The sequence below is a fragment of the Coturnix japonica genome, chromosome 24, assembly GCF_054131305.1.
Source record: "Coturnix japonica strain WE chromosome 24, WE-NBRP24, whole genome shotgun sequence".
Lineage (NCBI taxonomy): Eukaryota > Metazoa > Chordata > Aves > Galliformes > Phasianidae > Coturnix > Coturnix japonica.
In genome coordinates, this window is record NC_140686.1 from 4,067,508 (window position 1) to 4,209,009 (window position 141,502).

General features: G+C 49.4%; 4 protein-coding genes, 1 long non-coding RNA gene and 3 pseudogenes across 10 annotated transcripts in view; 6 read left to right on the top strand and 2 right to left on the bottom strand.

The window, feature by feature from the left end:
- The window catches only part of LOC146757077 (uncharacterized), an 8,787-nt gene extending 3,817 nt beyond the window's left edge, over positions 1–4,970 (top strand). The window contains exons 2-8 of one of the 2 annotated variants that reach the window (XR_014937009.1): positions 805–944; positions 1,966–2,034; positions 2,176–2,247; positions 2,339–2,440; positions 2,581–3,295; positions 3,820–3,961; positions 4,147–4,970. Coding sequence is in view for 1 of the 2 variants with exons in the window: in XM_085523432.1 (XP_085379558.1) it covers positions 932–944; positions 1,966–2,034; positions 2,176–2,247; positions 2,339–2,440; positions 3,152–3,295; positions 3,820–3,961; positions 4,147–4,243 (639 nt within the window). In the remaining variant the exon portion in view is untranslated. The remainder of the gene's footprint in view (positions 1–804; positions 945–1,965; positions 2,035–2,175; positions 2,248–2,338; positions 2,441–2,580; positions 3,296–3,819; positions 3,962–4,146) is intronic. The other variant, XM_085523432.1, reaches the window with a different exon arrangement.
- Positions 4,971–10,555: 5,585 nt separating this feature from the next.
- Positions 10,556–19,198, top strand: LOC146757078 (zinc finger CCCH domain-containing protein 11A-like). The gene is made up of 5 exons (XM_085523319.1): positions 10,556–10,624; positions 13,913–13,931; positions 17,895–17,978; positions 18,154–18,417; positions 19,010–19,198. The coding sequence occupies exons 1-5, from the start codon at positions 10,556–10,558 to the stop codon at positions 19,102–19,104; spliced, it is 531 nt and encodes a 176-aa protein (XP_085379445.1). The 3' UTR covers positions 19,105–19,198.
- A 4,964-nt stretch (positions 19,199–24,162) lies between these two features.
- LOC146757079 (class I histocompatibility antigen, F10 alpha chain-like) lies at positions 24,163–38,975 on the top strand (annotated as a pseudogene).
- A 1,970-nt stretch (positions 38,976–40,945) lies between these two features.
- Positions 40,946–50,967, top strand: LOC146757080 (class I histocompatibility antigen, F10 alpha chain-like; annotated as a pseudogene).
- A 4,926-nt stretch (positions 50,968–55,893) lies between these two features.
- On the top strand, positions 55,894–69,748 carry LOC146757081 (class I histocompatibility antigen, F10 alpha chain-like; annotated as a pseudogene).
- Positions 69,749–70,357: 609 nt separating this feature from the next.
- LOC146757082 (uncharacterized) lies at positions 70,358–74,072 on the top strand. 3 transcript variants are annotated; one of them, XR_014937013.1, is made up of 5 exons: positions 70,366–70,754; positions 70,941–71,037; positions 71,496–71,568; positions 72,244–72,458; positions 73,029–74,072. It is a non-coding gene; the product is annotated as an uncharacterized LOC146757082 (long non-coding RNA). The 3 variants fall into 3 exon arrangements; XR_014937012.1 differs by having other exon boundaries at positions 70,360–70,754; positions 72,244–74,072; XR_014937014.1 differs by lacking the exon at positions 70,941–71,037 and having other exon boundaries at positions 70,358–70,754; positions 72,244–74,072.
- A 6,294-nt stretch (positions 74,073–80,366) lies between these two features.
- Positions 80,367–82,363, bottom strand: LOC146757083 (protein MANBAL-like). 3 transcript variants are annotated; one of them, XR_014937010.1, is made up of 4 exons: positions 81,897–82,350; positions 81,741–81,822; positions 81,164–81,357; positions 80,367–80,724 (listed from the first exon to the last, which is right to left on the bottom strand). XR_014937010.1 is itself a non-coding variant. In XM_085523435.1 (4 exons), the coding sequence occupies exons 1-4, from the start codon at positions 82,059–82,061 to the stop codon at positions 80,623–80,625; spliced, it is 501 nt and encodes a 166-aa protein (XP_085379561.1). In that variant the 5' UTR covers positions 82,062–82,363; the 3' UTR covers positions 80,367–80,622. The 3 variants fall into 3 exon arrangements, 2 of the variants coding, with proteins under 2 accessions (XP_085379561.1, XP_085379562.1); XM_085523435.1 differs by having other exon boundaries at positions 81,741–81,780; positions 81,897–82,363; XM_085523436.1 differs by lacking the exon at positions 81,741–81,822 and having other exon boundaries at positions 81,897–82,347.
- A 98-nt stretch (positions 82,364–82,461) lies between these two features.
- LOC146757084 (uncharacterized) lies at positions 82,462–99,605 on the bottom strand. Its single transcript, XM_085523321.1, has 8 exons — positions 99,572–99,605; positions 98,887–98,918; positions 95,629–95,728; positions 94,619–94,671; positions 92,895–93,039; positions 91,864–92,204; positions 82,989–83,146; positions 82,462–82,756 (listed from the first exon to the last, which is right to left on the bottom strand). Exons 1-8 carry the CDS (start codon positions 99,603–99,605, stop codon positions 82,462–82,464), a joined length of 1,158 nt encoding a protein of 385 aa, XP_085379447.1.
- Positions 99,606–141,502: the final 41,897 nt, after the last annotated feature.

A 141,502-nucleotide genomic window follows, 5' to 3' on the forward strand; every position in this document is an offset into this window, starting at 1 on the left:
GTATATAACATAGCAAAGGGGATTGTTAATAGACATATGACTTGCTGGAGGGTGAATGCAAAGAATATGAGAAAAAGAATCCCAGGAGGGCGAGAATTGGCTTATCGACCCTTCGCAAGGATCCAGTTGGACTTTACTGAACTCTCTAAAACTGGGAGATATAAATATTTATTAGTGATTGTAGACCATCTTACAAACTATGTTGAGGCATTCCCTACGGCAAGGGCTACAGCACAAACAGTAGTGAAGGTACTATTAGAAAATATAATTCCTCGATATGGAATTAGAGAAGCAATAGATTCTGACAGGGGAGCTCATTTTGTGTCAAAGGTTACACGTGACACAATGAAAATTCTAAGGATTAAATGGGAATATCATACTCCTTGGCACCCTCAGAGCTCTGGTAAAGTAGAACGAATGAATGGGGAAATTAAAAAACAACTTAGAAAATTAATGATAGGAACTAAGACATCTTGGATAAAATGCTTGCTGTTAGCTCTGTTAAATATATGTGTGAAGCCCAGAACTGATCTGGGAATTTCACCTTTTGAAATGCTGTATGGTATGCCCTATAATCTTGAAATACCTCTTGGTCACCCCCATTTACAAGATGATCAATTAAAATCTTATACAATTAATGAGTGGGTGCAAGGAACTACAAGAAGGATCTGATTGCACAGCAGTCCCCATTGGAGATAGCAATCCATAGGATACAGCCGGGGGATGGGGTCCTAATAAAAACTTGGAAAGAAGCTACACTAACACCACAAGGGGAAGGTCCCTATGTTGTTTTATTTACTGCAGAAACAGCTATTCGAACCGCAGAGAGAGGATGGACTCATGCCAGCCGTGTTAAAGGACCCATCGGTGACGAGAAGTGGGAGGTAGCTCCCGGGAGTGACGACCTGAAACTCACAATGCGACAAGCCCAATGGGTATTCCAGGTAAAGGCTTCCCCTGAAGAACACTACTGCTGCTGAGAAGAACTAAAAAAACCCCTCGTAGCTGGTTGCAACCCAGTTGACGAGTGAGGCAGAGGAGTGAATTGTGGGGAAAGACGGGCCTTAGGGGTATCCATTGGTACTTGGGATTCTCACAGTGATCACATTTTGTATAGCAGCACAACGCCACCCACACCAAGCTTCCTTACATCCCTGTGTGACCTGGTACCTATACAGCCCAGTCTAAACCAAAAGGGTTACTTTTTTTGCCTAAGCTCAAACCTAGGGAGGGGATACTGTAACCACCCAGGCTCATATTACTGTGCCTATTAGGGATGTGCAACTATTGCCTCAAATTGGGCACCTGGGGCTGGGCAGGATAAATATCTACAAGTAGGGCATGGACCCTATGGGTGCATACCTCCTAACCGAAACCCACAGTTGGGAAGATGGGCTGTGTGGGGATTAAAGACAGAGAGAGAGAGAGAAACATCTGCCAGCAACAATGGATAAATGTAACGAATCCAGATAACCCAGTGTGGCTGTTAGGGAAAATATGGGGTGTAAGTGACTTGCGGAATCAAACTCTATAACACATAGATGGGTTATAAAGCAGGTATGTTTATTCCAGTGCTGGGTGCAAGGGGGATAGCTCCACCAAACTTGCACATGGACTTGTAAAATCGTGACACAGATATAGGTACATCTCATACATAGTCAATGATTTCTCGGAATTCTGATACATATTCAATAGTTGTTTAGCATGCAGACCCCCTCTTGTTCTTATCAGGGGGATGCAACTCCTCTTCTGGTATTTACAACATCTATTCTCCTCCTTGCCTGATGACTTCCGTGAGGTCTCACTCCTTATCTGCATCCTTCCTGCTCTCCCAGGCCCCTTGTTTCCCTGTGCGGAAGGGAGAGAATAGTGTTGTGAAGGAATCCCTGGCTTTAATTGCATCCTGCGACCTTGTGGCTGAAGGGATGCTCAGTAGCAGTTGCTTTGTCCTGTGTTCATTTGCAGATTTGACTAGAGGAGTTGATCCAGCTTCCTCTCTGAGATCTGGAACTGAAACTCTGTCGGATCGCGCAGGTACGTCATAGCTTTGAAATTCTTTAGAGAGCTTTTGCTGCCCGTTTCAGTGCCATTTCATGGCACAGTCCCCTGTATGCTCTGCTACTCAGTTGATGCTGTAGTGTGTGGCTGAAACTTTTCATGGGTCTTTGGTTGCAGAAGTGCCCCCAGTGTGGGCCCTGCCCGGTCATCGGTTTCCTCCTGTGCTGGAGCCCAGCTGGAATCCCAGCAGTGAGTACTCTGTCTTCACTGACTTGGCTGACTCGCCGCTGATCTTCAAAACTTCATGCACGTGATATTTAACTTCATACATTCTGTTAAGGTCCGGAAAGAGAAGAGGATGAATACAAACAAGGAAAATACTCTCAGGGCTCATCCCGTCTCCTGAAGCGACTGCTGAAGGAAATGGAGAAGGCAGAGCGTGGTGGGTATACTTCAGTCTGTTCACTGTGGGACCTGGGAAGCTGAGGTGTGATATGCAGGTGTGGGCAGGCTGTAGCCTGCACAGCAGGAAGGAATGGGTCAGAGCCGTGCTGCAGCCGTGTTCCATGTATCACCTTGCAGGTGCTGTCAAGCACCAGAGCTGGTCTGCTGCCAGATGGTCTGCATCCAGCCAAGACCCAGAGGCAGCTGCTCCCCCAGCACAACCATTACTTGTCAGAGCTGCTTTGTGCAGTCATTGGCACCCAGATGGCAGCAAGTGGCAAAGTGGCAAGCGCTGTGCTTCTGTTCATCCAAAGCCCTCCGTGCAGCTGAGCAAGTTCAAGGCAGGAGAAGCATCCCAAGCAGGGTTGGCTGTCTTTGCTAATGCTGGAAATGAGGTGGAGATGCTAATTCTGAAGGCTTGGACTGTGTGTTAGAGCTTGGATTTCAGCCTGCAGCTACCTGGCTGTGATGGGCTGGTGACAGCACAGAATGTGAGGGCCTTGCACAGGAGCTGATTCCTCAAGAGGTGTGAGGGAGTCAGCATTGTCCAATAGCTGGAAGGGCCCAAATGCCTTTGGGTAACAGAGGGGCTCACAGTGTACTTGGGGGTGGGGGGCCTGGACTTTACCTGAGCTCGGGATTGGTGAAGCTCAGTTTTTGATGAGGGCACGTGACATCCCACTCCTACTGCCCTGCTTTCTTTCTAAAGGAACGGACCAACAAAGTGAGCGGGATGCACTCCAGGAAGGTGGATATCCCACACTGCCGGTCCCGGATGCACTCCAGGAAGGTGGATATCCCACACTGCCCATCCCGGACAGAGGAATGCAGGCAGCACCAACCAGCATGCCAGGTAATTTCTGTCCCATGATCATACGGTGTCACAAACCAGAGTCACTGCGTGCCTGCAGGCTCTTGCTGCCAGCTCTTGCACACCAGGTCAGCAGCCAGACCTGAGCGTGTGAGCATAGAGCACATGTAAAAGAAGCAGGAGTGTTTCTCCCCTGGGCTGGCTCTGGCTGTGCCCTGTGCTGGCTGAAGCCTGACCTTCAGCCTGGGGGGCGTCCCACAGGAGAGCTCAGGACACGCATGCCGGGAAAAGCATGAGGGATTCTGCTCTGTAGCTCTCCCCACAGACCAAGCCCAGACCCCAGAGTACAGCCCCAGCTCTCGGCCCAGAGGAGGACACGGGTAGTGCCTGTGCAGCCTCTTCGTACCCAACGAGAGGTGGAAGCAATCCTTCTTGTCCTCCGGTGCTTCGGCACCAGAGACGGAGGCACCCACTGACAAAATGACCTCTTGGGTCCATGAAGCACACTGAGAGATTATCTGTAGCGCAGCCGAAGGTAACGTGGGACATTGTCTCATTTCTTCCAGGGATGAACACAGGCAAAAGCACAGAGGCTGCTGCTCACACATCTGTGCGGAAGCGCCGCATTCCGGTGACGGTCTCAGCGATGCTGCTGCCTGCGCTGGTGCTGGCCGTTGGTACTGTGATATGGGTGCTCAAAAACTACCTGTGAGTTGGCCTTTCCCCAGAACACCTTATTGCTGCATTTGGCAATGAAGCATTTGTGGTGCCAGGATCCTGGACGGCCAAATCAGCCGCTGGCAGTACACTGCCAGGACTCAGGTTGCAAAGTCTTTCAAGTTTCCCCTTATTTCCTGTCAGTGAGTAGTGCTTTCTGAAACTCATTCTCACAGAGCGCGCAAGAGGGAAAAGAGAGCAGCAGAAGCAGCAGATGGAGCTGGGGAAGGCAACGAGACAGACTCTGACCCAGTCAAACAAGAGTCTCCGTAATAGCTCCAGTCCGTTCCATTCTGCCATTGAAGAGGCCAGAAGTCTTCAAGGTCATCTGGAAGACCTGGAGCTTGAACTCAAAGCCATGAAAGAGATCCTTGGGAACAGTCCTGAGTGCTGCCTTCTGTCAGAGGATGGCCCTGAATGTGAGAGCAGAGCTTTTGTCCTTCATCCTGCATTCTCCAGGACAGGTATCACCAGCAGTTTGAAGATTCTTAGCTCGACACAGCTACATTCCTGTTGAGGGTCCTAATGAGGACCCAGAAAACGAGCTTCCTCTGACTGCCGGACAGTGCGTAATGTCTTTGGAGATGTGGGTGAGAATGGCTGGTTTCAGGGAGAGCTGACAGATGGCACAAGAGGACTGGTCCCTTCCAATTTGGTTGCGGAGCTTTCAGATGATGAACTGGATACACCTGGAGATCCTGTCAGAATTCCTGCATTGCTCCATCTGCAAGACTACCATTGTTCCACTCAATGGAACAACTCGATGTTGAGCAGAATGTGGTTGAGCTCCTTCCGGAACTCTCTGAGGCGACTGACAGCGGAACTGCATAGCTTTATTGTATATGAAAAACAACCAAACAACTGTCCCCTCCCTCTCCCTTCCCCTCGCACCCCCCTAACCCCCCCCCAAAAAAAAGACAAAAAAACCCCAAAAAAACCCTAAAAAAACAACAAAAAACAACCCACCCTCAATAAAACAAAGAACCAAAACCAATTAAAATCTCAACGCTGTTCTTTTTCTGGGATACACTGAGGTGACGCTTCTTCTAGCTTAGACTTTGCAATGAGTTTGTGTCACGGAGTTCTCTCTAGAGCTCACTCGGTGACAGCGGGAACAAACCCAGGGAGAGAAGGAACAAAGAACCTCCCCTCTCTAACAGCGCGGTGCGGGGGCAATAAAGAACTGGGGGGGGGGGGTTGGCACTCACCTCTCATCGGGGTACCATCCCGTTCTCTGCAAGCCACGATGTTGTGGGAAGCTGTGGAGGAACTGCTCAAATGTATTCTCTCTAAGAGAGGGGAGCAGGTATCTCCTAAATGCATATCCGAGCTGGTAAAATGGGCTCATATGAATGGACATCTTCAGGAGGTGGCACTGATGTTCACTGTAGCCGAATGGCGAGAAATAGTCGACCATATGTGGGACTTTGTTATCTCCAAAAATAAGGAATACAAAATAAATACATTGAAGAATATGCAAGCCGAGTGGGAGATTGCTGCTGCTGTGGTACAAGCTCTATCCGGACCTAGTGCTCAGTCAAGGTCAGAGCTTGACTCCCTGTTACCAGCAGTTTCGTACTCCGTTTGCTCAACAGCCTCACAAGTCAGGGCTGCCGCAGAAGCCCCGAATAATCCCCCGTCCTCGACCTCTTCAACGTCTCTGGCAGATCCGGTTTTGGCTGGTGAGGAAGGTGCGGTGGGGGGGGGCTGAGGGGTGTGCAGAGCAGCAAGAAGCTCCTGAGAGTGAAAGCGACTCGGATAATGGTGGGAATGAGAAAGCGTTGGAGGAACATAATAAAACATTAACTGAGGAGCTGCAGGACTTAGAACTGCGTACGAAGGAGGCATCAGTCTCTTTGAGCGTTTCACCGATGTCTTTACAGCCCCTGTCTATGCGATTCCCCCCCACACGTAGCGATCCTCCACCTTTGCGTTGGTCTGGAGTCATTAGAGACATGATATTGGAGGGACCGTGTCAAGCTGTGTTTCAGCTCGCTTGCCCGCTGATAGACGATCAGCAGGGAGCTGCTCGGTGGGAAGTGCATCATTGGAAATTGTTACAGCAGGCTGGTAAGACTGTGACTGACTATGGGATACGATCTGAAGCTTCTAAGCAAATCATTCAATGGATTTTCACTGAGGATACTCATATGACACTAGACACTTCTAATCTTGTGCGGTTGTTACTAACACCACCAGAATACGTTGTTGGTCTCATCTCAAGGCAGAAAATAGCATCCAGCCTTTATAGTAACTGTGTTGTGTGTTTCTTTCCTAGTGGAATTGCTTTGTAACTTGCGGTGTTATAAATAATATTAGTAATGGTTTGACATAGTGTGTGATTTTCAGTGTTACCAATGCAGTCTCAAGAATTAGAATTTTAGGCATTATCCATAGATTAAATGTGTGTTAAAGAAAGGATTTGATGTAATCAGTGCTGTAATCTATGGGAATAGCTCTTTTAGTATGTTAGTACTGCTCACTCATGATGTTATTAGCCTATTAATTAGCTTTTCTTAATTTGCAAAGACAAAACCTGGAAAGGAATCCCAGGCAAAGGGATGACCCTGTATCGTAGAATGGATACGTCTCTTACACCCAACTAATTGGGATTTTAAAAATATGACCATGCATCACTTGAGACAAAAGTGCATACTAATAGAACTAAATTTGATAGTTTATTCTGTTTTCCAGGCAGCTGTTCCACCTGGGCTCTGTATCACACACTGGCCATGCGGATATGGTGTACAACTGGAAGAAATCCTTCAGACCCTGAATGCAGGAGAGAATCTGTGATGGGTGAGAGAGGAAAGGTGCACTTTGAAGCAGGGAAGGCCCTGCTGGCACCGCCTGTCGCAACCACCACCAACACGGTTTGCTGTTTCTCAAGGGTCAATAAGTAATAATGCCCCTAGTGATACTCCAGCACATTTGTCCTCTAAAACTGGTTCTATCTGACATGCAACTTCATAAAGTTCAATTATCAATTATTAGCTCAAAGGCATGGTTATGAGCATCCTAAAAGCATTTGTTGCACAATAGTTAGTGGCCATTAAAAATCAATATATCAGAGTATATGAAAGTTGAAGACTTTTCCTAACTAGTGACATGTGAACACAATGGGACCCTCATGGATTTATTTCCAGGTTGCAGAAACTTAGGTTGCAGAGCAAACGAGTTTGTTCTTTTTAGTAGGTTTAACAGTAATGTTGTTATGCTGTGTTTGACTTGTCTCTTTTTTCACTTCTAGAGGATTGTCAATCGAGGCCTTGATTGAGTTATAATGGTTATGTTATTAATATAAGTAGTGTTGTTATTCTATAGGCAGTAGCTTGCTAATTAATAAAAAAGGGGGGGTCGCCGCGCTCCGACCCCGCAGAGCTCCACTCCATGCGGTACTTGGAAATAGGGATGACGGATTCCGGCCCCGAGCAGCCCTGGTTCTTTGAAGTGGGGTACGTGGATGGCGAAATCTTCGTGCACTACAACAGCTCCGGTCGGAGGTACGTGCCTCGCACGGGGACAAGTACCAGTGCTGCGTGGAGCACGCCAGCCTGCCCCAGCCCAGCCTCTACTCATGAGGTGAGTGAGGGGATGTGGGGCTGGGGGGCTCTGGGCTGCCCCTTCCCCTGCTGACAGCCCTGCCTTCCCCCAGAGCAGTCACAGTCCAGCCTGGTGCCCAACGTGGTGGGGGTGGTTGTCGCCGTTGTGGCCATTGCCATCATGGCTGGCGTTGGATTCATCATCTACAGACACCATGCAGGTAAAAGTGGAGGGGTGTAGGAGGACAGTGGGGGCTGTGGGGGGATTTGAGGCTCCCTCAGGAGCCCTCAGCCTGGCTGTGATGTGAACCTGTGCTGATGCATCTCTCTGTCTGCAGGGAAGAAGGAGAAAGGCTACAACACGGCGCCCAGTGAGTGATGAGGGCAGCGCTGTCCCCCACCTCTGCCCAGTGCCAGGGCAGCATTGGGGTCCCCGCTTTCTCCCAGGGTTCCCCTTCCTGGTGCTCAAAGCTGCTCCATGCCCCACAGCAAGAACAGGGCTGGGGGTCATGGCTGTGAGAGTCCTTCCTTGTTTTCTGGCTCCAAGCTTGCTTCCTGAGGTGTTTCTTGTGAGAAGACTCTCAATGATTTATTGAAGTGGCAAGTAATGGGTGCTACCGTGTGACAATCAATATCACTTTTTGGGTATTTGAATATTTGAAAGCACCTTCCTTCAGAGCTGTTTGCCTCCAGAAGAGTGCTCAGGACTGTTTATGAGTGGAAGATCTGGCCCGGGACTAAATAGCTCCAGCTTGGTGTGGGAAATCTGGGTAATGAAGCCATCGTGCCCTGTGAAAAACAGGATGCGGATGGGTATCCCTGCTCCCTCTTATCTGCTGGCAAGCCTCAGAAGATGGGAACAAAGGAATTTCTGCTAAGATCCCAGAGCCAGAAGCTTCCATTCCAAGGAGTGCTGACTCAACTACTTTGGATTCGAGCTGTCACTCCAAAGTGAGCTGACTTGACCACTTTGGACATATAAATAAGTTGGTGCTACCATTGGAAATTGTCATCGTGGTCACCATTAACAGAACAACGCCTGACGACCCACCACGACTGAAGACCAATGACTGAACTACAAACCTCGATGGATCCATGGTGGTGAATATCTCCCTCTTGCTTCCTACAGAGACTCCATGCTTCTATTTCATATTTTTACTGCATTCCCTTCCCCATCACCCTACACCATAATAGCGTCCGTCCTCCCCTTCCCCATCTCCCTGATAAAGTCTTGTAATAAACTGGTCGGACCAATGTTTGAACCATTGTTTCTTAATCCCGCACCAGGTATATGTATATCAAAGAACCTTGCCTCCCTCCTACAAACTGGGCTGAGACAATGGCTCTTCTTACCTTACAGGCCAGGAAGGTGGAACCAGCAACTCGAGCACAGCTGCGGTGTGGGGCTGGGGGTTGGAAGGGGTCCCTGTGCTCCTTGTGCTCCTTGTGGTGCTGCACCAGGGCTGGGCTGGGACTCTGCAGGGAGCTGAGGGTTGGGATGTGAACGTGGCCCTATGGGACACCATCTCTTCTTCTTCACACAGGAAGTAACCAAACCGTCTGAGTGCTGTGCTTCAGCCTGCAAGGGGCCAACTGGCCACACGAGCATTTGGGGTCGGTGATGAACACAGCCCCATCCCCTCTACCTCTCACATCTCCCTCTGCTTCCTATGCTGTTATGCTTTTCCTGTGCTGTTTCTTGTGAAATAAAGTGTTGGGCTGTTCTGTGCTCAGCCTGCCTGCATTCTGCTCTGTGCCGTGCTCAGGGTTGGGGTGGATGAGGGGACCTCTCCTCATCCCTCCTCCCCCCACCCCACACTCTTTGCCCATTGCTCCATTTCACACTGCTGCTCTCCTCCTCCCCTTTGCACTCCCTGTGCTATCTGCAACGCTTTGGCATGAAGACGTGACTGGAAAGTTCATCCAGTATTGGGCTGAGCTGTGCTTCCCCCCCATAACCCACAGTGCTGCCACAGCCACATTCTGAGGGCAGACACCCAGCTTCCATAACCAACCATGCACTGAGGCTGAGCTGCCCACACCCCACGTCCCAACCTGCTCCTCTACAAAACATCTCCGCTTTATTCCATACAAATCCCAGAGCATCCCACTCTTCCCATCCTGCAGCGGGGAGCGGAGACAGCCACAGCTCCCCATGTCCCATCGCATCCCACTCCAGCTGCACTGTGGTCCTCAGTGCTGCAGCAGCCGGCTGTAGGATCCACAGCGGGTCCTCAGTTCGGTGGGTGTCCCCATCTCAGCCATTGTGTAATGCTCTGGCACCACAACATGGTCTGCCTTCTCCAGCATCCAGGGTTGATGGCTGATGAGCAGCATTGACTGGTCCCCCCTGTTGGGCATTGGGTAGGTTTGTGGCGTGGCATTAAGCTGGTACATTCGGTGTTACACACTGTGTGTGAGTCCCGTCTGATCCCGTGTGCGGAGGCACAGTACTTTCACACAGCAGCCTTGATTTGTCGCCGGATCGGGAGGCGACAGCCTTCATGTCAGAAATGTGGACAAATGCTTCTGTTGTCTGAACCGTCTCTTGGCCCTCAGCACAATGATGCGCTGCCTTTCCAACCCTTCACAGCACTGCTAGGTGCCAAGTGCTGTGCTTTAAGTCTGTTGTACGATGAGTGGCAGCAGAGACTTTCCAAGTGAAATGCTTCATGCTGTAGATAAACAACAACAACAAATACAGCTGGGTTAATGTGGTCGTCTTCCTCTGGCATATTAGTTGAAGCAAAAAAGAAAATCCCCATCCCTTCTTGCTGGTGCTCTTGGCCACCCCCAGGAAAGGCTGAGAACCACTTCCATGTCCTTTCCTTAGAGCCTTTGATGCAGAGGGTCGCCACAGATTCCATTCCAAGATCTCCCTAAGCCTCCCTGTTTCCTACAGCTGTAGGCACTGATCCTAAAACAGCTGGGCTCTGTTTCCAGCCTGTGGGACCCCAGGAGTTCCTCACACCATCTTCTGCAAAGCCAGAGCTGCCCACAGTCCCCCACAGCCACTCTTCCCACTACATACGTCAGGGTGCGGATGCAGCGCGCTGAGTCCCGGATGTTTTACACTTTGATGTACAACGTGGACACGGTGAACACCAACCCCGTGTGGCTGCAGTACTTGATGGAAACAACATTATTTGGGTGACCCTTGAGGGAAGCAATTTCCTGACCCGTCACCAAGTTCCACATTTTACAGCTCCGGTCTGTAGGAAGAAGAACGTGACTGAGAGAGTTGGGCTGGGGAGTTCCTCCGTGGCGTGGAGGCACCGACTCCTTCCCAAGTGCTGCCTCCCACCACCCACAGCTCCTCTCCAGGGCAATGGAGCCAGCCTGCTCCAGCACCTGGACATCAAAACGCAGGGACAGGGGAGCAGCCCAGAAGGAGCCATCCCTGCCATGCACCCCAATTCCCCACGCCAGCCTGGGGAGATCTATGAGAATAGCACATAAAAAGCCAACAGCCCCCACACCTGTTCTGTCCAACATATACCTTTTTAGGCAGTGAAAAGCAGTTCATCAGTGGCATCCAGGCAGAGCACAGGCTTGGTGTGTCCTTCTGCCACAGAGACGCACTGCAGTGGGGCTGTCCTGGAATTCTGCTGCCACCCACTGGATTAATGATGCCCCCTGCATGGGAAAGAAAGAAGGTGGGGTAGGTATGTGGAAAGGCACAGCACTGTAAGGTCCTACAGGCATGGGAAAGCACGAGCTGCCTCACCCCCAAGCATCTTCCACTTCCTGGTAGGGCAATGGGCCCCTCCATCTGAACTCAGGCATATCTGAGCAATCATCTTCATGGAAAACCTTGGCATCTCCCCACTAGCAGCCCCTGCCTAACGGCTCTGCCCAGGTGACACAGACTGTGAGACGTGATGCTCACGGCCTCTGCTCTGAGCCACGAAACTCAGCTCATTGGACCTCAGCTCAGTTGAGGACAAACTGCACTTTCTCCATCCTGAAGCTCTGCCAGGAACGCTTCATTAGACCAATTTCATGGCAGTTCCTTCAAGCTGCCAGCCAGCCCATGGTTGGCAAAGTTTGGAAACGGAGCTGTACTCCTTTTAAAACCAAAAGGATGACAGGGGGCAGCACTGGCATTTGCACCCAGCACCCTGTCCCTGATGCTGGCTCAGAGGATCCATCCTCACCAAACCTTCTTCCAAGGGATGCCCTGCAGGCACCTCATCCCTCCGGCCACAGCATCTGCCAATCACTTCCACATCAGAGTGTTCAGAACACTGAGGTCCAGCAGCCCCACTGCTGCAGTCCTGAGCTTTGTGGACACCAGCAGCTCTTTCCTGCTGGCATTCCAAGCGCCGCCTGGGGCTCTGAGCTATGCTAAATCTTTTCCTATGAGTAGGCAAAACAAGGCAGGAGGCTGGAGAAGGGCAGGCCCAGGGCTGCATGAGGTCTGCATTAGTCAGGAGGGTGAAGGTAAGCTCATTAATTCGGGTTTCGAAGTCACATGAGTGCGATCTCCTTCTCAATTAGCAGCTTTGCTCACACATTCAGCAGCTCTCCTCTGACCCCTAGTGTTGCTACTGGTCTCGAAGTGACACCGAGACCAAAGGGGAATCCCGGCTCCCCAGGGTGAGATGCGATCAGAGCAAACAGCTCAAGGCGACAAAGCACACACGCGCCTGGAGCCGTGTATCCAGTGGTTGCTGAGAGCAGAGCACCCATCAGCACCAGAGGTGCTCCTAAAGGGCAATGAGAAGGTTGTCCTTGCACTGGGACAAACTCAGGAGCACATTCACCCCGAGGCTGAGCTCTGCACAGCAGTGACTTGGCTTCTGGGGCAGAGAGCTCTGCTCACACAGGACCCAGCACTGCAGAGATACAGCCAAGAGTGGGGAACGCCTGCACGTGTTTCCCTGGAAGATGCTTGCAAGAAAAACACACTGACAGTGCACAGTGTTGCTCACCCCAGCATTACTGTCCTGCTGGAGAGCCAGGGATGGGACAGGACATGCTGACAAGAAATGACACAGAGTGTGTGATGAGGACCTCAATCTGCTTATTATGTGGATAATGCGGAGAGGTCTGGCTGACGGAGCTTCTCACTGTGTGAGTCGGTCAGCATTAGAGAAAGCCAGCATGGAGTTCTGTGAGCTTTTGCAGGGGACGAAGAGGCGCAGAAGCTGCTACCCACCTTTGCTGCTCTTAGAAAGTTAACTGAGAGAATTGGAAGGGAGACCATCAGCTGACCAAATGGACACCAATAGGTCAGGTCCGGATCAGACCCGACGGAGGGCCATGGCTCCCAGACCCTATGCCACTCCTTGTCAAGGGCAGGAAACACGTCTGTGTCGGGACCCCAAGTGGGCCCTGCTGGCTGCCGGCACGTTGGGTTAAGCCGGCACCAAATGACGAGCCATCCTGTGCACCGTGAGGATCCGAACATCTCAGCACCGGTTCTGGTCAACGTTTCCTTGGTTAATGTCTCCAGTGCAGCCAGTGATTTGACGTCAGCACTGGGCAGCGGCTGCTGGTAACGGCACATGAGACAGCGTTGCTCCCAATGTGCCTGAAGGTCCGAACTGGGAATCCAGCCTTCATGCCGGACTGATAGTTCGTGAGAGGGGGAGACCTTGTTCCTGGATAGTCCCCCAGTGGTGGACATTCAGATCGATTATGCACAGCCAATATGTTTTTGTCTTCTTATTTGGTTATGGAGTGTGACATTATAATGCACACTGGACAGAACTGGATTGCCACGAAGATTCTGTACAATAGTGTTACATTGAACTTGGAGAAGTTGTAACTCCATTGTGTACTGTGCTGTTATCTTGAACTTGAATGCACCGTTCTCTACAAGTTGACTAAGTGTTGCCATACAGCATTTCACAATTTTTAGGCAGATTGCTGTTGTGTGCTTTCAGGTTTGTAGTCACTGCAGCTGCATCTCTTTGGTATGTTATTATGACAGTTTCATTGTTTTTCGTATATGTTTAATGATTGATTCATTTGCGGAATAGCCTTAAATGTGCAAATCACCTTTGGGGTAACAGGGAGTATGCAGGGGAACCTTTACAGGGGCTGCAGATAATAAAGAGGGGGGAGATGTTGGGTATTGGGCAGGTGGTGCCTGCATGCACCAGCAGTGGAGTCATGGAGGTCATGGGTATCTGATAGGGGTGGTCACCTGTACCACTATATAGGGTTTGTGGCGCGGCATTAAACTGGTACTTTCAGCGTTACACACTGTGTGTTCTGGTTAGCATTTGGGCTGCTGTGCTAACAGATGTGTCTGGGCTTATCTTGTTTTAAAATGGAAGGGCTCGTAAGGAGCAGAGGGATGTGAGGTATTTCTAGTCCGCTTCATGCTCCCGATTCCAGAACCCTTCCAATTGTGAGGAAACAGAAGTGCTGAGCTGTGTGCGTGTTCCAGGGTGCGGAGTCCAGTGACAGTTGGTGCCCGGCGTCTGTGCGGGGCAGCACCGAGGTTGTTAGAAGCATAGGAATCTGCCAGAGAGGAATCTGATGTGAAGGTACTAAAGGTAAAAGGCAGCATTTCTATCAGTATTGGAGGAGGGAAGGGAACTTTGTCCTTAAGTGCTGTTTTTGTTCCCTTTGTCATGCAGTCAATCCAGCAACTAACTTGAGAACCCGACTTCTCCTCTCTTTAGTTTAGATTTGGGGAAATTCCCTGGGAAAAAAAGAAAAAAAAAAAAAAAAATTCCTCGAAAATTCACTAGTGTCTGTGTGAGTAAAAGGTTCCAACTTTTATTGACTATCGGAAATTCTTAGCTCAGAAATGTGCAGCACATTAATGAAAGAGTTCTGAATCACTTGAATTTGATCTTCTGTCTGGCCTGGTTGCAGGTTTTACTGCATTTGGTACCTTAAAAAAAAAAAGCAACAAAACAAATCTAAAATATCAAAATATTTGATTTTTACATCAGAAAAGAAAAAAAAAAAAATGAACCAACCCAAACCCTTGTTGTGGCTGAGCAGAACGTGCTGCAGCTCCATGCAGTGCTGAGTTACAGTATACAGGCACATGTGTGTGGATTTGTGTATTGATACGCACTGTCATGCTTTTGCTGTACAGGTAATAAAGACGGAGGATGGTTTTTGTGGATTCTGCAAAGGTGAAGAATCCTTGAAGACCAGAAATTCCAACTTACAGAATTTGACATAGGCAAAGTGAGGAGGAAAATTCTTCCTAACCTGTTATAATTAATTAATTCACGGATTCAGTGTTGGTTCGGCCTACAGGAGAAGTGAACTGCAAAGCTTTGAAGATCACTGTATTTGCTGAGGTTGTCCAGGTGGTTGAGCTTGAAGACCTGCAGCGGTCAGACAAATGTGTTGGGGTTACTCACTGCTGTCACTCGTGGTGTTGAAGGAGGGGCTCCATTGGAGGGCTTGCAGCCGTGCAGCCCAGGGACTCCGTGCTGAGTCAGGGTGATGTTACTAGAGTTTGACCAGTGTTGAGGAGGGCAATGTTTTGAAACAACTGCTCCTGAGAGACTGATTGAATGAAGAGAACAAAGCTGGGAAGACGGGTGGGCATTCCTCATCCTTTTCTGCTTTTTGGTGTTTTGCTTAGGGTTCCTTTTCAAAAGATTTCACTGATCAAGACTGTAGAAGACTTTCAGTCCAAGGAAGCACGAGCCAGCTCTTTGAGAAGCACAGGAAGAGCTGCACAGAGATCCCCGAGACCAGAACTGCTTCTGTGCGCTGGTCCAGCATGTCGATTAAAGGAAATGATTGCTATTTCTACTTCTATTCCACTTGTAAAAAGGTCTGCTTGGGTTTTTTCCTTCATTTTTTCTTTCTTTCAGTTCTGAAGTTAAGAGGAATGGGTAGAATAAGTAGAAGTATTACTGGTCTTCAGCAAACTTCATAACTAATTGCATTGTACAATAGAGCAACTCGCTAAAAATGAGCTCAAAGCATGGCCAGTTCTCAGGCTGTACTATTTCATTTTCCTCTCTTGGTTTCCATTGGGTTACAGGGAGACAACTGTCCCTTCAGGCACTGTGAAGCCGCTTTGGGCAATGAAACCATCTGCACGCTGTGGAAGGAGGGCCGCTGCTTCAGGAATGTCTGCAGGTTCAGGCACATGGAGATCACTGTGAGTGTTGGCTCCTCAGAGTTTATCACCAAACCCACTTCTCATTTCTTTAGGTGGGCTGAATGTGCTTTTGCAGATTAGGTTCATTTGCTTTGAAATGATGATGGTTCCTACGGTTAAGAATAGGGGAGGAAGCAGAGGGAAGAGAGCTCAATGGCATTGGTATATCATAGCAGAATATTCTTGTAGTTGATACCAACAGTGTTCTATCAACAGATACTAAAGAACCACATCAATCAGACAAGCATTCTGCAAGGTGTGTTAGTTTAACCCCTTCTAAACTGGTGTCCTCACCCACAGAATGCTAGGAAAGCTCAGTGAGCCTGGTGCTCCCAGCCTGCGCACTCTTCAGAGTGGTGTTTGAGTGCTGCTTTGTGGCAGTCTGCTCACTGGCACCATCTGGAGCTCAGTCTCCCTTTGCAGATCTTAGGTCCACGTTACCATCAGCTCTTCTTCCTTTCTGTCTTCAGAAAAAACGCAGCATGATTTCCTGCTACTGGGAGAACCAGCCAGGAGGCTGCCAGAAATCCAACTGTGCCTTCCATCACACCAAGGGACGTTACCTCAATGGGGTTTTCTTTCCACCAAGCCAAAGTGAGTTTGTCTTTTTTAGGTACGAAAGATTAACTCTATTACTCACAGGTGGGTATAGTGTCATAAAGAACGCCAGGTAACGTTCACTTGTGAGCTGATAGATAGGTTCAGAGCTGAACTTTGTGCACTTCTGATACCTCAGTTTTATCTTGCATGCTCAGCTTCTCTCTGCTCCTGTGGCCTTTGCCTTGCAGGTTGTTCTCCTGCATTTAAGCTTTTACTGGGTGTCAGGGAGATGAATGTTGTGTAGGGGGGGATTTCCTTGTTCACAGAGAAGCCATTTGGATGGGCAAGTGGAGACTCAGCATTTATCTGTGTGGGTTTTCAGCCTTGCCTGCCATCTTTGTGCAGTGGATAATCTGATTGAATTCCTACCGCATAACTGAAGAGACTGATTTTTTCTTTGCTTGTACAGACCAGCTTTCTAAGGAGGGAGAAGAAACAAAAACACCTGTCCAGCAACCAGCTGAAGAAAACCATCATGGATTGCAGATAATTTCCACTACAAAATCTGATGCTGATACAAAACAAGGTATTCCAGGATTAATCAGAAGCACTTGCCAATTAACTCCAAAGCAATTCATTGTACAAACACAACAGAACATAGGGTTGCTGAATGGAATCAGCTATTTCCATGATCTTGTTCCTACCTTGTAACTTCATGTGCCTTTCAGATTAGGAAGGTAAACTCCTTTGTTTACATCATTAGAGCAAGACGAGGCCACAGCATGGAGTTTAAGTGCCTGTATGTGCATCTTTTCAACCAGTGGTGAAAGCCACATTTGCTGATAGAGGAATCTAATGTCATATGGATGGGATAAAGTAAGGGATAAAGCCTACTTTTAATATCCAGAAGGATGAAAGGAGGGCATCAGACAGACATCAGGTCCATGGTGCTCTTAGCTGTGGGGAGAGCTGACAGGGTTTGTTCTGCATGCTTCTGAGCAGGAGGCAGTTTGCAGAGCTGTGGTCCTCAGCGTGTGCCTCTGTCCCTCGGTCTCATTTACTGCTCTGTGTTCCCAGATGACAGTTTGAATGCTGGAATAAAAACACTTGGATCAGAAGGACCTTCAGGAGCTCCTGCTCATCGGCTCAAATCTCAGATTGTTCGTGTGCCTAAGAAGGAGAATGTGCGGACACTGGTCAGCACTGTGATGCTGCCTGCAAAGCAGGGTAATGATGAGTACCTTTGCTTCCATTTGGTGGCTCCTAAGTGGAATGGAGAAATTACAATTGGGACTTACCCTGAGTGCATTACAGTTGCAATATTATTTTGTGTCAGGGCTGTCAAAGTGGTGTCTTTTGGTTGTATTTGTTTTGGGTGGGAAATGGGCTCACAAGAAAGTAATTCTGTTGGTTTCTGTCAAATAAGCACTTTGTTTTTCTTTGTTTTAGGGGAGGTGCCTGTGAGTCAACCGAATACTGCTGATAAACCTGGAAAACGGAAATCCTCTGTAGGTAAGGGCTGCTTGTGAGCTGCTGTTTGGCTGCCTCCACGTAAATGGGAGGGCACTGCTGAAGCAGGAGGGAGGAAAGTGTGTCGTGGGTCTGTGATGACTCCAAGTGGCACACAAGTGTAGCAGCTGAAAGGTGAATTTGAGAACATACACTTGGAGAAACCAAAGTTTGTGGTTGACTTGTAAAAATCTTTCTCGAAAGGAATTATCTTAGGAATGTTGTTGTTTTCTCTCTGTAGCTGATGTCAGTGGCCTTCCGCTGAAGCGCAGCCTCGTAGAAAGGCTGGGGAAGAAGATCGAGGTTGACAGAGCACCAAGGAGAGGTAAATGGTCATCGGTGTTTGCTGCACAGATTCTCTAGGCTTTCTGCTTATTCTTTCTCAGGAGCGTTGTTGTTGGGAACACGTATATTCTGTAATATTATGACAAATCTGGAAACTTGAGCTCTCGTTGGAATTTCTTGTAATCCTTATGCTTCTCCTTTCTTGATGATGACAGAGAAGGGTGCCAAGCCAGCAGGGGAGATCTGGAAGAAGAGACGACTGGAAGAAGAGAAGCAAAAAGTAGAAGAGGTTCTTACTGAGAAGAGATCTAAGGATAAGCGCAAGAAGAAGAGAATTTTCCCTCCACCTGAGCCTGGTAACGTGAAACTGGAAGAGCCACCGCGTAAAATCAAGCGATTGGAAGAAATGCATATTAAAAGCTTGGAAGAAATCAAGCAGGAGAAAGCCCTGCGGATGCAGCAGATCGCAAAGCCAGCAGGTAATGAGGTGTTTCACTGTCTGCTCTGCTGAAGTGCTTCCCCTGTCAAGCAAATGGAGTTTGCTTAGAATTGCCTGGGCTGTTTCTTACCAAATGCAAAGGCAGGAAGTGCAGGGATGTCCATCCATGTGTTTTTCCATTGAATCCGTGGTGTCTGCCTGCTTCATTCTGGAGAATTCATTCGCTGTGAGGTTTTGTAATTCAGTTTCTCCTGTACTTTCTTTCTGCCATGTTTTTGGTGTGGCATGTTCTGTGTGTTGACACCAAGGTTATCTTCATCTTTGGCGTGTTGCTTGTTTTAATATGTAAATGTGTTTGTAAAGCATGGATTGAGTTTTTAACATGGGGGCCAACCTCTGTCAGAAAGGTCAGGGGGGTGAGTTATTCATTGGGCAGGTGAGAGAGGCTTCGTGAAGAGACAGCATGTGAAGGAGGGAAGAGCTTGGATACTGTATGGACTGCGAGATGTCGCCTCTCTCGTGTTCTTTGTTATTGAATGTGAGGAAATAAGCACATGGAGGAAACACTGGCACTCAGGTTTCTTTCTATGCTTGCTGTTGACCAAGTGATTTTCTTTTTCCTTGTTTTAAAGCACCTGGAAGAGAAGAGGAAAAGACTGTGGAATGGAGCAGGGCTGCTCCCAAAGCTGTCTCTGCACCCGCAGAGGTGAGTCCCTTCTGTAGATGACACAGTGACACAATTTCTTCACATGTTCTTGTGTCTCACTGCTCACCATGTGCCACCATCATGAGTGCATTCCTACCTTCCTGCCTTTGGTGAAGAGCTGCAGCCACGTTTCACAATCCTGATACTTTCAATGGCTTTCCCAGACAGCTTTGCACTCCTCAAACTCAGAATTGATCTGATTGTATCTGGCAGTGAGGCAGTAACCCTGCTGGCACCAGGTACAACTTGTGAGGTTAACGTGGGAGCACTGGATACAAAAAGGTCACGATGGCTTCGTGTTCAATGAAATCAGACTGTGGGTGGATGTTGTGTAGGGGAACAGGAATGACTTTCTGTTGCTCAAATAGAATGTGGTATGTAACAGCTCTAGCACTGTGCTGATTTAAATGAGCACTGAAGAAGAGGAGCCTCCAGCCAAAAAAGCAGCTTTGGTAAGGAGGGGAAGAAGTGTCAGTGCTGTCCTCGTCAGGCTGATACTGAGATACAACTGCTGCAGAAAGTGTGGAGAACTGAAATGTTCTGCAGGTTTCCTTTCAAAGCAGTAGCTTTGTGCAGGATGCTGGATGAATGGCAGTGTGCGCACAATGCTCTGCAGCCCTGTGATTCCTTTGTGGTGTGAAGGAATTTGTCCATTAATGCTGCATTGTTAAAAAGACCTGAGGTGCTCTGCAGCCTTCACGTGGTTGTTAACATCCTTCAGGAGCCCCTTAGCCCCCGTGTTGGGTTCAGGATCAGCAGTGCTGAAGGAGAAGCGCTGCAGAGGAAGGATCTCCTGAGCAATCATTGACTTTGTCTTCCTTCTTCCCAGACTGCTGCTCCAGCCCTGCCGGAGGTCAGCCTGCTCACCAAGGCTGTAGAAGATGACACTGAAAGTTCATCTCGGAAATCTCAGGAGGGGAAATGGAAGCAGAAATTGACTTGGACCTGGAGAAGGATGAGGATGATTTCCTTCGTGAACTTTCTGAGATGACTGACTGTTGAACTGCGTAGTAGTTATTATAGTATGTTAAAAAAAAAAACAAAAAACACAAACAAACAAACAAAAAACCAAAAAAACAACAAAACAACAACAACAAAAAAAAAAACCTTTAATTTAATAAAAACCTTTTCTTTTTGGTTGGATACCCCAGGGTGATACTTTACTAAAGGAGGCTTCACAATAATGAGTCTTAAAGCACAGCTGAACTGGTAAAAGATTGGCAGACTGCATTCCATTGTCCTGAGTTTTCCTGCTGGTCAGAGTTGAGGCCCTGTGCATCCATTCCCTGATCCTGGTTGGCTCCTTTCAGCAGCAAGAGGACAAAGCAGTTCTGTGACAGCCCAGAAGGACGTCCATCTGTGTGCTGCAGTGCCTGGCAATTGATCTCCTGATTCAGTGACGCTCTGAAGGCTTCAACCTCAAGCTCCTTCCTTCCTCCTCCCTTGGCCATGCTCAGCGTTGGGTGCAGCTGGAAGCTTCTTCGGTGCTCCCATTTCTCGGGCAGTCCCCATGTCTAGCCTGGAGTTCTGCCAGCTCTTGAGTATTTTTGGTGTATGCTTTTGTTTATGACTTGAATCCTTTAAGGCAACTTAATGACAATGTGGGGGTGGGAGGGAGCAGAATTATTCTTTTGTTTTGGACCAAATGTGCCACCAAGGCGGGGGGTGCTCCCTGCCTTCCAGTTATCAGCAGTGATGCAGCAGGAGTGTGAGAAGCGGGAGCTGCACGCCACTGCTGTGTTATTCCCTCCTTTCCCTTTTTCTGGATTTCCAGTGCTGTTTGCTGGCAGAGCTTGATGCTGTGCTGATGATTTCTGGAAGCCAACACGTGTGCGCTTCGCTTGTATCAGTTCAGAGTGCAGCCATCCCAGCCCTGCTGTGGGCACAGTGCAGCCCTGGCCCTGCTGGAGGACGCCGTGGTGACTCTGTGCTTCAGCAGGGTATTGAGTGGTTTTCTGCTGACTCTGGGTGGGACTGTGCCCATGTCGTGTCTGCCACTGTTACTGTAAATATTTTATCTTTTCCTTTTGTATTTGCCTTCTATTTAAGATATTGTATGAACGTAGTCAGGCTCCTCTGTTTGTGCCGGCGGCTCTCAGCTGTGTTTTTAAATAAACCTGGCACAGGACAGCAGTGCTGTACGTCTGCCTGCAGCTCTTGGAGGGAGCAGGAGGGGAGCCAGGAGTGCTGCTCCAGCAACATCCTGGTGCTGCTGCCACCAGGGTTACTGCTGTGCTGCTGTTATGAGCTCCATGGAAGAGATGAGCTCCAGCACGGCCTCCTCACACTTATTTGGCTCTGAAGCCTTCAGTTGCTATTGGCCGTGGCACATTCCATGCAGTGTGAATCTCTCTAACAGACATAACTGTATCAGTGGAATTGTGGGGGCTGGGAGGGAGGACACAGTGCTGCTGAGAGCAGGGCCAGGCAGCCCAGCATGCTCAGCACCACAGCCAGGTGAGGCTGGCAGTTCAGTTACAGGTGTGTGTGCAGCTGGTCACCACTCAGCCTCCCCCATTGCAGCTCCCCGTGTCCCACAGATCCCCCATCCTCGTTCTCCCGCTGTCCCATTGTCACCCTGCCACACCATTGCTGTGTGCACTAAACCTTTATTGCCCCCCGAAGAGGTCCTCATTGTACACCACCTGCGCCCGCTTGTCGCGGTGTGAGCCCTTGGCACTGTTCTTTACGGCTGTTGGGGCACAGGATGGGGGCAGGGACTCAGCACTGCTGGCACCCCCACACCGTCCCTGTGCCCCCCCAGTGCCCCCCAGCTCACCTAGGGATCCCCAGAGCCTGGTCAGCTGATTCCATCTTCTTGTAGGTGACAAAGGCACAGCTGTGTGGGGGTGAGGTCAGCACAGCTTCCACCCCATTCAGCACCACCCCACAACAGATGCACCCATACATCACTGACTCACCCACAGCTTTGCCCACGCCCCCTGCCCCTCTGCCCATCCTGCTCTCGCCTCCCCCGCTCCTCAGGCTCCGGCTCCTGCTCCCAGTCCAAGCGGCTGTCGCGCTCTCCCCTCTCAGGGGGGGTCCCCACGTCCCCCACCAGCTTCAGGGTCCCGCAGGTGCTTGCTGGTGCAGACGAAGCTGGTTTGAAAAAATTGCGGGGGCGGAGGGGGGGTGAGCAAAATAAACACAGAGTGAGGGCACAAATATGGGGGAGAGAACAAAATAAAGGGATAGGAACCACAAATAATGAGGTGGGGGCAATAAAGAACTGTGGGGGGGGGGGGTGATGGCACTCACCTCTCATCGGGGTACCATCCCGTTCTCTGCCATCCACAATGTTGTGGGAAGCTGTGGAGGAACTGCTCAAATGTATTCTCTCTAAGACAGGGGAGCAGGTATCTCCTAAATGCATATCCAAGCTGGTAAAATGGGCTCATATGAATGGACACCTTCAGGAGGTGGCACTGATGTTCACTGTAGCCGAATGTCGAGAAATAGTCGACCATATGTAGGACTTTGTTATCTCCAAAAATAAGGAATACAAAATAAATACACTGAAGAATATGCAAGCCGAGCGGCAGATTGCTGCTGCTGTGGTACAAGCTCTATCCGGACCTAGTGCTCAGTCAAGGTCAGAGCTTGACTCCCTGTTACCAGGAGGTTCGTACTCTGTTTGCTCATCAGCCTCACAAGTCAGGGCTGCCGCAGAAGCCCCGAATAATCCCCCGTCCTCGACCTCTTCAACGTCTCTGGCAGATCCGGTTTTGGCTGGTGAGGAAGGTGCGGTGGGGGGGGGCTGAGGGGTGTGCAGAGCAGCAAGAAGCTCCTGAGAGTGAAAGCGACTCGGATAATGGTGGGAATGAGAAAGCGTTGGAGGAACATAATAAAACATTAACTGAGGAGCTGCAGGACTTAGAACTGCGTACGAAGGAGGCATCAGTCTCTTCGAGCGTTTCACCGATGTCTTTACAGCCCCTGTCTATGCGATTCCCCCCCACACGTAGCGATCCTCCACCTTTGCGTTGGTCTGGAGTCATTAGAGACATGATATTGGAGGGACCGTGTCAAGCTGTGTTTCAGCTCGCTTGCCCGCTGATAGACGATCAGCAGGGAGCTGCTCGGTGGGAAGTGCATCATTGGAAATTGTTACAGCAGGCTGGTAAGACTGTGACTGACTATGGGAAACGATCTGAAGCTTCTAAGCAAATCATTCAATGGATTTTCACTGAGGATACTCATATGACACTAGACACTTCTAATCTTGTGCGGTTGTTACTAACACCACCAGAATACGTTGTTGGTCTAATCTCAAGGCAGAAAATAGCATCCAGCCTTTATAGTAACTGTGTTTGTGTGTTTCTTTCCTAGTGGAATTGCTTTGTAACTTGCGGTGTTATAAATAATATTAGTAATGGTTTGACATAGTGTGTGATTTTCAGTGTTACCAATGCAGTCTCAAGAATTAGAATTTTAGGCATTATCCATAGATCAAATGTGTGTTAAAGAAAGGATTTGATGTAATCAGTGCTGTAATCTATGGGAATAGCTCTTTTAGTATGTTAGTACTGCTCACTCATGATGTTATTAGCCTATTAATTAGCTTTTCTTAATTTGCAAAGACAAAACCTGGAAAGGAATCCCAGGCAAAGGGATGACCCTGTATCGTAGAATGGATACGTCTCTTACACCCAACTAATTGGGATTTTAAAAATATGACCATGCATCACTTGAGACAAAAGTGCATACTAATAGAACTAAATTTGATAGTTTATTCTGTTTTCCAGGCAGCTGTTCCACTTGGGCTCTGTATCACGCACTGGCCATGCGGATATGGTGTACAACTGGAAGAAATCCTTCGGACCCTGAATGCAGGAGAGAATCTGTGATGGGTGAGAGAGGAAAGGTGCACTTTGAAGCAGGGAAGGCCCTGCTGGCACCGCCTGTCGCAACCACCACCAACACGGTTTGCTGTTTCTCAAGGGTCAATAAGTAATAATGCCCCTAGTGATACTCCAGCACATTTGTCCTCTAAAACTGGTTCTATCTGACATGCAACTTCATAAAGTTCAATTATCAATTATTAGCTCAAAGGCATGGTTATGAGCATCCTAAAAGCATTTGTTGCACAATAGTTAGTGGCCATTAAAAATCAATATATCAGAGTATATGAAAGTTGAAGACTTTTCCTAACTAGTTACATGTGAACACAATGGGACCCTCATGGATTTATTTCCAGGTTGCAGAAACTTAGGTTGCAGAGCAAACGTGTTTGTTCTTTTTAGTAGGTTTAACAGTAATGTTGTTATGCTGTGTTTGACTTGTCTCTTTTTTCACATCTAGAGTATTGTCAATCGAGGCCTTGATTGAGTTATAATGGTTATGTTATTAATATAAGTAGTGTTGTTATTCTATAGGCAGTAGCTTGCTAATTAATAAAAAAGGGGGGGTCGCCGCGCTCCGACCCCGCAGAGCTCCACTCCATGCGGTACTTGGAAATAGGGATGACGGATTCCGGCCCCGAGCAGCCCTGGTTCTTTGAAGTGGGGTACGTGGATGGCGAAATCTTCGTGCACTACAACAGCTCTGGTCGGAGCTACGTGCCCTGCACCGAGTGGATGAAGGCACCTGGAGCTGTGGATCCCGAGTACTGGGACAGGAACACCCAGAGAGCACTGAGCAATGAGCAGAATAGCCGCGTGAGCCTGGTCAATGCGGCACGGCGCCACAAGCAGAGCGGCGGTGAGCACAGCTGTGCCAGGGGCTCCATGCTGTGGGATGGGGCTCCATGGTGCATTGCCGCCCGCACCCCCCAGGGCTGGTCCTGCCCGGCGGCACCGTCCCGGGGCTGCCCGTCACAGCCCCACCGAGCTCGACCCTGGGGGACCCCAACCCCATCCCCAGTACAGTGGGTCCCCTGGAGCTGGAGGGGCCCATCAACCCCTGCCTGGCTGTGTTTCAGGGTCTCACACATGGCAGCGGATGTTGGGCTGTGACATCCTCGAGGACGGCACCACCCGGGGCTATCATCAGTATGGCTATGATGGGAGAGACTTCATTGCCTTCGACAAAGACACGATGATGTTTACTGCAGCGGTTCCAGAGGCAGTTCCTACCAAGAGAGCGTGGGAGGAACCTGGTTATGCTGAGAGACGGAAACATTACCTGGAGCAAACCTGTGTGCAGTGGCTGCAGAGACATGTAGAGAACGGGAAGGCAGAGCTGGGGAGGACAGGTGAGGGGGGGCCTGCGGTGTGAGACTGCAGGTGGGGCGGGGGCTCAGCGTGGGGAGCTCAGCCCGGCCCTCACTGCCGCCCACCTTCAGAGCAACCCGAAGTGTGAGTGTGGGGGAAGAAGGCCGACGGGATCCTGACCTTGTCCTGCCACGCTCACGGCTTCTACCCACAGCCTATCGCCGTCAGTTGGATGAAGGACAGCATGGTGCTGGGCCAGGACACCCACTCGGGGGGCATCGTGCCCAACAGCTACAGCACCTACCACACCTTGGTCACCATCGACACGGTGCCTGGGGACGGGGACAAGTACCAGTGCTGCGTGGAGCACGCCAGCCTGCCCCAACCCAGCCTCTACTCATAGGGTGAGTGAGGGGATGTGGGGCTGGGGGGCTCTGGGCTGCCCCTTCCCCTGCTGACAGCCCTGCCTTCCCCCAGAGCGGTCACAGTCCAGCCTGGTGCCCAATGTGGTGGGGGTGGTTGTCGCCGTTGTGGCCATTGCCATCATGGCTGGCGTTGGATTCATCATCTACAGACGCCATGCAGGTAAAAGTGGAGGGGTAGGAGGACAGTGGGGGCTGTGGGGGGATTTGAGGCTCCCTCAGGAGCCCTCAGCCTGGCTGTGATGTGAACCTGTGCTGATGCATCTCTCTGTCTGCAGGGAAGAAGGAGAAAGGCTACAACACGGCACCCAGTGAGTGATGAGGGCAGCGCTGTCCCCCACCTCTGCCCAGTGCCAGGGCAGCATTGAGGTCCCCGATTTCTCCCAGGGTTCCCCTTCCTGGTGCTCAAAGCTGCTCCATGCCCCACAGCATGAACAGGGCTGGGGCTCATGGCTGTGAGAGTCCTTCCTTGTTTTCTGGCTCCAAGCTTGCTTCCTGAGGTGTTTCTTGTGAGAAGACTCTCAATGATTTATTGAAGTGGCAAGTAATGGGTGCTACCGTGTGACAATCAATATCACTTTTTGGGTATTTGAATATTTGAAAGCACCTTCCTTCAGAGCTGTTTGCCTCCAGAAGAGTGCTCAGGACTGTTTATGAGTGGAAGATCTGGCCCGGGACTAAATAGCTCCAGCTTGGTGTGGGAAAACTGGGTAATGAAGCCATCGTGCCCTGTGAAAAACAGGATGCGGATGGGTATCCCTGCTCCCTCTTATCTGCTGGCAAGGCTCAGAAGATGGGAACAAAGGAATTTCATCTAAGATCCCAGAGCCAGAAGCTTCCATTCCAAGGAGTGCTGACTCAACTACTTTGGATTCGAGCTGTCACTCCAAAGAGAGCTGACTTGACCACTTTGGACATATAAATAAGTTGGTGCTACCATTGGAAATTGTCATCGTGGTCACCATTAACAGAACAACGCCTGACGACCCACCACGACTGAAGACCAATGACTGAACTACAAACCTCGATGGATCCATGGTGGTGAATATCTCCCTCTTGCTTCCTACAGAGACTCCTTGCTTCTATTTCATATTTTTACTGCATTCCCTTCCCCATCACCCTACACCATAATAGCGTCCGTCCTCCCCTTCCCCATCTCCCTGATAAAGTCTTGTAATAAACTGGTCGGACCAATGTTTGAACCGTTGTTTCTTAATCCCGCACCAGGTATACGTATATCAAAGAACCTTGCCTCCCTCCTACAAACTGGGCTGAGACAATGGCTCTTCTTACCTTACAGGCCAGGAAGGTGGAACCAGCAACTCGAGCACAGCTGCGGTGTGGGGCTGGGGGTTGGAAGGGGTCCCTGTGCTCCTTGTGCTCCTTGTGGTGCTGCACCAGGGCTGGGCTGGGACTCTGCAGGGAGCTGAGGGTTGGGATGTGAACGTGGCCCTATGGGACACCATCTCTTCTTCTTCACACAGGAAGTAACCAAACCGTCTGAGTGCTGTGCTTCAGCCTGCAAGGGGCCAACTGGCCACACGAGCATTTGGGGTCGGTGATGAACACAGCCCCATCCCCTCTACCTCTCACATCTCCCTCTGCTTCCTATGCTGTTATGCTTTTCCTGTGCTGCTTCTTGTGAAATAAAGTGTTGGGCTGTTCTGTGCTCAGCCTGCCTGCATTCTGCTCTGTGCCGTGCTTGGTTTTGGGGTGGATGAGGGGACCTCCCCTCATCCCTCCTCCCCCCACCCCACACTCTTTGCCCATTGCTCCATTTCACACTGCTGCTCTCCTCCTCCCCTTTGCACTCCCTGTGCTGTCTGCAACGCTTTATTCCATACAAATCCCGGAGCATCCCACTCTTCCCATCCTGCAGCGGGGAGCGGAGACAGCCACAGCTCCCCATGTCCCATCGCATCCCACTCCAGCTGCACTGTGGTCCTCAGTGCTGCAGCAGCCGGCTGTAGGATCCACAGCGGGTCCTCAGTTCGGTGGGTGTCCCCATCTCAGCCATTGTGTAATGCTCTGGCACCACAACATGGTCTGCCTTCTCCAGCATCCGGGGTTGATGGCTGATGAGCAGCATTGACTGGTCCCCCCTGTTGGGCATTGGGTAGGTTTGTGGCGTGGCATTAAGCTGGTACATTCGGTGTTACACACTGTGTGTGAGTCCCGTCCGTTCCCGTGTGCGGAGGCACGGTACTTTCACACAGCAGCCTTGATTTGTCGCCGGATTGGGAGGCGACAGCCTTCATGTCAGAAATGTGGACAAATGCTTCTGTTGTCTGAATCGTCTCTTGGCCCTCAGCACAATGATGCGCTGCCTTTCCAACCCTTCACAGCACTGCTAGGTGCCAAGTGCTGTGCTTTAAATCTGTTGTACGATGAGTGGCAGCAGAGACTTTCCAAGGGAAATGCTTTACGCTGTAGATAAACAACAACAACAAATACAGCTGGGTTAATGTGGTCGTCTTCCTGTGGCATATTAGTTGAAGCAAAAAAGAGAATCCCCATCCCTTCTGGCTGGTGCTCTTGGCCACCCCCAGGATGTGCTGAAAAGCTCTTCCAGATCCTTTCCTTTGAGCCTTTGCTGCAGAGGGTCCCCACAGATTCCATTCCAAGATCTCCCTAAGCCTCCCTGTTTCCTACAGCTGTAGGAACTGATCCTAAAACAGCTGGGCTCTGTTTCCAGCCTGTGGGACCCCAGGAGTTCCTCACACCATCTTCTGCAAAGACAGAGCTGCCCACAGTCCCCCACAGCCACTCTTTCCACTACATACATCAGGGTGCGGATGCAGCGCGCTGAGTCCCGGATGTCCCAAACTTTGATGTACGACGTGGTGAACACCAACCCCGTGTGGCTGCAGTATTTGATGGAAACAACATTATTTGGGTGGTTGCTGAGAGCAGAGCACCCATCAGCACCAGAGGTGCTCCTAAAGGGCAAAGAGAAGGTTGTCCTTGCACTGGGACAAACTCAGGAGCACATTCACCCCGAGGCTGAGCTCTGCACAGCAGTGACTTGGCTTCTGGGGCAGAGAACTCTGCTCACACAGGACCCAGCACTGCAGAGATACAGCCAAGAGTGGGGAACGCCTGCAGGTATTTCCCTGGAAGATGCTTGCAAGAAAAACACACTGACAGTGCCCAGTGTTGCTCACCCCAGCATTACAGTCCTGCTGGAGAGCCAGGGATGCGACAGGACATGCTGACAAGAAATGACACAGAGTGTGTGATGAGGACCTCAATCTGCTTATTATGTGGATAATGCGGAGAGGTCTGGCTGACGGAGCTTCTCACTGTGTGAGTTGGTCAGCATTAGAGAAAGCCAACATGGAGTTCTGTGAGCTTTTGCAGGGGACGAAGAGGCACAGAAGCTGCTACCCACCCTTGGCACCCTTGGTGCTCTTAGAAAGTTAACTGAATCGGCCAAGGAGGAGCGGGAGTTACGGCTAACCTGTTTCCTGCAGGGGTGAACCCCAGAGATTTGAGACCAAATGAGGTTTGGCAGATGAATGTCACAGACTTCCCAGAGTTTGGGTGTTTCCGTCACTTGCATGTCACAACTGACACATGCAGTGGATTTCTCTGGGCTGTGGCACAATCTGGACAGACCGCCATGCATTACATAAAAGCGTTGTGCACGGCCATCGCTGTCATGGGTGCACCTCATGAGTTAAAGACTGACAATGATCCAGCATATAGAAATGCATGTTTTGGACGCTGGTGCACAGCTTGGGGCATTAAGCATTCCCGGCAGCAGCACCTGCCAGGCTATTATGGAGTGTGCACATCAGACCTTGAAGGGGCGTCTTTGTGCGCTTAAAGAGGGGGGAGGGCTGGAGGGGCCTGAGCTGTGCCCACACGCTCTCCTCCTGCGTAAGAGAATCGGATGGGAGACCATCAGCTGACCGAATGGACACCAATAGGTCAGGTCCTGATCAGACCCGACGGAGGGCCATGGCTCCCAGACCCTATGCCACTCCTTGTCAAGGGCAGGAAACACGTCTGTGTCGGGACCCCAAGTGGGCCCTGCTGGCTGCCGGCACGTTGGGTTAAGCCGGCACCAAACGACGAGCCATCCTGTACACCGTGAGGATCTGAACATCTCAGCACCAGTTTTGGTCAACAACTCCTTGGTTAATGTCTCCAGTGCAGCCAGTGATTTGACGTCAGCACTGGGCAGCGGCTGCTGGTAACGGCACATGAGACAGCGTTGCTCCCAATGTGCCTGAAGGTCCGAACTGGGAATCCAGCCTTCATGCCGGACTGATAGTTCGTGAGCAGGGGAGACCTTGTTCCTGGATAGTCCCCCAGTGGTGGACATTCAGAACGATTCTGCACAGCCAATATGTTTTTGTCTTCTTATTTGGCTATGGAGTGTGACATTATAATGCACACTGGACAGAACTGGATTGCCACGAAGATTCTGTACAATAGTGTTACATTGAACTTGGAGAAGTTGTAACTCCATTGTGTACTGTGCTGTTATCTTGAACTTGAATGCACCGTTCTCTACAAGTTGACTAAGTGTTGCCATACAGCATTTCACAATTTTTAGGCAGATTGCTGTTGTGTGCTTTCAGGTTTGTAGTCACTGCAGCTGCATCTCTTCGGTATGTTATTATGACAGTTTCATTGTTTTTCGTATATGTTTAATGATTGATTCATTTGCGGAATAGCCTTAAATGTGCAAATCACCTTTGGGGTAACAGGGAGTACGTGGGGGAACCTTTACAGGGGCTGGAGATGATAAAGAGGGGGGAGATGTTGGGTATTGGGCAGGTGGTGCCTGCGTGCACCAGGGCTGGAGTCATGGAGGTCACGGGTATCTGATAGGGGCGGTCACCTGCACCACTATATAGGGTTTGTGGCGCGGCATTAAACTGGTACTTTCAGCGTTACACACTGTGTGTTCTGGTTAGCATTTGGGCTGCTGTGCTAACAGATGTGTCTGGGCTTATCTTGTTTTAAAATGGAAGGGCTTGTAAGGAGCAGAGGGATGTGAGGTATTTCTAGTTCGCTTCATGCTCCCAATTCCAGAACCCTTCCAATTGTGAGGAAACAGAAGTGCTGAGCTGTGTGCGTGTTCCACGGTGCAGAGTCCAGTGACAGTTGGTGCCCGGTGTCTGTGCTGAGCAGCATTGAGGTCTTTAGGAACGTAGGAATCTGCCAATCCGTTGTGAAGGTACTAAAGGTAAAAAGGCAGCATTTCTATCAGTATTGGAGGAGGGAAGGGAACTTTGTCCTTAAGTGCTGTTTTTGTTCCCTTTGTCATGCAGTCAATCCAGCAACTAACTTGAGAACCCGAAAAAAAAAAATTTCCTCGAAAATTCACTAGTGTCTGTGTGAGTAAAAGGTTCCAACTTTTATTGACTATCGGAAATGCTTAGCTCAGAAATGTGCAGCACTTTAATGAAAGAGTTCTGAATCACTTGAATTTGATCTTCTGTCTGGCCTGGTTGCAGGTTTTACTGCATTTGGTACCTTAAAAAATACAACAACAAAACAAATCTAAAATATCAAAATATTTGATTTTTACATCAGAAAAGAAAAAAAAAAATGAACCAACCCAAACCCTTGTTGTGGCTGAGCAGATCGTGCTGCAGCTCCATGCAGTGCTGAGTTACAGTATACAGGCACATGTGTGTGGATTTGTGTATTGATACGCACTGGCATGCTTTTGCTGTACAGGTAATAAAGACGGAGGATGGTTTTTGTGGATTCTTCAAAGGTGAAGAATCCTTGAAGACCAGAAATTCCAACTTACAGAATTTGACATAGGCAAAGTGAGGAGGAAAATTCTTCCTAACCTGTTATAATTAATTAATTCACGGATTCAGTGTTGGTTCGGCCTACAGGAGAAGTGAACTGCAAAGCTTTGAAGATCACTGTATTTGCTGAGGTTGTCCAGGTGGTTGAGCTTGAAGACCTGCAGCGGTCAGACAAATGTGTTGGGGTTACTCACTGCTGTCACTCGTGGTGTTGAAGGAGGGGCTCCATTGGAGGGCTTGCAGCCGTGCAGCCCAGGGACTCCGTGCTGAGTCAGGGTGATGTTACTAGAGTTTGACCAGTGTTGAGGAGGGCAATGTTTTGAAACAACTGCTCCTGAGAGACTGATTGAATGAAGAGAACAAAGCTGGGAAGACGGGTGGGCATTCCTCATTCTTTTCTGCTTGTTGGTGTTTTGCTTAGGGTTCCTTTTCAAAAGAAGATTTCACTGATCAAGACTGTAGAAGACTTTCAGTCCAAGGAAGCACGAGCCAGCTCTTTGAGAAGCACAGGAAGAGCTGCACAGAGATCCCCGAGACCAGAACTGCTTCTGTGCGCTGGTCCAGCATGTCGATTAAAGGAAATGATTGCTATTTCTACTTCTATTCCACTTGTAAAAAGGTCTGCTTGGGTTTTTTCCTTCATTTTTTCTTTCTTTCAGTTCTGAAGTTAAGAGGAATGGGTAGAATAAGTAGAAGTATTACTGGTCTTCAGCAAACTTCATAACTAATTGCATTGTACAATAGAGCAACTCGCTAAAAATGAGCTCAAAGCATGGCCAGTTCTCAGGCTGTACTATTTCATTTTCCTCTCTTGGTTTCCATTGGGTTACAGGGAGACAACTGTCCCTTCAGGCACTGTGAAGCCGCTTTGGGCAATGAAACCATCTGCACGCTGTGGAAGGAGGGCCGCTGCTTCAGGAATGTCTGCAGGTTCAGGCACATGGAGATCACTGTGAGTGTTGGCTCCTCAGAGTTTATCACCAAACCCACTTCTCATTTCTTTAGGTGGGCTGAATGTGCTTTTGCAGATTAGGTTCATTTGCTTTGAAATGATGATGGTTCCTACGGTTAAGAATAGGGGAGGAAGCAGAGGGAAGAGAGCTCAATGGCATTGGTATATCATAGCAGAATATTCTTGTAGTTGATACCAACAGTGTTCTATCAACAGATACTAAAGAACCACATCAATCAGACAAGCATTCTGCAAGGTGTGTTAGTTTAACCCCTTCTAAACTGGTGTCCTCATCCACAGAATGCTAGGAAAGCTCAGTGAGCCTGGTGCTCCCAGCCTGCGCACGCTTCAGAGTGGTGTTTGAGTGCTGCTTTGTGGCAGTCTGCTCACTGGCACCATCTGGAGCTCAGTCTCCCTTTGCAGATCTTAGGTCCACGTTACCATCAGCTCTTCTTCCTTTCTGTCTTCAGAAAAAACGCAGCATGATTTCCTGCTACTGGGAGAACCAGCCAGGAGGCTGCCAGAAATCCAACTGTGCCTTCCATCACACCAAGGGACGTTACCTCAATGGGGTTTTCTTTCCACCAAGCCAAAGTGAGTTTGTCTTTTTTAGGTACGAAAGATTAACTCTATTACTCACAGGTGGGTATAGTGTCATAAAGAACGCCAGGTAACGTTCACTTGTGAGCTGATAGATAGGTTCAGAGCTGAACTTTGTGCGCTTCTGATACCTCAGTTTTATCTTGCATGCTCAGCTTCTCTCTGCTCCTGTGGCCTTTGCCTTGCAGGTTGTTCTCCTGCATTTAAGCTTTTACTGGGTGTCAGGGAGATGAATGTTGTGTAGGGGGGGATTTCCTTGTTCACAGAGAAGCCATTTGGATGGGCAAGTGGAGACTCAGCATTTATCTGTGTGGGTTTTCAGCCTTGCCTGCCATCTTTGTGCAGTGGATAATCTGATTGAATTCCTACAGCATAACTGAAGAGACTGATTTTCTCTTTGCTTGTACAGACCAGCTTTCTAAGGAGGGAGAAGAAACAAAAACACCTGTCCAGCAATCAGCTGAAGAAAACCATCTTGGATTGCAGATAATTTCCACTACAAAATCTGATGCTGATACAAAACAAGGTATTCCAGGATTAATCAGAAGCACTTGCCAATTAACTCCAAAGCAATTCATTGTACAAACACAACAGAACATAGGGTTGCTGAATGGAATCAGCTATTTCCATGATCTTGTTCCTACCTTGTAACTTCATGTGCCTTTCAGATTAGGAAGGTAAACTCCTTTGTTTACATCATTAGAGCAAGACGAGGCCACAGCATGGAGTTTAAGTGCCTGTATGTGCATCTTTTCAACCAGTGGTGAAAGCCACATTTGCTGATAGAGGAATCTAATGTCATATGGATGGGATAAAGTAAGGGATAAAGCCTACTTTTAATATCCAGAAGGATGAAAGGAGGGCAGCAGACAGACATCAGGTCCATGGTGCTCTTAGCTGTGGGGAGAGCTGACAGGGTTTGTTCTGCATGCTTCTGAGCAGGAGGCAGTTTGCAGAGCTGTGGTCCTCAGCGTGTGCCTCTGTCCCTCGGTCTCATTTACTGCTCTGTGTTCCCAGATGACAGTTTGAATGCTGGAATAAAAACACTTGGATCAGAAGGACCTTCAGGAGCTCCTGCTCATCGGCTCAAATCTCAGATTGTTCGTGTGCCTAAGAAGGAGAATGTGCGGACACTGGTCAGCACTGTGATGCTGCCTGCAAAGCAGGGTAATGATGAGTACCTTTGCTTCCATTTGGTGGCTCCTAAGTGGAATGGAGAAATTACAATTGGGACTTACCCTGAGTGCATTACAGTTGCAATATTATTTTGTGTCAGGGCTGTCAAAGTGGTGTCTTTTGGTTGTATTTGTTTTGGGTGGGAAATGGGCTCACAAGACAGTAATTCTGTTGGTTTCTGTCAAATAAGCACTTTGTTTTTCTTTGTTTTAGGGGAGGTGCCTGTGAGTCAACCGAATACTGCTGATAAACCTGGAAAACGGAAATCCTCTGTAGGTAAGGGCTGCTTGTGAGCTGCTGTTTGGCTGCCTCCACGTAAATGGGAGGGCACTGCTGAAGCAGGAGGGAGGAAAGTGTGTCGTGGGTCTGTGATGACTCCAAGTGGCACACAAGTGTAGCAGCTGAAAGGTGAATTTGAGAACATACACTTGGAGAAACCAAAGTTTGTGGTTGACTTGTAAAAATCTTTCTCCAAAGGAATTATCTTAGGAATGTTGTTGTTTTCTCTCTGTAGCTGATGTCAGTGGCCTTCCGCTGAAGCGCAGCCTCGTAGAAAGGCTGGGGAAGAAGATCGAGGTTGACAGAGCACCAAGGAGAGGTAAATGGTCATCGGTGTTTGCTGCACAGATTCTCTAGGCTTTCTGCTTATTCTTTCTCAGGAGCGTTGTCTTTGGGAACACGTATATTCTGTAATATTATGACAAATCTGGAAACTTGAGCTCTCGTTGTAATTTCTTGTAATCCTTATGCTTCTCCTTTCTTGATGATGACAGAGAAGGGTGCCAAGCCAGCAGGGGAGATCTGGAAGAAGAGACGACTGGAAGAAGAGAAGCAAAAAGTAGAAGAGGTTCTTACTGAGAAGAGATCTAAGGATAAGCGCAAGAAGAAGAGAATTTTCCCTCCACCTGAGCCTGGTAACGTGAAACTGGAAGAGCCACCGCGTAAAATCAAGCGATTGGAAGAAATGCATATTAAAAGCTTAGAAGAAATCAAGCAGGAGAAAGCCCTGCGGATGCAGCAGATCGCAAAGCCAGCAGGTAACGAGGTGTTTCACTGTCTGCTCTGCTGAAGTGCTTCCCCTGTCAAGCAAATGGAGTTTGCTTAGAATTGCCTGGGCTGTTTCTTACCAAATGCAAAGGCAGGAAGTGCCAGGATGTCCATCCATGTGTTTTTCCATTGAATCCGTGGTGTCTGCCTGCTTCATTCTGGAGAATTCATTCGCTGTGAGGTTTTGTAATTCAGTTTCTCCTGTACTTTCTTTCTGCCATGTTTTTGGTGTGGCATGTTCTGTGTGTTGACACCAAGGTTATCTTCATCTTTGGCGTGTTGCTTGTTTTAATATGTAAATGTGTTTGTAAAGCATGGATTGAGTTTTTAACATGGGGGCCAACCTCTGTCAGAAAGGTCAGGGGGGTGAGTTATTCATTGGGCAGGTGAGAGAGGCTTTGTGAAGAGACAGCATGTGAAGGAGGGAAGAGCTTGGATACTGTATGGACTGCGAGATGTCGCCTCTCTCGTGTTCTTTGTTATTGAATGTGAGGAAATAAGCACATGGAGGAAACGCTGGCACTCAGGTTTCTTTCTATGCTTGCTGTTGACCAAGTGATTTTCTTTTTCCTTGTTTTAAAGCACCTGGAAGAGAAGAGGAAAAGACTGTGGGATGGAGCAGGGCTGCTCCCAAAGCTGTCTCTGCACCCGCAGAGGTGAGTCCCTTCTGAAGATGAACACAGTGACACAATTTCTTCACATGTTCTCATGTCTCACTGCTCACCATGTGCCACCATTATGTGTGCATTCCTACCTTCCTGCCTTTGGTGAAGAGCTGCAGCCATGTTTCACAATCCTGGTACTTTCAATGGCTTTCCCAGACAGCTTTGCACTCCTCAAACTCAGAATTGATCTGATTGTATCTGGCAGTGAGGCAGTAACCCTGCTGGCACCAGGTACAACTTGTGAGGTTAACGTGGGAGCACTGGATACAAAAAGGTCACGATGGCTTCGTGTTCAATGAAATCAGACTGTGGGTGGATGTTGTGTAGGGGAACAGGAATGACTTTCTGTTGCTCAAATAGAATGTGGTATGTAACAGCTCTAGCACTGTGCTGATTTAAACGAGCACTGAAGAAGAGGAGCCTCCAGCTAAAAAAGCAGCTTTGGTAAGGAGGGGAAGAAGTGTCAGTGCTGTCCTGGTCAGGCTGATACTGAGATACAACTCCTGTAGAAAGTGTGGAGAACTGAAATGTTCTGCAGGTTTCCTTTCAAAGTAGTCACTGTGTGCAGGATGCTGGATGAATGGCAGTGTGTGCACAATGCTCTGCAGCCCTGTGATTCCTCTGTAGTGTGAAGGAATTTGTCCATTACTGCTGCATTGTTAAAAAGACCTGAGGTGCTCTGCAGCCTTCACGTGGTTGTTAACATCCTTCAGGAGCCCCTTAGCCCGCCTGTTGGGTTAAGGCTCAGCAGTGCTGAAGGAGAAGCGCTGCAGAGGAAGGATCTCCTGAGCAATCATTGACTTTGTCTTCCTTCTTCCCAGACTGCTGCTCCAGCCCTGCCGGAGGTCAGCCTGCTCACCAAGGCTGTAGAAGATGACACTGAAAAGTTCATCTCGGAAATCTCAGGAGGGGAAATGGAAGCAGAAATTGACTTGGACCTGGAGAAGGATGAGGATGATTTCCTTCGTGAACTTTCTGAGATGACTGACTGTTGAACTGCGTAGTAGTTATTATAGTATGTTAAAAAAAAAAAAAAAAAACACAAACAAACAAACAAAAAACCAAAAAAACAACAAAACAACAACAACAAAAAAAAAAACCTTTAATTTAATAAAAACCTTTTCTTTTTGGTTGGATACCCCAGGGTGATACTTTACTAAAGGAGGCTTCACAATAATGAGTCTTAAAGCACAGCTGAACTGGTAAAAGATTGGCAGACTGCATTCCATTGTCCTGAGTTTTCCTGCTGGTCAGAGCTGAGGCCCTGTGCATCCATTCCCTGCTCCTGGTTGGCTCCTTTCAGCAGCAAGAGGACAAAGCAGTTCTGTGACAGCCCAGAAGGACGTCCATCTGTGTGCTGCAGTGCCTGGCAATTGATCTCCTGATTCAGTGACGCTCTGAAGGCTTCAACCTCAAGCTCCTTCCTTCCTCCTCCCTTGGCCATGCTCAGCGTTGGGTGCAGCTGGAAGCTTCTTCGGTGCTCCCATTTCTCGGGCAGTCCCCATGTCTAGCCTGGAGTTCTGCCAGCTCTTGAGTATTTTTGGTGTATGCTTTTGTTTATGACTTGAATCCTTTAAGGCAACTTAATGACAATGTGGGGGTGGGAGGGAGCAGAATTATTCTTTTGTTTTGGACCAAATGTGCCACCAAGGCGGGGGGTGCTCCCTGCCTTCCAGTTATCAGCAGTGATGCAGCAGCAGTGTGAGAAGCGGGAGCTGCACGCCACTGCTGTGTTATTCCCTCCTTTCCCTTTTTCTGGATTTCCAGTGCTGTTTGCTGGCAGAGCTTGATGCTGTGCTGATGATTTCTGGAAGCCAACACGTGTGCGCTTCGCTTGTATCAGTTCAGAGTGCAGCCATCCCAGCCCTGCTGTGGGCACAGTGCAGCCCTGGCCCTGCTGGAGGACGCCGTGGTGACTCTGTGCTTCAGCAGGGTATTGAGTGGTTTTCTGCTGACTCTGGGTGGGACTGTGCCCATGTCGTGTCTGCCACTGTTACTGTAAATATTTTATCTTTTCCTTTTGTATTTGCCTTCTATTTAAGATATTGTATGAACGTAGTCAGGCTCCTCTGTTTGTGCCGGCGGCTCTCAGCTGTGTTTTTAAATAAACCTGGCACAGGACAGCAGTGCTGTACGTCTGCCTGCAGCTCTTGGAGGGAGCAGGAGGGGAGCCAGGAGTGCTGCTCCAGCAACATCCTGGTGCTGCTGCCACCAGGGTTACTGCTGTGCTGCTGTTATGAGCTCCATGGAAGAGATGAGCTCCAGCACGGCCTCCTCACACTTATTTGGCTCTGAAGCCTTCAGTTGCTATTGGCCGTGGCACATTCCATGCAGTGTGAATCTCTCTAACAGACATAACTGTATCAGTGGAATTGTGGGGGCTGGGAGGGAGGACACAGTGCTGCTGAGAGCAGGGCCAGGCAGCCCAGCATGCTCAGCACCACAGCCAGGTGAGGCTGGCAGTTCAGTTACAGGTGTGTGTGCAGCTGGTCACCACTCAGCCTCCCCCATTGCAGCTCCCCGTGTCCCACAGATCCCCCATCCTCGTTCTCCCGCTGTCCCATTGTCACCCTGCCACACCACTGCTGTGTGCACTAAACCTTTATTGCCCCCCGAAGAGGTCCTCATTGTACACCACCTGCGCCCGCTTGTCGCGGTGTGAGCCCTTGGCACTGTTCTTTACGGCTGTTGGGGCACAGGATGGGGGCAGGGACTCAGCACTGCTGGCACCCCCACACCGTCCCTGTGCCCCCCCAGTGCCCCCCAGCTCACCCAGGGATCCCCAGAGCCTGGTCAGCTGATTCCATCTTCTTGTAGGTGACAAAGGCACAGCTGTGGGGGGGTGAGGTCAGCACAGCTTCCACCCCATTCAGCACCACCCCACAACAGATGCACCCATACATCACTGACTCACCCACAGCTTTGCCCACGCCCCCTGCCCCTCTGCCCATCCTGCTCTCGCCTCCCCCGCTCCTCAGGCTCCGGCTCCTGCTCCCAGTCCAAGCGGCTGTCGCGCTCTCCCCTCTCAGGGGGGGTCCCCACGTCCCCCACCAGCTTCAGGGTCCCGCAGGTGCTTGCTGGTGCAGACGAAGCTGGTTTGAAAAAATTGCGGGGGCGGAGGGGGGGTGAGCAAAATAAACACAGAGTGAGGGCACAAATATGGGGGAGAGAACAAAATAAAGGGATAGGAACCACAAATAATGAGGTGGGGGCAATAAAGAACTGTGGGGGGGGGGGGGATGGCACTCACCTCTCATCGGGGTACCATCCCGTTCTCTGCCATCCACGATGTTGTGGGAAGCTGTGGAGGAACTGCTCAAATGTATTCTCTCTAAGACAGGGGAGCAGGTATCTCCTAAATGCATATCCGAGCTGGTAAAATGGGCTCATATGAATGGACACCTTCAGGAGGTGGCACTGATGTTCACTGTAGCCGAATGTCGAGAAATAGTCGACCATATGTAGGACTTTGTTATCTCCAAAAATAAGGAATACAAAATATATACACTGAAGAATATGCAAGCCGAGCGGCAGATTGCTGCTGCTGTGGTACAAGCTCTATCCGGACCTAGTGCTCAGTCAAGGTCAGAGCTTGACTCCCTGTTACCAGGAGGTTCGTACTCTGTTTGCTCATCAGCCTCACAAGTCAGGGCTGCCGCAGAAGCCCCGAATAATCCCCCGTCCTCGACCTCTTCAACGTCTCTGGCAGATCCGGTTTTGGCTGGTGAGGAAGGTGCGGTGGGGGGGGGCTGAGGGGTGTGCAGAGCAGCAAGAAGCTCCTGAGAGTGAAAGCGACTCGGATAATGGTGGGAATGAGAAAGCGTTGGAGGAACATAATAAAACATTAACTGAGGAGCTGCAGGACTTAGAACTGCGTACGAAGGAGGCATCAGTCTCTTCGAGCGTTTCACCGATGTCTTTACAGCCCCTGTCTATGCGATTCCCCCCCACACGTAGCGATCCTCCACCTTTGCGTTGGTCTGGAGTCATTAGAGACATGATATTGGAGGGACCGTGTCAAGCTGTGTTTCAGCTCGCTTGCCCGCTGATAGACGATCAGCAGGGAGCTGCTCGGTGGGAAGTGCATCATTGGAAATTGTTACAGCAGGCTGGTAAGACTGTGACTGACTATGGGAAACGATCTGAAGCTTCTAAGCAAATCATTCAATGGATTTTCACTGAGGATACTCATATGACACTAGACACTTCTAATCTTGTGCGGTTGTTACTAACACCACCAGAATACGTTGTTGGTCTCATCTCAAGGCAGAAAATAGCATCCAGCCTTTATAGTAACTGTGTTTGTGTGTTTCTTTCCTAGTGGAATTGCTTTGTAACTTGCGGTGTTATAAATAATATTAGTAATGGTTTGACATAGTGTGTGATTTTCAGTGTTACCAATGCAGTCTCAAGAATTAGAATTTTAGGCATTATCCATAGATCAAATGTGTGTTAAAGAAAGGATTTGATGTAATCAGTGCTGTAATCTATGGGAATAGCTCTTTTAGTATGTTAGTACTGCTCACTCATGATGTTATTAGCCTATTAATTAGCTTTTCTTAATTTGCAAAGACAAAACCTGGAAAGGAATCCCAGGCAAAGGGATGACCCTGTATCGTAGAATGGATACGTCTCTTACACCCAACTAATTGGGATTTTAAAAATATGACCATGCATCACTTGAGACAAAAGTGCATACTAATAGAACTAAATTTGATAGTTTATTCTGTTTTCCAGGCAGCTGTTCCACTTGGGCTCTGTATCACGCACTGGCCATGCGGATATGGTGTACAACTGGAAGAAATCCTTCGGACCCTGAATGCAGGAGAGAATCTGTGATGGGTGAGAGAGGAAAGGTGCACTTTGAAGCAGGGAAGGCCCTGCTGGCACCGCCTGTCGCAACCACCACCAACACGGTTTGCTGTTTCTCAAGGGTCAATAAGTAATAATGCCCCTAGTGATACTCCAGCACATTTGTCCTCTAAAACTGGTTCTATCTGACATGCAACTTCATAAAGTTCAATTATCAATTATTAGCTCAAAGGCATGGTTATGAGCATCCTAAAAGCATTTGTTGCACAATAGTTAGTGGCCATTAAAAATCAATATATCAGAGTATATGAAAGTTGAAGACTTTTCCTAACTAGTTACATGTGAACACAATGGGACCCTCATGGATTTATTTCCAGGTTGCAGAAACTTAGGTTGCAGAGCAAACGTGTTTGTTCTTTTTAGTAGGTTTAACAGTAATGTTGTTATGCTGTGTTTGACTTGTCTCTTTTTTCACATCTAGAGTATTGTCAATCGAGGCCTTGATTGAGTTATAATGGTTATGTTATTAATATAAGTAGTGTTGTTATTCTATAGGCAGTAGCTTGCTAATTAATAAAAAAGGGGGGGTCGCCGCGCTCCGACCCCGCAGAGCTCCACTCCATGCGGTACTTGGAAATAGGGATGACGGATTCCGGCCCCGAGCAGCCCTGGTTCTTTGAAGTGGGGTACGTGGATGGCGAAATCTTCGTGCACTACAACAGCTCTGGTCGGAGCTACGTGCCCTGCACCGAGTGGATGAAGGCACCTGGAGCTGTGGATCCTGAGTACTGGGACAGGAACACCCAGAGAGCACTGAGCAATGAGCAGAATAGCCGCGTGAGCCTGGTCAATGCGGCACGGCGCCACAAGCAGAGCGGCGGTGAGCACAGCTGGCACCGCGGCTCCATGCTGTGGGATGGGGCTCCATGGTGCATTGCCGCCCGCACCCCCCAGGGCTGGTCCTGCCCGGCGGCACCGTCCCGGGGCTGCCCGTCACAGCCCCACCGAGCTCGACCCTGGGGGACCCCAACCCCATCCCCAGTACAGTGGGTCCCCTGGAGCTGGAGGGGCCCATCAACCCCTGCCTGGCTGTGTTTCAGGGTCTCACACATGGCAGCGGATGTTGGGCTGTGACATCCTCGAGGACGGCACCACCCGGGGCTATCATCAGTATGGCTATGATGGGAGAGACTTCATTGCCTTCGACAAAGACACGATGATGTTTACTGCAGCGGTTCCAGAGGCAGTTCCTACCAAGAGAGCGTGGGAGGAACCTGGTTATGCTGAGAGACGGAAACATTACCTGGAGCAAACCTGTGTGCAGTGGCTGCAGAGACATGTAGAGAACGGGAAGGCAGAGCTGGGGAGGACAGGTGAGGGGGGGCCTGCGGTGTGAGACTGCAGGTGGGGCGGGGGCTCAGCGTGGGGAGCTCAGCCCGGCCCTCACTGCCGCCCACCTTCAGAGCAACCCGAAGTGTGAGTGTGGGGGAAGAAGGCCGACGGGATCCTGACCTTGTCCTGCCACGCTCACGGCTTCTACCCACAGCCTATCGCCGTCAGTTGGATGAAGGACAGCATGGTGCTGGGCCAGGACACCCACTCGGGGGGCATCGTGCCCAACAGCTACGGCACCTACCACACCTTGGTCACCATCGACACGGTGCCTGGGGACGGGGACAAGTACCAGTGCTGCGTGGAGCACGCCAGCCTGCCCCAACCCAGCCTCTACTCATAGGGTGAGTGAGGGGATGTGGGGCTGGGGGGCTCTGGGCTGCCCCTTCCCCTGCTGACAGCTCTGCCTTCCCCCAGAGCGGTCACAGTCCAGCCTGGTGCCCAACGTGGTGGGGGTGGTTGTCGCCGTTGTGGCCATTGCCATCATGGCTGGCGTTGGATTCATCATCTACAGACGCCATGCAGGTAAAAGTGGAGGGGTGTAGGAGGACAGTGGGGGCTGTGGGGGGATTTGAGGCTCCCTCAGGAGCCCTCAGCCTGGCTGTGATGTGAACCTGTGCTGATGCATCTCTCTGTCTGCAGGGAAGAAGGAGAAAGGCTACAACACGGCACCCAGTGAGTGATGAGGGCAGCGCTGTCCCCCACCTCTGCCCAGTGCCAGGGCAGCATTGAGGTCCCCGATTTCTCCCAGGGTTCCCCTTCCTGGTGCTCAAAGCTGCTCCATGCCCCACAGCATGAACAGGGCTGGGGCTCATGGCTGTGAGAGTCCTTCCTTGTTTTCTGGCTCCCAGCTTGCTTCCTGAGGTGTTTCTTGTGAGAAGACTCTCAATGATTTATTGAAGTGGCAAGTAATGGGTGCTACCGTGTGACAATCAATATCACTTTTTGGGTATTTGAATATTTGAAAGCACCTTCCTTCAGAGCTGTTTGCCTCCAGAAGAGTGCTCAGGACTGTTTATGAGTGGAAGATCTGGCCCGGGACTAAATAGCTCCAGCTTGGTGTGGGAAAACTGGGTAATGAAGCCATCGTGCCCTGTGAAAAACAGGATGTGGATGGGTATCCCTGCTCCCTCTTATCTGCTGGCAAGGCTCAGAAGATGGGAACAAAGGAATTTCTGCTAAGATCCCAGAGCCAGAAGCTTCCATTCCAAGGAGTGCTGACTCAACTACTTTGGATTCGAGCTGTCACTCCAAAGAGAGCTGACTTGACCACTTTGGACATATAAATAAGTTGGTGCTACCATTGGAAATTGTCATCGTGGTCACCATTAACAGAACAACGCCTGACGACCCACCACGACTGAAGACCAATGACTGAACTACAAACCTCGATGGATCCATGGTGGTGAATATCTCCCTCTTGCTTCCTACAGAGACTCCTTGCTTCTATTTCATATTTTTACTGCATTCCCTTCCCCATCACCCTACACCATAATAGCGTCCGTCCTCCCCTTCCCCATCTCCCTGATAAAGTCTTGTAATAAACTGGTCGGACCAATGTTTGAACCGTTGTTTCTTAATCCCGCACCAGGTATACGTATATCAAAGAACCTTGCCTCCCTCCTACAAACTGGGCTGAGACAATGGCTCTTCTTACCTTACAGGCCAGGAAGGTGGAACCAGCAACTCGAGCACAGCTGCGGTGTGGGGCTGGGGGTTGGAAGGGGTCCCTGTGCTCCTTGTGCTCCTTGTGGTGCTGCACCAGGGCTGGGCTGGGACTCTGCAGGGAGCTGAGGGTTGGGATGTGAACGTGGCCCTATGGGACACCATCTCTTCTTCTTCACACAGGAAGTAACCAAACCGTCTGAGTGCTGTGCTTCAGCCTGCAAGGGGCCAACTGGCCACACGAGCATTTGGGGTCGGTGATGAACACAGCCCCATCCCCTCTACCTCTCACATCTCCCTCTGCTTCCTATGCTGTTATGCTTTTCCTGTGCTGCTTCTTGTGAAATAAAGTGTTGGGCTGTTCTGTGCTCAGCCTGCCTGCATTCTGCTCTGTGCCGTGCTTGGTTTTGGGGTGGATGAGGGGACCTCCCCTCATCCCTCCTCCCCCCACCCCACACTCTTTGCCCATTGCTCCATTTCACACTGCTGCTCTCCTCCTCCCCTTTGCACTCCCTGTGCTGTCTGCAACGCTTTGGCATGAAGACGTGACTGGAAAGTTCATCCAGTATTGGGCTGAGCTGTGCTTCCCCCCCATAACCCACAGTGCTGCCACAGCCACATTCTGAGGGCAGACACCCAGCTTCCATAACCAACCATGCACTGAGGCTGAGCTGCCCACCCCCCACATCCCAACCTGCTCCTCTATAAAACATCTCCACTTTATTCCATACAAATCCCAGAGCATCCCACTCTTCCCATCCTGCAGCGGGGAGCGGAGACAGCCACAGCTCCCCATGTCCCATCGCATCCCACTCCAGCTGCCCTGTGGTCCTCAGTGCTGCAGCAGCCGGCTGTAGGGTCCACCGCGGGTCCTCAGTTCGGTGGGTGTCCCCATCTCAGCCATGGTGTCATGCTCTGGCACCACAACATGGTCTGCCTTCTCCAGCATCCGGGGTTGATGGCGGATGAGCAGCATTGACTGGTCCCCCCTGTTGGGCATTGGGTAGGTTTGTGGCGTGGCATTAAGCTGGTACATTCGGTGTTACACACTGTGTGTGAGTCCCGTCCGTTCCCGTGTGCGGAGGCACGGTACTTTCACACAGCAGCCTTGATTTGTCACCGGATTGGGAGGCAACAGCCTTCATGTCAGAAATGTGGACAAATGCTTCTGTTCCTGGATAGTCCCCCAGTGGTGGACATTCAGAACGATTCTGCACAGCCAATATGTTTTTGTCTTCTTATTTGGTTATGGAGTGTGACATTATAATGCACACTGGACAGAACTGGATTGCCACGAAGATTCTGTACAATAGTGTTACATTGAACTTGGAGAAGTTGTAACTCCATTGTGTACTGTGCTGTTATCTTGAACTTGAATGCACCGTTCTCTACAAGTTGACTAAGTGTTGCCATACAGCATTTCACAATTTTTAGGCAGATTGCTGTTGTGTGCTTTCAGGTTTGTAGTCACTGCAGCTGCATCTCTTCGGTATGTTATTATGACAGTTTCATTGTTTTTCGCATATGTTTAATGATTGATTCATTTGCGGAATAGCCTTAAATGTGCAAATCACCTTTGGGGTAACAGGGAGTACGTGGGGGAACCTTTACAGGGGCTGGAGATGATAAAGAGGGGGGAGATGTTGGGTATTGGGCAGGTGGTGCCTGCGTGCACCAGGGCTGGAGTCATGGAGGTCACGGGTATCTGATAGGGGCGGTCACCTGTACCACTATATAGGGTTTGTGGCGCGGCATTAAACTGGTACTTTCAGCGTTACACACTGTGTGTTCTGGTTAGCATTTGGGCTGCTGTGCTAACAGATGTGTCTGGGCTTATCTTGTTTTAAAATGGAAGGGCTTGTAAGGAGCAGAGGGATGTGAGGTATTTCTAGTCCGCTTCATGCTCCCAATTCCAGAACCCTTCCAATTGTGAGGAAACAGAAGTGCTGAGCTGTGTGCGTGTTCCACGGTGCAGAGTCCAGTGACAGTTGGTGCCCGGTGTCTGGGCTGAGCAGCATTGAGGTCTTTAGGAACGTAGGAGTCTGCCAATCCGTTGTGAAGGTACTAAAGGTAAAAAGGCAGCATTTCTATCAGTATTGGAGGAGGGAAGGGAACTTTGTCCTTAAGTGCTGTTTTTGTTCCCTTTGTCATGCAGTCAATCCAGCAACTAACTTGAGAACCCGAAAAAAAAAAATTTCCTCGAAAATTCACTAGTGTCTGTGTGAGTAAAAGGTTCCAACTTTTATTGACTATCGGAAATGCTTAGCTCAGAAATGTGCAGCACTTTAATGAAAGAGTTCTGAATCACTTGAATTTGATCTTCTGTCTGGCCTGGTTGCAGGTTTTACTGCATTTGGTACCTTAAAAAATACAACAACAAAACAAATCTAAAATATCAAAATATTTGATTTTTACATCAGAAAAGAAAAAAAAAAATGAACCAACCCAAACCCTTGTTGTGGCTGAGCAGATCGTGCTGCAGCTCCATGCAGTGCTGAGTTACAGTATACAGGCACATGTGTGTGGATTTGTGTATTGATACGCACTGGCATGCTTTTGCTGTACAGGTAATAAAGACGGAGGATGGTTTTTGTGGATTCTTCAAAGGTGAAGAATCCTTGAAGACCAGAAATTCCAACTTACAGAATTTGACATAGGCAAAGTGAGGAGGAAAATTCTTCCTAACCTGTTATAATTAATTAATTCACGGATTCAGTGTTGGTTCGGCCTACAGGAGAAGTGAACTGCAAAGCTTTGAAGATCACTGTATTTGCTGAGGTTGTCCAGGTGGTTGAGCTTGAAGACCTGCAGCGGTCAGACAAATGTGTTGGGGTTACTCACTGCTGTCACTCGTGATGTTGAAGGAGGGGCTCCATTGGAGGGCTTGCAGCCGTGCAGCCCAGGGACTCCGTGCTGAGTCAGGGTGATGTTACTAGAGTTTGACCAGTGTTGAGGAGGGCAATGTTTTGAAACAACTGCTCCTGAGAGACTGATTGAATGAAGAGAACAAAGCTGGGAAGACGGGTGGGCATTCCTCATTCTTTTCTGCTTGTTGGTGTTTTGCTTAGGGTTCCTTTTCAAAAGAAGATTTCACTGATCAAGACTGTAGAAGACTTTCAGTCCAAGGAAGCACGAGCCAGCTCTTTGAGAAGCACAGGAAGAGCTGCACAGAGATCCCCGAGACCAGAACTGCTTCTGTGCGCTGGTCCAGCATGTCGATTAAAGGAAATGATTGCTATTTCTACTTCTATTCCACTTGTAAAAAGGTCTGCTTGGGTTTTTTCCTTCATTTTTTCTTTCTTTCAGTTCTGAAGTTAAGAGGAATGGGTAGAATAAGTAGAAGTATTACTGGTCTTCAGCAAACTTCATAACTAATTGCATTGTACAATAGAGCAACTCGCTAAAAATGAGCTCAAAGCATGGCCAGTTCTCAGGCTGTACTATTTCATTTTCCTCTCTTGGTTTCCATTGGGTTACAGGGAGACAACTGTCCCTTCAGGCACTGTGAAGCCGCTTTGGGCAATGAAACCATCTGCACGCTGTGGAAGGAGGGCCGCTGCTTCAGGAATGTCTGCAGGTTCAGGCACATGGAGATCACTGTGAGTGTTGGCTCCTCAGAGTTTATCACCAAACCCACTTCTCATTTCTTTAGGTGGGCTGAATGTGCTTTTGCAGATTAGGTTCATTTGCTTTGAAATGATGATGGTTCCTACGGTTAAGAATAGGGGAGGAAGCAGAGGGAAGAGAGCTCAATGGCATTGGTATATCATAGCAGAATATTCTTGTAGTTGATACCAACAGTGTTCTATCAACAGATACTAAAGAACCACATCAATCAGACAAGCATTCTGCAAGGTGTGTTAGTTTAACCCCTTCTAAACTGGTGTCCTCACCCACAGAATGCTAGGAAAGCTCAGTGAGCCTGGTGCTCCCAGCCTGCGCACTCTTCAGAGTGGTGTTTGAGTGCTGCTTTGTGGCAGTCTGCTCACTGGCACCATCTGGAGCTCAGTCTCCCTTTGCAGATCTTAGGTCCACGTTACCATCAGCTCTTCTTCCTTTCTGTCTTCAGAAAAAACGCAGCATGATTTCCTGCTACTGGGAGAACCAGCCAGGAGGCTGCCAGAAATCCAACTGTGCCTTCCATCACACCAAGGGACGTTACCTCAATGGGGTTTTCTTTCCACCAAGCCAAAGTGAGTTTGTCTTTTTTAGGTACGAAAGATTAACTCTATTATTCACAGGTGGGTATAGTGTCATAAAGAACGCCAGGTAACGTTCACTTGTGTACTGATAGATAGGTTCAGAGCTGAACTTTGTGTGCTTCTGATACCTCAGTTTTATCTTGCATGCTCAGCTTCTCTCTGCTCCTGTGGCCTTTGCCTTGCAGGTTGTTCTCCTGCATTTAAGCTTTTACTGGGTGTCAGGGAGATGAATGTTGTGTAGGGGGGGATTTCTTTGTTCACAGAGAAGCCATTTGGATGGGCAAGTGGAGACTCAGCATTTATCTGTGTGGGTTTTCAGCCTTGCCTGCCATCTTTGTGCAGTGGATAATCTGATTGAATTCCTACCGCATAACTGAAGAGACTGATTTTCTCTTTGCTTGTACAGACCAGCTTTCTAAGGAGGGAGAAGAAACAAAAACACCTGTCCAGCAATCAGCTGAAGAAAACCATCTTGGATTGCAGATAATTTCCACTACAAAATCTGATGCTGATACAAAACAAGGTATTCCAGGATTAATCAGAAGCACTTGCCAATTAACTCCAAAGCAATTCATTGTACAAACACAACAGAACATAGGGTTGCTGAATGGAATCAGCTATTTCCATGATCTTGTTCCTACCTTGTAACTTCATGTGCCTTTCAGATTAGGAAGGTAAACTCCTTTGTTTACATCATTAGAGCAAGACGAGGCCACAGCATGGAGTTTAAGTGCCTGTATGTGCATCTTTTCAACCAGTGGTGAAAGCCACATTTGCTGATAGAGGAATCTAATGTCATATGGATGGGATAAAGTAAGGGATAAAGCCTACTTTTAATATCCAGAAGGATGAAAGGAGGGCAGCAGACAGACATCAGGTCCATGGTGCTCTTAGCTGTGGGGAGAGCTGACAGGGTTTGTTCTGCATGCTTCTGAGCAGGAGGCAGTTTGCAGAGCTGTGGTCCTCAGCGTGTGCCTCTGTCCCTCGGTCTCATTTACTGCTCTGTGTTCCCAGATGACAGTTTGAATGCTGGAATAAAAACACTTGGATCAGAAGGACCTTCAGGAGCTCCTGCTCATCGGCTCAAATCTCAGATTGTTCGTGTGCCTAAGAAGGAGAATGTGCGGACACTGGTCAGCACTGTGATGCTGCCTGCAAAGCAGGGTAATGATGAGTACCTTTGCTTCCATTTGGTGGCTCCTAAGTGGAATGGAGAAATTACAATTGGGACTTACCCTGAGTGCATTACAGTTGCAATATTATTTTGTGTCAGGGCTGTCAAAGTGGTGTCTTTTGGTTGTATTTGTTTTGGGTGGGAAATGGGCTCACAAGACAGTAATTCTGTTGGTTTCTGTCAAATAAGCACTTTGTTTTTCTTTGTTTTAGGGGAGGTGCCTGTGAGTCAACCGAATACTGCTGATAAACCTGGAAAACGGAAATCCTCTGTAGGTAAGGGCTGCTTGTGAGCTGCTGTTTGGCTGCCTCCACGTAAATGGGAGGGCACTGCTGAAGCAGGAGGGAGGAAAGTGTGTCATGGGTCTGTGATGACTCCAAGTGGCACACAAGTGTAGCAGCTGAAAGGTGAATTTGAGAACATACACTTGGAGAAACCAAAGTTTGTGGTTGACTTGTAAAAATCTTTCTCCAAAGGAATTATCTTAGGAATGTTGTTGTTTTCTCTCTGTAGCTGATGTCAGTGGCCTTCCGCTGAAGCGCAGCCTCGTAGAAAGGCTGGGGAAGAAGATCGAGGTTGACAGAGCACCAAGGAGAGGTAAATGGTCATCGGTGTTTGCTGCACAGATTCTCTAGGCTTTCTGCTTATTCTTTCTCAGGAGCGTTGTTGTTGGGAACACGTATATTCTGTAATATTATGACAAATCTGGAAACTTGAGCTCTCGTTGGAATTTCTTGTAATCCTTACGCTTCTCCTTTCTTGATGATGACAGAGAAGGGTGCCAAGCCAGCAGGGGAGATCTGGAAGAAGAGACGACTGGAAGAAGAGAAGCAAAAAGTAGAAGAGGTTCTTACTGAGAAGAGATCTAAGGATAAGCGCAAGAAGAAGAGAATTTTCCCTCCACCTGAGCCTGGTAACGTGAAACTGGAAGAGCCACCGCGTAAAATCAAGCGATTGGAAGAAATGCATATTAAAAGCTTAGAAGAAATCAAGCAGGAGAAAGCCCTGCGGATGCAGCAGATCGCAAAGCCAGCAGGTAACGAGGTGTTTCACTGTCTGCTCTGCTGAAGTGCTTCCCCTGTCAAGCAAATGGAGTTTGCTTAGAATTGCCTGGGCTGTTTCTTACCAAATGCAAAGGCAGGAAGTGCCAGGATGTCCATCCATGTGTTTTTCCATTGAATCCGTGGTGTCTGCCTGCTTCATTCTGGAGAATTCATTCGCTGTGAGGTTTTGTAATTCAGTTTCTCCTGTACTTTCTTTCTGCCATGTTTTTGGTGTGGCATGTTCTGTGTGTTGACACCAAGGTTATCTTCATCTTTGGCGTGTTGCTTGTTTTAATATGTAAATGTGTTTGTAAAGCATGGATTGAGTTTTTAACATGGGGGCCAACCTCTGTCAGAAAGGTCAGGGGGGTGAGTTATTCATTGGGCAGGTGAGAGAGGCTTTGTGAAGAGACAGCATGTGAAGGAGGGAAGAGCTTGGATACTGTATGGACTGCGAGATGTCGCCTCTCTCGTGTTCTTTGTTATTGAATGTGAGGAAATAAGCACATGGAGGAAACGCTGGCACTCAGGTTTCTTTCTATGCTTGCTGTTGACCAAGTGATTTTCTTTTTCCTTGTTTTAAAGCACCTGGAAGAGAAGAGGAAAAGACTGTGGAATGGAACAGGGCTGCTCCCAAAGCTGTCTCTGCACCCGCAGAGGTGAGTCCCTTCTGAAGATGGACACAGTGACACAATTTCTTCACATGTTCTCATGTCTCACTGCTCACCATGTGCCACCATCATGAGTGCATTCCTACCTTCCTGCCTTTGGTGAAGAGCTGCAGCCATGTTTCACAATCCTGGTACTTTCAATGGCTTTCCCAGACAGCTTTGCACTCCTCAAACTCAGAATTGATCTGATTGTATCTGGCAGTGAGGCAGTAACCCTGCTGGCACCAGGTACAACTTGTGAGGTTAACGTGGGAGCACTGGATACAAAAAGGTCACGATGGCTTCGTGTTCAATGAAATCAGACTGTGGGTGGATGTTGTGTAGGGGAACAGGAATGACTTTCTGTTGCTCAAATAGAATGTGGTATGTAACAGCTCTAGCACTGTGCTGATTTAAACGAGCACTGAAGAAGAGGAGCCTCCAGCTAAAAAAGCAGCTTTGGTAAGGAGGGGAAGAAGTGTCAGTGCTGTCCTCGTCAGGCTGATACTGAGATACAACTGCTGCAGAAAGTGTGGAGAACTGAAATGTTCTGCAGGTTTCCTTTCAAAGTAGTCACTGTGTGCAGGATGCTGGATGAATGGCAGTGTGTGCACAATGCTCTGCAGCCCTGTGATTCCTCTGTAGTGTGAAGGAATTTGTCCATTACTGCTGCATTGTTAAAAAGACCTGAGGTGCTCTGCAGCCTTCACGTGGTTGTTAACATCCTTCAGGAGCCCCTTAGCCCGCCTGTTGGGTTAAGGCTCAGCAGTGCTGAAGGAGAAGCGCTGCAGAGGAAGGATCTCCTGAGCAATCATTGACTTTGTCTTCCTTCTTCCCAGACTGCTGCTCCAGCCCTGCCGGAGGTCAGCCTGCTCACCAAGGCTGTAGAAGATGACACTGAAAAGTTCATCTCGGAAATCTCAGGAGGGGAAATGGAAGCAGAAATTGACTTGGACCTGGAGAAGGATGAGGATGATTTCCTTCGTGAACTTTCTGAGATGACTGACTGTTGAACTGCGTAGTAGTTATTATAGTATGTTAAAAAAAAAAACAAAAAACACAAACAAACAAACAAAAAACCAAAAAAACAACAAAACAACAACAACAAAAAAAAATCCTTTAATTTAATAAAAACCTTTTCTTTTTGGTTGGATACCCCAGGGTGATACTTTACTAAAGGAGGCTTCACAATAATGAGTCTTAAAGCACAGCTGAACTGGTAAAAGATTGGCAGACTGCATTCCATTGTCCTGAGTTTTCCTGCTGGTCAGAGTTGAGGCCCTGTGCATCCATTCCCTGATCCTGGTTGGCTCCTTTCAGCAGCAAGAGGACAAAGCAGTTCTGTGACAGCCCAGAAGGACGTCCATCTGTGTGCTGCAGTGCCTGGCAATTGATCTCCTGATTCAGTGACGCTCTGAAGGCTTCAACCTCAAGCTCCTTCCTTCCTCCTCCCTTGGCCATGCTCAGCGTTGGGTGCAGCTGGAAGCTTCTTCGGTGCTTCTCGGGCAGTCCCCATGTCTAGCCTGGAGTTCTGCCAGCTCTTGAGTATTTTTGGTGTATGCTTTTGTTTATGACTTGAATCCTTTAAGGCAACTTAATGACAATGTGGGGGTGGGAGGGAGCAGAATTATTCTTTTGTTTTGGACCAAATGTGCCACCAAGGCGGGGGGTGCTCCCTGCCTTCCAGTTATCAGCAGTGATGCAGCAGCAGTGTGAGAAGCGGGAGCTGCACGCCACTGCTGCGTTATTCCCTCCTTTCCCTTTTGCTGGATTTCCAGTGCTGTTTGCTGGCAGAGCTTGATGCTGTGCTGATGATTTCTGGAAGCCAACACGTGTGCGCTTCGCTTGTATCAGTTCAGAGTGCAGCCATCCCAGCCCTGCTGTGGGCACAGTGCAGCCCTGGCCCTGCTGGAGGACGCCGTGGTGACTCTGTGCTTCAGCAGGGTATTGAGTGGTTTTCTGCTGACTCTGGGTGGGACTGTGCCCATGTCGTGTCTGCCACTGTTACTGTAAATATTTTATCTTTTCCTTTTGTATTTGCCTTCTATTTAAGATATTGTATGAACGTAGTCAGGCTCCTCTGTTTATGCCGGCGGCTCTCAGCTGTGTTTTTAAATAAACCTGGCACAGGACAGCAGTGCTGTACGTCTGCCTGCAGCTCTTGGAGGGAGCAGGAGGGGAGCCAGGAGTGCTGCTCCAGCAACATCCTGGTGCTGCTGCCACCAGGGTTACTGCTGTGCTGCTGTTATGAGCTCCATGGAAGAGATGAGCTCCAGCACGGCCTCCTCACACTTATTTGGCTCTGAAGCCTTCAGTTGCTATTGGCCGTGGCACATTCCATGCAGTGTGAATCTCTCTAACAGATATAACTGTATCAGTGGAATTGTGGGGGCTGGGAGGGAGGACACAGTGCTGCTGAGAGCAGGGCCAGGCAGCCCAGCATGCTCAGCACCACAGCCAGGTGAGGCTGGCAGTTCAGTTACAGGTGTGTGTGCAGCTGGTCACCACTCAGCCTCCCCCATTGCAGCTCCCCGTGTCCCACAGTTCCCCCATCCCCGTTCTCCCGCTGTCCCATTGTCACCCTGCCACACCACTGCTGTGTGCACTAAACCTTTATTGCCCCCCGAAGAGGTCCTCATTGTACACCACCTGCGCCCGCTTGTCGCGGTGTGAGCCCTTGGCACTGTTCTTTACGGCTGTTGGGGCACAGGATGGGGGCAGGGACTCAGCACTGCTGGCACCCCCACACCGTCCCTGTGCCCCCCCAGTGCCCCCCAGCTCACCCAGGGATCCCCAGAGCCTGGTCAGCTGATTCCATCTTCTTGTAGGTGACAAAGGCACAGCTGTGGGGGGGTGAGGTCAGCACAGCTTCCACCCCATTCAGCACCACCCCACAACAGATGCACCCATACATCACTGACTCACCCACAGCTTTGCCCACGCCCCCTGCCCCTCTGCCCATCCTGCTCTCGCCTCCCCCGCTCCTCAGGCTCCGGCTCCTGCTCCCAGTTCAAGCGGCTGTCGTGCTCTCCCCTCTCAGGGGGGTCCCCACGTCCCCCACCAGCTTCAGGGTCCCGCAGGTGCTTGCTGGTGCAGACGAAGCTGGTTTGAAAAAATTGCGGGGGCGGAGGGGGGGTGAGCAAAATAAACACAGAGTGAGGGCACAAATATGGGGGAGAGAACAAAATAAAGGGATAGGAACCACAAATAATGAGGTGGGGGCAATAAAGAACTGTGGGGGGGGGGGGGATGGCACTCACCTCTCATCGGGGTACCATCCCGTTCTCTGCCATCCACGATGTTGTGGGAAGCTGTGGAGGAACTGCTCAAATGTATTCTCTCTAAGACAGGGGAGCAGGTATCTCCTAAATGCATATCCGAGCTGGTAAAATGGGCTCATATGAATGGACACCTTCAGGAGGTGGCACTGATGTTCACTGTAGCCGAATGTTGAGAAATAGTCGACCATATGTAGGACTTTGTTATCTCCAAAAATAAGGAATACAAAATATATACACTGAAGAATATGCAAGCCGAGCGGCAGATTGCTGCTGCTGTGGTACAAGCTCTATCCGGACCTAGTGCTCAGTCAAGGTCAGAGCTTGACTCCCTGTTACCAGGAGTTTCGTACTCCGTTTGCTCATCAGCCTCACAAGTCAGGGCTGCCGCAGAAGCCCCAAATAATCCCCCGTCCTCGACCTCTTCAACGTCTCTGGCAGATCCGGTTTTGGCTGGTGAGGAAGGTGCGGTGGGGGGGGGCTGAGGGGTGTGCAGAGCAGCAAGAAGCTCCTGAGAGTGAAAGCGACTCGGATAATGGTGGGAATGAGAAAGCGTTGGAGGAACATAATAAAACATTAACTGAGGAGCTGCAGGACTTAGAACTGCGTACGAAGGAGGCATCAGTCTCTTCGAGCGTTTCACCGATGTCTTTACAGCCCCTGTCTATGCGATTCCCCCCCACACGTAGCGATCCTCCACCTTTGCGTTGGTCTGGAGTCATTAGAGACATGATATTGGAGGGACCGTGTCAAGCTGTGTTTCAGCTCGCTTGCCCGCTGATAGACGATCAGCAGGGAGCTGCTCGGTGGGAAGTGCATCATTGGAAATTGTTACAGCAGGCTGGTAAGACTGTGACTGACTATGGGAAACGATCTGAAGCTTCTAAGCAAATCATTCAATGGATTTTCACTGAGGATACTCATATGACACTAGACACTTCTAATCTTGTGCGGTTGTTACTAACACCACCAGAATACGTTGTTGTTCTCATCTCAAGGCAGAAAATAGCATCCAGCCTTTATAGTAACTGTGTTTGTGTGTTTCTTTCCTAGTGGAATTGCTTTGTAACTTGCGGTGTTATAAATAATATTAGTAATGGTTTGACATAGTGTGTGATTTTCAGTGTTACCAATGCAGTCTCAAGAATTAGAATTTTAGGCATTATCCATAGATCAAATGTGTGTTAAAGAAAGGATTTGATGTAATCAGTGCTGTAATCTATGGGAATAGCTCTTTTAGTATGTTAGTACTGCTCACTCATGATGTTATTAGCCTATTAATTAGCTTTTCTTAATTTGCAAAGACAAAACCTGGAAAGGAATCCCAGGCAAAGGGATGACCCTGTATCGTAGAATGGATACGTCTCTTACACCCAACTAATTGGGATTTTAAAAATATGACCATGCATCACTTGAGACAAAAGTGCATACTAATAGAACTAAATTTGATAGTTTATTCTGTTTTCCAGGCAGCTGTTCCACTTGGGCTCTGTATCACGCACTGGCCATGCGGATATGGTGTACAACTGGAAGAAATCCTTCGGACCCTGAATGCAGGAGAGAATCTGTGATGGGTGAGAGAGGAAAGGTGCACTTTGAAGCAGGGAAGGCCCTGCTGGCACCGCCTGTCGCAACCACCACCAACACGGTTTGCTGTTTCTCAAGGGTCAATAAGTAATAATGCCCCTAGTGATACTCCAGCACATTTGTCCTCTAAAACTGGTTCTATCTGACATGCAACTTCATAAAGTTCAATTATCAATTATTAGCTCAAAGGCATGGTTATGAGCATCCTAAAAGCATTTGTTGCACAATAGTTAGTGGCCATTAAAAATCAATATATCAGAGTATATGAAAGTTGAAGACTTTTCCTAACTAGTTACATGTGAACACAATGGGACCCTCATGGATTTATTTCCAGGTTGCAGAAACTTAGGTTGCAGAGCAAACGTGTTTGTTCTTTTTAGTAGGTTTAACAGTAATGTTGTTATGCTGTGTTTGACTTGTCTCTTTTTTCACATCTAGAGTATTGTCAATCGAGGCCTTGATTGAGTTATAATGGTTATGTTATTAATATAAGTAGTGTTGTTATTCTATAGGCAGTAGCTTGCTAATTAATAAAAAAGGGGGGGTCGCCGCGCTCCGACCCCGCAGAGCTCCACTCCATGCGGTACTTGGAAATAGGGATGACGGATTCCGGCCCCGAGCAGCCCTGGTTCTTTGAAGTGGGGTACGTGGATGGCGAAATCTTCGTGCACTACAACAGCTCTGGTCGGAGCTACGTGCCCTGCACCGAGTGGATGAAGGCACCTGGAGCTGTGGATCCCGAGTACTGGGACAGGAACACCCAGAGAGCACTGAGCAATGAGCAGAATAGCCGCGTGAGCCTGGTCAATGCGGCACGGTGCCACAAGCAGAGCGGCGGTGAGCACAGCTGGCACCGCGGCTCCATGCTGTGGGATGGGGCTCCATGGTGCATTGCCGCCCGCACCCCCCAGGGCTGGTCCTGCCCGGCGGCACCGTCCCGGGGCTGCCCGTCACAGCCCCACCGAGCTCGACCCTGGGGGACCCCAACCCCATCCCCAGTACAGTGGGTCCCCTGGAGCTGGAGGGGCCCATCAACCCCTGCCTGGCTGTGTTTCAGGGTCTCACACATGGCAGCGGATGTTGGGCTGTGACATCCTCGAGGACGGCACCACCCGGGGCTATCATCAGTATGGCTATGATGGGAGAGACTTCATTGCCTTCGACAAAGACACGATGATGTTTACTGCAGCGGTTCCAGAGGCAGTTCCTACCAAGAGAGCGTGGGAGGAACCTGGTTATGCTGAGAGACGGAAACATTACCTGGAGCAAACCTGTGTGCAGTGGCTGCAAAGACATGTAGAGAACGGGAAGGCAGAGCTGGGGAGGACAGGTGAGGGGGGGCCTGCGGTGTGAGACTGCAGGTGGGGCGGGGGCTCAGCGTGGGGAGCTCAGCCCGGCCCTCACTGCCGCCCACCTTCAGAGCAACCCGAAGTGTGAGTGTGGGGGAAGAAGGCCGACGGGATCCTGACCTTGTCCTGCCACGCTCACGGCTTCTACCCACAGCCTATCGCCGTCAGTTGGATGAAGGACAGCATGGTGCTGGGCCAGGACACCCACTCGGGGGGCATCGTGCCCAACAGCTACGGCACCTACCACACCTTGGTCACCATCGACACGGTGCCTGGGGACGGGGACAAGTACCAGTGCTGCGTGGAGCACGCCAGCCTGCCCCAACCCAGCCTCTACTCATAGGGTGAGTGAGGGGATGTGGGGCTGGGGGGCTCTGGGCTGCCCCTTCCCCTGCTGACAGCTCTGCCTTCCCCCAGAGCGGTCACAGTCCAGCCTGGTGCCCAACGTGGTGGGGGTGGTTGTCGCCATTGTGGCCATTGCCATCATGGCTGGCCATGGATTCATCATCTACAGACGCCATGCAGGTAAAAGTGGAGGGGTGTAGGAGGACAGTGGGGGCTGTGGGGGGATTTGAGGCTCCCTCAGGAGCCCTCAGCCTGGCTGTGATGTGAACCTGTGCTGATGCATCTCTCTGTCTGCAGGGAAGAAGGAGAAAGGCTACAACACGGCACCCAGTGAGTGATGAGGGCAGCGCTGTCCCCCACCTCTGCCCAGTGCCAGGGCAGCATTGAGGTCCCCGATTTCTCCCAGGGTTCCCCTTCCTGGTGCTCAAAGCTGCTCCATGCCCCACAGCATGAACAGGGCTGGGGCTCATGGCTGTGAGAGTCCTTCCTTGTTTTCTGGCTCCAAGCTTGCTTCCTGAGGTGTTTCTTGTGAGAAGACTCTCAATGATTTATTGAAGTGGCAAGTAATGGGTGCTACCGTGTGACAATCAATATCACTTTTTGGGTATTTGAATATTTGAAAGCACCTTCCTTCAGAGCTGTTTGCCTCCAGAAGAGTGCTCAGGACTGTTTATGAGTGGAAGATCTGGCCTGGGACTAAATAGCTCCAGCTTGGTGTGGGAAAACTGGGTAATGAAGCCATCGTGCCCTGTGAAAAACAGGATGTGGATGGGTATCCCTGCTCCCTCTTATCTGCTGGCAAGGCTCAGAAGATGGGAACAAAGGAATTTCTGCTAAGATCCCAGAGCCAGAAGCTTCCATTCCAAGGAGTGCTGACTCAACTACTTTGGATTCGAGCTGTCACTCCAAAGAGAGCTGACTTGACCACTTTGGACATATAAATAAGTTGGTGCTACCATTGGAAATTGTCATCGTGGTCACCATTAACAGAACAACGCCTGACGACCCACCACGACTGAAGACCAATGACTGAACTACAAACCTCGATGGATCCATGGTGGTGAATATCTCCCTCTTGCTTCCTACAGAGACTCCTTGCTTCTATTTCATATTTTTACTGCATTCCCTTCCCCATCACCCTACACCATAATAGCGTCCGTCCTCCCCTTCCCCATCTCCCTGATAAAGTCTTGTAATAAACTGGTCGGACCAATGTTTGAACCGTTGTTTCTTAATCCCGCACCAGGTATACGTATATCAAAGAACCTTGCCTCCCTCCTACAAACTGGGCTGAGACAATGGCTCTTCTTACCTTACAGGCCAGGAAGGTGGAACCAGCAACTCGAGCACAGCTGCGGTGTGGGGCTGGGGGTTGGAAGGGGTCCCTGTGCTCCTTGTGCTCCTTGTGGTGCTGCACCAGGGCTGGGCTGGGACTCTGCAGGGAGCTGAGGGTTGGGATGTGAACGTGGCCCTATGGGACACCATCTCTTCTTCTTCACACAGGAAGTAACCAAACCGTCTGAGTGCTGTGCTTCAGCCTGCAAGGGGCCAACTGGCCACACGAGCATTTGGGGTCGGTGATGAACACAGCCCCATCCCCTCTACCTCTCACATCTCCCTCTGCTTCCTATGCTGTTATGCTTTTCCTGTGCTGCTTCTTGTGAAATAAAGTGTTGGGCTGTTCTGTGCTCAGCCTGCCTGCATTCTGCTCTGTGCCGTGCTCAGGGTTGGGGTGGATGAGGGGACCTCTCCTCATCCCTCCTCCCCCCACCCCACACTCTTTGCCCATTGCTCCATTTCACACTGCTGCTCTCCTCCTCCCCTTTGCACTCCCTGTGCTGTCTGCAACGCTTTGGCATGAAGACGTGACTGGAAAGTTCATCCAGTATTGGGCTGAGCTGTGCTTCCCCCCCATAACCCACAGTGCTGCCACAGCCACATTCTGAGGGCAGACACCCAGCTTCCATAACCAACCATGCACTGAGGCTGAGCTGCCCACCCCCCACATCCCAACCTGCTCCTCTACAAAACATCTCCGCTTTATTCCATACAAATCCCAGAGCATCCCACTCTTCCCATCCTGCAGCGGGGAGCGGAGACAGCCACAGCTCCCCATGTCCCATCGCATCCCACTCCAGCTGCCCTGTGGTCCTCAGTGCTGCAGCAGCCGGCTGTAGGGTCCACCGCGGGTCCTCAGTTCGGTGGGTGTCCCCATCTCAGCCATGGTGTCATGCTCCAGCACCACAACACGGTCTGCCTTCTCCAGCATCCGGGGTTGATGGCTGATGAGCAGCATTGACTGGTCCCCCCTGTTGGGCATTGGGTAGGTTTGTGGCGTGGCATTAAGCTGGTACATTCGGTGTTACACACTGTGTGTGAGTCCCGTCCGTTCCCGTGTGCGGAGGCACGGTACTTTCACACAGCAGCCTTGATTTGTCGCCAGATTGGGAGGCGACAGCCTTCATGTCAGAAATGTGGACAAATGCTTCTGTTGTCTGAACCGTCTCTTGGCCCTCAGCACAATGATGCGCTGCCTTTCCAACCCTTCACAGCACTGCTAGGTGCCAAGTGCTGTGCTTTAAGTCTGTTGTACGATGAGTGGCAGCAGAGACTTTCCAAGGGAAATGCTTTACGCTGTAGATAAACAACAACAACAAATACAGCTGGGTTAATGTGGTCGTCTTCCTGTGGCATATTAGTTGAAGCAAAAAAGAGAATCCCCATCCCTTCTGGCTGGTGCTCTTGGCCACCCCCAGGATGTGCTGAAAAGCTCTTCCAGATCCTTTCCTTTGAGCCTTTGCTGCAGAGGGTCCCCACAGATTCCATTCCAAGATCTCCCTAAGCCTCCCTGTTTCCTACAGCTGTAGGAACTGATCCTAAAACAGCTGGGCTCTGTTTCCAGCCTGTGGGACCCCAGGAGTTCCTCACACCATCTTCTGCAAAGACAGAGCTGCCCACAGTCCCCCACAGCCACTCTTTCCACTACATACATCAGGGTGCGGATGCAGCGCGCTGAGTCCCGGATGTCCCAAACTTTGATGTACGACGTGGTGAACACCAACCCCGTGTGGCTGCAGTATTTGATGGAAACAACATTATTTGGGTGGTTGCTGAGAGCAGAGCACCCATCAGCACCAGAGGTGCTCCTAAAGGGCAAAGAGAAGGTTGTCCTTGCACTGGGACAAACTCAGGAGCACATTCACCCCGAGGCTGAGCTCTGCACAGCAGTGACTTGGCTTCTGGGGCAGAGAACTCTGCTCACACAGGACCCAGCACTGCAGAGATACAGCCAAGAGTGGGGAACGCCTGCACGTATTTCCCTGGAAGATGCTTGCAAGAAAAACACACTGACAGTGCCCAGTGTTGCTCACCCCAGCATTACAGTCCTGCTGGAGAGCCAGGGATGCGACAGGACATGCTGACAAGAAATGACACAGAGTGTGTGATGAGGACCTCAATCTGCTTATTATGTGGATAATGCGGAGAGGTCTGGCTGACGGAGCTTCTCACTGTGTGAGTTGGTCAGCATTAGAGAAAGCCAACATGGAGTTCTGTGAGCTTTTGCAGGGGACGAAGAGGCACAGAAGCTGCTACCCACCCTTGGCACCCTTGGTGCTCTTAGAAAGTTAACTGAATCGGCCAAGGAGGAGCGGGAGTTACGGCTAACCTGTTTCCTGCAGGGGTGAACCCCAGAGGTTTGAGACCAAATGAGGTTTGGCAGATGAATGTCACAGACTTCCCAGAGTTTGGGTGTTTCCGTCACTTGCATGTCACAACTGACACATGCAGTGGTTTTCTCTGGGCTGTGGCACAATCTGGACAGACCGCCATGCATTACATAAAAGCGTTGTGCACGGCCATCGCTGTCATGGGTGCACCTCATGAGTTAAAGACTGACAATGACCCAGCATATAGAAATGCATGTTTTGGACGCTGGTGCACAGCTTGGGGCATTAAGCATTCCCGGCAGCAGCACCTGCCAGGCTATTATGGAGTGTGCACATCAGACCTTGAAGGGGCGTCTTTGTGCGATTAAAGAGAGGGGAGGGCTGGAGGGGCCTGAGCTGTGCCCACACGCTCTCCTCCTGCGTAAGAGAATCGGATGGGAGACCATCAGCTGACCGAATGGACACCAATAGGTCAGGTCCTGATCAGACCCGACGGAGGGCCATGGCTCCCAGACCCTATGCCACTCCTTGTCAAGGGCAGGAAACACGTCTGTGTCGGGACCCCAAGTGGGCCCTGCTGGCTGCCGGCACGTTGGGTTAAGCCGGCACCAAACGACGAGCCATCCTGCGCACCGTGAGGATCTGAACATCTCAGCACCGGTTTTGGTCAATGTCTCCTTGGTTAATGTCTCCAGTGCAGCCAGTGATTTGACGTCAGCACTGGGCAGCGGCTGCTGGTAACGGCACATGAGAAAGCGTTGCTCCCAATGTGCCTGAAGGTCCAAACTGGGAATCCAGCCTTCATGCCGGACTGATAGTTCGTGAGCGGGGGAGACCTTGTTCCTGGATAGTCCCCCAGTGGTGGACATTCAGAACGATTCTGCACAGCCAATATGTTTTTGTCTTCTTATTTGGTTATGGAGTGTGACATTATAATGCACACTGGACAGAACTGGATTGCCACGAAGATTCTGTACAATAGTGTTACATTGAACTTGGAGAAGTTGTAACTCCATTGTGTACTGTGCTGTTATCTTGAACTTGAATGCCCCGTTCTCTACAAGTTGACTAAGTGTTGCCATACAGCATTTCACAATTTTTAGGCAGATTGCTGTTGTGTGCTTTCAGGTTTGTAGTCACTGCAGCTGCATCTCTTCGGTATGTTATTATGACAGTTTCATTGTTTTTCGCATATGTTTAATGATTGATTCATTTGCGGAATAGCCTTAAATGTGCAAATCACCTTTGGGGTAACAGGGAGTACGTGGGGGAACCTTTACAGGGGCTGGAGATGATAAAGAGGGGGGAGATGTTGGGTATTGGGCAGGTGGTGCCTGCGTGCACCAGGGCTGGAGTCATGGAGGTCACGGGTATCTGATAGGGGCGGTCACCTGCACCACTATATAGGGTTTGTGGCGCGGCATTAAACTGGTACTTTCAGCGTTACACACTGTGTGTTCTGGTTAGCATTTGGGCTGCTGTGCTAACAGATGTGTCTGGGCTTATCTTGTTTTAAAATGGAAGGGCTTGTAAGGAGCAGAGGGATGTGAGGTATTTCTAGTCCGCTTCATGCTCCCAATTCCAGAACCCTTCCAATTGTGAGGAAACAGAAGTGCTGAGCTGTGTGCGTGTTCCACGGTGCAGAGTCCAGTGACAGTTGGTGCCCGGTGTCTGTGCTGAGCAGCATTGAGGTCTTTAGGAACGTAGGAGTCTGCCAATCCGTTGTGAAGGTACTAAAGGTAAAAAGGCAGCATTTCTATCAGTATTGGAGGAGGGAAGGGAACTTTGTCCTTAAGTGCTGTTTTTGTTCCCTTTGTCATGCAGTCAATCCAGCAACTAACTTGAGAACCCGAAAAAAAAAAATTTCCTCGAAAATTCACTAGTGTCTGTGTGAGTAAAAGGTTCCAACTTTTATTGACTATCGGAAATGCTTAGCTCAGAAATGTGCAGCACTTTAATGAAAGAGTTCTGAATCACTTGAATTTGATCTTCTGTCTGGCCTGGTTGCAGGTTTTACTGCATTTGGTACCTTAAAAAATACAACAACAAAACAAATCTAAAATATCAAAATATTTGATTTTTACATCAGAAAAGAAAAAAAAAATGAACCAACCCAAACCCTTGTTGTGGCTGAGCAGATCGTGCTGCAGCTCCATGCAGTGCTGAGTTACAGTATACAGGCACATGTGTGTGGATTTGTGTATTGATACGCACTGGCATGCTTTTGCTGTACAGGTAATAAAGACGGAGGATGGTTTTTGTGGATTCTTCAAAGGTGAAGAATCCTTGAAGACCAGAAATTCCAACTTACAGAATTTGACATAGGCAAAGTGAGGAGGAAAATTCTTCCTAACCTGTTATAATTAATTAATTCACGGATTCAGTGTTGGTTCGGCCTACAGGAGAAGTGAACTGCAAAGCTTTGAAGATCACTGTATTTGCTGAGGTTGTCCAGGTGGTTGAGCTTGAAGACCTGCAGCGGTCAGACAAATGTGTTGGGGTTACTCACTGCTGTCACTCGTGATGTTGAAGGAGGGGCTCCATTGGAGGGCTTGCAGCCGTGCAGCCCAGGGACTCCGTGCTGAGTCAGGGTGATGTTACTAGAGTTTGACCAGTGTTGAGGAGGGCAATGTTTTGAAACAACTGCTCCTGAGAGACTGATTGAATGAAGAGAACAAAGCTGGGAAGACGGGTGGGCATTCCTCATCCTTTTCTTCTTTTTGGTGTTTTGCTTAGGGTTCCTTTTCAAAAGATTTCACTGATCAAGACTGTAGAAGACTTTCAGTCCAAGGAAGCACGAGCCAGCTCTTTGAGAAGCACAGGAAGAGCTGCACAGAGATCCCCGAGACCAGAACTGCTTCTGTGCGCTGGTCCAGCATGTCGATTAAAGGAAATGATTGCTATTTCTACTTCTATTCCACTTGTAAAAAGGTCTGCTTGGGTTTTTTCCTTCATTTTTTCTTTCTTTCAGTTCTGAAGTTAAGAGGAATGGGTAGAATAAGTAGAAGTATTACTGGTCTTCAGCAAACTTCATAACTAATTGCATTGTACAATAGAGCAACTCGCTAAAAATGAGCTCAAAGCATGGCCAGTTCTCAGGCTGTACTATTTCATTTTCCTCTCTTGGTTTCCATTGGGTTACAGGGAGACAACTGTCCCTTCAGGCACTGTGAAGCCGCTTTGGGCAATGAAACCATCTGCATGCTGTGGAAGGAGGGCCGCTGCTTCAGGAATGTCTGCAGGTTCAGGCACATGGAGATCACTGTGAGTGTTGGCTCCTCAGAGTTTATCACCAAACCCACTTCTCATTTCTTTAGGTGGGCTGAATGTGCTTTTGCAGATTAGGTTCATTTGCTTTGAAATGATGATGGTTCCTACGGTTAAGAATAGGGGAGGAAGCAGAGGGAAGAGAGCTCAATGGCAGTGGTATATCATAGCAGAATATTCTTGTAGTTGATACCAACAGTGTTCTATCAACAGATACTAAAGAACCACATCATTCAGACAAGCATTCTGCAAGGTGTGTTAGTTTAACCCCTTCTAAACTGGTGTCCTCACCCACAGAATGCTAGGAAAGCTCAGTGAGCCTGGTGCTCCCAGCCTGCGCACTCTTCAGAGTGGTGTTTGAGTGCTGCTTTGTGGCAGTCTGCTCACTGGCACCATCTGGAGCTCAGTCTCCCTTTGCAGATCTTAGGTCCACGTTACCATCAGCTCTTCTTCCTTTCTGTCTTCAGAAAAAACGCAGCATGATTTCCTGCTACTGGGAGAACCAGCCAGGAGGCTGCCAGAAATCCAACTGTGCCTTCCATCACACCAAGGGACGTTACCTCAATGGGGTTTTCTTTCCACCAAGCCAAAGTGAGTTTGTCTTTTTTAGGTACGAAAGATTAACTCTATTACTCACAGGTGGGTATAGTGTCATAAAGAACGCCAGGTAACGTTCACTTGTGAGCTGATAGATAGGTTCAGAGCTGAACTTTGTGCACTTCTGATACCTCAGTTTTATCTTGCATGCTCAGCTTCTCTCTGCTCCTGTGGCCTTTGCCTTGCAGGTTGTTCTCCTGCATTTAAGCTTTTACTGGGTGTCAGGGAGATGAATGTTGTGTAGGGGGGGATTTCCTTGTTCACAGAGAAGCCATTTGGATGGGCAAGTGGAGACTCAGCATTTATCTGTGTGGGTTTTCAGCCTTGCCTGCCATCTTTGTGCAGTGGATAATCTGATTGAATTCCTACCGCATAACTGAAGAGACTGATTTTTTCTTTGCTTGTACAGACCAGCTTTCTAAGGAGGGAGAAGAAACAAAAACACCTGTCCAGCAACCAGCTGAAGAAAACCATCTTGGATTGCAGATAATTTCCACTACAAAATCTGATGCTGATACAAAACAAGGTATTCCAGGATTAATCAGAAGCACTTGCCAATTAACTCCAAAGCAATTCATTGTACAAACACAACAGAACATAGGGTTGCTGAATGGAATCAGCTATTTCCATGATCTTGTTCCTACCTTGTAACTTCATGTGACTTTCAGATTAGGAAGGTAAACTCCTTTGTTTACATCATTAGAGCAAGACGAGGCCACAGCATGGAGTTTAAGTGCCTGTATGTGCATCTTTTCAACCAGTGGTGAAAGCCACATTTGCTGATAGAGGAATCTAATGTCATATGGATGGGATAAAGTAAGGGATAAAGCCTACTTTTAATATCCAGAAGGATGAAAGGAGGGCAGCAGACAGACATCAGGTCCATGGTGCTCTTAGCTGTGGGGAGAGCTGACAGGGTTTGTTCTGCATGCTTCTGAGCAGGAGGCAGTTTGCAGAGCTGTGGTCCTCAGCGTGTGCCTCTGTCCCTCAGTCTCATTTACTGCTCTGTGTTCCCAGATGACAGTTTGAATGCTGGAATAAAAACACTTGGATCAGAAGGACCTTCAGGAGCTCCTGCTCATCGGCTCAAATCTCAGATTGTTCGTGTGCCTAAGAAGGAGAATGTGCGGACACTGGTCAGCACTGTGATGCTGCCTGCAAAGCAGGGTAATGATGAGTACCTTTGCTTCCATTTGGTGGCTCCTAAGTGGAATGGAGAAATTACAATTGGGACTTACCCTGAGTGCATTACAGTTGCAATATTATTTTGTGTCAGGGCTGTCAAAGTGGTGTCTTTTGGTTGTATTTGTTTTGGGTGGGAAATGGGCTCACAAGACAGTAATTCTGTTGGTTTCTGTCAAATAAGCACTTTGTTTTTCTTTGTTTTAGGGGAGGTGCCTGTGAGTCAACCGAATACTGCTGATAAACCTGGAAAACGGAAATCCTCTGTAGGTAAGGGCTGCTTGTGAGCTGCTGTTTGGCTGCCTCCACGTAAATGGGAGGGCACTGCTGAAGCAGGAGGGAGGAAAGTGTGTCGTGGGTCTGTGATGACTCCAAGTGGCACACAAGTGTAGCAGCTGAAAGGTGAATTTGAGAACATACACTTGGAGAAACCAAAGTTTGTGGTTGACTTGTAAAAATCTTTCTCCAAAGGAATTATCTTAGGAATGTTGTTGTTTTCTCTCTGTAGCTGATGTCAGTGGCCTTCCGCTGAAGCGCAGCCTCGTAGAAAGGCTGGGGAAGAAGATCGAGGTTGACAGAGCACCAAGGAGAGGTAAATGGTCATCGGTGTTTGCTGCACAGATTCTCTAGGCTTTCTGCTTATTCTTTCTCAGGAGCGTTGTTGTTGGGAACACGTATATTCTGTAATATTATGACAAATCTGGAAACTTGAGCTCTCGTTGGAATTTCTTGTAATCCTTACGCTTCTCCTTTCTTGATGATGACAGAGAAGGGTGCCAAGCCAGCAGGGGAGATCTGGAAGAAGAGACGACTGGAAGAAGAGAAGCAAAAAGTAGAAGAGGTTCTTACTGAGAAGAGATCTAAGGATAAGCGCAAGAAGAAGAGAATTTTCCCTCCACCTGAGCCTGGTAACGAGAAACTGGAAGAGCCACCGCGTAAAATCAAGCGATTGGAAGAAATGCATATTAAAAGCTTGGAAGAAATCAAGCAGGAGAAAGCTCTGCGGATGCAGCAGATCGCAAAGCCAGCAGGTAACGAAGTGTTTCACTGTCTGCTCTGCTGAAGTGCTTCCCCTGTCAAGCAAATGGAGTTTGCTTAGAATTGCCTAGGCTATTTCTTACCAAATGCAAAGGCAGGTAGTGCCAGATGTCCATCCATGTGTTTTTCCATTGAATCCGTGGTGTCTGCCTGCTTCATTCTGGAAAATTCATTCGCTGTGAGGTTTTGTAATTCAGTTTCTCCTGTACTTTCTTTCTGCCATGTTTTTGGTGTGGCATGTTCTGTGTGTTGACGCCAAGGTTATCTTCATCTTTGGCGTGTTGCTTGTTTTAATATGTAAACGTGTTTGTAAAGCCTGGATTGAGTTTTTAACATGGGGGCCAACCTCTGTCAGAAAGGTCAGGGGGGTGAGTTATTCATTGGGCAGGTGAGAGAGGCTTTGTGAAGAGACAGCATGTGAAGGAGGGAAGAGCTTGGATACTGTATGGACTGCGAGATGTCGCCTCTCTCGTGTTCTTTGTTATTGAATGTGAAGAAATACGCACATGGAGGAAACGCTGGCACTCAGGTTTCTTTCTATGCTTGCTGTTGACCAAGTGATTTTCTTTTTCCTTGTTTTAAAGCACCTGGAAGAGAAGAGGAAAAGACTGTGGAATGGAGCATGGCTGCTCCCAAAGCTGTCTCTGCACCCGCAGAGGTGAGTCCCTTCTGTAGATGGACACAGTGACACAATTTCTTCACATGTTCTTGTGTCTCACTGCTCACCATGTGCCACCATCATGAGTGCATTCCTACCTTCCTGCCTTTGGTGAAGAGCTGCAGCCATGTTTCACAATCCTTGTACTTTCAATGGCTTTCCCAGACAGCTTTGCACTCCTCAAACTCAGAATTGATCTGATTGTATCTGGCAGTGAGGCAGTAACCCTGCTGGCACCAGGTACAACTTGTGAGGTTAACGTGGGAGCACTGGATACAAAAAGGTCACGATGGCTTCGTGTTCAATGAAATCAGACTGTGGGTGGATGTTGTGTAGGGGAACAGGAATGACTTTCTGTTGCTCAAATAGAATGTGGTATGTAACAGCTCTAGCACTGTGCTGATTTAAACGAGCACTGAAGAAGAGGAGCCTCCAGCTAAAAAAGCAGCTTTGGTAAGGAGGGGAAGAAGTGTCAGTGCTGTCCTCGTCAGGCTGATACTGAGATACAACTGCTGCAGAAAGTGTGGAGAACTGAAATGTTCTTCAGGTTTCCTTTCAAAGTAGTCACTGTGTGCAGGATGCTGGATGAATGACAGTGTGTACACAATGCTCTGCAGCCCCGTGATTCCTCTGTAGTGTGAAGGAATTTGTCCATTATTGCTGCATTGTTAAAAAGACCTGAGGTGCTCTGCAGACTTCCCGTGGTTGTTAACATCCTTCAGGAGCCCCTTGGCCCCCATGTTGGGTTCAGGATCAGCAGTGCTGAAGGAGAAGCACTGCAGAGGAAGGATCTCCTGAGCAATCATTGACTTTGTCTTCCTTCTTCCCAGACTGCTGCTCCAGCCCTGCCGGAGGTCAGCCTGCTCACCAAGGCTGTAGAAGATGACACTGAAAAGTTCATCTTGGAAATCTCAGGAGGGGAAATGGAAGCAGAAATTGACTTGGACCTGGAGAAGGATGAGGATGATCTCCTTCGTGAACTTTCTGGGATGATTGACAGTTGAACTTCATAGTAGTTATTATAGTATGTTTAAAAAAACAAAAAAAAAAAAAAACAAACAAAAAAAAACCCTTTAATTTAATAAAAACCTTTTCTTTTTGGTTGGATACCCCAGGGTGGTACTTTACTAAAAGAGTCTTTGCAATAATGAGTCATAAAGCACAGCTGAACTGGTAAAAGATTGGCAGACTGCATTCCATTGTCCTGAGTTTTCCTGCTGGTCAGAGTTGAGGTCCTGTCCCTGATCCTGGTTGGCTCCTTTCAGCAGCAAGGGAAGAAAGCAGTGGGGATCTGTGCCCTGGGATGTGCCCAAGCCTCCAGCCTGGCACCCACCTGCCTGGTGCTGCCCCTGGCACGTGTGGTGCTGGGATGAGGGGGGAGCCCAGCGGGTTCTCCCTGCTGCTCCCTTCAAACCAGTGTGCGAGGTATGACCCACTGACGCCATCACCCCGGAGTGGGGCACAACGCGGTGCCAGCATCATCATCTCTGCGGGCACTGCAGCGCAGTCAGCGCGGCTCGGGGGCGGGGGGGGGCAGAAAGGAGTTGGGAGGGAGGGAGGAACCTCACAACATCCCGCAAACGGCCCCGGTGCCAACACCGCCCACCGCCCGCCGTCCCCGCACCGCAGCCCGCGCTGCCACCTGGCGGCTGTCCCCGCAGCGCTGCCGGGGGTTCCAGCAGCCGGGCCGCCCCCAGGATGGGACAAATGCGGGGGCAATTAAATTGGATGGAGGAGCCGGAAGGGACCGAGCGGGTCCTGAGCGCTTCAGGGCTGCCCTGAAGTTAAGCACCACATTCGGGGCATTGTCCAAACGCCACTCGGTCAGTGACGGGCTCGGGGCATCCACCACCCCCCAGAAGGGCCCGTGCCTGCGTTGGACCACCCCCACGGCAAAGACGCGTTTCTCAGCCCTCCCCCGCTTCCTTCATCAGTTACGGGCAGCTCTGTGCCATTCCCCTGCTTAGGAAGCCACAACGAGCAACGGGACGGATTCTCAGCCCCATCTCCTGCAGCTCGGACGAGCCGGGGGTCCTCAGCCTCTCCTACAGGATGAACCTCGTAGCCCTTACCAGCTTTGTCGCCTCCTTGCGATGCTTTCAAGGACCTTTTTGTAGGGTGGAGTGCCCCAAAATGCACTTTGCTCCCTGAGCTGGCTCACTGAGCCCAGGCAGCTGCTCAGGTACATCCCAGAGCCACGGGGACATCCCTGCAGTCCCTGAGGACCCTGTTCCCATGTGCTCACTTCCTCACAGCACCCACGGCACAGAAGGACAGGATGCACATCAGGACGGGCGGCTCCCAGCTCTGTTCTTCCCCATAACAGTCAGTTATGTCACTGCTTTGTCTCTTCCTTTCAGTAACGCTTTATTTGTGAAGACAAATTTACAGGAGAGATGAAATTAAACAGGATAATGCAAGATTAAGCTAAGACAACTAGTTTGTGTTCTGCATAATGATTTATGATTCACGTAGGGAAGAGTGAGTGACTGGAAAGCAAGGGAGATAAGAACCAAATATCAGCGGATGGTCAAATTACAGAGTGGAGCAGGTTTTAGCTGCTTTTGGTCTCTCCAAATTATACTCTGCAGCAGAACATCGTATTTCTAGCACAGAATGGTATGGTTAGGCAATGAGAAAGTATGGTTTATAAGTCTAAATGCATTCGTTTTCATGACTGGTGTATCTTCTTTGTTGCCACGGATGTTATTATTTGCTGTGGAAGTTTAAGAGTTTAATATTAAAACCAAGCGTACTGTGATTGTGGGTGCTTTGAAGTACAGTAGTATTTCAGTACAATAGTCTTGCTGTAGAAGCAAAGTAGTAGCTCGTAGTTTCCATGTTTATGAAATTTTTCTTCCCTAAAGGTGCTCCTGTGTGGAATTCAAGAAATTGATCTGAATGACTGGCAGAGGCAATACCATCTACCGGCATGATAGCAGAACCTGCAGACAGATATTGTGGTTCTGGCAGGTTTGTAGACTTCTTTTTTCCACACAAGAACACAGCAACAGCTTAGTGAGCAATAGTCAGAATTACTCAACAGATACATTGCATGTAAATGTACATGATAACTGCTAATCCAGCTGTCCCATGGGGGATGGGGAAGTGAACATTTCAATATTAAACTTGACATCAGTGTTAATTATTATTTTTCAGTTTGGGAAATAAATAGATAATGAGAAGAGAATGAGATTTCTACAGTTCGTTACTGGAACGTGCAGATTACCAGTGGGAGGATTTGCTGACCTCACGGGTAACGAGCCCTCTTTAATGCATTTTATGCTCAAGTTATTTCCTTTTTTCTTAATAAGGACCAAGCTGTGTGTTTAAGGGTATTTTTTAATGAATTTATATGGAATCTGAGTCTTGCATATTGGTAGAGCGGTGATAGAAAAAGGGATGGATGGAATGTGAACACGCCTTGCATCAGTGACTTGATCCATGGTTTGGACGTGGCAGGACTAGGTAAACTCCAGAGATCCCTTCCAGTACCAAACCAACGATGTCATTCAGTGGTTGAGTTTCTTTGAAAACCGCTTCATATTTATGCATTTCACTACGTGGATTTCTTCAGAGGGATGTAGTGAGAGACAAATGTCTTTGTGCTCTGCAAGTAGTTATAGTCTTGTTTTCACGCGCTGTTGTCACGTATTACCTACTGGTATACACAGGCAGTTAGACCTAAGAATTCATTGTTTGATTTTTGTACAGGGAGCAACAGACCCCAAAAATTTTGCATTGAGAAAGTTGGAAAGGAAAACTGGTTACCTGGAAGTCACACCTGGTAAGTACGAAGGATCAAACTCTGCTGTGGTTCTGTTCTTATGGATGGAAATCTACTTTGAGATTTTAGGAAGTGGGTGTGATATGGAAGTGTCTGAGACTGTGTGAAAGCAAAGCACTGGGCTATGGCAGTAAGCTCTGCTGAGTAATAGTTGAACTTCTGAAAAGCAGTTTTGTTGTGGAGCTGATTCCATTGTAAACGCCATGGATCTGCACATCACTAAAAACATAAAGCTACTTTTAGTACTTAAGGTTGTCCTTTTTTTAAAGAGTTTGGGATTGATCTTTCATTATCACCACGCTCGATCTTGGCAATGAAAATAAATAGCCATGCTCATGCTCCCTCTTGGCTGGAGAAAATGTAGCTTCTGCTCAGTTTCTCAGTTACGCTGGTGCTTTGTGAAGATGCTCAGATTTTAAGTTTCCGATACAGAAGAGAGATTAGGTGAGACTTGTTACTAAATACATTGCCAGTTCTGGAAAGTTATCGCTGCTCAGGTGCTTGTTGTGCTTTAACTCTCACTTTCATAGACAAGTGCATGTCAAGATACAGGTGTTTTAGAGGGTACAAATGCAGTTTTCCTTCTGAACAGGACAGTTCATATGCCTGTGTTCCTAATGGATATTTGGTGGTTTAAACTGTTGTTCAATACTTAAGGTTTCTCTTTGTTTTCAGTTTCAATCGCTTGGACCTTCCAGCCTATAAGAATTATGAGCAGCTGAAGGAAAAGCTGTTATTTGCAACTGAAGAAACAGAAGGTTTTGGGCAGGAATAGCTGGGATTTGCACCTTGAAGAATGTGAACTCAGCGTGATGTTCTTCGCTTCTTCTGCTTGTTGCACACTTCATAGTAAAGTAGACTTGACTTGGATTATTTAACAATAGTTGCGTGTAAGTAAATGGATGTTATCCTGAGGTTTTATCCACGTAAACTCTGGATTTCTACCGAGCACTTTCAGAAACCTTCTCGCTGGCGGTGAAAGCTATCCTTGCTTCACAGTTTTACTAGGAGGAAGATCTGCCTATTCCAAAGCACTGGATGGGTATTTTACCGTATACAGCTCAGAAGGAGAAGAAAAAAGCCTTATGAATATTCTGTTTATGTTAATTCTGACAGTGAAATCTAGTTATCTAACATATTTACAGGAGAGATGAAATTAAACAGGATAATGCAAGATTAAGCTAAGACAACTAGTTTGTGTTCTGCATAATGATTTATGATTCACGTAGGGAACCTAGACATGCCGTGGATGTATAAGTATCACCCAAAAGGCTTTCAGCCCTATATTTTTAAAACACAAAGCAGTTTTAATTGAAATAGCCTTAGCCCTAGTTCTATAGGGTACAGCTGTTGAATATTTTTATGGCTGAAATGTTTAGTTCAGGAAAAAGATAAATGCTTGTATATATTTTTGCAGTCTCGGATTCCACTTACTCCATGTTTTCTTTCTTTAATTTAAGTGGCGTGTTTGTGTCTTTCCTGCTGTATTGGATGAGGAAAGTGGGCTGGATATCCCAAGCACCAGAACTTACTTTAATGTACCGCAAACAAAGAGTCAGCTGGGAAAAGCAGTCTGTGAAATGCTGCATTTGGCCAAAGAGGAAAGTAAAACTGCCAGTGTGTTCAATTGGCGACGTTCTTGAAGTCTGAAATAATGTTTACTTAAACGTTTTGCTTTGTAAGCCAACAAGTCTGTTGGTTTTTCTATAGCATGTTCTGTAGAAATAAAACGTTGTTCCTATGAACCATTGGTGCACTTTGCTGTTCCTTATGGGGATGCGGAGGAAACATCCCGTGGATGCTGTGGATAACCCCACAGCATCTGCTACCGCAGGTAATATTGGACTTCCAGCTGAGATGAATGACTTTACTGCTCCCAGCACTGCTTGAGCAACCTGGTCTGTGTGAATTCATACTGCATAACAAATACATACTCGTATGTAGCTGCCAACTAATCCCAATTCTCAAACATGAAAGTAACTTCTGTTTCGTTGTTTGCCTTATGAAAATGACATGAAAAACTGAATGAGATGCTGAGCTGCTGATGGATGAATTAACAAAGCCTTATTGCTCCAGGTAGCTCAGGTGTTCCTATATGAAGCTGCACAGTAAATGCGTCATGTCTTCATCTGATCAAGCAGCGGGAGCTGATATTTTAATGTGTTTCTATTCCAGAAAAAGAAAAAAAACTTGAAAAAGAAAAGCCTGTTAAAGTTGTCTTGTTTGCATCATTCTGACATGCTGTGCTCTGTCTGTGAATTCAGCTCATGGTTCTGTTGGTATCTCCAGCCCCTGATTCTTGTGGTGTCTTCATTTTCTTCCAGCATCACTGTTTGTGTATTGCTCCATTGAACAAGGACATGAACAGGGATCAGCAGCACTGGATGGTAAAATACTGTATGAAGTTAATTGTGGAAATTTCCTTGTATTGTAATTTCCAGTACTCAGGAAACTGTAACAATATCTCTGTAAGTCAAATACTTTTATAAAATGACTCAAAGAGATGCTCGTCCTGTCGTTATTGGTTTGGTGTTACGAAGCACAAGTGTAGAAATGAAGGATTGAACTGCTGCTGGGGGTTGCAGGTAGGCTGGGTTTCTGTCGTGTGCTATTTCTGCCTGCTGGGGATGTGAGCGGGCGTTGGGCCCGAGCCCCGCTCATGTTGGTCACAGGACAGGGGCTGCGGGAAACACTGGGAGAGCAGAGCAGGGAGAGCCGGGCTGTGTGCAGGCCGGGGCATGACATGGAACCTCGGCAGCTGCGCAGCTGCTGAGCTTTTCCCCCAAGTCTGCAGACTCTCAGGTGATAAGGCTGTGCAGCAAAGCCAGCTGGGCACTGCTGATACTGCGGGCTTAGGGGATGAAGCCCCGCAGCACCTGCATGGCACTCCCTGTAGTCTGCCATCTTTATGTGCACAGCTGCTGTAGGTGTTGTTGGAGCAGTGGAGCGGCAGTGCAGTGCTGCAGGGCAGCTACACACCCCAGGGGCTCTCCATAGGCTGCAGTGATGTGACCCAAGTCCCACACTCACTTTCTTTCCCATTCCCAAGAATGACATACCAGTAGCAAAATGTTTTCCCCTTTTCCCAGTGTCCAAAGACAAAGATGAGGTGTCTTAGCAAGTGCACCAGCAATGTGTGGAGCAGAACCGCCTTGGGAGCCACTGTCACACCTGAGTTGATCCGTTTTAGGCTTCCCATGGAAATGTAGCATTTTGACTCTTCGTTAGTAAATCTTTGAGGTTGCATTTGACCTGCTGTTGCAATGTCTGCTGCTTGCTCTTCATGCAGCTAGTCCATGTATTTGTTTATGTAGTCAGTGCTAGGGTTTGATTTAGACAGCTCCGTCATCTTTTCAAGAGCTGCACCATGGTCGGCTGTGGAGAGAGGGTGAGTGGGAGGGGACACCTGTGTCCCACAGTGGCTCCTCCAGTCAGTGAAGGTCCTGAAATTGGTCTCTTCAGCTAATAGGGAGCTTTCCTCAGCTACTGTGTGTTTGGAGAGAAGAAGAGCAGTCCCAGGACCTTCAGCTGTGAGACTCTTCAGACGGACCTTGTGGAGACATCTGTAGGTGTAGTCTGGGATGGAACGGCTCCTGTTTGGCTCTTGTTACCCACATGCAGCATGTGGTTATTGAGCTTATAAGGGAGCAACATAGGAAAGAATCCTGTTCTCATCTACTACCTAATGCTAAGTCATTCCTCCTCACGGGGAAGTGACTAAGCATTGGTCCTGGGTGCTAGGAGAGGAATGTCAGATCTGAAACCAGTGTGAATGATGGACAGCCTTGTTAAACACAGGGCTACTCTGCAGTGCAGAGGTGCTTGTGAGTTCAGAAGATACCTGCTGAAGGAGAACTGCTTTGCTGTTGGATGTCATCAAGCTGCAATCTGCCCGGGCAACAGCAAAACAGGCAGAGGTGTGTGCTCCAGACTGTGCCAGCCTTTGATTCAGTTCCTGAGGTGAGCTGTGCTTTGCTCGCTGCAAATTCCAACTATATTTGTAGGAATTATTATTATGAATAACACAGTGGTGGTGTTTGAGTCGCAGACAGATGCAGCAGAGCCTTTGCTCTGATCTTTTCAGGAACTCAAGCAGCTTTTTGCCATCCCCACCTGGAGCCATTGAAGCGTGCAGCCAGGAGCTGGACTCAGTGGTCCTCGCAGGGACCCTCCAGCTCAGGAATTCTATCATTTTACAATCACTGAGCTTGGCAGACATGCAAAGAGTGTGGGTGTGACAGCAAGCAATTAGCATGGCCAGCATCAGGAACCCATGGTTATGAGCTTAGGGCTGGTTAAGGTTTGCCAAGCGGGGGGACTAATGCTGGGATCCTTCTGTCCGGCCTGGAGGCTCTCACACAGCAGCATGGTTCTGTGTTTGGCAGGTGGGTTGGACCCAGGCTGTGCAGGAATCAACTGGGCTCTGCTTCAGCTGCAGTCTGAGGGCCTTTGGCTGCAGCCAGCTGCTGTTCACACAGGGTACAGAAAGCTCCAGAGCCACACAAGGGCCTTCAGGCTCCGAGTGAAACCCCACAAGCTGAGGGGAAGGAAGTGAACATCACCAGAGGTGGGGACTGCACAGCACTGATGTGTGGTGACAGACCGGGGTGGGCGGTGAAGTTGGGAGACCAAGAATGAAAGATGAGAAAAGCAGCTGAATTTAAAGGAAGAGATGTGAAACCAGCAGGATCATCACCCTGTAATTGCCAGCCCAAACAAGGGACGTTTTGACCAGCGACTGCTCTGATCCACTTAACAAAAGCCACAAAACCACTCCATAAACTTAGAAGAACTGCTCAAAGCCACAAGCTACAGGTACTGGAGGAGAGCAGGACCTTTGCCCTGCAGTCAGCAGCAGTTTCAGACACACCAAAGCCGACACTGGTTTGCTTCCGTATCTCTTGTGGGACGGCCCCAGCCAAATCATCCCTTCTGGTCTGAGGATGAGGAGGGTCAGATCCTTTCAGAGCACCAAACCCGGCAGCCAACCTCATCACCAAACAAGCAGCCAGGATCCAAACGCCAGCACTCTCCATTCATCATCCCACTTCCTTGCTGCAGTCAGTCCAATGCTTCATGAGATTCAGAAGCAAACAAAATCAATACAGTCATCTTGATCCCTGCAGGAACACGCTGTGAGCAACAGAACACCTTCCTGGAAGAACTACCTCCATGAACAGAGGCAGCGACCACCTCCTCCCCTCCTACAGCCTCATTGCTTTCTCCTTAAGTATCACCACACGGAGCCTTGACACTCCCTGGCACCCAGACACCAAAGGGCTCTTTTCATGTTTTTTACACCAGGCTGGGAAAGAATCTTGGCTTCAAAACTTCCAGAGCAGCAAGAAGGAAGTATTGGTTCTCTTCACAGACAGCCTTGGCTCTTCCGCTGCTGCCAGTGGGGAACATCAGCAGAGAGCATCTCTAAAGCAGAGAGAAGCACATGTATGAGAATGAAAGTCAATTAGGTCTGAGCAGGATTAATAGGGATTTAATTGAACGATGTGAACTGGAACTCGGGTCATGAGCTGCTTATTAACCTGCCTCAAGGGATCATGCAGCTTGCACTGGAAGAGCACAAGGATGCACTGTGAGCGGGACAGCATGTGGTCAGAGAGGGAGACCTGCTTGAACAGTCAAAAATGGAAGAGAAAAACTGCTTGAGATAGATGCCTGGGAATTTGAGGACTTACCGCACAGTCTTTCCTTCCTTTCCTCTTCTGGGGAGGGAACCAAGTAACACCAGCCAGAGCTCACCCAGCTCACCGCTCCTCCTGCAGTCCAAGTGGCTGCCAGGCAGCTCCCTGCTACAGCTACACTTGCCATGGGGCCTACAGAAATCCCCATTATCAATTGACTGAATCCCCATCTAATCCCCCGATCCTATTAACAAACACTGCCTTTATTTTGCTACCTCCGTGGGGGCTCTTGGAGCCAACATCCCTCATGAGAGGCAAATTAATTAAGACATCGCACCGTTTCCTCTTTCCAGGAAGGTGGAGGTGTTCTGGCAGACATTTTGCTGCTTCCAAGTCAAGCACAGACTCACGCATGCCTGAAAGTTTGAGCCAACCACCCTCACACAGATCGAAGGAGCTGAAAGGCCTCCCCTAAACGTGTCACTCTCGTAAACAGGCCATGGATATCCCTGTGTTTCTACAGAGCTCAAGAAGCTTTCATAGTAAACAGAAAGAGGCAGCATGACTTTTAAAAAGTTACTTTTGTTTTAATTTGAAACAAAGATTATATGTAATTGGTGTCAGATATTTTTGTCATGTTTCTTTGTCCTGAGATCTCCAAGCAACTTCGGAGTGCTTTTGTCTCGCATGCTTTGTTCTGTTCTCCTCATGCTGCCCACCTGACTCATCCACCAACAGCAAGGGAGAGAAGCAAACGCGGTCCTTCTCACACTGATGGTTCCAGCAAATGTGCTGCTAGTCTTCTGGTAGAGAACAGACACAGCACAGCGCTGCTGCTGGACCTGGGCTCACAATGCTTTTGTCAATTGAGGATGGCAGTCTGTGTATGCAAAAGGATGGCAGACTTGCAGCCCCACCACAGAACCCTTTTCTTCAAAGCCACTGTAAGCTCTGGGGCACCTAACACATCAGGTTCTCCTCCCGTTGACTCATTTGTGATCAAACAAACCAAGCAGTGAGCTGGCATCAGGAAGCTCCAGATGCCTTACAGAGACTCTGTGGCTACGACACCACCTCTCTCCAGACCCTTCTAGCCATATTTCAGGCTAACACTAGACCGTCCCTGGCCCTGAAGAGACAGACCCTAAAGGAATGCAGTGTCTTCAGCTCTTGCCATATATCAAGTCCCAAATAGGTGAAGTCCTCTTTGCTGCTAATTCATTGGAAGCCCTTCCCTTCCAGCTTCCTTAGTTCCAATCCGCAGTCCGCGAAAGGGAAATCACAGCCATGCCTGAAAAACAGACCACGCAGTCCGTTGCCTTTGGTGCACTTCTGAGGAAGCATTCCAGGCGATTCTGCTGTCCTTTGTGCCTTCCTGCTCAAGCCCTTATCGCTTCTTTTTGCTTTCCTTGGCTTTCTTGCTCAGCTGAGCAGCACTTGCCTTGGGTTTCTTCACCATCTCCCAGGTCTTAGACTCAAAGCCCTCCAAGTCCTACAAGAATCAATTGGGAAACAGTCAGGGAGCTTTCTAACAACGTGCTGATGCCCAGCTCATTTCGGGCATTTATGTGAAAGCAAAAGTACGTAAGTGCTGGGTATCTCCGCTGGAATGCATCTACATCAGGCTGAGCCTACATTTAGTAAGACCTGAGCAGCACCATCCCTGCTTCCTCTGCATGTGTTTCTGGATGAGTGTGAATCCACACACAGCCTGTTACCACAGAGGTTGTTCTAAGCTTAAGTGCCTAAATCAGGCTTTGTAGAGAAAAAACACCCCCATTTTAACAGCAGGACAAAAACCAACACTAAACAACAATTACTCACACCAGAAAAAGATATCACAGAATCACCAGCATGTATTGAACCACTGAAAAGGTATTTCTGCTAAATTTTCATCCTTATCACGTGCGAGACAAAAGGTAAGCCTCAAAACAGCAGTCAGAATGTCACAATCAGAGCCTTTACACCAAGACCAAAATCCAGGCAGGGCACCGAAGGCAAAGCTTTCTTCACCTGGACTAACAAGGAATCCTAAGCTATAAAGCTTGTTTCCTTCAGGGCAGATGACAGATCATATTTCAGCCATGGGAAATAAAGTCTAGTTATCTGGTAAAGACACGAGGGAACAGTGCCAGTCTCATTGGAGAAAGCGCACACACACAGATTGCCTCCTTTCATTAAATGCATTTGAGTCTAAATATTGCTTTAGCATCTTGGGTTCTAGCAGTCAGAGCTTGCCAACTGGAAAAGGACACACAGAAAACAGCAGAGCAAGATGTGCTAGCTTCAAGCTTCCAACACAGAGCACCAGATAATAGAGGGGCAGACACGCATCTGACAGTATCCTTTAATCAAAGAGTCCTGTTCAATCATCTCTAAAGTCAATGGGCTATTACGGTTCACATCTGTGTGGCTTCCCAAGGAAAGTGAGTTGGCTGCCTTTCCAAAGGCTGTAATCAGTGCATGGGGAGCTGCGAGGCTCTGCAGAAACAGAGCAACAAGCAGCTATTACTCAGGTTTGTAGATTGGTGCTGCTGAGAAGTGAACACTGATGCCTTCTGCTGTTCAAACCAAGGTAGTCTCCAAAGCCTGAAGCCTCTAAAACTAAGAAGCTCATCTGTACGTGAACCTAAGCATCATTCCTAAGAAATGGAGAGTGTCTCTTCTGTTTATTGTCATGTGAATTAATCACATGCACAGGAAATCGTGGGGACAGTGCATATACGGAGAAAATAAGAAATAGAGCATACAAACAACCTAAACACAAACATGTTTGTCAGTTCTATCGCATTAATAGGACGAATGAGGGCCAGAAACTACACATCAAACAAAGCAGTCATCATTCTCAAAGAACAAGCTCTAGATATACAGTATCTACAGAAGTACAGAATAGAGACAAGCTCAAGGCGCAGGGACACCTTTCTTCCTCCCACGCTGCTTTTGTTTCTCTCAGCCCTCAGAGAACAAGGGATGCTCACAGTTCATCGCCAGCAGTTCCAGATGGGCTGAAAGGCCACCAGTTGGGAACACCAACACGGAAACGTGGGACAAGCAGCTCCATTTCCAGGAGGGACGTGAAGCCGACCACATCAGGACCCTGTGATTGCCAGCCTGAGCCAGGCACATTTTGAGCAGCTAATGAAAGAGGCAGCACCACCATTCAAATGTTTGTTTCACTTTTATTTGCAATAGAGAGATGCAAAATGCATCAAAAATACATTTCAATATGAAATCAAATAGGCGGGATACTGGTAATGACTAAAGACAAAGCTTCCTTAGTTCCTCTCCGCAGTCCATGAAAGGGAAAGCACGACCAGGCCTGAAAACCAGACCATGCAGTGTGTGTCCTTTGGTGCACCTCTGAGGAAGCATTCCAGGTGATTCTGCTGTCCTTTGTGCCTTCCTGCTCAAGCCCTTATTGTTTCTTTTTGCTTTCCTTCTTGCTTCTCAGCTGAGCAGCACTTGCCTTGGGTTTCTTCACCATCTCCCACATCTTAGACTCAAAACCCTCTGAGTCCTGCAAGAAGCAATTGGGAAACAGTCAGGGAACTTTCTAACAACTGGCTGACAGCTGCTTTGGGAGCTCAAGTCACCTGACCGAGCAGCTTTGGGAGACCAGCACAGGAAATTGCCTTCCTGACCTCAGGGCACATTAGAAACTCCACATCTGTCAAGTTCCCAAAAATCCCATGCAAACCAGAGCCTAAAGTCCTCTCTAGCAAGGCGGTCCGTGCTGGGAGGGTGGACCCTCTGCCTGGCAGCTCATAGGGCGCAGCAGCAGCTGCAGGATAGGATGAGCTGGCAGCTCAAGGCTGCTGGCGTGCGGAAGGAAGGACAGAACCAAGTGCGGCACTCTCAGCAGTGCCGGGGCACACTGCCGTCGGCAACAGCTACAGACAGTTCCCTCCCAGCCGACTGCCTGAGCATTCCTATCAGTCTCACACAGCGCTACTTACTGCCTTTGGGGACTTGAAAGCTGGCAGGATGATGGCCAGCACACACAGGAGCTGGAAAAGGGCTCCAAACAAGAGTCCGTAGCGCAGCATGTTCTCCAATATCGTGGGCTCAGGGATCTCAGGTGGTGAGAAATGCAGTTCAGCAGCCATAGCGCAGACAGCTGCTGCTCCACTGCTCTCACAGAGGCTGCGTGCTGTAAGGGGGGAAAAAGGCATCATTAGTCTCAGGCACTGCAATGGGGTTACTTCCTGCGAGCAAACACTTCCAGGCTGACATAGAGAGGTGCTGGGAAGATATCCAGGGCCTACTGACCCGAGAACAAAGAGGGACAGCAAACTTGCATTTCAGTTGCCTTTGCCCGCCTGCCTAGGAAAAGAGCCCTCAGCTTTCAGTACTGCTGCACTTGCAGGTGGGGGGAAGAGAAGCAAGAGAGGACGGGTGGACGTCAAATAAGGGAAGAGCTTAACAAACAAGAATAAACCTATCCCTGAGCTCCATCACACATGCGTGACCACTGCCTTATTAATATTAATACCAGTATTATTCACAGAATTAAAGTTTCCCATGTTCACGTACCTGGTTGTGGACGTGTTTGCTGTCTTGCTGCTGCTGTGCTCTACAACGCTAGACACAGAAATAAAGTGCGCAGAAAGCTGATCTGTTGAAGACAGAGGAGTGAGCTGTGCTTAACCAACACTGCTTCAGCACACGCTTACAGTAAGGCACACCTACCTTACAATGGCCACGCAGGAAGCTCCAGACACAGCTCCGGACTGTTTCCATGAAGCCCAATTGCATTTCACAGCCACTCACGCTCTGCTCCTCAACAATCTGCAACAGAGAAGTCACAAGATGCAAATCCCATCCATCGGAGATGTCACAGACCTCTGCACTCATGAAGCAGCACTCATGTCATTGGGTGAGAAAGCAGACGAGTGCTTACCGAGTGAGCGCTGTTTGCTGCCATCTGCTGGTAGGACCCCACCTAACTCTAAGTACGAACAGTAACCTATGCCTAACTCTAAAACAGGAACAGAAACCTACACCTAACACTAAAACATGAACAGTAACCTACAACTAGCTCTTGTTGTCCCACAGCGGCTGCCCCAGCCCCACAGCCCCGCAGCCTCCTGCAGGCAGCACAGCCCCGGGCACCGGGCTCGGCCCCAGCCCCGAGGTGCTGCTGCACGGGCTGAGCCCAGACCCACAGCTGAGATGCAATGACCACTCATCAATCTTTGGTTTCCCTCCTTCACATCCAGGTCCTTTGCTGCACACAGCCCAACAATCCTCTCTTTCACCTCCGGCAGCGCTGCTTGCTGCCATGCAGGCAGCAGGAGGCAGTGCCTTGTAGCTCATTGTACCGAGTCCACTGTGCAGGCTGGTGGAAGAAGGAAGACGCCAAGGCGCCAATTGAAAATGGCCACCAGACACTCCTGGCATCCAGCCTCTCCTCTTTGGGCTCTGGCTCAGCAACGTGCCCTCGCAGCACCCTGGCACTAAACACGCAGCGCTGCCCATCGCGTGCTTGAAGCCATTGGAGCTGAAGCAGCGCCGCGCAGCTCAGGGCCCTCCCGGCTCCCGGCTCAGCTCTGTGCCCGAGGCGCGTTCACCTGCAGCCCTCCAGCTGCCCTGTCCTCCTCCACGCGTGCAGCTGGGCTTCCCGGGGCAAACAGCAACACACGGTGCATCAGAAGGCTGAAAGAGCCAGCCGGGAAGACAGACAAGCTCAAGAGGCTGAGTGCAGGGACACCCTTCTTCCTCCCGCCCTGCTTCCTCTCCCTTGCTTTCCTCTCAGCCCTCGCAGAGCAAGGGGATGCTCACAGTCTGTTGCTAGCAGTTCCAGTTGGGCTGAAAGGCCACAGGTGCAGAACACCAACAGGGAAACGGGGGAAAAGCAGCTGCATTTCCATGGAGGGACCTGAAGCCGACCGCTTCATCGCCCTACGATGGCCAGCCCAAGCCAGGCACATTTTGCGCAGCTACTGAAAGAGACAGCACCAGTTTTAAAAAGTTTGGTTGGCTTTTATTTGAAATGAAGAGATGCAAAATGCAACTAAAATACATTTCAACACAAAATTAAGTAGGTAAGATACTAACAATGACTAAAGACATGCTATAAGGTCAGCTAATAATCAATATGTTGAAACAGGGATCGAGCTGAAGCACCCTGAAGGAATGCAGCGTCTCCAGCTCTTGCCATACATCAAGTCCTGCACAGGTGAAGCCCTCTTCTAATGCAGCACAAGCCCTTCCCTTCCAGCTTCCTTCCTTCCTCTCCATTGTCCACAAAAGGGAAACACGGCCGTGCCTGCAATCCGGACCATACTGACCGTTGACTTTGGTGCCACCTCCGAGGAAGCGTTGCAGGTGGTTCTGCTGTCCTTTGTGGCTTCTTGCTCAAGCCCTCATCGTTGCTTTCTGCTTTCCATCTCGGCCTTCTTCCCCAGCTGAGCAGCGCTTCCCTTGCCTCAGGTTTCTTCACTCTCTCCTAAGTCTCAGTCCCCAAACTCTCCGAGTCCTGTGCCCTGTGCCCTTTCCTGTGCCCTGGCGTGTGTCTCTGAACATTGGGAGAGGGCTCCTAAGCTCTGTCCCTACGCTGGATCAACTCCAGCTCTTCCTCCAGCCAGCCCATAACCCTTCCACGCCTCATTTTTCTTTCACTTGCAGGGAGTCTGGATTCCCACCATGGGAATGAATGGAAGAAAGTACGCTTGAGGAGCAGAAGTTTGTGTTTGGCTGTGCTCAGATCTTCCTCCCAAGAGATGCTCTTCACGTCTTTCTTGTTTCCTTTCTGCTTGAAGCTGAAGCAAACAGGCTTGCAGTGAAGCATGGCCTTGCAGGAAGGCAGGACACTGGTGTGGAGTGTGGCCCAGCTATGAAGAGAGCTACAGACACACAGCAGGCATCTGGGTTCTGGGTCCTGTCTTTCTAGTCAGGCTTGCTGTCTGTCCTTTCTTGCGACTGTTGTCATTGCATGTTGCTTGAGGTCTTGCAGTTGGAGGGGTTGACAGTGACCTTTCCTGTCCAGGATTGGAAAATCAAGCCCACAGTTCACCCAAGAGCCTAAGATCCATTGCAGTCAACACTGGAGATGAGATTTCTCCGTATCGTGGCCCAGTTGGGCCTTTGGTCTCGATGAGGGGGGTTGGTCTCGATGATCTCTGGATGTCCCTTCTAACACCTCTAATTCTGTGATTCTGTGCCAGTTTGCAGACGGAAGGTAGTGCTGGACTCATTAAATCTTGCAGCTTCCCCTTTCTTGGTTCTAACAGGGAGAGGTGCTGAGCCAAATGGCAAGATCTATGTGAAAGCTGCTCTCCAGGCTGGAGGGCTTCCTGGAACAGCAGGTCCCAGGACAGGGGGACGACCTTCCCCTGCAGTTGACAACCACTCCTTCTGCAGGACGGTGGCTGCAAGAAAGCGCAAGGGAGTGGAGGAAGAGGAGCAAAAAGCAGAGCTGTGGCCTGCCAAAAAACACGCGAAGGTGGAGCGCAGTGTGGCAAAGGCCCAGAGCCCACATCAGAGCAGAGGCAGTGTGCCAGCTCCAGAAGCACATCCTGGGCTAGAAGTAAGAAGATGCTGTTGTAGCTGCCTTGGTGAAGCACTTCCCTTATCAAGTGCATGGAGTTTGCTTGGGGTTTGCTTTGCTTTTTCCTTCTCTGGACAGAGAAGGGAAAAGAGTTGAAGGCTACCCAGTCCATGTCCTTGACCATGACCATGCCACAGTGCGTGACCCCCTCTTTTCCCTTTAACTCCACGTCCCACTAGAAACCTCCTTCCCTGAGAGGCTTCCTGGCCTGTTTTCATGGTACCCATGTTTCCGCAGTTTTGCTGTTGACAAAATGAATTTCTCTTTTCTTGCACTACACCCAGGGTTCATTCCTTCTGATATCTTTTCCTATAGAGCCCGTTTCTCAAATAAAGGCTCTTTCATTTGCCCATCGGGGGGGAACAGACCCTTTTGTCTGAAGTGGAACTACTTAATCTATCCCATGCTCTCTGTTACTTTTGGTACTGCATGTGTTTCCCAGGCAGCATTTCACCACGTACAGACAGGGAGGTGAAAGTCAGTGTGAGAAAGTGAATGTGATTCACACTCTCTCAAGTATTGCTTTAAGATGTTTTAAGATGATCTTTACTTGTGAGGTACAAAGTGCTCTCTGAGGCCTCTTCTAAAATGGTCCAGCTAGCAGTTACAGGTTATTGTCTTGTGTTTTTAATTCAGTGCTGCTTTTCTTAGATGCCTGTTTCTGCCCTGGTATCCTTTGCAGAAGCTCTGGAGGTTGGATACAGCAAATACAAGAGTCCTTATCACCAGCAAATGCGAGCAACAGGTGTGACACAGGCAGTCCGTTGCCTCCTTTTCAGTACAGGCGCAGTGGTAGGTCCAGGAGTTGGCATCCTTAATACACAGTGGGATTACAGCCATCTTTGTTCAGTAAGGAGGTTATCATTACCTACAATAGAGCCCATCTGTACTACAGGAATGTTTATGTGGAATGACTGTGCTGATGAAGGTAAGATTTTCGCTTTTGGATTCTCAGTCCAGCCCACAAAGCAAAATGAAATGGAGGAGGGAGAAAATGTGCTCATAGTTCTTGCTTAGTTCTAATTGCAAAGCAAATGACTGCCTGCTGGTCAGAGCAGGATGGTGCCTGCTGTCTGGGAAACCTCCTGCAGAAGCACTGGAGCTTTTGCATCATGTGCAAAACCTGCCTGAGACGGGCCATAGGGCACCCACAGCCTCTGGGCAGCCTGGGCCAGGGCCTCACTGCCTCTGGGGGAGGAATTTTCTCCACCCATCTACCTCCATTTCCATTCTTGGAGTTTAAAGCCATTCCCACTCGTATGATCGCTTGTCACGGAGTTCTCTCTAGAGCTCACTCCGGGACAGTGGGCACAAACCCGGGGCAGCAGGAACAAAAGCTCCCCCCCCTTTTTCTCTCACGGCATGGTAGTGGCCCGGCCCGGCCACGTGCGTTTTGGAAGAGGGGAAGAGAGACTGCGATTAGGTCTAACAAAAAATGAGGGAGAAAAAAGGTGATCTGAGAACAAACGGCAGTTTAATAACCCAATAATGCTAAACAACAACAAGAGAGTTTCAACAAAGAGAATACCAAGTCCCCAATCTCACCGATGGAGCTGTGGAAGGCAGGAAGCTCTGACCACGTTGTCTCCTTGCAGTGAGCCAGGCCAGCAACCCTTTGTCCCCTTTACTCCCATTATGAGGCATGTTGTTCTGATGTGGAATACCAACACCAACCAAATTGCAAAACCATAACATTCCACCCCTTATTACACATCATCACATCATGCCTAACTTTTATCAACATATAAACAGAACAGTAGTTAACATGCTTTACATATGTACATACAGATATATATATATATGTATATACACACATGGAATCACTGGCTGCACTCCCCCAGCATCAAATTTCCCCATGGCACACACTGAACATCCCCATCCTTCTGCATCACCCACCAGGTGCACCCAGGTCCCTGTGCAAAGACAGTTCCATGGAGGGGCCTCCCCTTTCCAGAGGCTGGGAGGACCCAAACTGCTTTTCCCAGCATATTCTTTACATGCACCACAGGAACCTTGTCTCCCTCCACGGTACGCAGGGAGTTGGACTGTGTAGGGCCGTCTCGGTTGGCTGATCCTCGGGTGTTTACCAGCCAGGTGGCTTCTGCTAGATGTTTCTCCCAGTTCTTAAATGTTCCACCACCCATCGCTTTCAGCGTGGTTTTCAGCAAACCATTGTGGCGCTCGATCTTACCAGCGGCTGGTGCGTGATAGGGGATGTGATAGATCCACTCGATGCCATGTTCTTTGGCCCAAGTGCTCACCAGTGAATTTTTGAAATGAGTCCCATTGTCTGATTCGATCCTCTCTGGGGTGCCATGTTGCCACAGGATTTGTGTCTCTAGGCCTAATATGGTGTTTCTGGCAGTGGCATGGGGTACCGCATATGTCTCCAGTGCTGGGTCCTGTGTGAGCAGAGCTCTCTGCCCCAGAAGCCAAGTCACTGCTGTGCAGAGCTCAGCCTCGGGCTGAATGTGCTCCTGAGTTTGTCCCAGTGCAAGGACAACCTTCTCATTGCCCTTTAGGAGCACCTCTGGTGCTGATGGGTGCTCTGCTCTCAGCAACCACTGGATACACGGCTCCAGGCGCGTGTGTGCTTTGTCACCTTGAGCTGTTTGCTCTGATCGCATCTCACCCTGGGGAGCCGGGATTTCCCTTTGGTCTCGGTGTCACTTCGAGACCAGTAGCAACACTAGGGGTCAGAGGAGAGCTGCTGAATGTGTGAGCACAGCTGCTAACTGAGAAGGAGGTCGCACTCGTGTGACTTCGAAACCCGAATTAATGAGCTTACCTTCACCCTCCTGACTAATGCAGACCTCATGCAGCCCTGGGCCTGCCCTTCTCCAGCCTCCTGCCTTGTTTTGCCTACTCATAGGAAAAGATTTAGCACAGCTCAGAGCCCCAGGCGGCGCTTGGAATGCCAGCAGGAAAGAGCTGCTGGTGTCCACAAAGCTCAGGACTGCAGCAGTGGGGCTGCTGGACCTCAGTGTTCTGAACACTCTGATGTGGAAGTGATTGGCAGATGCTGTGGCCGGAGGGATGAGGTGCCTGCAGGGCGTCCCTTGGAAGAAGGTTTGGGGAGGATGGATCCTCTGAGCCAGCATCGGGCACAGGGTGCTGGGTGCAAATGCCAGTGCTGCCCTCTGTCATCCTGTTGGTTTTAAAAGGAGTACAGCTCCGTTTCCAAACTTTGCCAACCACGGGCTGGCTGGCAGCTTGAAGGAACTGCCATGAAATTGGTCTAATGAAGCGTTCCTGGCAGAGCTTCAGGATGGAGAAATTGCAGTTTGTCCTCTACTGAGCTGGGGTCCAATGAGCTGAGTTTCGTGGCTCAGAGCAGAGGCCGTGAGCATCACGTCTCACAGTCTGTGTCACCTGGGCAGAGCCGTTAGGCAGGGGCTGCTAGTGGGGAGATGCCAAGGTTTTCCATGAAGATGATTGCTCAGATATGCCTGAGTTCAGATGGAGGGGCCCATTGCCCTACCAGGAAGTGGAAGATGCTTGGGGGTGAGGCAGCTCGTGCTTTCCCATGCCTGTAGGACCTTACAGTGCTGTGCCTTTCCACATACCTACCCCACCTTCTTTCTTTCCCATGCAGGGGGCATCATTAATCCAGTGGGTGGCACCAAGAATGCCCGGACAGCCCCACTGCAGTGCGTCTCTGTGGCAGAAGGACACACCAAGCCTGTGCTCTGCCTGGATGCCACCGATGAACTGCTTTTCACTGCCTAAAAAGGCATATGTTGGACAGAACAGGTGTGGGGGCTGCTGGCTTTTTATGCGCTATTCTCATAGATCTCCCCAGGCTGGCATGGGGAATTGGGGTGCATGGCAGGGATGGCTCCTTCTGGGCTGCTCCCCTGTCCCTGCCTTCTGATGTCCAGGTGCTGGAGCAGGCTGGCTCCTTTGCCCTGGAGAGGAGCTGTGGGTGGTGGGAGGCAGCGCTTGGGAAGGAGTCAGTGCCTCCACGCCACGGATGAACTCCCCAGCCACACTCTCTCAGGCACGTTCTTCTTCCTACAGACCGGAGCTGTAAGATGTGGAACTTAGTGACGGGTCAGGAAATTGCTTCCCTCAAGGGTCACCCAAATAATGTTGTTTCCATCAAGTACTGCAGCCACACGGGGTTGGTGTTCACCGTGTCCACGTTGTACATCAAAGTGTGGGACATCCGGGACTCAGCACACTGCATCCGCACCCTGACGTATGTAGTGGGAAGAGTGGCTGTGGGGGACTGTGGGCAGCTCTGGCTTTGCAGAAGATGGTGTGAGGAACTCCTGTGGTCCCACAGGCTGGAAACAGAGCCCAGCTGTTTTAGGATCAGTGCCTACAGCTGTAGGAAACAGGGAGGCTTAGGGAGATCTTGGAATGGAATCTGTGGGGACCCTCTGCAGCAAAGGCTCAAAGGAAAGGACCTGGAAGAGCTTTTCAGCCCTTCCTGGGGGTGGCCAAGAGCACCAGCAAGAAGGGATGGGGATTTTCTTTTTTGCTTCAACTAATATGCCACAGGAAGACAACCACATTAACCCAGCTGTATTTGTTGTTGTTGTTTATCTACAGCATGAAGCATTTCACTTGGAAAGTCTCTGCTGCCACTCATCGTACAACAGACTTAAAGCACAGCACTTGGCACCTAGCAGTGCTGTGAAGGGTTGGAAAGGCAGCGCACCATTGTGCTGAGGGCCAAGAGACGGTTCAGACAACAGAAGCATTTGTCCACATTTCTGACATGAAGGCTGTCGCCTCCCGATCCGGCGACAAATCAAGGCTGCTGTGTGAAAGTACCGTGCCTCCGCACACGGGAACGGACGGGACTCACACACAGCGTGTAACACCGAATGTACCAGCTTAATGCCACGCCACAAACCTACCCAATGCCCAACAGGGGGGACCAGTCAATGCTGCTCATCAGCCATCAACCCTGGATGCTGGAGAAGGCAGACCGTGTTGTGGTGCTGGAGCATGACACGATGGCTGAGATGGGGACACCCACCGAACTGAGGACCCGCGGTGGACCCTACAGCCGGCTGCTGCAGCACTGAGGACCACAGGGCAGCTGGAGTGGGATGCGATGGGACATGGGGAGCTGTGGCTGTCTCCGCTCCCCGCTGCAGGATGGGAAGAGTGGGATGCTCTGGGATTGGTATGGAATAAAGCGGAGATGTTTTGTAGAGGAGCAGGTTGGGATGTGGGGTGTGGGTAGCTCAGCCTCAGTGCATGGTTGGTTATGGAAGCTGGGTGTCTGCCCTCAGAATGTGGCTGTGGCAGCACTGTGGGTTATGGGGGGGAAGCACAGCTCAGCCCAATACTGGATGAACTTTCCAGTCACGTCTTCATGCCAAAGCGGTGCAGATAGCACAGGGAGTGCAAAGACTGTAACTGAACTGCCAGACTCACCTGGCTGTGGTGCTGAGCATGCTGGGCTGCCTGGCCCTGCTCTCAGCAGCACTGTGTCCTCCCTCCCAGCCCCCACAATTCCACTGATACAGTTATGTCTGTTAGAGAGATTCACACTGCGTGGAATGTGCCACGGCCAATAGCAACTGAAGGCTTCAGAGCCAAATAAGTGAGAGGAGGCAGTGCTGGAGCTCATCTCTTCCATGGAGCTCATAACAGCAGCACAGCAGTAACCCTGGTGGCAGCAGCACCAGGATGTTGTTGGAGCAGCACTCCTGGCTCCCCTCCTGCTCCCTCCAAGAGCTGCAGGCAGACGTACAGCACTGCTGTCCTGTGCCAGGTTTATTTAAAAACACAGCTGAGAGCCGCCGGCACAAACAGAGGAGCCTGACTACATTCATACAATATCTTAAATAGAAGGCAAATACAAAAGGAAAGGATAAAATATTTACAGTAACAATGGCAGACACGACATGGGCACAGTCCCACCCAGAGTCAGCAGAAAACCACTCAATACCCTGCTGAAGCACAGAGTCACCACAGCGTCCTCCAGCAGGGCCAGGGCTGCACTGTGCCCACAGCAGGGCTGGGATGGATACACTCTGAACTGAGACAAGTGAAGCGCACACGTGTTGGCTTCCAGAAATCATCAGCACAGCATCGCGCTCTGCCAGCAAACAGCACTGGAAGTCCAGAAAAAGGGAAAGGGGGGAATAACGCAGCAGTGGCGTGCAGCTCCCGCTTCTCACACTGCTGCTGCATCACTGCTGATAACTGGAAGGCAGGGAGCACCCCCCCACCTTGGTGGCACATTTGGTCCAAAACACCAGAATAATTCTGCTCCCTCCCACCCCCACATCGTCATTAAGTTGCCTTAAAGGATTCAAGTCAAAAACAAAGGCATACACCAAAAAAACTCAAGAGCTGGCAGAACTCCAAGCTAGACATAGGGGCTACCCAAGAAATGGGAGCACTGAAGAAGCTTCCAGCTGCACCCAATGCTGAGCATGGCCAAGGGAGGAGGAAGGAAGGAGCTTGAGGTTGAAGCCTTCAGAGCGTCACTGGATCAGGAGATCAATTGCCAGGCACTGCAGCACACAGGTGGACGTCCTTCTGGGGTGTCACAGAACTGCTTTGTCCTCTTGCTGCTGAAAGGAGCCAACCAGGAGCAGGGAATGGATGCACAGGACCTCAACTCTGACCAGCAGGAAAACTCAGGACAGTGGAATGCAGTCTGCCAATCTTTTACCAGTTCAGCTGTGCTATAAGACTCATTGTGAAGCCTTTTGAAATATTTATTTATATATATATATATGCTATAAGACTACTCAGATATACTGTCAATCATCTCAGAAAGTTCACGATGGAGTTCATCCACATCCTTCTCCAGCTCCAAGTCAATTTCTCCTTCCATTTCCTCTAAGAGTTCCGAGATGAACTTTTCAGTGTCATCTTCTACAGCCTTGGTGAGCAGGCTGACCTCCGGCAGTGCTGGAGCAGCAGTCTGGAAAGAAGGAAGACAAAGTCAATGATTGCTCAGGAGATCCATCCTCTGCAGCGCTTCTCCTTCAGCACTGCTGAGCCTTAACCCAACACGCGGGCTAAGGGGCTCTTGAAGGACGTTAACAACCATATGAAGGCTTCAGAGCACCTCAGGTCTTTTTAACAATGCAGCAATAATGGACAAATTCCTTCACACCACAAAGGAATCACAGGGCTATAGAGCATTGTGCGCACACTGCCATTCATCCAGCATCCAGCACACAGCGATTGCTTTGAAAGGAAACCTGCAGAACATTTCAGTTCTCCACACTTTCTGCAGCAGTTGTATCTCTGTATCAGCCTGACCAGGACAGCACTGACACTTCCTCCCCTCCTTACCAAAGCTGCTATTTTAGCCTTTTTAGCTGGAGGCTCCTCTTCTTCAGTGCTTCTCCGAGGATTCACAGCTGCCACAGCAGAAGGAGAGATCTCAGCAGCCTTCCGCTTCCTTGCTCGCTTCGTGGGGGTGCTGGCTTTCCCATCCGAGGGCTTCACACACACCTTGCCCTTGGCTACAGGAAGAAGAGAGAGCTGGTACAATTGTGCCTTGAGAGGAGTCCAGGTTGTCCTGTCATTCCCACAGCTCTTCTCCACAGTTAAATACATCTGGCCAGCAAAATTACATTGCTCTTTCCACAAATCTCAGCAGTATCTTCCACAGTAAGTGCTGCATACCAACAGTCCGACCAAAGGAACAAAGAAACTGCACAGCTACACCATATTATAACCCAGACAAGGGAAACAGCCATACAGCAGGAGAAAGCAATACATGGTCCCTCTAGAGAAAGGAAAAAGCAGGAGCTACAGACAAGAGTGTGCAACCAGACGCTGTGCAAGCCACAACAGACCCACAAAATACATCCAGGGGTTTATCACACAGGTAAGTCTGCAGCTCAGTGCCACTGTCTGTCCCTCGTTCTCAAGCTGAAGTCTGGCTGGAAGGAACACAAGTGAACTAAGAAAATAAGCATTTCCCTTTCTAGCACTAAGCAAAGGCACCCACCATGAGCACTCAGGTCCCTTTACTTCCAAGGACCACCTCACACTCAACACTCATTCATAGTTCTCTGCTCCTGAGGTTGGGCTGATGGTTTCCCTGGCAATGCTGTTGCCCACCGTGCTGAGATTTCACTTAGGCCTTTGCAAGCTGATAAGCTGAACATGAAGGGTGGATTCAGGACTGCTAAGCTCTGCACTTTTACCTTTGACTGTTTCTTCAGCAGCAGCCGGCACAGCAGCCACTTCCTTCTTCAGCTTCTCCGGTTGTCTCAGCTGTAGCTTCTCCTTTATTGTCCCCTCAAGGCTCTTTGCTTGAGCTCTAGAATTTGGTGTACTCTGATCCGAGGGCTAAAAAGAAATAAAGTAAGTGCAAAATAAGAACAAACACCAGGGGGAGCATATGAAGGAAATCAGATTAGAGATGTTTCAAAAACGGGTTACTGCCTCTCTGCCAGATATAATCAGATCAATTCTGAGTTTGAGGAGTGCAAAGCTGTCTGGGAAAGCCATTGAAAGTATCAGGATTGTGAAACATGGCTGCAGCTCTTCACCAAAGGCAGGAAGGCAGGAATGCACTCATGATGGTGGCACATGGTGAGCAGTGAGACATGAGAACATGTGAAGAAATTGTGTCAATGTGTCCATCTACAGAAGGGACTCACCTCTGCGGGTGCAGAGACAGCTTTGGGAGCAGCCCTGTTCCATTCCACAGTCTTTTTCTCTTCTCTTCCAGGTGCTTTGAAACAAAGAAAAAGAAAATCACTTGGTCAACAGCAAGCATAGAAAGAAACCTGAGTGCCAGTGTTTCCTCCATGTGCTTATTTCCTCACATTCAATAACAAAGCACAGACAGAGGCGGCATCACGCAGTCCATACAGTATCCAAGCTCTTCCCTCCTTCACATGCTGTCTCTTCACGAAGCCTCTCTCACCTCCCCAATGAATAACTCACCCCCCTGACCTTTCTGACAGAGGTTGGCCCCCATGCTGAGGAATCAATCCATGCTTTTCAAATACATTTACATATCAAACTAAGCAATACAAGCCAAAGATGAAGATAACCTTGGCGTCAACACACAGAACATGCCACACCAAAACCATGGCAGAAAGAAAGTACAGGAGAAACTGAACTACAAAACCTCACAGCAAATTAATTTTCCAGAATGAAGCAGGCAGACACCACGGATTCAATAGAAAAACACATGGATGGACATCCTGGCACTTCCTGCCTTTGCATGTTGTAAGAAACAGCCCAGGCAATTCTAAGCAAACTCCATTTGCTTGACAGGGGAAGCACTTCAGCAGAGCAGACAGTGAAGCACCTCGCTACCTGCTGGCTTTGCCATCTGCTGCATCCGCAGGGCTTTCTCCTGCTTGATTTCTTCCAAGGTTTTAATATGTACTTCTTCCAATGGCTTGATTTTACGCGGTGGCTCTTCCAGTTTCACTTTATCAGGCTCAGGTGGAGGGAAAATTTTCTTCTTGCATTTACCCTTAGCTCTCTTCTCAGTAAGAAGCTCTTCTACATTTTGCTTCTCTTCCTCCAGTTGTTTGTGTTTCCTTTCAGCCAGGGCTTCCGAGGTTTTGATGCGAACTGCAGGAGAAGGCCTCACCCCGGAGCTGGGATCCTCCACCTTACAGCACCCTTCTGCCTGGGGGGCAGCTGGGGTTTCTCCTCGCTGATTCGCTCTCTCAAGACGGATCTCTTCCAGAGTTTTGACATGGATCTCCCCTGCTGGCTTGGCACCCTTCTCTGCCATCATCAAGAAAGGAGAAGCATAATGATTTAAAGAGAGTCCAGCGAGAGCTTAGGTTTCCAGATTTGACATAATATTACAGAATATGCGTGTTCCCAACAACAACGCACCCATTAAAGAATAAGCAGAAAGCCTAGAGAATCTGTGCAGCAAACACAGACAACCATTTACCTCTCCTTGGTGCTCTGTCAATCTTGATCTTCTTCTCCAGCCTTTCTGCCAGGCTGCGTTTCAGCGGAAGGCCACTGACAACAGCTACAGAGAGAAAACAACAACATTCCTAAGATAATTCCTTTGGAGAAAGATTTTAGAACAGTTAACCACAATAAAGTCTATCTCTCATGGAGCACCCAGCCACCAGCAACTGCTACTCCAAAACCAGCAGTGCAAGATAAAGGTTCACTTCTGTGAACGGCTCTATTCCCCAACACAGTGCCAGCTATCTGAGTATTATCAGAAGGATAACAAAGTAGGGCATATGAACTCACCACTTTGTTGTTTGGTTTTATCCTTTTGTTTCTTCAGTTTGATTTCTTCAAGTGTTTTTATTCCAGCATTCAGACTGTCATCTGGGAACACAGAGCAGTGAATGAGACCGAGGGACAGAGGCACACGCTGAGGACCACAGCTCTGCAAACTGCCTCCTGCTCAGAAGCATGCAGAACAAACCCTGTCAGCTCTCCCCACAGCTAAGAGCACCATGGACCTGATGTCTGTCTGCTGCCCTCCTTTCATCCTTCTGGATATTAAAAGTAGGCTTTATCCCTTACTTTATCCCATCCATATGACATTAGATTCCTCTATCAGCAAATGTGGCTTTCACCACTGGTTGAAAAGATGCACATACAGGCACTTAAACTCCATGCTGTGGCCTCATCTTGCTCTAATGAAGTAAACAAAGGAGTTTACCTACCTAATCTGAAAGGCACATGAAGATACGAGGTAGGAACAAGATCATGGAAATAGCTGAGTCTATTCAGCAACCCTATGTTCTGTTGTGTTTTTACAACAAATTGCTTTGGAGTTAATTGGCAGCCCACAGTTTATATTCTTAAGTACAAATGGAAGTGATTACAGACAGGTTCCTTATTTTAACAGCTATACTTACCTGGTAAACCCATAGAAGCAGCCTAAGTGAATAGAGTAACTAGTAAAGAACCGGGAAAAGCAACCACACTCACCATCATCACATTTGTCATCATCTGCAGCTTTGATTAAAATGGGAGGATGTGTAGCGCTTGGGACACTCTCTTTGTTTTCCATTTGCATCACTTCCATCAACTGTGGAGAGGGATCGGACTGCACGGAAAGCTTGCTCTGCTGCACTATTATCTGAGCTGCCCTCGGATCGTCACCTGCAGACTCTGGTGGACTTGGCAGCGTAGCTAAAGGAAGAAAAGGATCAATTTAAAACTTTGATCCTAACCTTACAACCACTGCACAAAGATGGCAGGCAAGGATGAAAACCCACACAGATAAATGCTGAGTCTCCAGTTGCCCATCCAAATGGCTTCTCTGTGAACAAAGAAATCCCCCCCTACACAACATTCATCTCCCTGACACCCAGAAAAAGCTTAATTGCAGGAACACAACCAGCAAGGCAAAGGCCACAGGAGCAGAGAGAAGCTGAGCATGCAAGATAAAACTGAGTATCAGAAGCGCACAAAGTTCAGCTGTGCACCTATCTATCAGCTCACAAGTGAACGTTATCTGGCGTTCTTTATGACACTATACCCACCTGTGAGTAATAGAGTTAATCTTTCATTCCTAAAAAAGACAAACTCACTTTGGCTTGGTGGAAAGAAAACCCCATTGAGATAACGTCCCTTGGTGTGATGGAAGGCACAGTTGGATTTCTGGCAGCCTCCTGGCTGGTTCTCCCAGTAGCAGGAAATCATGCTGCGAAATTTCTGCAGACGGAAAGGAAGAAAAGCTGATGGTAACGTGGACATAAGATCTGCAAAGGGAGACTGAGCTCCAGATGGTGCCAGTGAGCAGACTGCCACAAAGCAGCACTCAAACACCACTCTGAAGCGTGCGCAGGCTGGGAGCACCAGGCTCAATGAGCTTTTCTAGCATTCTGTGGGTGAGGACACCAGTTTAGAAGGGGTTAAACTAACACACCTTGCAGAATGCTTGTCTGAATGATGTGGTTCTTTAGCAACTGTTGAGAGAACACTGTTGGTATCTACTACATTAATATTCTGCTATGATATACCATTGCCATTGAGCTCTCTTCCCTCTGCTTCCTCCCAGCCCCCTCTTAACAATAGGAACCATCATCATTTCAAAGCAAATGAACCTAATCTGCAAAAGCACATCAGCCCACCTAAAGAAATGAGAAGTGGGTTTGGTGATAAACTCTGAGGAGCCAACACTCACACTGATCTCCATGTGCCTGAACCTGCAGACATTCCTGAAGCAGCGGCCCTCCTTCCACAGCCTGCAGGTGGTTTCATTGCCCAAAGCAGCTTCACAGTGCCTGAAGGGACAGTTGTCTCCCTGTAACCCAATGGAAACCAAGAGAGGAAAATGAACTAGTGCAACCTGAGAACTGGCCGTGCTTTGAGCTCATTTTTAGCGAGTTGCTCTTTTGCACAATGCAATTAGTTATGAAGTTTGCTGAAGATCAGTAATACTTCTAAGTATTCCACCCCGTCCTCTTGACTTCAGAACTGAAAGAAGGAAAAATGAAGGAAAAAACCCAAGCAGACCTTTTTACAAGTGGAATAGAAGTAGAAATAGCAATCGTCTCCTTTCTTCGACATGCTCGACGAGTGCACAGAAGCAGTTCTGGTCTCGAGGATCTCTGTGCAGCTCTTCCTGTGCTCTCTCAAAGAGCTGGCTCGTACTTCCTTGGACTGAAAGTCTTCTACTGTCTTGATCAGTGAAATCTTCTTTTGAAAAGGAACCCTAAGCAAAACACCAACAAGCAGAAAAGAATGAGGAATGCCCACCCATCTTCCCAGCTTTCTTCTGTTCATTCAATCAGTCTCTCAGGAGCAGTTGTTTCAAAACATTGCCCTCCTCAACACTGGTCAAACTCTAGTAACATCACCCTGACTCAGCACAGAGCCCCTGGGCTGCACGGCTGCAAGCCCTCCAATGGAGCCCCTCCTTCAACACCACGAGTGACAGCAGTGAGTAACCCCAACACATTTGTCTGACCGCTGCAGGTCTTCAAGCTCACCCACCTGGACAACCTCAGCAAAGACAGCGATCTTCCAAGCCTTGCAGTTCACTTCTCCTGTAGGCTGAACCAACACTGAATCCGTCAATTAAGAATAACGGGGTAGGAAGAATTTTCCTCCTCACTTTGCCAATGTCAAATTCTGTAAGTTGGAATTTCTGGTCTTCAAGGTTTCTTCACCTATGAAGAAAACACTAAAACCTTCCCCTGTCTTTGTTACCTGTACAGCAAAAGCATGCCAGTGCGTATCAATACACAAATCCACACACATATGCCTGAATACTGTAACTCAGCACTGCATGGAGCTGCAGCACGATCTGCTCAGCCACAACAAGGGTTTGGGTTGGTTCATTTTTTTTTTTCTTTTCTGATGTAAAAATCAAATATTTTGATATTTTAGATTTGTTTTGTTGTTGTATTTTTTAAGGTACCAAATGCAGTAAAACCTGCAACCAGGCCAGACAGAAGATCAAATTCAAGTGATTCGGAACTCTTTCATTAAAGTGCTGCACATTTCTGAGCTAAGCATTTCCGATAGTCAATAAAGGTTGGAACCTTTTACTCACACAGACACTAGTGAATTTTCCAGGAAATATTTTTTGGGTGGCAGGGAATTTCCCCAAATCTAAACTAAAGAGAGGAGAAGTCGGGTTCTCAAGTTAGTTGCTGGATTGACTGCATGACAATGGGAACAAAAACAGCACTTAAGGACAAAGTTTCCTTCCCTCCTCCAATACTGATAGAAATGCTGCCTTTTTACCTTTAGTAGCTTCACAACAGATTGGCAGATTCCTATGTTCCTAAAGACCTCAATGCTGCTCAGCACAGACGCCGGGCACCAACTGTCACTGGACTCTGCTCCGTGGAACACGCACACAGCTCAGCACTTCTGTTTCCTCACAATTGGAAGGGTTTTAGAATCGGGAGCATGAAGCGGACTAGAAATACCTCACATCCCTCTGCTCCTTACAAGCCCTTCCATTTTAAAACAAGATAACCCCAGACACATCTGTTAGCACAGCAGCCCAAATGCTAACCAGAACACACAGTGTGTAACGCTGAAAGTACCAGTTTAATGCGATGCCACAAACCCTATATAGTGGTACAGGTGACTGCCCCTATCAGATACCCGTGACCTCCCTTACTCCAGCCGTGGTGCAAGCAGGCACCACCTGCCCAATACCCAACATCTCCCCCCTCTTTATCATCTGCAGCCCCTGTAAAGGATCTCCTAGGTACTCCCTGTTACCCCAAAGGTGATTTCGCTCATTAAAGGATATTCTGGAAACGAATCAAACATTAAACATATGCGGAAATCCATGAAGCTGTCATAATAACATACCAAAGAGATGCAGCTGCAGTGCCTACAAACCTGAAAAGACATAACAGCTATCTGCCTAACAATTTTGAAATGCTGTATGGCAACACTTAAAGAGAACTTGAAGAGAACAGTGCATTCAAGTTCAAGATAACAGCACAGTACACAATGGAGTTACAACTTCTCCAAGTTCAATGTAACACTATTGTACAAAATCTTCATGGCATTCCAGTTCTGTCCAGTGTGCATTATAATGTCACACCCCATAACCAAATAACAAGACAAAAACATATTGGCTGTGACGAATCATTCTGAATGTCCACCACTGGGGGATTGTCCAGGAACAAGGTCTCCCCCGCTCACGAACTATCAGTCCGGCATGAAGGCTGGATTCCCAGTTCGGACCTTCAGGCACATTGGAGCAACGCAGTCTCATGTGCCGTTACCAGCATCCGCTGCCCAGTGCTGACGTCAAATCACTGGCTGCACTGGAGACATTAACCAAGGAGACGTTGACCAAAACCGGTGCTGAGATGTTCAGATCCTCACGGTGCGCAGGATGGCTCGTCGTTTGGTGCCGGCTTAACCCAACGTGCCGGCAGCCAGCAGGGCCCACTTGGGGTCCCGACACAGACGTGTCTCTTGCCCATGACGAGGAGTGGCATAGGGTCTGGGAGCCATGGCCCTGCGTCAGGTCTGATCAGGACCTGACCTATTGGTGTCCATTCGGTCAGCTGATGGTCTCCCATCTGATTCTCTTACGCAGGAGGAGAGCGTGTGGGCACAGCTCAGGCCCCTCCAGCCCTCCCCCCTCTTTAAGTGCACGAAGACGCCCCTTCAAGGTCTGATGTGCACACTCCATAATAGCCTGGCAGGTGCTGCTTCCGGGAATGCCGAAGGTATGCTTAATGCCCCAAGCTGTACACCAATGTCCAAAACATGCATTTCTATATGCTGGGTCATTATCGGTCTTTAACTCGTGAGGTGCACCCATGACAGCGATGGCCATGCACAATGGCCATCATGCTCCTGGCTCAGAGCAGAGGCCGTGAGCATCACGTCTCACAGTCTGTGTCACCTGGGCAGAGCCGTTAGGCAGGGGCTGCTAGTGGGGAGATGCCAAGGTTTTCCATGAAGATGATTGCTCAGATATGCCTGAGTTCAGATGGAGGGGCCCATTGCCCTACCAGGAAGTGGAAGATGCTTGGGGGTGAGGCAGCTCGTGCTTTCCCATGCCTGTAGGACCTTACAGTGCTGTGCCTTTCCCTCAAGGGTCACCCAAATAATGTCATTTCCATCAAGTACTGCAGCCACACGGGGTTGGTGTTCACCGTGTCCACATCGTACATCAAAGTGTGGGACATCCAGGACTAAGCGTGCTGCATCCGCACCCTGATGTATGTAGTGGGAAGAGTGGCTGTGGGGGACTGTGGGCAGCTCTGGCTTTGCAGAAGATGGTGTGAGAAACTCCTGGGGTCCCACAGGCTGGAAACAGAGCCCAGCTGTTTTAGGATCAGTGCCTACAGCTGTAGGAAGAAGGGAGGCTTAGGGAGATCTTGGAATGGAATCTGTGGGGACCCTCTGCAGCAAATGCTCAAAGGAAAGCACTGCTCTGGAAGGTGGAGATTTTGCTGGTCCCATGGCGGCCAGACAGCTGCAGGACAATTCCCAGTGTGGGACCAGCTGAGAGCCAACAGCTTCTTTGGGTTCCTCGGTGGGGCCTCGCAGGCTCTGAGCTGGTCTCTGATCATCCTTTCTCCTCCCATCCTCCCTCCTCTAGGTCTTCTGGCCAGGTGATCTCTGGGGATGCATGTGCTGGGACAACCACCCGCCCTGTGACCAGTGTGCAGGGGGAGCACCAGATCAACCAGATTGCTCTCAACCCCACTGGCACCACCCTCTATGCTGCCACTGGGAACTCCGTCCGCATCTGGGAGCTGAGCAGGTGAGGGGCAGCACAGAGGCAGGCAGGACAACTGACTGATTCTGTGTGGACGGTGTCCATCTGAAAAGACTCCCCTTAGGAAAGGGAAAACCTTTGTAGCTGTGGAAGCTGCCTCAAATGAGGGCTTACAGAACCCTTTCATATGCCTTTTCAAGCCCCTGTTTTGGACCTGATGGGTGATGAGCAGCAATGGGACTACTTGAGGCGTGGCTTCCATCTGTGAGAAGAGGGAAGAAATGGGAGATGAGCAGCAGCTTCCCCAGGCTGTGCCACTGACCCTGAGCCCTCACTGCAGCCTGGGCTCTGCAGATGGCTGTCGGTGTGCCCCAGAGCTGCCTTCATCCCTCAGCATCACTGTGAAGCAGGGTACCCCTGATGGCGATGCCCGTGTTTGGGGACCTTTCTATGTCAGGAGTGCTTGAGGGCAGTGGGCTTTGTGCTGGGGGAGGGCTCTGGAGGAGCTGTGCTGTTGGGAAGGGGCTGACTGACCCTTGTCACTGGTTGTAGGCTGCAGCCCGTTGGGAAGCTGAGTGGCCACACTGGGCCCGTGATGTGTCTCGCAGTAAGCCAGACAGCAAGCAACCATGACCTGGTGGTGACGGGCTCCAAAGATCACTATGTCAAGGTAGTCTCCTGTGGCTGCTGGGCAGAGCACCCCTCTGAGACCTCTTCTCTCCCCCTTGCCCACATTTCTGGTTTCCCCTGTTCTGCATGTGGCTTTTTGTGCATCTTCTCACCCCAAATATTGCCCACATCTGTGGCAGCCGTGTTCTGCACTCACCCTTGCAAGGACAGTGGGGGGGGGAGTCGGCAGCCCACCATGGGCTGGGGGTGGGCGCTGCTTCTGCTGGCGGTGCCTGTCTGAAGCATGCAAAGCTCCTGACTCATTCCATCATTCTCTTTTGTTTCTGAAGCAGCCAGTGCTGCACAGCTGGCTCAAACTGAGCTTCCCTGCAGAGATCTCTGAATCCCAGCTGCAAATTCTGCTGACCCTCTGCTCTTCCCTGGGTACCCACTTTGCTCTGCAGTGGGGTGGGGAAGGGCTGCAGATGGGTGAGGATGGAGATGGTTGTGCCAGGAGCGGAGTGCGGACGGGTTGGACCCTGATCCTGCACGACTCCCCCCACGGCTGCACGCCTGAAGGACAATCCTACAGAGAACGATGGTGCATGGCTGGAGCCCTTCAGAAGGCTGAAGGCTCAGCCCAGGAGTGTCAATGAGGACGCAGCCTCTCCAGCTGCCCTGCTCACGTTTCTCTGCTCAGGGGGCCGACGAGGCCCTGGTCTCACACTGGAGCTTTCTTCTACCTCTCCTGTGGTCCCTTGGAGCATCCCCTGCTCCATCGTGCCCTGCCCCACGCTGGGCTCGTAGGGGAATGTGGGAATACCAGAAAAGCTGTTCAGAGCAGCAGCTGTGGAGCCAGATCAACAGCATGAGAACCAAGGACACCTCTGGAAGGAGAAGAAGGGACTCACGGCTCTGATTGGATATGTACCTGCATGGACAGTTGAAGAGTTTTTGTAGAATGCTCTGTTGACATGTAAAGGTGGTTGGGAAAGTTGTAAGGGCGGATGCGAAAGCACAGACCAATTTCCTTCTGCTTTCTGCAGCCCCGTTATTTTGTGCCACCAGCCCTCGTTCAAACCACTGCAGGGTGGGAATTTCTGCACACCTTGAAACAGGAGCATCTCTATTTACTTGATGGAGTCTGTCTTTTATCATTCTGGGAATGGGGGGGAGGGGAAGAAGAAAATGCCGTTTCCATGGCCTGGTGGAGGGCACGATGGCATGCACAGGGTCACCCTGCCATGGACAGGATTGTGGCTGCTCCTGGGTCACAGCTGAGCCCTGTGCTGTGGGGCTGGGCAGGATGGATCACAGGCCCCATGGTTTCATAGTTTCATAGTTTCATAGTTTCGTGCGGGTTGGAAGGGACCTTAGAGATCATCGAGTCCAGCCCCCAGGATTCGAGCCTCTGTGTAGCAGAGCGGCACTTCTACCACTTGCGTCACAGGGGGGATTCGAACTCCGGGCCCCAGTGTTGCAAGGCGGCATCTTTAACCACTGCGCCACTGGGGCACTGGTTGCCCTGTGATGCACAGCACTGGGAGGTGGGGGCAACGCTGCCCTCTCAGCCTGTTCTTTTCCATTGGGATGTGTATGTCTGTGTTCGTGTGGCTGTAGCTGGGTGTACCATAGGTACTGGTGTCTCAGTACCTGTGTGGGTCGGTATCTCCCATGTGGAAGAGTGGGGGGGTGTTGATCTGGGGAGATGGAGGGTGTGTGTTGATTTGGTGTAGCTACCTCACGGTTCAAGCTGGGTGCTGTTGTCATTGATTTCATTTTGGGGGTGGGCTGGGGAGCTCAAAGGTTTCTGGTGTTGTAACAGCCTCTGCCTGAGGTCGAGGCAATCTGAGTTAAACTGAATCTCGTAGTGCTGTTAAGAGTTGTTGTCCCCAAAATGCAGTTCAATCTAGATCCTGTCCCAGGCACTGAACATGACGAGGACAGCCCCAGGAAGCTGGCACAGAGCTCTGCCCTGCTCCCCATCACAGGAGGCTGTGGGGGGGCAGCTCTGAGCCATGCTGTCAGGTTGGGGGGGGCAGGTCCCCCAAATGCTAAAGCACAAAGTCCCAACTCAGCTGCAGTCCAGTGAGCGTGGCTTCTTGGCCTCTGCTTCTTCAGATCCTTCCCTTGCTGCCCTGCCTCTGCCTGTGGGCAGGCAGCAGGAGGCCCTGGGGCTGCACTTGCCTGTTTTGCCATCTGTTCCACGCCCCAGAGCACGGTGCCTGCAGGCCCCGTGCTGGGGCTGAGGGCTTTGGCCACAGAGGGTGAAGGTTCAGGGCTGGGCTGCAGATGGGCTCCGTCCTTTCGCACTGTGCTGGGTGCTCCTTTAGGGCTCAGGACTTGCACTGCTTTCTTGTGGTCTCTGAGCCTCTGTGCACCTAATTTTGCTTCTCCCTCGGTGCCTTTGGTGGTGTCAAGCATGGAGATAATAACTGCTGTCCAGGGAGGGAGCTCCTTCCTTTGCTGAGAGCTGGGGGACTTCTTCTTCCTGGCTTCTGCCTCTTGCTCCTGGATCTCCTCCTCCCAGCACACAGGAGCCAGCTTCATGCTCTGCTAAGGGCACTGCACTGCCTGGAGCTGAGCTTTGCACACAAGGGCTGGAGTTGACCCAGAAGTCCAAATGTTTGGGCCCCCAAACCAACCACTGTGAGCCCCTCCAGGGAGCTGCAGCTCTCCCGGCACAAAAGACAAGGCTGTAGGGCTGTCCCCAGCCTGGCCAGCTGTGAGAAGCACAAGGATGCGTTGTTCCTCCCCAGCGCCTCCAAAAGCACAGCTGCTTTGGGCTCCCTGCCTGGGCAGTCTGCTCCCAGGGATGCCCTCCCATCCCACACTGGATGGGCTCCAGGTACGATCCCACAGAGCACCTGTCACTTGTCCCCTTGCCTTGCAGCGTGCTCACCCCTGCTTTGCTCCATCCTGCAGGCAGCATCACCCTCCCCAGGGCTCCCACCAGCTGCCCCTCTCTCCCCGTGCTGCTCCCACCCCAACTGTGAGGGATCCCAGCACAGTCCCACTCCCCCCCCAGGCCTTTCCAGCAAAGCGTTGCCCTTCACCTTCCTGCCACCCCGGGCCTTTGTCCCCATTCGCAGTGGAGCAGCTCTGCCCCTTTAGCTGCTCACTGCTCTGCATCCCACCACCACCCTGCACTCTGCTCCCTGCTCTGCAGTGCTGCACTGCCTGCTCCATCAGCCCATCCCACACAGCAGCAGGTGCCTTTTCTTGCTCAGAGCTGTTGTACAGAGCCCAACTCCTGTTGGTGAAGGCTTTTTTTCTCTGCTGGGTGGTGCAGCCCAGCACTGCGCTCTGGGTTTGTCAAGGTGTGTACAAATATTTGATCCCTCGATGTGTTCCTGTAAATAGTGTAACTTATTTCGCTCTCATGATGTACGTTGGTTTGAATTGTTTCCCGATGGATGTGTTTGTTCCTCGCCTCTTTGTCTTCACAAATAAAGCGTTACTGAAAGGAAGAGACAAAGCAGTGCTGACTGTTATGGGGAAGAACAGAGCTGGGAGCCGCCCGTCCTGATGTGCATCCTGTCCTTCTGTGCCGTGGGTGCTGTGAGGAAGTGAGCACATGGGAACAGGGTCCTCAGGGACTGCAGGGATGTCCCCGTGGCTCTGGGATGTACCTGAGCAGCTGCCTGGGCTCAGTGAGCCAGCTCAGGGAGCAAAGTGCATTTTGGGGCACTCCACCCTACAAAAAGGTCCTTGAAAGCATCGCAAGGAGGCGACAAAGCTGGTAAGGGCTACGAGGTTCATCCTGTAGGAGAGGCTGAGGACCCCCGGCTCGTCCGAGCTGCAGGAGATGGGGCTGAGAATCCGTCCCGTTGCTCGTTGTGGCTTCCTAAGCAGGGGAATGGCACAGAGCTGCCCGTAACTGATGAAGGAAGCGGGGGAGGGCTGAGAAACGCGTCTTTGCCGTGGGGGTGGTCCAACGCAGGCACGGGCCCTTCTGGGGGGTGGTGGATGCCCCGAGCCCGTCACTGACCGAGTGGCGTTTGGACAATGCCCCGAATGTGGTGCTTAACTTCAGGGCAGCCCTGAAGCGCTCAGGACCCGCTCGGTCCCTTCCGGCTCCTCCATCCAATTTAATTGCCCCCGCATTTGTCCCATCCTGGGGGCGGCCCGGCTGCTGGAACCCCCGGCAGCGCTGCGGGGACAGCCGCCAGGTGGCAGCGCGGGCTGCGGTGCGGGGACGGCGGGCGGTGGGCGGTGTTGGCACCGGGGCCGTTTGCGGGATGTTGTGAGGTTCCTCCCTCCCTCCCAACTCCTTTCTGCCCCCCCCCGCCCCCGAGCCGCGCTGACTGCGCTGCAGTGCCCGCAGAGATGATGATGCTGGCACCGCGTTGTGCCCCACTCCGGGGTGATGGCGTCAGTGGGTCATACCTCGCACACTGGTTTGAAGGGAGCAGCAGGGAGAACCCGCTGGGCTCCCCCCTCATCCCAGCACCACGCGTGCCAGGGGCAGCACCAGGCAGGTGGGTGCCAGGCTGGAGGCTTGGGCACATCCCAGGGCACAGATCCCCACTGCTTTCTTCTCTTGCTGCTGAAAGGAGCCAACCAGGATCAGGGACAGGACCTCAACTCTGACCAGCAGGAAAACTCAGGACAATGGAATGCTGTCTGCCAATCTTTTACCAGTTCAGCTGTGCTTTATGACTCATTATTGCAAAGACTCTTTTAGTAAAGTACCACCCTGGGGTATCCAACCAAAAAGAAAAGGTTTTTATTAAATTAAAGGGGTTTTTTTTTGTTTTTTTTGTTTTTTGTTTTTTTAAACATACTATAATAACTACTATGCAGTTCAACTGTCAATCATCTCAGAAAGTTCACGAAGGAGATCATCCTCATCCTTCTCCAGGTCCAAGTCAATTTCTGCTACCATTTCCCCTCCTGAGATTTCCAAGATGAACTTTTCAGTGTCATCTTCTACAGCCTTGGTGAGCAGGCTGACCTCCGGCAGGGCTGGAGCAGCAGTCTGGGAAGAAGGAAGACAAAGTCAATGATTGCTCAGGAGATCCTTCCTCTGCAGTGCTTCTCCTTCAGCACTGCTGATCCTGAACCCAACACGGGGGCTAAGGGGCTCCTGAAGGATGTTAACAACCACGGGAAGTCTGCAGAGCACCTCAGGTCTTTTTAACAATGCAGCAGTAATGGACAAATTCCTTCACACTAAAGAGGAATCACAGGGCTGCAGAGCATTGTGCACACACTGTCATTCATCCAGCATCCTGCACACAGTGACTACTTTGAAAGGAAACCTGCAGAACATTTCAGTTCTCCACACTTTCTACAGGAGTTGTATCTCAGTATCAGCCTGACCAGGACAGCACTGACACTTCTTCCCCTCCTTACCAAAGCTGCTTTTTTAGCTGGAGGCTCCTCTTCTTCAGTGCTCGTTTAAATCAGCACAGTGCTAGAGCTGTTACATACCACATTCTATTTGAGCAACAGAAAGTCATTCCTGTTCCCCTACACAACATCCACCCACAGTCTGATTTCACTGAACACGAAGCCATCGTGACCTTTTTGTATCCAGTGCTCCCACGTTAACCTCACAAGTTGTACCTGGTGCCAGCAGGGTTACTGCCTCACTGCCAGATCATTTGCTATCATATTGCTATCATACCAGATAGCAATCATTTCCTTTAATTGACATGCTGGATGAGCGCACAGAAGCAGTTCTGGACTCGAGGATCTCTGTGCAGCTCTTCCTGTGCTTCTCAAAGAGCTGGCTCGTGCTTCCTTGGACTGAAAGTCTTCTACAGTCTTGATCAGTGAAATCTTCTTTTGAAAAGGAACCCTAAGCAAAACACCAACAAGCAGAAAAGAATGAGGAATGCCCACCCATCTTCCCAGCTTTCTTCTGTTCATTCAATCAGTCTCTCAGGAGCAGTTGTTTCAAAACATTGCCCTCCTCAACACTGGTCAAACTCTAGTAACATCACCCTGACTCAGCACGGAGTCCCTGGGCTGCACGGCTGCAAGCCCTCCAATGGAGCCCCTCCTTCAACACCACAAGTGACAGCAGTGAGTAACCCCAACACATTTGTCTGACCGCTGCAGGTCTTCAAGCTCAACCACCTGGACAACCTCAGCAAATACAGTGATCTTCAAAGCTTTGCAGTTCACTTCTCCTGTAGGCCGAACCAACACTGAATCCGTGAATTAATTAATTATAACAGGTTAGGAAGAATTTTCCTCCTCACTTTGCCTATGTCAAATTCTGTAAGTTGGAATTTCTGGTCTTCAAGGATTCTTCACCTTTGAAGAATCCACAAAAACCATCCTCCGTCTTTATTACCTGTACAGCAAAAGCATGCCAGTGCGTATCAATACACAAATCCACACACATGTGCCTGTATACTGTAACTCAGCACTGCATGGAGCTGCAGCACGTTCTGCTCAGCCACAACAAGGGTTTGGGTTGGTTCATTTTTTTTTTTCTTTTCTGATGTAAAAATCAAATATTTTGATATTTTAGATTTGTTTTGTTGTTGTATTTTTTAAGGTACCAAATGCAGTAAAACCTGCAACCAGGCCAGACAGAAGATCAAATTCAAGTGATTCAGAACTCTTTCATTAAAGTGCTGCACATTTCTGAGCTAAGCATTTCCGATAGTCAATAAAGGTTGGAACCTTTTACTCACACAGACACTAGTGAATTTTCGAGGAAATTTTTTTTTTTTTTTTCAGGGAATTTCCCCAAATCTAAACTAAAGAGAGGAGAAGTCGGGTTCTCAAGTTAGTTGCTGCATTGACTGCATGACAAAGGGAACAAAAACAGCACTTAAGGACAAAGTTCCCTTCCCTCCTCCAATACTGATAGAAATGCTGCCTTTTTACCTTTAGTACCTTCACAACGGATTGGCAGATTCCTACGTTCCTAAAGACCTCAATGCTGCTCAGCACAGACGCCGGGCACCAACTGTCACTGGACTCTGCACCGTGGAACACGCACACAGCTCAGCACTTCTGTTTCCTCACAATTGGAAGGGTTCTGGAATCGGGAGCATGAAGCGGACAAGAAATACCTCACATCCCTCTGCTCCTTACGAGCCCTTCCATTTTAAAACAAGATAACCCCAGACACATCTGTTAGCACAGCAGCCCAAATGCTAACCAGAACACACAGTGTGTAACGCTGAAAGTACCAGTTTAATGCCGCGCCACAAACCCTATATAGTGGTACAGGTGACCGCCCCTATCAGATACCCGTGACCTCCATGACTCCACTGCTGGTGCACGCAGGCACCACCTGCCCAATACCCAACATCTCCCCCCTCTTTATTATCTGCAGCCCCTGTAAAGGTTCCCCTGCGTACTCCCCGTTACCCCAAAGGTGATTTGCACATTTAAGGCTATTCCGCAAATGAATCAATCATTAAACATATGCGAAAAACAATTAAACTGTCATAATAACATACCAAAGAGATGCAGCTGCAGTGACTACAAACCTGAAAGCACACAACAGCAATCTGCCTAAAAATTGTGAAATGCTGTATGGCAACACTTAGTCAACTTGTAGAGAACAGTGCATTCAAGTTCAAGATAACAGCACAGTACACAATGGAGTTACAACTTTTCCAAGTTCAATGTAACACTATTGTACAGAATCTTCGTGGCAATCCAGTTCTGTCCAGTGTGCATTATAATGTCACACTCCATAACCAAATAACAAGACAAAAACATATTGGCTGTGCAGAATCCTTCTGAATGTCCTCCACTGGGGGATTATCCAGGAACAAGGTCTCCCCCGCTCACGAACTATCAGTCCGGCATGAAGGCTGGATTCCCAGTTCGGACCTTCAGGCACATTTGGAGCAACGCAGTCTCATGTGCCGTTACCAGCAGCCGCTGCCCAGTGCTGACGTCAAATCACTGGCTGCACTGGAGACATTAACCAAGGAGTTGTTGACCAAAACCGGTGCTGAGATGTTCGGATCCTCACGGTGCACAGGATGGCTCGTCATTTGGTGCCGGCTTATCCCAACGTGCCGGCAGCCAGCAGGGCCCACTTGGGGTCCCGACACAGGCGTATCCCCTGCCCATGACGAGGAGTAGATTCTGGGATCCATGGCCCTCCGTCGGGTCTGATCAGGACCTGACCTATTGGTGTCCATTCGGTCAGCTGATGGTCTCCCATCCGATTCTCTCACGCAGGAGGAGAGCGTGTGGGCACAGCTCAGGCCCCTCCAGCCCTCCCCCCTCTTTAAGTGCACGAAGACGCCCCTTCAAGGTCTGATGTGCACACTCCACAATAACCTGGCCGGTGCTGCTGCCAGGAATGCTGAAGATATGCTTAATGCCCCAAACTGTGCACTAGTGTCCAAAACATGCACTTCTATATGCTGGGTCATTGTCAGTCTTTAACTCATGAGGTGTACCCATGACAGCGATGGCCATGCACAACGCTTTTATGTAATGCATGGCGGTCTGTCCAGATTGTGCCACAGCCCAGAGAAAACCACTGCATGTGTCAGTTGTGACATGCAAGTGACGGAAACACCCAAACTCTGGGAAGTCTGTGACATCCAGCTGCCAAACCTCATTTCGTCTCAAACCTCTGGGGTTCACCCCTGCAGGAAACAGGTTAGGCATAACTCCCGCTCCTCCTTGGCCGATTCAGTTAACTTTCTAAGAGCACCAAGGGCGGGTAGCAGCTTCTGCGGCTCTTCATCCCCTGCACAAGCTCACAGAGCTCCATGCTGGCTTTCTCTAATGCTGACCGACTGACACAGTGAGAAGCTTCATCAGCCAGACATCTCTGCATTATCCACTTAATAAACAGGGAGGCTTATTAAGTCCAGAAAAAGGGAAAGGGGGGAATAACGCAGCTGTGGCGTGCAGCTCCCGCTTCTCACACTGCTGCTGCATCACTGCTGATAACTGGAAGGCAGGGAGCACCCCCCATTCTTGGAGGCACATTTGGTCCAAAACAACAGAATAATTCTGCTCCCTCCCACCCCCACATTGTCATTAAGTTGCCTTAAAGGATTCAAGTCAAAAACAAAAGCATACACCAACAAAACTCAAGAGCTGGCAGAACTCCAAGCTAGACATAGGGACTACCCAAGAAATGGGAGCCCCAAAGAAGCTTCCAGCTGCACCCAACGCTGAGCATGGCCAAGGGAGGAGGAAGGAAGGAGCTTGAGGTTGAAGCCTTCTGAGCATCACTGGATCAGGAGATCAATTGCCAGGCACTACAGCACACATATGGACGTCCTTCTGGGCTGTCACAGAACTGCTTTGTCCTCTTGCTGCTGAAAGGAGCCAACCAGGAGCAGGGAATGGATGCACAGGACCTCAACTCTGACCAGCAGGAAAACTCTGGACAATGGAATGCAGTCTGCCAATCTTTTACCAGTTCAGCTGTGCTTTAAGACTCATTGTGAAGCCTTTTAAAATATTTATTTATATATATATATATACTACAAGACTACTCAGATATACTATCAATCATCTCAGAAAGTTCAAGATGGAGTTCATCCACGTCCTTCTCCAGCTCCAAGTCATATTGTCCTTCCATTTCCTCTAAGAATTCCGAGATGAACTTTTCGAGGTCATCTTCTTCTACAGCCTTGGTGAGCAGGCTGACCTCCAGCAGGGCTGGAGCAGCAGTCTGGGAAGAAGGAAGACAAAGTCAGTGATTGCTCAGGAGATCCTTCCTCTACAGCGCTTCTCCTTGAGCACTGCTGAGCCTTAACCCAACATGGGGCCAAGGGGCTCCTGAAGGACGTTAACAGTAAGCCTGACCAGGACAGCACTGACACTTCCTCCCCTCCTTACCAAAGCTGCTATTTTAGCTTTTTTAGCTGGAGGCTCCTCTTCTTCAGTGCTTCTCTGAGGATTCACAGCTGCCACAGCAGAAGGAGAGATCTCAGCAGCCTTCCGCTTCCTTGCTCTTTTTATGGGGCTGCTGGCTTTGCCATCCCAAGGCTTCTCACACACGTTGCACTTGGCTTCCAGTTCCCCTGCTAAGATTTCTGAGATGAACTTTTCAAAGTCATTTTCTTCTACAGCCTTGGTGAGCAGGCTGACCTCTGGCAGGGCTGGAGCAGCAGTCTGGAAAGAAGGAAGACAAAGTCAATGATTGCTCAGGAGATCCTTCCTCTGCAGCGCTTCTCCTTCAGCACTGCTGAGCCTTAACCCAACACGGGGGCCAAGGGGCTCCTGAAGGACCTTATCAGTAAGCCTGACCAGGGCAGCACTCATGCTTCCTCCTCTCCTTACCAAAGCTGCTATTTTAGCTTTTTTAGCTGGAGGCTCCTCTTCTTCAGTGCTTCTCTGACGATTCACAGCTGCCACAGCAGAGGGAGAGATCTCAGCAGTCTTCCTCTTCCTTGCTCGCTTCGTGGGGCTGCTGGCTTTGCCATCCCAAGGCTTCACACAAACGTTGCCCTTGGCTACAGGAAGAAGAGAGAGCTGGTACAATTGTGCCTTGAGAGGAGTCCAGGTTGTCCTGTCATTCCCACAGCTCTTCTCCACAGTTAAATACATCTGGCCAGCAAAATTACATTGCTCTTTCCACAAATCTCAGCAATATCTTCCACAGTAAGTGCTGCATACCAACAGTCCCACCAAAGGAACAAAGAAACTGCACAGCTACACCATATTATAACCCAGACAAGGGAAACAGCCATACAGCAGGAGAAAGCAATACATGGTCCCTCTAGAGAAAGGAAAAAGCAGGAGCTACAGACAAGAGTGTGCAACCAGACGCTGTGCAAGCCACAACAGACCCACAAAATACATCCAGGGGTTTATCACACAGGTAAGTCTGCAGCTCAGTGCCACTGTCTGTCCCTCGTTCTCAAGCTGAAGTCTGGCTGGAAGGAACACAAGTGAACTAAGAAAATAAGCATTTCCCTTTCTAGCACTAAGCAAAGGCATGCACCCACCATGAGCACTCAGGTCCCTTTACTTCCGAGGACCACCTCACACTCTACACTCATTCATAGTTCTCTGCTCCTGAGGTTGGGCTGATGGTTTCCCTGGCAATGCTGTTGCCCACCGTGCTGAGATTTCACTTAGGCCTTTGCAAGCTGATAAGCTGAACATGAAGGGTGGATTCAGGACTGCTAAGCTCTGCACTTTTACCTTTGACTGTTTCTTTAGCTGCAGCCGGCACAGCAGCCACTTCCTTCTTCAGCTTCTTTGGTTGTCTCAGCTGCAGCTTCTCCTTTATTGCCCCCTCAAGGCTCTTTGCTTGAGCTCTAGAATTTGGTGTACTCTGATCCCAGGGCTAAAAAGAAATAAAGTAAGTGCAAAATAAGAACAAACACCAGGGGAAGTGTATGAAGGAAATCAGATTGGAGATATTGCAAAAACGGCTGCACCTGGAACAGTACATTCCTGTCACTTGGGTCACTGACCCTTTAATAAATGCCTCCCTATAACAAGATCCATGCTTTGCTGTGAAAACACTGTTTCAAACGTGTGCAATTAACAAAGCAAGCTCGTTTAAATCAGCGCAGTACTGGAGTTGTTACCTACCACATTCTATCTGAGCAACAGAAAGTCATTCCTGTTCCCCTACACAACATCCACCCACAGTCTGATTTCATTGAACACGAAGCCATTGTGGCCTTTTTGTATCCAGTGCCCCCCACGTTAACCTCACATGTTGTACCTGGTGCCAGCAGGGTTACTGCCTCACTGCCAGATACAATCAGATCAATTCTGAGTTTGAGGAGTGCAAAGCTGTCTGGGAAAGCCATTGAAAGTATCAGGATTGTGAAACGTGGCTGCAGCTCTTCACCAAAGGCAGGAAGGTAGGAATGCACTCATGATGGTGGCACATGGTGAGCAGTGAGACATGAGAACATGTGAAGAAATTGTGTCACTGTGTCCATCTTCAGAAGGGACTCACCTCTGCGGATGAAGAGACAGCTTTGGGAGCAGCCCTGCTCCATCCCACAGTCTTTTTCTCTTCTCTTCCAGGTGCTTTAAAACAAGGAAAAAGAAAATCACTTGGTCAACAGCAAGCATAGAAAGAAACCTGAGTGCCAGTGTTTCCTCCATGTGCTTATTTCCTCACATTCAATAACAAAGAACACGAGAGAGGCGACATCTCGCAGTCCATACAGTATCCAAGCTCTTCCCTCCTTCACATGCTGTCTCTTCACAAAGCCTCTCTCACCTCCCCAATGAATAATTCACCCCCCTGACCTTTCTGACAGAGGTTGGCCCCCATGTTGAGGAGTCAATCCCTGCTTTTCAAATACATTTACATATCAAACTAAGCAACACACGCCAAAGATGAAGGCAACCTTGGCATCAACACACAGGACATGCTACACCAAAAACATGGCAGAAAAAAAAATGTACAAGAGAAACTGAATTACAAAACCTCACAGCGAATGAATTTTCCAGAATAAAGCAGACAGACGCCACGGATTCAATGGAAAAACACATGGATGGACATCCTGGCACTTGTTGCCTTTGCATGTTGTAAGAAACAGCCCAGGCAATTCTAAGCAAACTCCATTTGCTTGACAGGGGAAGCACTTCAGCAGAGCAGACAGTGAAACACTTCGTTACCTGCTGGCTTTGCGACCTGCTGCATCCGCAGAGCTTTCTCCTGCTTGATTTCTTCCAAAGTTTTAATATGAATTTCTTCCAATCTCTTGATTTTACGCCGTGGCTCTTCCAGTTTCACGTTACCCGGCCCAGGTGGAGGGATAATTCTCTCGTTCTTGCATTTACCCTCAGCTCTCTTCTCAGTAAGAAGCTCTTCTACTTTTTGCTTCTCTTCCTCCAGTCCTTTGTGTTTCCTTTCAGCCAGGGCTTCCGAGTAGGTTTTAATGTGAACTGCAGGGGAAGGCCTCACCCCGGAGCTGGGATCCTCCACCTTACAGCACCCTTCTGCCTGGGGGGCAGCTGGGGTTTCTCCTCGCTGATTCGCTCTTTCAAGACGGATCTCTTCCAGAGTCTTGACATGGATCTCCCCTGCTGGCTTGGCACCCTTCTCTGCCATCATCAAGAAAGGAGAAGCATAATGATTAAATGAGAGTCCAACGAGAGCTTAAGTTTCCAGATTTGTCATAATATTACAGAATATACGTGTTCCCAACAACAACGCTCCTGAGAAAGAATAAGCAGAAAGCCTAGAGAATCTGTGCAGCAAACACCAATGACCATTTACCTCTCCTTGGTGCTCTGTCAATCTTGATCTTCTTCCCCAGCCTTTCTGCGAGGCTGCGCTTCAGCGGAAGGCCACTGACATCAGCTACAGAGAGAAAACAACAACATTCCTAAGATAATTCCTTTGGAGAAAGATTTTTACAAGTCAACCACAAACTTTGGTTTCTCCAAGTGTATGTTCTCAAATTCACCTTTCAGCTGCTACACTTGTGTGCCACTTGGAGTCATCACAGACCCACGACACACTTTCCTCCCTCCTGCTTCAGCAGTGCCCTCCCATTTACGTGGAGGCAGCCAAACAGCAGCTCACAAGCAGCCCTTACCTACAGAGGATTCCTGTTTTCCAGGTTTATCAGCAATATTCAGTTGAATCACAGGCACCTCCCCTAAAACAAAGAAAAACAAAGTGCTTATTTGACAGAAACCAACAGAATTACTGACCTGTGAGCTCATTTCCCACCCAAAACAAAGACACCACTTTGACAGCCCTGACAGAAAATAATATTGCAACTGTAATGCACTCAGGGTAAGTCCCAATTGTAATTTATCCATTCCACTTAGGAGCCACCAAATGGAAACAAAGGTACTCATCATTACCCTGCTTTGCAGACAGTGTCACAGTTCTGACCAGTGTCCGCACATTCTCCTTCTTCGGCACAGGAACATTTTGAGATTGGAGCTGATGAGCAGGAGCTCCTGAAGGCCCTTCTGATCCAAGTGAACAAACAGACAGTGTTTACAACAGGAAAAAGAAAAGCCACTGCCAACAACAAAAACGAACCTGACAGAACCGTCACAAAGACCAAAGCGCATTTGTTACTCACTACTGTCCAATGTGCAACAACCACTGCACGGCTCTATTCCCCAACACAGTGCCAGCTATCTGAGTATTATCAGAAGGATAACAAAGTACGGCATATGAACTCACCACTTTGTTGTTTGGTTTTATCCTTTTGTTTCTTCAGTCTGATTTCTTCAAGTGTTTTTATTCCAAAATTCAGACTGTCATCTGGGAACACAGAGCAGTGAATGAGACAGAAGGACAGAGGCACACGCTGAGGACCACAGCTCTGCAAACTGCCTCCTGCTCAGAAGCATGCAGAACAAACCCTGTCGGCTCTCCCCACAGCTAAGAGCACCATGGACCTGATGTCTGTCTGCTGCCCTCCTTTCATCCTTCTGGATATTAAAAGTAGGCTTTATCCCTTACTTTATCCCATCCACACGACATTAGATTCCTCTATCAGCAAATGTGGCTTTCACCACTGGTTGGAAAGATGCACATACAGGCACTTAAACTCCATGCTGTGGCCTTGTCGTGCTCTAATGCTGTAAACAAAGGAGTTTACCTTCCTAATCTGAAAGGCACATGAAGTTACAAGGTAGGAACAAGATCATGGAAATAGCTGATTCCATTCAGCAACCCTATGTTCTGTTGTGTTTGTACAATAAATTGCTTTGGAGTTAATTGGCAAGTGCTTCTGATTAATCCTGGAATACCTTGTTTGGTATCAGCATTAGATTTCCTGATGGAAATGATCCGCGATCCATGATGGTTTTCTTTAGCTGGTTGCTGGACAGGTGTTTTTATTCCTTCTCCCTCCTTAGAAAGCTGGTCTGTACAAGGAAAGAAAAAATCAGTCTCTTCAGTTACACGGTAGGAATTCAATCAGATTTCCCATATTTATGTAGCTCATACAATGACACTTCAGCCCACAGTTAATATTCTTAAGTACAAATGTAAGTGACTACAGATGGGTTCTTTATTTAAACAGCTACACTTACCTGGTAAACCCATAGAAGCAGCCTATGTGAATAGATTAACTACTAGAGAACCAGGAAATCAACCACACTCACCATCACATTTGTCACCATGTGCAGAATTGATGACAACGGGAGGATGTGTCGGGCTTGGGACAGTCTCTGACTTTTCCGCTTCCATCACTTCCAATGACTGTGGAAAGGGATCGGAGTGCACAGAAAGCTTGCTCTGCTGCACTGTTATCTGAGCTGCCCTCGGATCGTCACCTGCAGACTCTGGTGGACTCAGCAGAGTAGCTACAGGAATAAAAGGATCAATTTAAAACTTTGATCCTAACCTTACAACCACTGCACAAAGATGGCAAGCAAGGCTGAAAACCCACACAGATAAATGCTGAGTCTCCAGTTGCCCATCCAACTGGCTACTGGGCGAACAAAGAAATTCCCCCCTACACAACATTCACCCAGTAAAAGCTTAAATTCAGGAAAACAACCTGCAAGGCAAAGGCCACAGGAGCAGAAAGAAGCTGAGCATGCAAGAAAAAACTGAAATATCAGAAGCACATAAAGTTGAGCTGTGCTCCTATCTATCATCTTCCCAGCTTTCTTCTGTTCATTCAATCAGTCTCTCAGGAGCAGTTGTTTCAAAACATTGCCCTCCTCAACACTGGTCAAACTCTAGTAACATCACCCTGACTCAGCACAGAGCCCCTGGGCTGCACGGCTGCAAGCCCTCCAATGGAGCCCCTCCTTCAACACCACGAGTGACAGCAGTGAGTAACCCCAACACATTTGTCTGACCGCTGCAGGTCTTCAAGCTCACCCACCTGGACAACCTCAGCAAAGACAGCGATCTTCAAAGCCTTGCAGTTCACTTCTCCTGTAGGCAGAACCAACACTGAATCTGTCAATTAAGAATAATGGGGTAGGAAGAATTTTCCTCCTCACTTTGCCAATGTCAAATTCTGTAAGTTGGAATTTCTGGTCTTCAAGGTTTCTTCACCTACGAAGAAAACACTAAAACCTTCCCCTGTCTTTGTTACTTGTACAGCAAAAGCATGCCAGTGCGTATCGATACACAAATCCACACACATGTGCCTGAATACTGTAACTCAGCACTGCATGGAGCTGCAGCACGTTCTGCTCAGCCACAACAAGGGTTTGGGTCGGTTTTTTTTCTTTTCTGATGTAAAAATCAAATATTTTGGTATTTTAGGTTTGTTTTGTTGGTTGCTTTTTTTTTTTAAGGTATCAAATGCAGTAAAACCTACAACCAGGACAGACAGAAGATCAAATTCAAGTGATTCGGAACTCTATCATTAAAGTGCAGCACTTTTCTGTGCTAAGCATTTCCTACAGTCAGTAAGGAAAGGCTGGAACCTTTTATTCACACAAACACTAGTGAATTTTCCAAAAAATAATTTTTTTTTTCAGGGAAATTTCCCAAATCTAAACTAAAGAGAGGAGAAGTCGGGTTCTCAAGTTAGTTGCTGGATTGACTGCATGACAAAGGGAACAAAAACAGCAGTTAAGGATAAAGTTTCCTTCCCTCCTATAATACTGATAGAAATGCTGCCTTTTTACCTTTAGTACCTTCACAACAGATTCCTCTCTGGCAGATTCCTACGATCCTAAAGACCTCAATGCTGCTCAGCACAGACACCGGGCACCTTCTGCCACTGGACTCTGCACCGTGGAACACGCACACAGCTCAGCACTTCTGTTCTCACAATTGGAAGGGTTCTAGAATCTAGAACCGCCTCATCAGATACTTGTGACCTCCCTGACTCCAGCCCTGGTGCACGCAGGCACCACCTGCCCAATACCCAACATCTCCCCCCTCTTTATCATCTGCAGCCCCTGTAAAGGTTCCCCCGCGTACTCCCTGTTACTCCAAAGGTGATTCACACATTTAAGGCTATTCCGCAAATGATTCAAACATTAAACATATGCGAAAAACAATTAAGCTGTCATAATAACATACCAAAGTGATGCAGCTGTAGTGCCTACAATCCTGAAAGCACACAACAGCAATCTGCCTAACAATTGTGAAATGCTGTATGGCAACACTTAGTCAACTTGTAGAGAACAGTGCATTCAAGTTCAAGATAACAGCACAGTACACAATGGAGTTACAACTTTTCCAAGTTCAATGTAACACTATTGTACAGAATCTTCATGGCAGTCCAGTTCTGTCCAGTGTGCATTATAATGTCACACTCCATAACCAAATAACAAGATAAAAACATATTGGCTGTGCAGAATCCTTCTGAATGTCCTCCACTGGGGGATTATCCAGGAACAAGGTCTCCCCCGCTCACGAACTATCAGTCCGGCATGAAGGCTGGATTCCCAGTTCGGACCTTCAGGCACATTTGGATCAACGCAGTCTCATGTGCCGTTACCAGCAGCCGCTGCCCAGTGCTGACGTCAAATCACTGGCTGCACTGGAGACATTAACCAAGGAGACATTGACCAAAACCGGTGCTGAGATGTTCAGATCCTCACGGTGCGCAGGATGGCTCGTCGTTTGGTGCCGGCTTAACCCAACGTGCCGGCAGCCAGCAGGGCCCACTTGGGGTCCCGACACAGACGTGTTTCCTGCCCATGACGAGGAGTGGCATAGGGTCTGGGAGCCATGGCCCTCCGTCGGGTCTGATCAGGACCTGACCTATTGGTGTCCATTCGGTCAGCTGATGGTCTCCCATCCGATTCTCTTACGCAGGAGGAGAGCGTGTGGGCACAGCTCAGGCCCCTCCAGCCCTCCCCCCACTTTAAGCGCACAAAGACGCCCCTTCAAGGTCTGATGTGCACACTCCATAATAGCCTGGCAGGTGCTGCTGCCGGGAATGCTGAAGATATGCTTAATGCCCCAAGCTGTGCACCAGCGTCCAAAACATGCACTTCTATATGCTGGGTCATTGTCAGTCTTTAACTCATGAGGTGCACCCATGACAGCGATGGCCATGCACAATGCTTTTATGTAATGCATGGCGGTCTGTCCAGATTGTGCCACAGCCCAGAGAAAACCACTGCATGTGTCAGTTGTGACATGCAAGTGACGGAAACACCCAAACTCTGGGAAGTCTGTGACATCCAGCTGCCAAACCTCATTTGGTCTCAAACCTCTGGGGTTCACCCCTGCAGGAAACAGGTTAGCCATAACTCCCGCTCCTCCTTGGCCAATTCAGTTAACTTTCTAAGAGCACCAAGGGTGGGTAGCAGCTTCTGCGCCTCTTCGTCCCCTGCAAAAGCTCACAGAACTCCATGCTGGCTTTCTCTAATGCTGACCAACTCACTCAGTGAGATGCTCCGTCAGCCAGACCTCTCCGCGTTATCCACATAATAAGCAATTGAGGTCCTCATCACACACTCTGTGTCATTTCTTGTCAGCATGTCCTGTCCCATCCCTGGCTCTCCAGCAGGACTGTAATGCTGGGGTGAGCAACACTGGGCACTGTCAGTGTGTTTTTCTTGCAAGCATCTTCCAGGGAAACACGTGCAGGCGTTCCCCACTCCTGGCCGTATCTCTGCAGTGCTGGGTCCTGTGTGAGCAGAGCTCTCTGCCCCAGAAGCCAAGTCACTGCTGTGCAGAGCTCAGCCTCGGGCTGAATGTGCTCCTGAGTTTGTCCCAGTGCAAGGACAGCCTTCTCATTGCCCTTTAGGAGCACCTCTGGTGCTGATGGGTGCTCTGCTCTCAGCAACCACTGGATACACGGCTCCAGGCGCGTGTGTGCTTTTTTCACCTTGAGCTGTTTGCTCTGATCGCATCTCACCCTGGGGAGCCGGGATTTCCCTTTGGTCTCGGTGTCACTTCGAGACCAGTAGCAACACTAGGGGTCAGAGGAGAGCTGCTGAATGTGTGAGCAAAGCTGCTAATTGAGAAGGAGGTCGCACTCGTGTGACTTCTAAACCCGAATTAATGAGCTTACCTTCACCCTCCTGACTAATGCAGACCTCATGCAGCCCTGGGCCTGCCCTTCTCCAGCCTACTGCCTTGTTTTGCCTACTCATAGGAAAAGATTTAGCACAGCTCAGAGCCCCAGGCAGTGCTTGGAATGCCAGCAGGAAAGAGCTGCTGGTGTCCACATAGCTCAGGACTGCAGCAGTGGGGCTGCTGGACCTCAGTGTTCTGAACACTCTGATGTGGAAGTGATTGGCAGATGCTGTGGCCGGAGGGTTGAGGTGCCTGCAGGGCATCCCTTGGAAGAAGGTTTGGTGAGGATGGATCCTCTGAGCCAGCATCGGGGACAGGGTGCTGGGTGCAAATGCCAGTGCTGCCCCCTGTCATCCTTTTGGTTTTAAAAGGAGCACAGCTCCGTTTCCAAACTTTGCCAACCACAGGCTGGCTGGCAGCTTGAAGGAACTGCCATGAAATAGGTCTAATGAAACGTTCCTGGCAGAGCTTCAGGATGGAGAAAGTGCAGTTTGTCCTCAACTGAGCTGAGGTCCAATGAGCTGAGTTTCCTGGCTCAGAGCAGAGGCCGTGAGCATCACGTCTCACAGTCTGTGTCACCTGGGCAGAGCCGTTAGGCAGGGGCTGCTAGTGGGGAGATGCCAAGGTTTAACATGAAGATGATTGCTCAGATATGCCTGAGTTCAGATGGAGGGGCCCATTGCCCTACCAGGAAGTGGAAGATGCTTGGGGGTGAGGCAGCTCGTGCTTTCCCATGCCTGTAGGACCTTACAGTGCTGTGCCTTTCCACATACCTACCCCACCTTCTTTCTTTCCCATGCAGGGGTCATCATTAATCCAGTGGGTGGCACCAAGAATGCCCGGACAGCCCCACTGCAGTGCGTCTCTGTGGCAGAAGGACACACCAAGCCTGTGCTCTGCCTGGATGCCACCGATGAACTGCTTTTCACTGCCTGAAAAGGCATATGTTGGACAGAACAGGTGTGGGGGCTGCTGGCTTTTTATGCGCTATTCTCATAGATCTCCCCAGGCTGGCGTGGGGAATTGGGGTGCATGGCAGGGATGGCTCCTTCTGGGCTGCTCCCCTGTCCCTGCCTTCTGATGTCCAGGTGCTGGAGCAGGCTGGCTCCATTGCCCTGGAGTGGAGCTGTGGGTGGTGGGAGGCAGCGCTTGGGAAGGAGTCGGTGCCTCCACGCCACGGAGGAACTCCCCAGCCCAACTCTCTCAGGCACGTTCTTCTTCCTACAGACCGGAGCTGTAAGATATGGAACTTGGTGACAGGTCAGGAAATTGCTTCCCTCAAGGGTCACCCAAATAATGTTGTTTCCATCAAGTACTGCAGCCACACGGGGTTGGTGTTCACCGTGTCAACGTCGTACATCAAAGTACGGGGACATCTGGGACTCAGCGCACTGCATCCGCACCCTGACGTATGTAGTGGGAAGAGTGGCTGTGGGGGACTGTGAGCAGCTCTGGCTTTGCAGAAGATGGTGTGAGGAACTCCTGTGGTCCCACAGGCTGGAAACAGAGCCCAGCTGTTTTAGGATCAGTGCCTACAGCTGTAGGAAACAGGGAGGCTTAGGGAGATCTTGGAATGGAATCTGTGGGGACCCTCTGCAGCAAAGGCTCAAAGGAAAGGACCTGGAAGAGCTTTTCAGCCCTTCCTGGGGGTGGCCAAGAGCACCAGCAAGAAGGGATGGGGATTTTCTTTTTTGCTTCAACTAATATGCCACAGGAAGACGACCACATTAACCCATCTGTATTTGTTGTTGTTGTTTATCTACAGCATGAAGCATTTCACTTGGAAAGTCTCTGCTGCCACTCATCGTACAACAGACTTAAAGCACAGCACTTGGCACCTAGCAGAGCCATGAGGGGTTGGAAAGGCAGCGCACCATTGTGCTGAGGGCCAAGAGACGGTTCAGACAACAGAAGCATTTGTCCACATTTCTGACATGAAGGCATTCGCCTCCCGATCCGGCGACAAATCAAGGCTGCTGTGTGAAAGTACCGTGCCTCCGCACACGGGATCAGACGGGACTCACACACAGCGTGTAACACCGAATGTACCAGCTTAATGCCACGCCACAAACCTACCCAATACCCAACAGGGGGGACCAGTCAATGCTGCTCATCAGCCATCAACCCCAGATGCTGGAGAAGGCAGACCATGTTGTGGTGCTGGAGCATGACACGATGGCTGAGATGGGGACACCCACCGAACTGAGGACCCGCAATGGACCCTTGTAAGAGGCCATGCTTTTTACATTACTGTCTCAAAGTTTGCTGAAATGGACAAGTTCAGGCAAGTCCTGACCAAGGTTCCAGGACTGAGACACACAGGAACCAAGGTTCGAGAAATCCCTTTGTTTAGGAGATGGACAAGTCGGGGAGCTACCAAAGGGAGATAAGATACTGATTAATGGCCCTTAAGTGGTCTTTTGTGTTGGCCTATCTCAAGGAAGATGGCCATCTCTGAGGACTAATGTCCCTCAAGTGGTCTTCCATGTTGGCCCATCTCAAGGAAGATTGACAACTCTGAGGAAATCACAGGACTCTGACCTGAGCGGTCCCGAAATGTCTCGAAGGCTGGAAAGAAGGATAAAAAGGGCACGGACAAACCCCAAATTTGAGGTTTTTTGACACCAGATGCCTCACTATGGAAACAAGGATGTTTTCTGTCATCAGATGCCTCTCTACGCGAGCGCCTGCATGCTGAAGAAGATGCCTGCATGCTGAAGAACCTTTGTGGGCATCTAGGTATCTGACCTCAGATTCCTCCACCGTTGTCCTACTGCTGCCTATTATCTCTTCTGGGATTGCTGCTCGAGACTCTGCTCTGAGGGACCTCGCTGCCCAAGACTCCACTTCCTGAGACCTCGCTATTCTGACCATCTTCTCTGCGTTTCATCGATCTGTGGCCTGCTACTTCGCTGCTGCTCTCCCCTACGCTTATTTTGCCCCGGACCAACGTTAACAACGTGCTATGGGACGCTGCTGCATTCAGGAGGTGACTATTCCCCGCTTTAACGTAATTCTTGCTCTTTTCTACCTTTTTCTATCGCCTACTTTCCCTTCCCCATCACCCTAATTTTGGCATTTGTCCCTCTCCCTTCCCCATCTCCTCAACTGTCTATTATTTCCAATAAACTGGAATCAACTGTCTATTATTTCCAATAAACTGGAATGTATTTCCAATAAACGGATCAACATTTGAATGTTCTTCTTCTTAATCTCACCCGGGCATAACATATCAAAAGAACCTTTGCCTCACTCCTAAATTGAAGCGAGACAACCCTACAGCCGGCTGCTGCAGCACTGAGGACCACAGGGCAGCTGGAGTGGGATGCGATGGGACATGGGGAGCTGTGGCTGTCTCCGCTCCCCGCTGCAGGATGGGAAGAGTGGGATGCTCTGGGATTTGTATGGAATAAAGTGGAGATGTTTTGTAGAGGAGCAGGTTGGGATGGGGGGTGTGGGCAGCTCAGCCTCAGTGCATGGTTGGTTATGGAAGCTGGGTGTCTGCCCTCAGAATGTGGCTGTGGCAGCACTGTGGGTTATGGGGGGGAAGCACAGCTCAGCCCAATACTAGATGAACTTTCCAGTCATGTCTTCATGCCAAAGCGGTGCAGATAGCACAGGGAGTGCAAAGGGGAGGAGGAGAGCAGCAGTGTGAAATGGAGCAATGGGCAAAGAGTGTGGGGTGGGGGGAGGAGGGATGAGGAGAGGTCCCCTCATCCACCCCAACCCTGAGCACAGCACAGAGCAGAATGCAGGCAGGCTGAGCACAGAACAGCCCAACACTTTATTTCACAAGAAGCAGCACAGGAAAAGCATAACAGCATAGGAAGCAGAGGGAGATGTGAGAGGTAGAGGGGATGGGGCTGTGTTCATCACCGACCCCAAATGCTCGTGTGGCCAGTTGGCCCCTTGCAGGCTGAAGCACAGCACTCAGACGGTTTGGTTACTTCCTGTGTGAAGAAGAAGAGATGGTGTCCCATAGGGCCACGTTCACATCCCAGACCTCAGCTCCCTGCAGAGTCCCAGCCCAGCCCTGGTGCAGCACCACAAGGAGCACAAGGAGCACAGGGACCCCTTCCAACCCCCAGCCCCACACCGCAGCTGTGCTCGAGTTGCTGGTTCCACCTTCCTGGCCTGTAAGGTAAGAAGAGCCATTGTCTCAGCCCAGTTTGTAGGAGGGAGGCAAGGTTCTTTGATATGCGTATACCTGGTGCGGGATTAAGAAACAACGGTTCAAACATTGGTCCGACCAGTTTATTACAAGACTTTATCAGGGAGATGGGGAAGGGGAGGACGGACGCTATTATGGTGTAGGGTGATGGGGAAGGGAATGCAGTAAAAATATGAAATAGAAGCAAGGAGTCTCTGTAGGAAGCAAGAGGGAGATATTCACCACCATGGATCCATCGAGGTTTGTAGTTCAGTCATTGGTCTTCAGTCGTGGTGGGTCGTCAGACGTTGTTCTGTTAATGGTGACCACGATGACAATTTCCAATGGTAGCACCAACTTATTTATATGTCCAAAGTGGTCAAGTCAGCTCTCTTTGGAGTGACAGCTCGAATCCAAAGTAGTTGAGTCAGCACTCCTTGGAATGGAAGCTTCTGGCTCTGGGATCTTAGCAGAAATTCCTTTGTTCCCATCTTCTGAGCCTTGCCAGCAGATAAGTGGGAGCAGGGATACCCATCCGCATCCTGTTTTTCACAGGGCACGATGGCTTCATTACCCAGATTTCCCACACCAAGCTGGAGCTATTTAGTCCCGGGCCAGATCTTCCGCTCATAAACAGTCCTGAGCACTCTTCTGGAGGCAAACAGCTCTGAAGGAAGGTGCTTTCAAATATTCAAATACCCAAAAAGTGATATTGATTGTCACACCGTAGCACCCATTACTTGCCACTTCAATAAATCATTGAGAGTCTTCTCACAAGAAACACCTCAGGAAGCAAGCTTGGAGCCAGAAAACAAGGAAGGACTCTCACAGCCATGACCCCCAGCCCTTCTTGCTGTGGGGCATGGAGCAGCTTTGAGCACCAGGAAGGGGAACCCTGGGAGAAAGCGGGGACCCCAATGCTGCCCTGGCACTGGGCAGAGGTGGGGGACAGCGCTGCCCTCATCACTCACTGGGCACCGTGTTGTAGCCTTTCTCCTTCTTCCCTGCAGACAGAGAGATGCATCAGCACAGGTTCACATCACAGCCAGGCTGAGGGCTCCTGAGGGAGCCTCAAATCCCCCCACAGCCCCCACTGTCCTCCTACACCCCTCCACTTTTACGTGCATGGCGTCTGTAGATGATGAATCCAACGCCAGCCATGATGGCAATGGCCACAACGGCGACAACCACCCCCACCAAGTTGGGCACCAGGCTGGACTGTGACTGCTCTGGGGGAAGGCAGGGCTGTCAGCAGGGGAAGGGGCAGCCCAGAGCCCCCCAGCCCCACATCCCCTCACTCACCTCATGAGTAGAGGCTGGGCTGGGGCAGGCTGGCGTGCTCCACGCAGCACTGGTACTTGTCCCCGTGCGGGGCACGTACCTCCGACCGGAGCTGTTGTAGTGCACGAAGATTTCGCCATCCACATACCCGACTTCAAAGAACCAGGGCTGCTCGGGGCCGGATTCCGTCATCCCTATTTCAAAGTACCGCATGGAGTGGAGCTCTGCGGGGTCGGAGCGCGGCGACCCCCCCTTTTTTATTAATTAGCAAGCTACTGCCTATAGAATAACAACACTACTTATATTAAGAACATAACCATTATAACTCAATCAAGACCTCGATTGACAATCCTCTAGAAGTGAAAAAAGAGACAAGTCAAACACAGATAACAACATTACTGTTAAACCTACTAAAAAGAACAAACTCGTTTGCTCTGCAACCTAAGTTTCTGCAACCTGGAAATAAATCCATGAGGGTCCCATTGTGTTCACATGTCACTAGTTAGGAAAAGTCTTCAACTTTCATATACTCTGATATATTGATTTTTAATGGCCACTAACTATTGTGCAACAAATGCTTTTAGGATGCTCATAACCATGCCTTTGAGCTAATAATTGATAATTGAACTTTATGAAGTTGCATGTCAGATAGAACCAGTTTTAGAGGACAAATGTGCTGGAGTATCACTAGGGGCATTATTACTTATTGACCCTTGAGAAACAGCAAACCGTGTTGGTGGTGGTTGCGACAGGCGGTGCCAGCAGGGCCTTCCCTGCTTCAAAGTGCACCTTTCCTCTCTCACCCATCACAGATTCTCTCCTGCATTCAGGGTCTGAAGGATTTCTTCCAGTTGTACACCATATCTGCATGGCCAGTGCGTGATACAGAGCCCAAGTGGAACAGCTGCCTGGAAAACAGAATAAACTATCAAATTTAGTTCTATTAGTATGCACTTTTGTCTCAAGTGATGCATGGTCATATTTTTAAAATCCCAATTAGTTGGGTGTAAGAGACGTATCCATTCTACGATACAGGGTCATCCCTTTGCCTGGGATTCCTTTCCAGGTTTTGTCTTTGCAAATTAAGAAAAGCTAATTAATAGGCTAATAACATCATGAGTGAGCAGTACTAACATACTAAAAGAGCTATTCCCATAGATTACAGCACTGATTACATCAAATCCTTTCTTTAGCACACATTTGATCTATGGATAATGCCTAAAATTCTAATTCTTGAGACTGCATTGGTAACACAGAAAATCACACACTATGTCAAACCATTACTAATATTATTTATAACACCGCAAGTTACAAAGCAATTCCACTAGGAAAGAAACACACAAACACAGTTACTATAAAGGCTGGATGCTATTTTCTGCCTTGAGATGAGACCAACAACGTATTCTGGTGGTGTTAGTAACAACCGCACAAGATTAGAAGTGTCTAGTGTCATATGAGTATCCTCAGTGAAAATCCATTGAATGATTTGCTAAGAAGCTTCAGATTGTATCCCATAGTCAGTCACAGTCTTACCAGCCTGCTGTAACAATTTCCAATGATGCACTTCCCACCGAGCAGCTCCCTGCTGATCGTCTATCAGCGGGCAAGCGAGCTGAAACACAGCTTGACACGGTCCCTCCAATATCATGTCTCTAATGACTCCAGACCAACGCAAAGGTGGAGGATCGCTACGTGTGGGGGGGAATCGCATAGACAGGGGCTGTAAAGACATCGGTGAAACGCTCGAAGAGACTGATGCCTCCTTCGTACGCAGTTCTAAGTCCTGCAGCTCCTCAGTTAATGTTTTATTATGTTCCTCCAACGCTTTCTCATTCCCACCATTATCCGAGTCGCTTTCACTCTCAGGAGCTTCTTGCTGCTCTGCACACCCCTCAGCCCCCCCCCACCGCACCTTCCTCACCAGCCAAAACCGGATCTGCCAGAGACGTTGAAGAGGTCGAAGACGGGGGATTATTAGGGGCTTCTGCGGCAGCCCTGACTTGTGAGGCTGATGAGCAAACGGAGTACGAAACTCCTGGTAACAGGGAGTCAAGCTCTGACCTTGACTGAGCACTAGGTCCGGATAGAGCTTGTACCACAGCAGCAGCAATCTCCCACTCGGCTTGCATATTCTTCAGTGTATTTATTTTGTATTCCTTATTTTTGGAGATAACAAAGTCCCACATATGGTCGACTATTTCTCGACATTCGGCTACAGTGAACATCAGTGCCACCTCCTGAAGGTGTCCATTCATATGAGCCCATTTTACCAGCTCGGATATGCATTTAGGAGATACCTGCTCCCCTCTCTTAGAGAGAATACATTCGAGCAGTTCCTCCACAGCTTCCCACAACATCGTGGATGGCAGAGAACGGGATGGTACCCCGATGAGAGGTGAGTGCCATCCCCCCCCCCCCCCAGTTCTTTATTGCCCCCACGTCATTATTTGTGGTTCCTATCCCTTTATTTTGTTCTCTCCCCCATATTTGTGCCCTCACTCTGTGTTTATTTTGCTCACCCCCCCTCCGCCCCCGCAATTTTTTCAAACCAGCTTCGTCTGCACCAGCAAGCACCTGCGGGACCCTGAAGCTGGTGGGGGACGTGGGGACCCCCCTGAGAGGGGAGAGCGCAACAGCCGCTTGGACTGGGAGCAGGAGCCGGAGGCTGAGGAGCGGGGGAGGCGAGAGCAGGATGGGCAGAGGGGCAGGGGGCGTGGGCAAAGCTGTGGGTGAGTCAGTGATGTATGGGTGCATCTGTTGTGGGGTGGTGCTGAATGGGGTGGAAGCTGTGCTGACCTCACCCCCCCACAGCTGTGCCTTTGTCACCTACAAGAAGATGGAATCAGCTGACCAGGCTCTGGGGATCCCTGGGTGAGCTTGGGGGCACTGGGGGGGCACAGGGACGGTGTGGGGGTGCCAGCAGTGCTGAGTCCCTGCCCCCATCCTGTGCCCCAACAGCCGTAAAGAACAGTGCCAAGGGCTCACACCGCGACAAGCGGACGCAGGTGGTGTACAATGAGGACCTCTTCGGGGGGCAATAAAGGTTTAGTGCACACAGCAGTGGTGTGGCAGGGTGACAATGGGACAGCGGGAGAACGGGGATGGGGGAACTGTGGGACACGGGGAGCTGCAATGGGGGAGGCTGAGTGGTGACCAGCTGCACACACACCTGTAACTGAACTGCCAGCCTCACCTGGCTGTGGTGCTGAGCATGCTGGGCTGCCTGGCCCTGCTCTCAGCAGCACTGTGTCCTCCCTCCCAGCCCCCACAATTCCACTGATACAGTTATGTCTGTTAGAGAGATTCACACTGCATGGAATGTGCCACGGCCAATAGCAACTGAAGGCTTCAGAGCCAAATAAGTGTGAGGAGGCCGTGCTGGAGCTCATCTCTTCCATGGAGCTCATAACAGCAGCACAGCAGTAACCCTGGTGGCAGCAGCACCAGGATGTTGCTGGAGCAGCACTCCTGGCTCCCCTCCTGCTCCCTCCAAGAGCTGCAGGCAGACGTACAGCACTGCTGTCCTGTGCCAGGTTTATTTAAAAACACAGCTGAGAGCCGCCGGCATAAACAGAGGAGCCTGACTACGTTCATACAATATCTTAAATAGAAGGCAAATACAAAAGGAAAAGATAAAATATTTACAGTAACAGTGGCAGACACGACATGGGCACAGTCCCACCCAGAGTCAGCAGAAAACCACTCAATACCCTGCTGAAGCACAGAGTCACCACGGCGTCCTCCAGCAGGGCCAGGGCTGCACTGTGCCCACAGCAGGGCTGGGATGGCTGCACTCTGAACTGATACAAGCGAAGCGCACACGTGTTGGCTTCCAGAAATCATCAGCACAGCATCAAGCTCTGCCAGCAAACAGCACTGGAAATCCAGCAAAAGGGAAAGGAGGGAATAACGCAGCAGTGGCGTGCAGCTCCCACTTCTCACACTGCTGCATCACTGCTGATAACTGGAAGGCAGGGAGCACCCCCCCGCCTTGGTGGCACATTTGGTCCAAAACAAAAGAATAATTCTGCTCCCTCCCACCCCCACATTGTCATTAAGTTGCCTTAAAGGATTCGAGTCATAAACAAAAGCATACACCAAAAAAACTCAAGAGCTGGCAGAACTCCAGGCTAGACATGGGGACTGCCCGAGAAATGGGAGCACTGAAGAAGCTTCCAGCTGCACCCAACGCTGAGCATGGCCAAGGGAGGAGGAAGGAAGGAGCTTGAGGTTGAAGCCTTCAGAGCGTCATTGAATCAGGAGATCAATTGCCAGGCACTGCAGCACACAGATGGACGTCCTTCTGGGCTGTCACAGAACTGCTTTGTCCTCTTGCTGCTGAAAGGAGCCAACCAGGATCAGGGAATGGATGCACAGGGCCTCAACTCTGACCAGCAGGAAAACTCAGGACAATGGAATGCAGTCTGCCAATCTTTTACCAGTTCAGCTGTGCTTTAAGACTCATTATTGTGAAGCCTCCTTTAGTAAAGTATCACCCTGGGGTATCCAACCAAAAAGAAAAGGTTTTTATTAAATTAAAGGTTTTTTTTTTGTTGTTGTTCTTTTGTTGTTTTTTTGGTTTTTTGTTTGTTTGTTTGTGTTTTTTGTTTTTTTTTTTTAACATACTATAATAACTACTACGCAGTTCAACAGTCAGTCATCTCAGAAAGTTCACGAAGGAAATCATCCTCATCCTTCTCCAGGTCCAAGTCAATTTCTGCTTCCATTTCCCCTCCTGAGATTTCCGAGATGAACTTTTCAGTGTCATCTTCTACAGCCTTGGTGAACAGGCTGACCTCCGGCAGGGCTGGAGCAGCAGTCTGGGAAGAAGGAAGACAAAGTCAAAGAAAGGAAGACAAAGTCAAAGAATGACAAAGATTGCTCAGGAGATCCTTCCTCTGCAGTGCTTCTCCTTCAGCACTGCTGATCCTGAACCCAACACGGGGGCTAAGGGGCTCCTGAAGGATGTTAACAACCACGTGAAGGCTGCAGAGCACCTCAGGTCTTTTTAACAATGCAGCATTAATGGACAAATTCCTTCACACCACAAAGGAATCACAGGGCTGCAGAGCATTGTGCGCACACTGCCATTCATCCAGCATCCTGCACAAAGCGACTGCTTTGAAAGGAAACCTGCAGAACATTTCAGTTCTCCACACTTTCTGCAGCAGTTGTATCTCAGTATCAGCCTGACCAGGACAGCACTGACACTTCTTCCCCTCCTTACCAAAGCTGCTTTTTTAGCTGGAGGCTCCTCTTCTTCAGTGCTCGTTTAAATCAGTACAGTGCTAGAGCTGTTACACACCACATTCTATTTGAGCAACAGAAAGTCATTCCTGTTCCCCTACACAACATCCACCCACAGTCTGATTTCATTGAACACGAAGCCATCGTGACCTTTTTGTATCCAGTGCTCCCACATTAACCTCACAAGTTGTACCTGGTGCCAGCAGGGTTACTGCCTCACTGCCAGATACAATCAGATCAATTCTGAGTTTGAGGAGTGCAAAGCTGTCTGGGAAAGCCATTGAAAGTTATCAGGATTGTGAAACATGGCTGCAGCTCTTCACCAAAGGCAGGAAGGTAGGAATGCACTCATGATGGTGGCACATGGTGAGCAGTGAGACATGAGAACATGTGAAGAAATTGTGTCACTGTGTCCATCTACAGAAGGGACTCACCTCTGCGGGTGCAGAGACAGCTTTGGGAGCAGCCCTGCTCCATTCCACAGTCTTTTCCTCTTCTCTTCCAGGTGCTTTAAAACAAGGAAAAAGAAAATCACTTGGTCAACAGCAAGCATAGAAAGAAACCTGAGTGCCAGTGTTTCCTCCATGTGCTTATTTCCTCACATTCAATAACAAAGAACACGAGAGAGGCGATATCTCGCAGTCCATACAGTATCCAAGCTCTTCCCTCCTTCACATGCTGTCTCTTCACAAAGCCTCTCTCACCTCCCCAATGAATAACTCACCCCCCTGACCTTTCTGACAGAGGTTGGCCCCCATGTTAAAAACTCAATCCTGGCTTTACAAACACATTTACATATTAAAACAAGCAACACGCCAAAGATGAAGATAACCTTGGTGTCAACACACAGAACATGCCACACCAAAAACATGGCAGAAAGAAAGTACAGGAGAAACTGAATTACAACTGACATCCTGGCACTTCCTGCCTTTGCATTTGGTAAGAAACAGCCCAGGCAATTCTAAGCAAACTCCATTTGCTTGACAGGGGAAGCACTTCAGCAGAGCAGACAGTGAAACACCTCGTTACCTGCTGGCTTTGCGATCTGCTGCATCCGCAGGGCTTTCTCCTGCTTGATTTCTTCCAAGCTTTTAATATGCATTTCTTCCAATCGCTTGATTTTACGCGGTGGCTCTTCCAGTTTCACGTTTCCAGGCTCAGGTGGAGGGAAAATTCTCTTCTTCTTGCGCTTATCCTTAGATCTCTTCTCAGTAAGAACCTCTTCTACTTTTTGCTTCTCTTCTTCCAGTCGTCTCTTCTTCCAGATCTCCCCTGCTGGCTTGGCACCCTTCTCTGTCATCATCAAGAAAGGAGAAGCATAAGGATTACAAGAAATTCCAACGAGAGCTCAAGTTTCCAGATTTGTCATAATATTACAGAATATACGTGTTCCCAACACCAACGCTCCTGAGAAAGAATAAGCAGAAAGCCTAGAGAATCTGTGCAGCAAACACCAATGACCATTTACCTCTCCTTGGTGCTCTGTCAACCTCGATCTTCTTCCCCAGCCTTTCTACGAGGCTGCGCTTCAGCGGAAGGCCACTGACATCAGCTACAGAGAGAAAACAACAACATTCCTAAGATAATTCCTTTGGAGAAAGATTTTTACAAGTCAACCACAAACTTTGGTTTCTCCAAGTGTATGTTCTCAAATTCACCTTTCAGCTGCTACACTTGTGTGCCACTTGGAGTCATCACAGACCCACGACACACTTTCCTCCCTCCTGCTTCAGCAGTGCCCTCCCATTTACGTGGAGGCAGCCAAACAGCAGCTCACAAGCAGCCCTTACCTACAGAGGATTTCCGTTTTCCAGGTTTATCAGCAGTATTCGGTTGACTCACAGGCACCTCCCCTAAAACAAAGAAAAACAAAGTGCTTATTTGACAGAAACCAACAGAATTACTGTCTTGTGAGCCCATTTCCCACCCAAAACAAATACAACCATAAGACACCACTTTGACAGCCCTGACACAAAATAATATTGCAACTGTAATGCACTCAGGGTAAGTCCCAATTGTAATTTCTCCATTCCACTTAGGAGCCACCAAATGGAAGCAAAGGTACTCATCATTACCCTGCTTTGCAGACAGCATCACAGTGCTGACCAGTGTCCGCACATTCTCCTTCTTAGGCACACGAACAATCTGAGATTTGAGCCGATGAGCAGGAGCTCCTGAAGGTCCTTCTGATCCAAGTGTTTTTATTCCAGCATTCAAACTGTCATCTGGGAACACAGAGCAGTAAATGAGACCGAGGGACAGAGGCACACGCTGAGGACCACAGCTCTGCAAACTGCCTCCTGCTCAGAAGCATGCAGAACAAACCCTGTCAGCTCTCCCCACAGCTAAGAGCACCATGGACCTGATGTCTGTCTGCTGCCCTCCTTTCATCCTTCTGGATATTAAAAGTAGGCTTTATCCCTTACTTTATCCCATCCATATGACATTAGATTCCTCTATCAGCAAATGTGGCTTTCACCACTGGTTGAAAAGATGCACATACAGGCACTGAAACTCCATGCTGTGGCCTCATCTTGCTCTAATGATGTAAACAAAGGAGTTTACCTTCCTAATCTGAAAGGCACATGAAGTTACAAGGTAGGAACAAGATCATGGAAATAGCTGATTCCATTCAGCAACCCTATGTTCTGTTGTGTTTGTACAATGAATTGCTTTGGAGTTAATTGGCAAGTGCTTCTGATTAATCCTGGAATACCTTGTTTTGTATCAGCATCAGATTTTGTAGTGGAAATTATCTGCAATCCAAGATGGTTTTCTTCAGCTGGTTGCTGGACAGGTGTTTTTGTTTCTTCTCCCTCCTTAGAAAGCTGGTCTGTACAAGCAAAGAAAAAATCAGTCTCTTCAGTTATGCGGTAGGAATTCAATCAGATTATCCACTGCACAAAGATGGCAGGCAAGGCTGAAAACCCACACAGATAAATGCTGAGTCTCCACTTGCCCATCCAAATGGCTTCTCTGTGAACAAAGAAATCCCCCCCTACACAATATTCATCTCCCTGACACCCAGTAAAAGCTTAAATGCAGGAGAACAACCTGCAAGGCAAAGGCCACAGGAGCAGAGAGAAGCTGAGCATGCAAGATAAAACTGAGGTATCAGAAGCACACAAAGTTCAGCTCTGAACCTATCTATCAGCTCACAAGTGAACGTTACCTGGCGTTCTTTATGACACTATACCCACCTGTGAGTAATAGAGTTAATCTTTCGTACCTAAAAAAGACAAACTCACTTTGGCTTGGTGGAAAGAAAACCCCATTGAGGTAACGTCCCTTGGTGTGATGGAAGGCACAGTTGGATTTCTGGCAGCCTCCTGGCTGGTTCTCCCAGTAGCAGGAAATCATGCTGCGTTTTTTCTGAAGACAGAAAGGAAGAAGAGCTGATGGTAACGTGGACCTAAGATCTGCAAAGGGAGACTGAGCTCCAGATGGTGCCAGTGAGCAGACTGCCACAAAGCAGCACTCAAACACCACTCTGAAGAGTGCGCAGGCTGGGAGCACCAGGCTCACTGAGCTTTCCTAGCATTCTGTGGGTGAGGACACCAGTTTAGAAGGGGTTAAACTAACACACCTTGCAGAATGCTTGTCTGATTGATGTGGTTCTTTAGTATCTGTTGATAGAACACTGTTGGTATCAACTACAAGAATATTCTGCTATGATATACCAATGCCATTGAGCTCTCTTCCCTCTGCTTCCTCCCCTATTCTTAACCGTAGGAACCATCATCATTTCAAAGCAAATGAACCTAATCTGCAAAAGCACATTCAGCCCACCTAAAGAAATGAGAAGTGGGTTTGGTGATAAACTCTGAGGAGCCAACACTCACACTGATCTCCATGTGCCTGAACCTGCAGACATTCCTGAAGCAGCGGCCCTCCTTCCACAGCGTGCAGATGGTTTCATTGCCCAAAGCGGCTTCACAGTGCCTGAAGGGACAGTTGTCTCCCTGTAACCCAATGGAAACCAAGAGAGGAAAATGAAATAGTACAGCCTGAGAACTGGCCATGCTTTGAGCTCATTTTTAGCGAGTTGCTCTATTGTACAATGCAATTAGTTATGAAGTTTGCTGAAGACCAGTAATACTTCTACTTATTCTACCCATTCCTCTTAACTTCAGAACTGAAAGAAAGAAAAAATGAAGGAAAAAACCCAAGCAGACCTTTTTACAAGTGGAATAGAAGTAGAAATAGCAATCATTTCCTTTAATCGACATGCTAGACGAGCTCACAGAAGCAGTTCTGGTCTCGGGGATCTCTGTGCAGCTCTTCCTGTGCTGCTCAAAGAGCTGGCTCGTGCTTCCTTGGACTGAAGGTCTTCTACAGTCTTGATAAGTGAAATCTTCTTTTGAAAAGGAACCCTAAGCAAAACACCGACAAGCAGAAAAGAATGAGGAATGCCCACCCGTCTTCCCAGCTTTGTTCTCTTCATTCAATCAGTCTTTCTGGAGCAGTTGTTTCAAAACATTGCCCTCCTCAACACTGGTCAAACTCTAGTAACATCACCCTGACTCAGCACGGAGTCCCTGGGCTGCACGGCTGCAAGCCCTCCAATGGAGCCCCTCCTTCAACACCACGAGTGACAGCAGTGAGTAACCCCAACACATTTGTCTGACCGCTGCAGGTCTTCAAGCTCAACCACCTGGACAACCTCAGCAAATACAGTGATCTTCAAAGCTTTGCAGTTCACTTCTCCTATAGGCCGAACCAACACTGAATCCGTGAATTAATTAATTATAACAGGTTAGGAAGAATTTTCCTCCTCACTTTGCCTATGTCAAATTCTGTAAGTTGGAATTTCTGGTCTTCAAGGATTCTTCACCTTTGAAGAATCCACAAAAACCATCCTCCGTCTTTATTACCTGTACAGCAAAAGCATGACAGTGCGTATCAATACACAAATCCACACACATGTGCCTGTATACTGTAACTCAGCACTGCATGGAGCTGCAGCACGTTCTGCTCAGCCACAACAAGGGTTTGGGTTGGTTCATTTTTTTTTTTCTTTTCTGATGTAAAAATCAAATATTTTGATATTTAAATTTGTTTTGTTGCTTTTTTTTTTTTTAAGGTACCAAATGCAGTAAAACCTGCAACCAGGCCAGACAGAAGATCAAATTCAAGTGATTCAGAACTCTTTCATTAAAGTGCTGCACATTTCTGAGCTAAGCATTTCCGATAGTCAATAAAGGTTGGAACCTTTTACTCACACAGACACTAGTGAATTTTCGAGGAACTTTTTTTTTTTTTTTTTTTTCCAGGGAATTTCCCCAAATCTAAACTAAAGAGAGGAGAAGTCGGGCTCTCAAGTTAGTTGCTGGATTGACTGCATGACAAAGGGAACAAAAACAGCACTTAAGGACAAAGTTTCCTACCCTCCTCCAGTACTGATAGAAATGCTGCCTTTTACCTTTAGTACCTTCACATCAGATTCCTCTCTGCCAGATTCCTATGCTTCTAACAACCTCGGTGCTGCTCAGCACAGAAGCCGGGCACCAACTGTCACTGGACTCCGCACCATGGAACACGCACACAGCTCAGCACTTCTGTTTCCTCACAATTGGAAGGGTTCTGGAATCGGGAGCATGAAGCGGACTAGAAATACCTCACATCCCTCTGCTCCTTACGAGCCCTTCCATTTTAAAACAAGATAACCCCAGACACATCTGTAAGCACAGCAGCCCAAATGCTAACCAGAACACACAGTGTGTAACGCTGAAAGTACCAGTTTAATGCCGCGCCACAAACCCTATATAGTGGTACAGGTGACCACCCCTATCAGATACCCATGACCTCCATGACTCCACTGCTGGTGCATGCAGGCACCACCTGCCCAATACCCAACATCTCCCCCCTCTTTATTATCTGCAGCCCCTGTAAAGGTTCCCCTGCATACTCCCTGTTACCCCAAAGGTGATTTGCACATTTAAGGCTATTCCGCAAATGAATCAATCATTAAACATATGCGAAAAACAATGAAACTGTCATAACAACATACCAAAGAGATGCAGCTGCAGTGACAACAAACCTGAAAACACACAACAGCAATCTGCCTAAAAATTGTGAAATGCTGTATGGCAACACTTAGTCAACTTGTAGAGAACAGTGCATTCAAGTTCAAGATAACAGCACAGTACACAATGGAGTTACAACTTCTCCAAGTTCAATGTAACACTATTGTACAGAATCTTCGTGGCATTCCAGTTCTGTCCAGTGTGCATTATAATGTCACACTCCATAACCAAATAAGAAGACAAAAACATATTGACTGTGCAGAATCGTTCTGAATGTCCACCACTGGGGGACTATCCAGGAACAAGGTCTCCCCCGCTCACGAACTATCAGTCCGGCATGAAGGCTGGATTCCCAGTTCGGACCTTCAGGCACATTGGGAGCAACGCTGTCTCATGTGCCGTTACCAGCAGCCGCTGCCCAGTGCTGACGTCAAATCACTGGCTGCACTGGAGACATTAACCAAGGAGTTGTTGACCAAAACTGGTGCTGAGATGTTCAGATCCTCACGGTGCACAGGATGGCTCGTCATTTGGTGCCGGCTTAACCCAACGTGCCGGCAGCCAGCAGGGCCCACTTGGGGTCCCGACACAGACGTGTTTCCTGCCCTTGACAAGGAGTGGCATAGGGTCTGGGAGCCATGGCCCTCCGTCGGGTCTGATCAGGACCTGACCTATTGGTGTCCATTTGGTCAGCTGATGGTCTCCCTTCCAATTCTCTCAGTTAACTTTCTAAGAGCAGCAAAGGTGGGTAGCAGCTTCTGCGCCTCTTCGTCCCCTGCAAAAGCTCACAGAACTCCATGCTGGCTTTCTCTAATGCTGACCGACTCACACAGTGAGAAGCTCCGTCAGCCAGACCTCTCCGCATTATCCACATAATAAGCAGATTGAGGTCCTCATCACACACTCTGTGTCATTTCTTGTCAGCATGTCCTGTCCCATCCCTGGCTCTCCAGCAGGACTGTAATGCTGGGGTGAGCAACACTGGGCACTGTCAGTGTGTTTTTCTTGCAAGCATCTTCCAGGGAAACACGTGCAGGCGTTCCCCACTCCTGGCCGTATCTCTGCAGTGCTGGGTCCTGTGTGAGCAGAGCTCTCTGCCCCAGAAGCCAAGTCACTGCTGTGCAGAGCTCAGCCTCGGGCTGAATGTGCTCCTGAGATTGTCCCAGTGCAAGGACAACCTTCTCATTGCCCTTTAGGAGCACCTCTGGTGCTGATGGGTGCTCTGCTCTCAGCAACCACTGGATACACGGCTCCAGGCGCGTGTGTGCTTTGTCGCCTTGAGCTGTTTGCTCTGATCGCATCTCACCCTGGGGAGCCGGGATTTCCCTTTGGTCTCGGTGTCACTTCGAGACCAGTAGCAACACTAGGGGTCAGAGGAGAGCTGCTGAATGTGTGAGCAAAGCTGCTAATTGAGAAGGAGATCGCACGCGGGTGACTGCGAAACCCGAATTAATGAGCTTACCTTCACCCTCCTGACTAATGCAGACCTCATGCAGCCCTGGGCCTGCCCTTCTCCAGCCTCCTGCCTTGTTTTGCCTACTCATAGGAAAAGATTTAGCATAGCTCAGAGCCCCAGGCGGCGCTTGGAATGCCAGCAGGAAAGAGCTGCTGGTGTCCACAAAGCTGAGTACTGCAGCAGTGGGGCTGCTGGACCTCAGTGTTCTGAACACTCTGATGTGGAAGTGATTGGCAGATGCTGTGGCCGGAGGGATGAGGTGCCTGCAGGGCGTCCCTTGGAAGAAGGTTTGGTGAGGATGGATCCTCTGAGCCAGCATCGGGGACAGGGTGCTGGGTGCAAATGCCAGTGCTGCCCCCTGTCATCCTTTTGGTTTTAAAAGGAGTACAGCTCCGTTTCCAAACGTTGCCAACCATGGGCTGGCTGGCAGCTTGAAGGAACTGCCATGAAATTGGTCTAATGAAGCGTTCCTGGCAGAGCTTCAGGATGGAGAAAGTGCAGTTTGTCCTCAACTGAGCTGAGGTCCAATGAGCTGAGTTTCCTGGCTCAGAGCAGAGGCCGTGAGCATCATGTCTCACAGTCTGTGTCACCTGGGCAGAGCCATTAGGCAGGGGCTGCTAGTGGGGAGATGCCAAGGTTTTCCATGAAGATGATTGCTCAGATATGCCTGAGTTCAGATGGAGGGGCCCATTGCCCTACCAGGAAGTGGAAGATGCTTGGGGGTGAGGCAGCTCGTGCTTTCCCATGCCTGTAGGACCTTACAGTGCTGTGCCTTTCCACATACCTACCCCACCTTCTTTCTTTCGCATGCAAGGGGCATCATTAATCCAGTGGGTGGCAGCAGAATTCCAGGACAGCCCCACTGCAGTGCGTCTCTGTGGCAGAAGGACACACCAAGCCTGTGCTCTGCCTGGATGCCACTGATGAACTGCTTTTCACTGCCTAAAAAGGTATAGGTTGGACAGAACAGGTGTGGGGGCTGTTGGCTTTTTATGTGCTATTCTCATAGATCTCCCCAGGCTGGCGTGGGGAATTGGGGTGCATGGCAGGGATGGCTCCTTCTGGGCTGCTCCCCTGTCCCTGCCTTCTGATGTCCAGGTGCTGGAGCAGGCTGGCTCCATTGCCCTGGAGTGGAGCTGTGGGTGGTGGGAGGCAGCACTTGGGAAGGAGTCGGTGCCTCCACGCCACGGATGAACTCCCCAGCCCAACTCTCTCAGTCACGTTCTTCTTCCTACAGACCGGAGCTGTAAGATGTGGAACTTGGTGACAGGTCAGGAAATTGCTTCCCTCAAGGGTCACCCAAATAATGTTGTTTCCATCAAGTACTGCAGCCACACGGGGTTGGTGTTCACCGTGTCTACGTCGTACATCAAAGTGTGGGATATCCGGGACTCAGCGCGCTGCATCCGCACCCTGACGTATGTAGTGGGAAGAGTGGCTGTGGGGGACTGTGGGCAGCTCTGGCTTTGCAGAAGATGGTGTGAGGAACTCCTGGGGTCCCACAGGCTGGAAACAGAGCCCAGCTGTTTTAGGATCAGTGCCTACAGCTGTAGGAAACAGGGAGGCTTAGGGAGATCTTGGAATGGAATCTGTGGGGACCCTCTGCATCAAAGGCTCTAAGGAAAGGACCTGGAAGTGGTTTTCAGCCCTTCCTGGGGGTGGCCAAGAGCTTCAGCAAGAAGGGATGGGGATTTTCTTTTTTGCTTCAACTAATATGCCACAGGAAGACAACCACATTAACCCAGCTGTATTTGTTGTTGTTGTTTATCTACAGCATGAAGCATTTCACTTGGAAAGTCTCTGCTGCCACTCATCGTACAACAGACTTAAAGCACAGCACTTGGCACCTAGCAGTGCTGTGAAGGGTTGGAAAGGCAGCGCATCATTGTGCTGAGGGCCAAGAGACGGTTCAGACAACAGAAGCATTTGTCCACATTTCTGACATGAAGGCTGTCGCCTCCCGATCCGGCGACAAATCAAGGCTGCTGTGTGAAAGTACCGTGCCTCCGCACATGGGATCAGACGGGACTCACACACAGCGTGTAACACCGAATGTACCAGCTTAATGCCACGCCACAAACCTACCCAATACCCAACAGGGGGGACCAGTCAATGCTGCTCATCAGCCATCAACCCCAGATGCTGGAGAAGGCAGACCATGTTGTGGTGCTGGAGCATGACACGATGGCTGAGATGGGGACACCCACCGAACTGAGGACCCGCAATGGACCCTTGTAAGAGGCCATGCTTTTTACATTACTGTCTCAAAGTTTGCTGAAATGGACAAGTTCAGGCAAGTCCTGACCAAGGTTCCAGGACTGAGACACACAGGAACCAAGGTTCGAGAAATCCCTTTGTTTAGGAGATGGACAAGTCGGGGAGCTACCAAAGGGAGATAAGATACTGATTAATGGCCCTTAAGTGGTCTTTTGTGTTGGCCTATCTCAAGGAAGATGGCCATCTCTGAGGACTAATGTCCCTCAAGTGGTCTTCCATGTTGGCCCATCTCAAGGAAGATTGACAACTCTGAGGAAATCACAGGACTCTGACCTGAGCGGTCCCGAAATGTCTCGAAGGCTGGAAAGAAGGATAAAAAGGGCACAGACAAACCCCAAATTTGAGGTTTTTTGAAACCAGATGCCTCACTATGGAAACAAGGATGTTTTCTGTCATCAGATGCCTCTCTACGCGAGCGCCTGCATGCTGAAGAAGATGCCTGCATGCTGAAGGACCTTTGTGGGCATCTAGGTATCTGACCTCAGATTCCTCCACCGTTGTCCTACTGCTGCCTATTATCTCTTCTGGGATTGCTGCTCGAGACTCTGCTCTGAGGGACCTCGCTGCCCAAGACTCCACTTCCTGAGACCTCGCTATTCTGACCATCTTCTCTGCGTTTCATCGATCTGTGGCCTGCTACTTCGCTGCTGCTCTCCCCTACGCTTATTTTGCCCCGGACCAACGTTAACAACGTGCTATGGGACGCTGCTGCATTCAGGAGGTGACTATTCCCCGCTTTAACGTAATTCTTGCT

Coding starts and splice junctions, on each gene's coding strand:
- LOC146757078 (XM_085523319.1), top strand. CDS start 10,556: ATGCAGCGCGCTGAGTCCCGGATGTTTTACACTTTGATGTACAACGTG. Junction 17,979..18,153: donor TGACAGAGCACCAAGGAGAG/GTAAATGGTCAT, acceptor TGATGATGACAG/AGAAGGGTGCCAAGCCAGCA. Junction 18,418..19,009: donor GCAGATCGCAAAGCCAGCAG/GTAATGAGGTGT, acceptor CTTGTTTTAAAG/CACCTGGAAGAGAAGAGGAA.
- LOC146757083 (XM_085523435.1), bottom strand. CDS start 82,061: ATGAGTGCAGAGGTCTGTGACATCTCCGATGGATGGGATTTGCATCTT. Junction 81,781..81,896: donor TCCTGCGTGGCCATTGTAAG/GTAGGTGTGCCT, acceptor CTAGCGTTGTAG/AGCACAGCAGCAGCAAGACA. Junction 81,358..81,740: donor GCAAACACGTCCACAACCAG/GTACGTGAACAT, acceptor CCCCCCTTACAG/CACGCAGCCTCTGTGAGAGC.
- LOC146757084 (XM_085523321.1), bottom strand. CDS start 99,605: ATGGGCAAGAGACACGTCTGTGTCGGGACCCCAA. Junction 95,729..98,886: donor TGAGCGAAATCACCTTTGGG/GTAACAGGGAGT, acceptor CCCTCTCCACAG/TTGATGGAAGTGATGCAAAT. Junction 93,040..94,618: donor TGACAGAGCACCAAGGAGAG/GTAAATGGTTGT, acceptor ATTTCTTTTTAG/CCCTCGGATCAGAGTACACC.